Genomic DNA, 144,179 nt, shown 5'->3' with positions numbered 1-144,179 from the left:
AAGGGCGTGGTCATGGTTGCTAGAGCCATTTGTGCCAAAATGTTTTGAAGAAAATCTGCAGAATAACACTTCGAGAAACAGCTCACCAAGTTTCAGTCTCATTAACCAGGTACTTTTTGAGATATACACTTTTGACCAAAATTCAGTTTACACCTAATTTGCATATCACTGATGAAATAATTATATTTCTTCTTCTATACACCTCCACATGCATCCCCATTAAATTTCAGCCTAATCTGCTTAGTAGTTTGGAATTAAAGATATTTTGCCAAAAATACACATTTGTTTGCCCTAATTTGCATATCACTGATGGGATCATCATGTCGTGAACAATAAGAATGTTCTTGCCAAATTTCAGATATATATTTTATGAATTCGCTTTTTGTATTGTTTTAGTATTCAGATTTAGGCCCATATAAACATGTATCGATAATATTCATGTGCTAATGGTATGTTCATGAACACATAACACATATTGTTTGTTTGTTTGTTTGTTTGTTTGTTTGTGTATGATTATTAACATTTAGTTATGTACTTCTTTCTTCTTAATTAATACGGTTCGTGGGCTCACTTTGTAAGTTCGAATGTGCCGATCTGAAAGTGTGACGTTGCAAATGTGAATGTGAATGTGTTGATAACGTCACACAAAATATGTCACATCCGGCAATCGAAATATGGCGCCTCCAAAGCGCTCCGCTACTACAACTACTATTGAAAGAGACGATTTATGTCGCCTTTGCAATGTATTTTTGCGTACAGCAGCAAGGGGATGTTTGGGTAGTTGTTACCGCGTTGAAAAGGAACCTCTGAATTCTAAGCTGGTAAAAATATTCGGAGTAGGTTATACTGGGAGGCCTGAGTTATCGAAACGAATCTGTTGGCGATGTCAAGCTGCCGTGTCAAAAGTGCTGAGAGCGTTAACCATATTAGAAAGCTGGAGGTTCGGTGTTACAATTACACAAGAAGGTACGAAAAATACTAAGAACCTTTAGTCAATACTGTCCGTGTATATTATTTGATCAGTGTGTGTGTGTGTGTGTGTGTGTGTGTGTGTGTGTGTGTGTGTGTGTGTGTGTGTTTTATCAAATGTCAATCCATTACCCCCCGAAACCACCACCGCTGTAAAGCCACAAAATGTTGTGAAGCCACGCACTCGGGCTTCACACTTTTGGCCCTCCTAATACGCTTAAAAAGGCATAAAAAATGCCTAGAAATGTTCTCAGCGATGGTCCTACTTTTTTGTCAAAAATATAATATGTGCGAAAATCGGCGTGAGTGTTCGCAAAAGTCACCAGGAAAGCACGCACACATGTTCTAGGCACATAGCGCCACCAAGAGTTGAAATCGTTCATGTGCGCATGCGCGTATCTCTGTAACTAGTGAGTGAACTCGTGTAAGTTTGCTGTTCACTTATGAGTACTTCCAGCTCCAGGGAGCATTCACTGCCTCATGGCAAGTCCTGTCGTTGGAGTTTCCTTTTCTGAAGGTTAGTACATCCACCATTCATACTTTGCTAATAATGACTATCATTTAAGACCATTATTTCAGAATTGGCGACACTATTATTGTGTGTCCGTCACAGTGAGCAAACTCGATTGAATATGGCCGCTCATATGATATACATCTTTGTGCTGTAGACGTTTTTGAATTCATATATTTTTGTCCAAATTTTCAGCAGTTAGTATTGTCAAACCTTTCATCAAAGGATGGGTGCATTCATCTGCTTGAATGTGTGTTTTTTTATCTAAAAGTAGTCGCTCATGTTCCAGACAGGGGTGATCTTCAAGGGCTGTAAAATTTTAGTTGATGGCAACAGTCTGAAAAACGAAAGCACGTAGCCAAGAGTACTGAAAAACGAAAAGTCACAAATGAATGAAAATATAGACCCTGTTTATGTGGACAGCACAGAATTTAAACTTTACCATGGGTTATTACAGAGATATTAATTATGTTCTTGTACATGTATATTTGCCATGTTTAATAGTATTGTTACAATAAAAATGACGCAAGTTCACATGGCGGAAGTTCACCATTTGTAATTTTATAAACTTACAGATAGTTACGTAGTCGCTACTCAGCTCAGTCCCGCTATTCGCTAACTCAAAGGTCAAATGTTCACGTTTTTAATAGTACCTCAAATAAGGAAGCATAAGGATTTTGGTTCGATATACACACTGGCCCGCTATCCCGAGTCTAGTAACTTTCTGTAAGGACCAATAAAACTTACTAAAATGCGCATGTAGTCCTATCCTACATACGGGATAGTGACTTTTCAATATTAGGGAGCTCAGCATTCAAAATGGTGGCGATACGGATTCACGGTCACCGTAAGGTAAAATTCATTCGATTTTTAATTTGCTATTGTAACCAACTCTGATTGTCTATTCCGAGTATTCGCGATAAAATTATCAGTTTGGAAACGGGGTAGATTTTATATGAGTTCGTGCCATAACAGCTTATGTTGTGTAGTTTTCGAAAAGCACGCCCTGTGGGAAAGTCGCCCAACAGGCGATCTCGCATGATTTCGTATTTATGTACAGTGCGTAGTCTTTCTAAACAGTAATTTTCAGATCAGTTGCTATCTAAACTACGTTTCTGAGTTATTTATTTGGTAGGTTATAAAGCTCCCTTTATAAAATCACTGTACAAATTGGACGTAAGCGTTCGTCCGGCCACGTTCAACTGAACTGACTATAGTGAAGCTCAATCATAACAATGGTTGCTGTCAAAATCGATGACGCAATTTGATCGTGTTGTTATCGGTGCGTCGAATTTCAAATCACATTAGTTTGAGGGTCCAATACTTCTTTTATTTTGTGTCAGTGATTTTATTCAGCAAGAAAACAACGTGTTCTATGTTTTTGCTGTGATGATCGTAATTTTTACTGGGTACAGCCTACATTGAAGCCATGTGGCACTGCTAACAGTAACAATAACACGATTCCGTTCTGTGTTGCGAGATCGTGTTTTTGGGAACACGAAACCAGTTATTGAATGTGTAGTGGATATTGATATTCAGTTTGAAAAAAATCAAAATCCTGAACTTTATTTTACGATTGGTTTTGTCATTTCTTAGTAGTTATAGGGCCAACTGTATCACGTTTAACGTTTAATATGTCAACCCGGAAGTACATAGACATGAAAATAGACTAAGTGTAATTAGTAACGAAATTTTACTCTAACTGCTGGTAACCTTCAGATTTATTTATTTTTATGTTGTGAATACATTCTAGTAAGCCCTAAGGATGACACTATAGAGACTTGCTGTATGGGAAAGTAATTTTTGTCCTTAAAAATGCAAGTCAGACTAATGTGTACCAGAATGTTATATTTAAGCTAGAAATAAGACCACATGATCATATCTTATTACCCTTCACCCCCCCCAAAAAAAAAATAAAAAATAAAAAATTAAGACAAACTACATAAAGAAAGCCAAAATAGAAGCAGCCCCAAAACATAAAAAAGCAAACAAAATTACAGTAAGGAACTGATGATGCACAAACAACTACAAAGAAATAGACAGTACAACTGGAACACAGGGTTTAAAATAAATATGGCGTTTGGAAAAGTGAATTAGAAGTAGAGCAAAAGCTAAGAGAGATGAAGAGCCAAAGTGAACAATTGAAAGCACTGAAAGACGGGACCACCAATTCAAGACTATTATGTTATCAATTTTACTAGTCCTGTGGGATAGTGTTTTTTTTTACTCCAGTGTCAAACCCTGCATGATATGAATTCCTATTCTGATTTAATTTTGGGAATTTCTAAAAAGATGACAAATTAATTTCAAAAATTATTTTCACATACACTGGCATGTGCTTCCTGTGAAACTTTGCTTTCAACGATCAACCTCATGGTATGTTTTCATAAACATAATCATCTTTAAGACAATAAATTTCGAAAGGATTGACTAGTATCTGTTTTCCAGCAAGTTAATTTGGTGAAATACCAGCTTTATTCATAAAATTCACTTCAGAAAAGCTTATTGAACTTTACTGTTCTCAACAGATTGTTTCTGTCAATGATGTCATCATTGATGAATGAAATGTTCTCAATTCTACCAACATTTCTTGACAACATTTTTTGCTGAGGGTCAGACAAATAAATTAAAATATGATTAAAAGTAATTGTGACTGCAGCAGAACTGAATTGCCCCAGAAATTACTGGCCAGCAAGATGAGATATATTCAAACCTATGATTGGTGTCAGACACCAATCATTGGTTTGAATATATCTCATCTTGATGTACATCACAAGGGCTTTGATTTCCCACAGTGCTGCTCTCTTTGAAAACCTGCTTATAGACAGCCACTGCTAAAATTTACACAAATGGTGTTATCAAGACTGACTTTATGTTATAAAGTGTCATTAGGTGTGTAGCTATGGTGTGATGCCCAGTTTGGTCACAGATATATATACGACTAATAATTGACCTACTAATAGGTAAATTCTTAACTGGTAATCAGGTACATGGGCATGATGTACTTGATGCAAAGGGAGTTTTAAATGGATGGCGTGTGTACTGGATTTTGAACTAATTACTACACTAAATTTCTTTTATTGTCAATGAGACCTTTGTTGAAGCTCACAGTTGCTATAGACCCATGCAGTTGTAATGAATTTTGACAAGCCCATCAAGTGTGATTGACATTACCCCAGTAAGAGAATGATGTGTAGTTAAAAGTCACTATCTATGGACAGTTGGTGTCATTTGTTGGGGATGCTTGTGACAAATATTTTGTTACCTGTATTACATCACAACCGAAGCAGTTTGTGAAGAAGACAGGCCACCTGTTTGACTTCTCTCATTACATACATTAGTCCCCGCCAGATGAAGTCCGGACGGGGACTTATGGGTTGGGTTCCGTCCGTCTGTCCATCCGTCCATCCGCCCGCAGCTGTTTCTTGGAGATGCTTGGACCAATTTTTATCAAACTAAGTACAGGGGCAACATACAAATGTACTATGGCATACATATGCACGTCAATTTGTTTTATGATACAATCCAATATGGCCACCTAGCAGCCATTTTGTTTGCGAATTTTCAATGTCCAAAGCCATAACTCAGACATGCTTGAACAGATCTCGTTCAAAGTCGGTATTAGGACAGTGTTCTATGACATACATGTGCATATTCATTGATGTCATGATACAATCCAATATGGCTGCCTGGCAGCCATTTTGTTAGCAAATTTTCCATGTCCAAAGCCATAACTCAGACATGCTTGAATAGATCTCATTCAAAGTTACTATTAGGACAGTGTTCTATGACATACATGTGCATATCCATTTTCGTCGTGATGCGATCCAATATGGCTGCCTGGCAGCCATTTTGTTTGCGAATTTTCCATGTCCAAAGCCATAACTCAGACTTGCTTGAACAGATCTCATTCAAAGTTGGTATTAGGACAGTGTTCTATGACATAGTGATACATGTGCATATTCATTGTTGTCATGATACAATCCAATATGGCTGCCTGCCAGCTATTTTGTTTTCGAATTTTCTATGTCCAAAGCCATAACTCAGACTTGCTTGAATAGATCTCATTCAAAGTTGGTATTAGCACAGTGTTCTGTGACATACATGTGCATATCCATTTTCGTCGTGATACAATCCGATATGGCTGCCTAGCCATTTTGTTGGTGCAGTTTTCATGTCCAAAGCCATAACCCATACATGCTTGAACAGAGTAGTGATATCAAAAACAACCATATGAGGCCAAACAACATTAACCAGGTTTGAAAATGACAACATAAACTGACAGTTCCTTAAAACCCAATCATAGCTGGGTCTATGTCATTTTCAATGACTTGTTTGTATTTTTGCCTTGAGTTGTTAGTGTGTAGGGAATAACGGTTTATTTGTAGAACAGTGAGGTACTTCACCATGTAACTTTGTACCGATCAATCAGTGTGTGTGTGTGTGTGTGTGTGTGTGTAGAAGAGCTACTGAGACTACCGGTATATATCTGCTGCTCTTATTTTGTGACTTCTTTTAACTATTACTACAGATGATACCTTTGTATAGAGAATTACACTGTGTGTGTGTTGTGTGTGTAAAAGTAAGACCATCTGCTCTACTTCCTTCATGTTGCTTAATTTTCTAAAGGGTGTGTGTATCGATTTTCAGTATATACTTTAGAAGAGAGACCAGCTGCCACACATACATGTAGATTTATCCTTCTTTCAGTTGTTTAATAGCGTGCATAGAGAATAACAGGATAAGTGTAGAAGAAACCGTCTGCTGTTCTTATTTCATGACTTCTGTTTGCTGTTGAGTTCTTACAGTTTGTAAATTTCTATAAAGAATTAGTTTGTATGTGTCACTTTGTTTGTATGTATGTATGTATGTATGTATGTATGTATGTATGTATGTATGTATGTATGTATGTATGTATGTATGTATGTATGTATGTGTGTGCGTGTGTGTTTAGAAGGCCATCTATTCTTTTGATCTCATATTTCTATTTTGCTTTTGAGTTTTAAGTGTTTGTATAGAATAAGTGTGCAAGTATACTTATTTCATAACATCTTATGTACTATTGATTAATACAGTTTATTTTCAGAATTGCAGTAATACCATCTATTATACTTACTTCAAAAACAGCCTTGTGATCCCAATTTGGAATTTACATTTTAGTGAGTGGTTATTCAATGTCATCTCCCTGTATTCTTTTTGATAGGTCGGATAGCTCATCTTGTCATTTATTTGGATTTGGATGAAAGTTTGGCCACAGATACTTTACATAATTTATGTAATTCATTTCCTGGAGAAAATTGAAGCTGCAGTAGTATCATTAAGAGAATACTATCAATTTACAAATTACAGAGGCTAAAGGTACACAAGGTAAGCATAATAATGGACCAGTGGGTTTTATGACATGTGCATTGTCTCTGGAACATAAATTCTTTTGTTTTACATGTACATTGTGTACATGCATGTAATGTGCCTTCAAGTGCAATGTTTTGAATATAGATCTTGTATTAATTATATTTTACGTAAATTCCTTGCATAGTTGCACCAGTTAAGTCATCTTTATGGAAAACCTGCTGATGGTAGAAAGTTGTTGACTCATTCATTTTGTGTTATATTTTGTAGCCTTACTTACAAACTTTTTTACATCCTTTTGTCTATAGATTTAGAAAAAATATGTCACGCAGTAGACGTGTTTCTAGACAGCCAGAGTATAAGAGGTATATAAGGGAAAAGAAGGATAAGCCCCATGTTGCAAAACAGTTCATCTGTGATTACAAAGGTGAGGAAATCTTAGTTGAAAACATAGATTGAAGTTTCTTTTTGCACATGTGTACCTGCCTGGCAAATAATGTAGTCTTAGAACTTACTGTACAAATACTGTAGGTCAGAGTGCAGAGGGTTTTTTTCCACAAGCAAAGTTATAAAGTTTAGTTTCATAGGGAACTGCGGTAACATTAGTGATGAAAAATTGAAGTGTCAATTGGACAAAATGACAGGGGAACCCCGGTAACATTTACCTACTTACCACCCTTAAATAAAACACTGCGTAACTTCTCTCTCAATTTCTTTGTGTCATGATGAGGACCTCACTCAAGCTTGTTTGCTCCAACAGAAGTTACTGGACTCCTTTCTGATGAGGAAGACTCATGTGATAGTGATTGTGATGATTCACAAAAAGAAGTGGACCCTAATCCAGATTGTGATGATGCAAAAAAAGAAGTGGACCCTAATCCAGGTAAGTTAATTGTCCACCTGTACTTTAAAAAAAAATAATGCTCTCCTTTATGCTACATCGGACAAGGACATGTTTAAAACAGTTGTTAAATGAAAACAGTAGCACATCTAAAAATTGTCTGTGCTGCTGAGAAGTCAGAATTTTTAAGAACATACGAAGTGTCATCAGTCTTGTCATTAAATACTTGTATTTCTAAATATGTTTTTGTTTTTTAATGATATGAGATCCTTGTAAATGCCTACAAGTAATAATACAAGTAATAACTGTTTCTTGAAGACATACTTATACATTAATGACCCTTTGGGGTGGTGTGGTGCATTTTTTGTCTTTTGTTGTGATTCAGTTTGTTTCAGGTTCTGGAGTATCAATCCAAGCTGTATAGAAATATTTACTATGAATCACTTGGGAAATCACAAGATAAAATTTAACATATATATATATGTGATAGCTATAATGTGTGGTATACAGCAAGAATAGTTGGTTGGCAGCTCTTTTCTTTTGAATTCAAAAATTCTTGTCTTTGCTAACAGTGATTTTGAGTTGCATAATTTGTGAACATACCATCTTTACTGCATAGGCTTGATATTTTACACAGTGACTATAATTTTTTCATTAGCCTCCATTGAGGGAATACAAAGAATAAGTATACATAATTATAATCAGACAAGTCAACCAGAGATTAGAGAAAATTGTGGACCTAAGAAGGGGTCGTCTACAGGACCTAAAAATAGATCAACCACAGGTAAGTGTAAAATAAGTGCTAAACTGTCATAGAATGACTGGTTGTGATGGCTTCTGTCAATATCTGTTCCCAAGGAGGAAAGTTAGTCACCCAGAATGAATCAGACTGTTTTCCTCCAGTCAAATGAAATTGCATTCATTTCAAGTTACTTGCAGCCCGTTCGGGAACAGGTTGCTGTTGCTGGTCAATGTGTGTTTTATAATACACTACAGTGTACTTTATTGTTCTGGTACTAATGTCAGATCAATCCCTAAATGTCTTGATAGACAGTATCAAATGCTAAGCAAGGATCTTCGAGCATAAAAACTGACAATGCATGAGAAGGGGTCCGATGGATTACTTGCATTGCAGGATATGGAGTACTGTCACACCCCACGCACATGTGGACGTACATATGCTAACAAATTGTTAGTGTCACACTTTCTTTCAAGCAGTTGTGGGCTGACATAGTATTTGGATGCAACATGAGTACGAAAAGACTAGAGTTTTGTTGCTTAATTGCTCATTTGTATATTTATCAATGCGCGTAAATCCAGAAAGAATAGGAAAGTTTGCTTTGATGGAACTTGAAACAAACATTGATCATACAGCATTATGATAGTTCCAAAAGTTATTAAGTGCTACAGTGTCTTGTAATTGCTCATTTACATCATTAACAATGTCAGCTGAATGTTCTTCCTTGATGTCAAGGATGACAGTGAAAGTATATTGCTGAAAATTGGTCTTTTTTCTTCGTACATGTAGTTGGGACAAAGTCTAAAGTTGTTCGACGAAGAGTGCCATGGACAAGGGCTGAAGAAGAAGCCATTGACAGGCATTTCATGTCTCACATTCAAAAGAGGAAAGTTGTAACAAAGTCTGAAGCTGAAAAATGCCTATTGAAGGAGAAAGTGTTGTGCAACAGGGACTGGAAATTAATAAAATGGCATGTTCAAACCAGAGCAATAGCATATGAAAAAAAAGGAACCAAACAACAAATGTAATGTATGGTTTTGCTATTGATCAGAATTGTCTGGTTTATCTCCTATCTAGGCAGTGATCAAATTGTGACTTTTAACTGATTCATGATTAGTCAACCCTCATGTGATAACCAATATTGCACATAGCTCACAGTAGATGACAGTGACAGTGAGGTATGTCTAATTATTTAATGCTTCACATGACCTAGTTGTTTGTTCATGTAAAATAACACTGTCAAGTAACTATGTAGGTTAAACTGTGTGGTATACTATAAGCCATTTTCTACTGAAATTTGAAATTTTCATTCTCCAACACAACAACTTTTAAAAGCTGTACCTGAAGCATTCATCCAGTCTAACTAAGGTATTCACCAGCAGACTGAAGAAATTGACATAAACAAACAGCAGGTGTTAACATGTTATAAACACCACCACTCACTGGCTTAGTGATCTTTCCATCTCCCCGATTCAGTCTTGATCACACTGACTATCACTACCGCCCCCACATTTAATGTGATATGTTAGACCCTTCAGATCCTTTTTGTCTGTCTTGTCCTTTGGTTTTACTAACAATTGCTTGCATGATCATTTAAACAAAGATGGGAGCCATTTCAGTCTTTCCCATGCATAGGACCACTGTCACAGTGTTAATATCACTCACTAACCCAGTGAGTGGTGATGTTTCTAAACATGGTAAGTAACACCTTTTGTTCTTAGCTTAGCTAATTCATGTCAATTTTTTTCAGTCTGCTGATGAAGTTGATTAGTTAGAGGATGAAAGCTTCAGGTGTAGCTTTCAAAAGTTGTGTTTGAGATTGAAAAGTTCAATCCCTGCTGGAGGAAGTCTTGGATAATGTCAATGACACATATATTGGGTTCTGTCCATCTGTTCCTGCATGTGAGCATCTGAAGTCATATTTTTTTGACAAGACTGAGTTTATTTCTGGCAAACTTGGCACGAGTGTAACATACATGCTTGTTTATTTCTTTTGTGACACATGTTCTAATATGGCTGCTCGGTGGCCATTTTGTTTGTGCTTTTCATGCCCTACATCATACTATAGTGCACAATGTGTGGAAATTAAGTATTCTTATGTAGAGTGCATTCAGTAGCATCATTGTCTGATATAATTTAAGTTATAATATACCTAGTGATAATGCTGTGCCATGATTCGCTAGAATCAGTCACATAATAGGAAAATAGAATGACTATTTCCCTAGGGAAATAGTTCCATCAACTATTACATGGTCATGTGACCACCGCACATTCACAGCAGGTCAAAATGGCAGCTTCGAACGATGTCGTCTGCCAACCTCAAGAAAAGAGGGCAAGATTTTCATGAGGTATATTATAAAACACATATTGCCTGGCCTATATTTGGGCTATAGCACCTGTTTATTACCCCTTCGTGACTGTGAGTTACCAGAATTACATGCTATTTCCCTTGGCTTCGGCCTCGGGGAAATAGCATGTGATTCTGGTAACTCACAGTCCCTCAGGTGTAATAAACAAGTGCTATAGCCCACATGGCCAGGCAATATGTGTTCACTATAATGAGCTATTTTGTGTGGAGAATATTCATATTTTGAGAGCTGTTAACTCCAAAACTTTGATGCTATTAAAGCATGTAGATACCTCATGCAAAGAAAGAGGTTAAATTGGCAAAGAAAATAATAAAATCCAGAAAAGTGCTTGTAAGTCTTTGCCTGCTTCAAAATAGCGATCATCTTGATTGCATAAACTTTGTTGGGGTTGGGATGTCTTTAGGTCTTGATTCCTATAACTAAATATCAAAATACAGAAAGTCATTTTACTCATCTTTCCACCTGTGTAATCATTGTGTAAAGGTTGTGTAAAGGTGGTAAGTATGGACAGAGTGGCATCTTTGGCCTTTTTTGCCTCCAGTCAAATCTTCCCTAGGTGATGTGGCAGGTCAAAGGTGATACTTTGTTTCATGCTACCCCTAGACAAAGGTGGTAGTAATCATGTGGGTCACAAGTGTGGTGATGGAAGGGTAAAGATGTGTAAATTATAAGACTCGCAGTGTAGTGTATGCATGATTTCTGCAGTGTAATTGGCATTAATATTACTATTGTTTTCATTTAATGAAAATTGATGCTTCTCTGGTAGTTGGTGAGTTAGGAGTTTGATAATTCTCTGCTGTATTTCATAAATTGGTGTTAACTTTGGAATCAGAGTTTGTTAAGAAGCTGGGTTTTTTTTGGTTGTTTCTCTCAGACTGGTAGTTGGTGAGTTAGGAGTTTGATAATTCTCTGTTGTACTTCATAAATAGGTGTTAACTTTGGAATCAGAGTTTTGTTAAGAAGCTGTTTTTATGGCCTTTCTCAGACTGGTAGTTGCTGAGTTAGGAGTTTGACTGTTGTACTTCATAAATAGGTGTTAACTTTGGAATCAGAGTTTTGTTAAGAAGCTGTTTTTATGGCTTTTCTCAGAGTGGTAGTTGCTGAGTTAGGAGTTTGACTGTTGTACTTCATAAATAGGTGTTAACTTTGGAATCAGAGTTTGTTAAGAAGCTGTTTTTTTAAAGATAGCCTTTGGTCTGATAGGGCAGGACAGATTCAATGCAAAATATGACCTAGTGAAGTAACTATGTATTAAGTTCCACCAACTATGGTTGCCGACAATCACGTGTGCATAGTTTCTTGTTCACTAGATGCCACCAGGTGTGGTATAGTACTGACATTTTAAAATAATGGCATTGCCATGGAAATTTACCACACAATTTAATTTTCATATATGCATTTTCCAATCAAAATTAGTCAATTTTCAATGTATTTGAAATGTCTGACCATCAAGCCTTTGTGTTGTGTTACACTAGCAATAAATGCCATCGGAACTGGCTTTGATTCTAGGCTACATATTCTTGTAATTACTCACTTATCACACCAACTGATTTCAAAATCTCAACCTTTCGCTGACAAAGCAATACTAACGTGTGCTGTAAGGTTTTGATTTTTGGCGCCTGTTTTTGAAAGACAGCTAACATGAGCTAGAGCAACTAGGATAGTTCATCAAAACATTTTATTCAATGTTGAAGGCTTTTTGACATAGAGTTTTCCAAGTTCCTGTTTTTCCTCTTCATATGCAAGTTTGACTTGACAGTTTGTAGGAATTTGTTTTTCTGAGAAATGACTTTCTTACCCAATATCAAAATAACATGGGTTCTCAGCATGGCATATTTGTAACTTTGTTGGCTTTGATGTTTGTAAAAGACTTTGTGCACTCTCCTCAGTCGCACGTTCTACCATGTTACAGTGTTACTTTGTAAATGATCCTACTTTTTCAAAGTGTTGTTTTTCTTTTTCATAATTGTGAAGTCGAAGTCAAAGGTCTGTCATGTTGCCATATTACTAACAGTGTGTAGATGGCTTTATTTGTCACTTAAATTGTCACACTCCAGGGCCTTCCATTTGACCACGGTACAAAGGGTGTGTAAATAGCCCTGCTTTTCTGTTGAAAATACACACACCAGGGTATTACTTTGTAGCTTGTATTGTGTACATGATTTGACTTATTTGTGTCTTCTATTTAAAATTACAGCAGAAATTGAATCTCTCATCTGTGGCCTGAGCTTTGGTGACTTTGTGGTGACCATAGTATAAGGAACTTGAATGGATTCTCGGCTCCGTAGTAACTTGTTTGCTAACCTATCACAGTCTTATTCAAAAGCACAATACTTTAAACTCACTTTCCTAAATATAGCAACAATGGAATAATTTTGATTCATGTTCCTCTTCCTGGAAAAATGTTTCAATGCAGGTAGTAGCTAGTCACTAACTGGACAAATCTCTGTTGTACAGGAAAGAGTTTGACCTTTGTAAGCAGATTTTTTGTTATTAAGTTTTTTGAAAAGTAAATTTGTTAGTCACATAAGGCATAGTAATTTTTGGCAGATGGGGGGGGGGGGCAGAGTTATTTATACAAATGCATCATGTAACCTACTTTAGACTCCATGTGAGTTCTGCCAACTATGGTCACTACACCGTCACCTGGACTCAATGCATGGTCATACATAAATTTAGCTGTGACCATGGGCTAGTGTATCGATCGACCACATTCTGAAAATAATGCATGGCTTTCCTTGGAAATGTACCATTTAATTCATTTTTTTGGTTGCTGTTCAAAGCTGAATAGCCTACATTCTGGGACTTCCTACTTTTCCACTTCAGAACACAATAATGTCTCCCTCTCTACCAAATTACCATAAGTGTTTAAATGACCCCACGTTAAACTTTAAAAAATACATTTTACCAAAATACTATGAATGTGTAAATTACAAAGGGTGTGTGAATGGCCCTGCTTTTCTGTTGAAAATACACACACCAGGGTATTACTTTGTAGCTTGTATTGTGTACATGATTTGACTTATTTGTGTCTTCTATTTAAAATTACAGCAGAAATTGAATCTCTCATCTGTGGCCTGAGCTTTAGTGACTTTGTGGTGACCATAGTATAAGGAACTTGTTTGCTAACCTATCACAGTCTTATTTCAAAAGCACAATACTTTAAACTCACTTTCCTAAACATAACAACAATGGAATAATTTTGATTCATGTTCCTCTTCCTGGAAAAATGTTTCAATGCAGGTAGTAGCTAGGCACTAACTGGACAAATCTCTGTTGTACAGGAAAGAGTTTGACCTTTGTAAGCAGATTTTTTGTTATTAAGTTTTTTGAAAAGTAAATTTGTTAGTCACATAAGGCACAATAATGTTTGGCAGATGAGGGTGGGGGGCAGAGTTATTTATACAAATGCATCATGTAACCTACTTTAGACTCCATGTGAGTTCTGCCAACTATGGTCACTACACCGTCACCTGGGCTCAATGCATGGTCATACATAAATTTAGCTGTGACCATGGGCTAGTGTATCGATCGACCACATTCTGAAAATAATGCAGCATGGCTTTCCTTGGAAATGTACCATTTAATTCATTTTTTTGGTTGCTGTTCAAAGCTGCATAGCCTGTAGTTGACCTCTTGTCTGTTTACATTCTGGGACTTCCTACTTTTCCACTTCAGAACACTCCCTCTCTACCAAATTACCATAAGTGTTTAAATGACCCCATGTTAAACTTTAAAAAATACATTTTACCAAAATACTGTGAATGTGTAAATGTTCAACTTTCCTCATAAGTACACACTACAAACTCCTTTCATTGTGCCATATTATTACTATGATTGTATAAATGGCCAACTTTCAATGTATAAATGGACAGTCAAAGGTCTGTCATGTTGCAATATTACTAAGAGTGTGTAGATGGCCTTATTTGTCACTTAAATTATCACACTCCAGGGCCTTCCATTGTACCATGGTACCAAGGGTGTGTAAATGGTCCTGCTTTTCTGTTGAAAATACACACACCAAAGTATTACTTTGTAGCTTGTAATGTGTACACAATTTGACTTGTGTCTTCTATTTGAAATTACAGCAGAAATTGAATCTCTCATCTGTGGCCTGAGCTTTAGTGACTTTGTGGTGACCATAGTATAAGGAACTTGAATGGATACTAGGCTCCATACTAACTTGTTTGCTAACCTATCACAGTCTTATTCAAAAGCACAATACTTTAAACTCACTTTCCTAATTATAACAACAATGGAATAATTTTGATTCATGTTCCTCTTCCTGGAAAAATGTTTCAATGCAGGTAGTAGCTAGTCACTAACTGGACAAATCTGTTGTACAGGAAAGAGTTTGACCTTTGTAAGCAGAATTTTTTGTTATTAAGTTTTTTGAAAAGTAAATTTGTTAGTCACATAAGGCACAATAATTTTTGGCAGATGAGGGTGGGGGGGGGGGGCAGAGTTATTTATACAAATGCATCATGTAACCTACTTTAGACTCCATGTGAGTTCTGCCAACTATGGTCACTACACCGTCACCTGGGCTCAATGCATGGTCATACATAAATTTAGCTGTGACCATGGGCTAGTGTATGGATCGACCACATTCTGAAAATAATGCATGGCTTTCCTTGGAAATGTACCATTTAATTCATTTTTTTGGTTGCTGTTCAAAGCTGCATAGCCTGTAGTTGACCTATTGTCTGTTTATATTCTGGGACTTCCTACTTTTCCACTTCAGAACACAATAATGTCTCCCTCTCTACCAAATTACCATAAGTGTTTAAATGACCCCATGTTAAACTTTAAAAAATACATTTTACCAAAATACTGTGAATGTGTAAATGTTCAACTTTCCTCATAAGTACACACTACAAACTCCTTTCATTGTGCCATATTATTACTATGATTGTATAAATGGCCAACTTTCAATGTATAAATGGACAGTCAAAGGTCTGTCATGTTGCAATATTACTAAGAGTGTGTAGATGGCCTTATTTGTCACTTAAATTATCACACTCCAGGGCCTTCCATTGTACCATGGTACCAAGGGTGTGTAAATGGTCCTGCTTTTCTGTTGAAAATACACACACCAAAGTATTACTTTGTAGCTTGTAATGTGTACACAATTTGACTTGTGTCTTCTATTTGAAATTACAGCAGAAATTGAATCTCTCATCTGTGGCCTGAGCTTTAGTGACTTTGTGGTGACCATAGTATAAGGAACTTGAATGGATACTAGGCTCCATACTAACTTGTTTGCTAACCTATCACAGTCTTATTCAAAAGCACAATACTTTAAACTCACTTTCGTAATTATAACAACAATGGAATAATTTTGATTCATGTTCCTCTTCCTGGAAAAATGTTTCAATGCAGGTAGTAGCTAGTCACTAACTGGACAAATCTGTTGTACAGGAAAGAGTTTGACCTTTGTAAGCAGAATTTTTTGTTATTAAGTTTTTTGAAAAGTAAATTTGTTAGTCACATAAGGCACAATAATTTTTGGCAGATGAGGGGGGGGGGCAGAGTTATTTATACAAATGCATCATGTAACCTACTTTAGACTCCATGTGAGTTCTGCCAACTATGGTCACTACACCGTCACCTGGGCTCAATGCATGGTCATACATAAATTTAGCTGTGACCATGGGCTAGTGTATGGATCGACCACATTCTGAAAATAATGCATGGCTTTCCTTGGAAATGTACCATTTAATTCATTTTTTTGGTTGCTGTTCAAAGCTGCATAGCCTGTAGTTGACCTATTGTCTGTTTATATTCTGGGACTTCCTACTTTTCCACTTCAGAACACAATAATGTCTCCCTCTCTACCAAATTACCATAAGTGTTTAAATGACCCCATGTTAAACTTTAAAAAATACATTTTACCAAAATACTGTGAATGTGTAAATGTTCAACTTTCCTCATAAGTACACACTACAAACTCCTTTCATTGTGCCATATTATTACTATGATTGTATAAATGGCCAACTTTCAATGTATAAATGGACAGTCAAAGGTCTGTCATGTTGCAATATTACTAAGAGTGTGTAGATGGCCTTATTTGTCACTTAAATTATCACACTCCAGGGCCTTCCATTGTACCATGGTACCAAGGGTGTGTAAATGGTCCTGCTTTTCTGTTGAAAATACACACACCAAAGTATTACTTTGTAGCTTGTAATGTGTACACAATTTGACTTGTGTCTTCTATTTGAAATTACAGCAGAAATTGAATCTCTCATCTGTGGCCTGAGCTTTAGTGACTTTGTGGTGACCATAGTATAAGGAACTTGAATGGATACTAGGCTCCATACTAACTTGTTTGCTAACCTATCACAGTCTTATTCAAAAGCACAATACTTTAAACTCACTTTCCTAAATATAACAACAATGGAATAATTTTGATTCATGTTCCTCTTCCTGGAAAAATGTTTCAATGCAGGTAGTAGCTAGTCACTAACTGGACAAATCTGTTGTACAGGAAAGAGTTTGACCTTTGTAAGCAGAATTTTTTGTTATTAAGTTTTTTACAAAGTAAATTTGTTAGTCACATAAGGCACAATAATTTTTGGCAGATGAGGGGGGGGGGGCAGAGTTATTTATACAAATGCATCATGTAACCTACTTTAGACTCCATGTGAGTTCTGCCAACTATGGTCACTACACCGTCACCTGGGCTCAATGCATGGTCATACATAAATTTAGCTGTGACCATGGGCTAGTGTATGGATCGACCACATTCTGAAAATAATGCATGGCTTTCCTTGGAAATGTACCATTTAATTCATTTTTTTGGTTGCTGTTCAAAGCTGCATAGCCTGTAGTTGACCTATTGTCTGTTTATATTCTGGGACTTCCTACTTTTCCACTTCAGAACACAATAATGTCTCCCTCTCTACCAAATTACCATAAGTGTTTAAATGACCCCATGTTAAACTTTAAAAAATACATTTTACCAAAATACTGTGAATGTGTAAATGTTCAACTTTCCTCATAAGTACACACTACAAACTCCTTTCATTGTGCCATATTATTACTATGATTGTATAAATGGCCAACTTTCAATGTATAAATGGACAGTCAAAGGTCTGTCATGTTGCAATATTACTAAGAGTGTGTAGATGGCCTTATTTGTCACTTAAATTATCACACTCCAGGGCCTTCCATTGTACCATGGTACCAAGGGTGTGTAAATGGTCCTGCTTTTCTGTTGAAAATACACACACCAAAGTATTACTTTGTAGCTTGTAATGTGTACACAATTTGACTTGTGTCTTCTATTTGAAATTACAGCAGAAATTGAATCTCTCATCTGTGGCCTGAGCTTTAGTGACTTTGTGGTGACCATAGTATAAGGAACTTGAATGGATACTAGGCTCCATACTAACTTGTTTGCTAACCTATCACAGTCTTATTCAAAAGCACAATACTTTAAACTCACTTTCCTAAATATAACAACAATGGAATAATTTTGATTCATGTTCCTCTTCCTGGAAAAATGTTTCAATGCAGGTAGTAGCTAGTCACTAACTGGACAAATCTGTTGTACAGGAAAGAGTTTGACCTTTGTAAGCAGAATTTTTTGTTATTAAGTTTTTTACAAAGTAAATTTGTTAGTCACATAAGGCATAGTAATTTTTGGCAGATGAGGGGGGGGGGGCAGAGTTATTTATACAAATGCATCATGTAACCTACTTTAGACTCCATGTGAGTTCTGCCAACTATGGTCACTACACCGTCACCTGGGCTCAATGCATGGTCATACATAAATTTAGCTGTGACCATGGGCTAGTGTATCGATCGACCAAATTCTGAAAATAATGCATGGCTTTCCTTGGAAATGTACCATTTAATTCATTTTTTGGTTGCTGTTCAAAGCTGCATAGCCTGTAGTTGACCTATTGTCTGTTTACATTCTGGGACTTCCTACTTTTCCACTTCAGAACACAATAATGTCTCCCTCTCTACCAAATTACCATAAGTGTTTAAATGACCCCATGTTAAACTTTAAAAAATACATTTTACCAAAATACTGTGAATGTGTAAATGTTCAACTTTCCTCATAAGTACACACTACAGACTCCTTTCATTGTGCCATATTATTACTATGATTGTATAAATGGCCAACTTTCAATGAATAAATGGACAGTCAAAGGTCTGTCATGTTGCAATATTACTAAGAGTGTGTAGATGGCCTTATTTGTCACTTAAATTATCACACTCCAGGGCCTTCCATTGTACCATGGTACCAAGGGTGTGTAAATGGTCCTGCTTTTCTGTTGAAAATACACACACCAAAGTATTACTTTGTAGCTTGTAATGTGTACACAATTTGACTTGTGTCTTCTATTTGAAATTACAGCAGAAATTGAATCTCTCATATGTGGCCTGAGCTTTAGTGACTTTGTGGTGACCATAGTATAAGGAACTTGAATGGATACTAGGCTCCATACTAACTTGTTTGCTAACCTATCATAGTCTTATTTCAAAAGCACAATACTTTAAACTCACTTTCCTAAATATAACAACAATGGAATAATTTTGATTCATGTTCCTCTTCCTGGAAAAATGTTTCAATGCAGGTAGTAGCTAGTCACTAACTGGACAAATCTGTTGTACAGGAAAGAGTTTGACCTTTGTAAGCAGAATTTTTTGTTATTAAGTTTTTTACAAAGTAAATTTGTTAGTCACATAAGGCAAAATAATTTTTGGCAGATGAGGGCGGGGGGGGGGGGGGCAGAGTTATTTAATATACAAATGCATCATGTAACCTACTTTAGACTCCATGTGAGTTCTGCCAACTATGGTCACTACACCGTCACCTGGGCTCAATGCATGGTCATACATAAATTTAGCTGTGACCATGGGCTAGTGTATCGATCGACCAAATTCTGAAAATAATGCATGGCTTTCCTTGGAAATGTACCATTTAATTCATTTTTTTGGTTGCTGTTCAAAGCTGCATAGCCTGTAGTTGACCTCTTGTCTGTTTACATTCTGGGACTTCCTACTTTTCCACTTCAGAACACTCCCTCTCTACCAAATTACCATAAGTGTTTAAATGACCCCATGTTAAACTTTAAAAAATACATTTTACCAAAATACTATGAATGTGTAAATGTTCAACTTTCCTCATAAGTACACACTACAAACTCCTTTCATTGTGCCATATTATTACTATGATTGTATAAATGGCCAACTTTCAATGTATAAATGGACAGTCAAAGGTCTGTCATGTTGCCATATTACTAAGAGTGTGTAGATGGCCTTATTTGTCACTTAAATTATCACACTCCAGGGCCTTCCATTGTACCATGGTACCAAGGGTGTGTAAATGGTCCTGCTTTTCTGTTGAAAATACACACACCAAAGTATTACTTTGTAGCTTGTAATGTGTACACAATTTGACTTGTGTCTTCTATTTGAAATTACAGCAGAAATTGAATCTCTCATCTGTGGCCTGAGCTTTAGTGACTTTGTGGTGATGTACCATTTAATTCATTTTCTCCATTGCCCAAACAAAAATACTCAGTACCTGAACAATAATTGAAATCTCTGACTAACCCTGAAGCTTTGGAGTATGTGAAGTGATAATATAAGTGGACCTGGCATTCTGGGCCACCTACTCAATTGTTTGTTCACCTATCACACCATTTTATTTAAAAACTTCAACCTTCACTGAGTATCATGGTGGAACTGTATTTGTTATTGTTCATTTGAAGTCAGTTTTTCACATTTTTTGAAATATAAATAAACTGAACAAGGCTTGGGTATACTTTATGTAAACATCATGTTCAAAGTTTAAGTTGAAACTTTTCTTACTTCACTTTTTCTCTTCATGCACAAGTTTTACTTGCCAGATCATCTAAGAAACCCTTTTAAGTAGAAGTCTTTATTCCAAAACAAAATAATGTTGGTCCACAACATAGCAAAGTTCTAACTTTTGGTTTTGATGTTTCAAATAAAAGTACATGTTCAGTATATTGTTTCTGTGTCTGGTGTAATATCCCCCTAAAGTCTAATATCTAGCAAGACCACATGTATGAAGTGCTGTCAAATGTGAGAACAATATATTGAGTCATCAGTCATCTTTCAATTGTGTATTGGTTGCTGTTCAAAGCTGCATAGCCTGTAGTTGATGTCTAGTCTCTTTACATTCTGGGACTTCCTACTTTTCCACCCCAGAACACAATAATGTCTCCCTCTCTACCAAACTACAATGAGTGTTTAAATGACCCCACTTTCAACTTAAAAAATACATCTACCAAAATACTATGAATGTGTAAATGTTCAACTTTCCTCGTAAAAGTACACACTACAAACTCCTTTCATTGTGCCATATTATTACTATGATTGTATAAATGGCCAACTTTCAATGTATAAATGGACAGTCAAAGGTCTGTCATGTTGCCATATTACTAAGAGTGTGTAGATGGCCTTATTTGTCACTTAAATTATCACACTCCAGGGCCTTCCATTGTACCATGGTACCAAGGGTGTGTAAATGGCCCTACTTTTCTGTTGAAAATACACACACCAGGGTATTACTTTGTAGCTTGTATTGTGTACATGATTTGACTTATTTGTGTCTTCTATTTAAAATTACAGCAGAAATTGAATCTCTCATCTGTGGCCTGAGCTTTGGTGACTTTGTGGTGACCATAGTATTAGGAAGTTGAATGGATTCTAGGCTCCATAGTAACTTGTTTGCTAACCTATCTCAGTCTTATCTCAAAAGCACAATACTTTAAACTCACTTTCCTAAATATAACAACAATGGAATAATTTTGATTCATGTTCCTCTTCCTGGAAAAATGCGTCAATGCAGGTAGTAGCTAGTCACTAACTGGACAAATCTGTAATGTACAGGAAAGACTGTGACCTTTGTAAGCAGAATTTTTTGTTATTCAGTTTTTTATAAAGTAAATTTGTTAGTGAGATAAGGCACAACAATTTTTGGCAGATGGGGGTGGGCCAGAGTTATTTATACAAATGCATCATGTAACCTACTTTAGACTCCATGTGAGTTCTGCCAACTATGGTCACTACACCGTCACCTGGACTCACTGCATGGTCATACATAAATTTAGCTGTGACCATGGGCTAGTGTATCGATCGACCACATTCTGAAAATAATGCATGGCACTACCTTGGAAATGTACCATTTAATTCATTTTCTCCATTGTCCAATCAAAAATACTTGGTACTTGAACATAGAGTATGTGAAGTGATAATGTAAGTGGACCTGGCATTCTGGGCCACGTACTTACTTCTTTCTTCACCTGTCACACCATTTTATTCAAAATGTTCAACCTTGACTCAGACTGCAAAATTTTGGTGTGCTGGAACTGTATTTCTTATTGTCCATTTGAAGTCAGTTTTTCACATTTTTTGAAAAATAAATAAACTGAACAAGGATTGGGTATACTTTATGTAAACATCATGTTCAAAATTTGTTTCACTTCATGCACACATTTTACTTGCCAGATCACCTAAGAAACCCTTTTAAGTAGAAGTCTTTATTCCAAAACAAAATAATGTTGGTCCACAACATAGCAAAGTTCTAACTGTTGGTTTTGATGTTTCAATTAAAAATATATGATCAGTGTATTTTTCTGTGTCTGGTGTAATATCTGTGTCTGGTGTCATATCAGCCCATGACTTCAGAATTCAAAGAGCACTATACAAAAACCTATTTGTAATCACATTGTCCCTTTGTGCAGACCAGTTACAACAAGGGGTGCTCAAATTTGCCATATTGTTTTACCTTGTCTTTATCGGCCAATAAAATCATTTTCAAATAAAGGTAAAAGTCTGATTTTACACACCAGAAAGTGACTACAATCGTGTTTCAAGAAGTCTACTAATAACATGCTAACAACCTAGTAAACTTTAAACTGGTTTTGAAGTTTTCAAGAGTTTTTGGTATCTTTTCCTCTGTCTACTCTGCATTCTAAAAAGTCTATATATATTTCAAGGAAGAAAGCATATGAAATTATGTCAAATACCAGATTATTACAGTAGGTTGCCAGTTTTCTGACAATTTTGCAGTTGCTGTTGTGTAATGATACAACGGAAAATACAGGGATACTTAATTTACCTTTTAAAAATGCATAAAGGTCCTATTTTATACTTTACTTCCATGAGTATGTAAATGGCCCTACTTCCCACTTAAAAGTACACACTCGGTCCAAGGTCCTACTTTTAAGCTTATGCCCAGTAAATGCTTCACACCCAATGGCTCCATAAACCACGTCAGCCTGGGAAGGCTTCACAAGTTCACATGCCTACAGAAAGCTCATTAATGGTTGTTTCTTTAAACTGCGATGATTTTTGTATAGTCTGCTAGGGGAAGAATATACGATATCATGTTCATGGATTTAGCATCACAACAAACTAGGGGTCTCATAACATACACCCGTACTGAAGGCCTCATTTGTAATAAAACACACGTATGTGTGTGTGTGTGTGTGTGTGTGAGTGTGTGTGTTGGGGGGGGGGGGGCTGAATACAAGAACTTCGTCGCGTCAGCCACTGTTGCGAAGGTAGGGAAACAACGCTGGTCCATAGCCTACTTGCCTGGCTAGTGGTAACTCTGGAAATATTGTCACTTGAACCCCCCACAAGTCATGCGAACACCGTGGCAAAACATAAAACTTCATGGAAGTATTATTATTATTATTGTAACTTTATTGTCACTTTGTCCACATCATTAAGAATACAAAAAAAGATAAAGAACTTGTGTACAGAGAGAGAGAAAAATAAAGGAAGAAATACAATTTGCAAGTCAACACAATTTGTACAGAAAAATGTGTAATGAGTGAGCCTTAGAGGCCAGCTTATACTCAGACCACTATAGAGTTGTCTGAGGCTTATATAATGATAACAGAAACCTCAAATCGTGATAATGCACTCGTTAGTCAACCCATGTGTATGTGTATTGTTAGGAACCTGATAATAGTGAATGTGTTAATCTTTAGATATGATAATAGGACTTTTCACAGTACAGTTATTATGAGTTTTGCTCCCTGACACCATTCAGTTATTTGTAAGTGTGTTATAGAACTTAGAAGTAAGCTTTCAAGCGAGAGACTGACCTTTCACCTAGCTCTTCATGTCAGAGGTCAAATAGCAATTCTATCAATAACATTGGAAGTTTTGTAACCAGAGAGACCATTTGCACTTTAGTTTATAGATGTAAACTTTTCAAGTCATCGTCTTATCTCTGACTATAACACAATGGCCTACATCTTCAAGGTCAAATACAAATTCTCGAAATGAATTTATTCAATTAGGAAGTATTGTACCTAGGAAAAGAACCCACCATCTGCACCCATAAGAGTAAACAAGGAACCACAAACTTTAAAGCATTCAGGCGAAACTCTAATGTGATTGTGAAATTGGGGGTGGGGGACAGGTGGGGGTGGGGATTGTTTGGGTGAGATGTGATTAGACTATCTCACTGCCTTTCTACTTTCACCAAGTTGTCCTAATATATCAGTTTGACCATGGATGTCTCCATGAGATCTCACTAAATTAATACATCCATGATCTCATCATTTGGTATACACCACAAGTCCAATCTAGCCCTCTCAACCTCCACAATCGGTAAAAGCCCACTCACTGCGAAAGCAGCAAGCTACATTCACAGTGAGTTGTTTTGCACTGTGTGAATAGTCTTATGAGCTGTTGAGGGCTGGATTGATTTGCAGCTCATAGCAAATAGTAAAACTTTAAGACAATTTAAGACAATTGAGTGAAAGTAGCAAGGCTGTGCAAATGAGGCCTCTGAAATAAAAAATTTAAGGTGATCTTTTGTCATGCATTAATACTTTTTTGTATAAATTAATATCTTTCTCAAACAGATAGCACATCAGCTGTGAAAACAAATGTGAAGACTGTAGAACTCAATCCAAAATATCCAGAAAGCACCAGCCAAGTTAAATGTCATCAAAAAGTTATCACAAATAGTCACGTTCAAGGTTATCAAGAATTTCCTGAAAACTGCAAACAAGATAAATGTCATCAGGAAATTACTATTGAAGACACTAAAATGGCTGAAGATAATCACAAATTCAATGAAAGCAGCAAACCCACTGAGTGTCATCAAGACATTAGAAGAAGTATGAAAAGTGAGAAGGGAAATGATGTTAATCAAGAATTTCCTAAAAACAACAAATTAGCTCTTTGTCAGCAAAACACTGCTATGAGTATGAACACAGAGTCAGTAGATAAACAATATCAATGTAATATACCTCCTTCAAAACTCCATCAGCTACAACTGAATACAAATAAAGATGTTAAGTATAACATTGTGAAAAGGGAAAGTTTACACTGTCCTAAGTCGCCGGACAATTCTCACCATGACAGCACACAGAACTATTGGAAAGTAACCAGTGATAACTGTCAAATACCAAAACTCAATTATTCAACTGGAACTGATGATACCAAAATAGTTGAACAATCAAGTTCAGAAGAGTACTCTACCAAAGAAAGTGTGACCAATCTACCTGTTGTATCTGCAGAGTTACTTGATGGTAACAGTTTTTGTCTTGCAAAACCGTTTCCAACTGGCATACCCCCAACAGATTTGGTGCCTGTTCTCAAGAGAGAAAACTCTGATGACAATGAGAGTGCCAATGACAACTGTGGATTTATTTCTCCCAAAGAAACTAACCCAAATGAAGCATTCATAAGCAATGCTCAAGCTCAAAAAATCCTCCCAATAAGTGACAGTGTTTTAGAGTATCGATGTTATGTATGTGGTATGTTTGTAGTTGGAAAGTTAAGACTCAATGAACACCTGAAAACACATTGTGGCATAGATTGTGAAGACTGTAGTAAGGGAAGTTGCAGTCGAAGCAATTTGATGAGAAATAGAGAGGGCCAGATCTGTAATGAAGATAATAAATGTGATCTCGAGACTTCCTTGCAAACCAAGAAGAATCTGAAGGAAGAGTGTAGACAAACTTTCAATACAAATTACAATGTGGAAAAACAGTTAAAGAGCAACAATGATGGCCCTTTAATATGTCCAAAGTGCAATAAATGGTTCAAGGGAAGTATCACTCTTCAGAAACATCAATTGACACATGTTCCAACAAATGAGAGACCTTTAGTTTGTAAAGAGTGTGGTAAACGTTTTAACCTGAGGTATGATCTGAATACTCATATGAAGGCCCATGCTAAAATGCCATTTTTTTGTGAAAAATGTGGGAAAAAAATGAGAAGTGAATATACCTTGAAACTGCATATGATGCACCATACCGATGACCTACCATATGTTTGCAAAGAATGTGGGAAAGGTTATTTTCGTATTGGTGGACTGAAAAAGCATATGATAACCCATCAAACTGACTGGCAACATATCTGTAAAGTGTGTGGCAAAGTGTTTCTTTATAAGCACAATCTGAATAGACATGTCAATGTTCACAAAAGTAGAAAATGTGAAATATGTGGTAAATTTTATCCAAAAGATGGTCTTAAGGCACATGTGAAGATTCATGAAAATGATAGGCCGTTTATGTGTGAACTGTGTGGAAAATGCTTCAAGACAAAAGCCCATATGGGTGTGCATAAAAAATACCACTCAGATGAAAGGCCACATGTTTGTACAGAATGTGGTAAAAGTTTCCGTGAGGAATGTAGCCTGAAAAGACACATTAAAATCCATACAAATGAAAGGGAGTATGTATGTAAAGAATGTGGTAAAGGTTTTAACCAAAGTAGCACATTGCGGTTTCACATGAGAAGCCATGAAAATAAACGAGCATATGTATGTAAAGAATGTGGGAAAGGGTTTAATCATAGAGCCAGTCTGAGGGGACACATGGAAACACATTCAATTGGACAACAATGTAGAGAGTGTGGAAAAAATTTCAAACACAGAACAACGCTTAGGAAACACCTCAAGACCCACTCGGGGACATAGGCACATGAGAAGCCATGGCAATGAAAAGCCATGTCACTGAATTGTGTACAGAATTTAGTAAACCACCCATTAAAGAGTAATTTAGAACAAAATACTCTCAGATGATTTAGTTACTTACATTTGTAAAGAATGTTTGTCTACAAGGGGATCTGAACCCAAACTGATTAAAATCTGATGTAGTGTACACTTGTATTTCTTTTTGGCTGTTATGTTGATGGTCATTTGTTCATTGTGAGTGCTTGTTACATACATCTGACACAATACCATAGGTTTTCCCAAGCCACACGAGAGCGCTCTTTGTATGGATGAGTATATATAGAAACATATAGTATATTATTACCCCCATGCATATCTGTTTGTTTGTTCATTTATTTGTTTATTTATTTATCTATTTGTTTTTGTTTGTTTGCAATATTTACTCATGCATATTTATGTATTGTTTGTTTATTATTTATTGATTTATTTATTTGTATGATGGTTCCTGGGCTCCCTGTGGTCTCACTGTCAGATTCAGAATCAGATTCTCATTGAAGGACAAATTACATGTCAGATTAGTCTCATATTGAGCTGCAGATTCAGCCTCAGATTCTGATTTTCAGGTTATTTTTCCCTAGTCTATTTCCTATACAATATCATTACCTCCACTCACAGTATAGTCAAGTTGTTACTTTAGAAATCCTGAGGTGCACGAGATGCAATTTAAAATTCATCCACAGCCACCCACACAGTCATTAACATCATGTCTTTGTTAATCAATCACAAATTCTAACCAAAATAACACCATCCCTTATAAAGTTTGTGTTTATTGGGGCAGTTATATATTGTTCAAATATGGTATACTTGTCAGCTCATGATGCTACTTATACTACAGGGCCAGCAAGCATGTAATTGATTGATTGATCGATTGATTGATTGATCAATTAATTTATTATTTGGTTGAATGATTGATCGATTGATCAATTTTTTTGGTGTAATATAACTGATTTTGTGTGTGATATTGATCAATTGACATCTTTTTGTGATATAAAACTTTTTTCGTTCCCAGGCAACTTTGCTCTCTTTCAGTTGTATATCATTCTCTTTTTGTTGACTAAATAAAAACAGCTTGTCCATTCTTCTCTTATATAAATTAAACCACCCCTAATCTCATAATTAGCATGGACCAGTTTAGAATATCACAAAAATTTGCTTTATGTCTAATCTTCTGGGGAGATTATCACAGTGGACAGTCAATCATGCACACACTACACTAGTAGTTAATGCAAAGGGAGCTCAGGCTCAGTTAGTTTTGTTTACAAATACAAGTAAACAAACAAGTAAACAAACAGACAAAAACAAATAAACTGATAAATGAGTAGATAAATAAATGAATAAACAATAAGAAACCAACCAACAAACAAACAAATATTCCCCCCCCCCCCCAATAGTCGCCAGTGGATATAGGGGTATCTCCAATGGTTACTATGTTATGGGGAGGGGTGTCAGTATTTGTTTGTTTGTTGTTCTTTATTCATTTATTTATCTACTCATTTACCAGTTTGTTTGTTTACTTGTTGATTAATTTGTTTGTTTACTCGTTTGTATTTGTAAACAAAACTACCGGGTAAATGAGCCTGAGCTCCCTATGGTTAATGCATAAATGAGTGTGCTAATCTCCCAGAAGATGAGAAATAATAAAGTACATTGTTAATGTAAGTGATCGCTTGCCAGTTATAAGATTAGGTGTGTTTTAATTTAGATGAGAGGAGAAGAATGGACAAGGTGTCTTTATTTAGTCAATAAAGAGAGAATTACATACAGATGAAAGAGAGAAAAGTAGCCAGGGAAACAAAACCCATTGAGGCAGTTGATCAATATTACACACAAACTAAGTTATATTACACCACAAAAAAATGATCATTCAATCGGTCAATCATTCAACCAAATAATAAATCAATAAAATAAATAATCGATCAATCGATCAAATGTTTATCACTTGCGACTGTGGTAAATTAATGCGCATGTGCGATGACCCAACACTCGCATAGTCTCGGTTACCCAGACTCTCGCCGCTGGGGGCTTTGCCTATGTCTCGTAGATCAAGAGCCCCCAGCGGTGAGAGTCTGGGTAACCGAGACAAACAGTCACTCGTACGCCATTGTTAAAGTGGGACAGTTCACGTTCGTCTTTATACTTTGGAAACCTCTTGAAGTTTTCTCTTTCCCATTTGTACTAATTTAATATTTCATCTGTATCAAAGGCCATTGCCTAAAGGTGGTGTTAAAACTAGGAAAAGACGTGGGAGTGACGAGGGACCGGGATTTTGGCACGAGTGTCACTTGCGGAGACTGCAAAACAGTGCAAGAAGAGGTAAGGCTAAGCCCATATGTATGGCCTAAGGAGGCCTTCATAAGGCTTCAATAATTAGAAGGGGGGGGGGGGGGTCAAGCCGGGTCTAGTCTATGGCATAAAATGTGACCCGCCCCCTAGTCCATTGTGCTATCAAGTGACCCTCCCTCAATTTCCTTTCTCTAAAAATATGTTCAAATGTTTCAATGACAAACATTTTTAACACCGCCTCCCCGTGGCGTACAGTTGTTAGAGCTCAGTCTCGAGATTCTAGATCGGTCCTTGGTTCAAATCCCACTCAGAGACAGGAATTTTTTGGTGTAGAAGTTTCCCATTATTACCACCACATGGCCACAGTGAGGTTGTATTAGGGAGAACTCAGGATTGTAAGTAGTCTGGATAGGTCCCGGGTTCAAATCCCATTTAGTCTAGTACCTATACTGTATACAGTATGATGATATCGTTACAATTTATACCTCCACTCGACTCACTAATCAAAGTCATTACTGTAGGAGTCCTGAGATGTAATTTAAGATTCATCCACAGCCACCCACACAGTCATCATGTCTTTGTTAATCAATCACAACATTCTAACATAATAACACAGTCCCTCATAAAGTTAGTGTTTATTGGGGCAGTTATGTAATGTCCAAATATGGTATATTTGTTAGCTCAGGGTGCTACAATACACTGGTTATGTCACTATAACAGCTGGGTGTTCACTGATTGGATGAACAGCTATCTGTGCTGATTGAGGGACTTTGACCAGTCTGAAACCACAGTTGGCATCCAGACTGTCAGAAACCATAGTTAACATCCAGACTACTCAAACCACAAATCCCAGTTCATTCACTGCATTTCACTCGCAGTCACATGTGAACTATTAATGTTCCATTCAAGGATGGTGTTATTCTAGGCTAGGATGATCATAATTATATTTTGGTTGAATTTGTTGATTTCGGAATTAAAACAGATCGTTGAAATTGTCGTGTATCTCCAATGCATGCCTTGTAACCACCTTCGGTTTCCTAACTTGAGTCTTCTATAGTCACGTAACGGTAATTTTCGAATATCGTAAATACCTTTAGTAAAGTTATTATTTTGTATTATGATCATCCTAGACTACATAACACCATCCTGGAATGGAACATTAGTTGCTACAGTCACAGTAACGGTAATTTTCAAATATTGTAAATACCTTTAATAACATCATTATTTTGTATTATGATCCTCCAAGTCTTAGCCTAGAATAGCACCATCCTGGAATGGAACATTAGTTCACAAGTGGCTGTGATTTCAGTGATGCTATGATATTACTTATTAATATTAGTGGGTGATGTAAATATGACCTGCTGACCCATGTATATCCATTCTATTCAAATTTAACTTATATTTACATTTACAAAACGAATTTTACACATATCTTCATATGAGCTACACTATAACATAGGACACGTCTCGTTGTTCAGCCATATCAGGACTTGTGAATGTTGCATGGCTTATTTGTTTCGCCATGAACACTGCATGCTGTGTGTGTCCCCATCCGAATGTGTACACTTTTATCTCAGTATTATCATCACCTAGCCTGGCAAGGGGTGAGACAGTGTGTACTTTATCTTAATCTAGTCTAGCAAGGGTGAGTTGGACTAATCCTGCTATCCTGTGAACTTGTCTGGCATAAGTACAATAGACACCTCAACACCTGGTGGAAAGATAAACAATGCGGCTCCGCCTTGTTGTTTATCTTTCCACTGTGTCTATTGATACTTATATTTTGCATACATTATGTATGGCAGGGTGGGCTTAAATACTAGCAATGTGTGATTCTCATCGTAAACTACTAACAGATAGTCTAGTTCCTATACAGTATCATTACCATTTACACCTCCAATCACAGTATATATAGTCAAAGTCGTTACTCCAGAAGTCCTGAGATGCATGAGATGCAAAATTCATCCACAGCCACCCACACAGTCATTAACATCATGTCTTTGTTAATCACTCACAAAATTCTAACCAATAACACAGTCTCTCATAGAGACTGTGTCACTATAATAGTTTGGGTTCACTGATTGGGTGAACAACTTTTTGTGCTGATTGAGGGACTTTGACCAGAGGTTGTTTAGTTAGAATAGAAACCACGTTGGCATCCAGACTAAGAAACAGATTGCAAATATTCAGAATGTCAGTTAGGATAGAGGATTAGCACAGGCACTCGAATCAATGTGTATGATTTAAAAAAAATGTATGTAAACATACATATTTAAAAAAAAAATCATACATATTGATTCGAGTGCCTGTGGTTGATTAGTATAGCGATTGATTTGAGTGCCTGTGGTGGATTAGTATAGCGATAGCCGTTTTCAAGTCTTCATGTAGGCTAGGTTCTCCTTTACTAGTACTATCTAAAAAATTTTTTTAAAAGTATTAGAAATAAGACTTTTGAGAATCGTTGTTCATGTAATTAACAGCTTATAATACTTGCCTATTTTTCTGATGAAATTGCAGTGATCTGGTTCTGTTACTCAGTATTAGTTGTGTCTTTTAACTGCTGAATTGTTTGACAGAGAAGTTTAGAAGAGTTAGTATTCTTTTTTAGATATATGTATCTATCCATTATAAGATTTTCTTTCATATTTATCGAACAGATACCAAAGGTGTACATTAACTGTTTACAAGACATGGAGGAAGTAGAAAGCAAACCGGAATCTCCTGAAAACAGCAAGCATATATCTCAATGTCACCAGAAAACTTCCACACATATGGAAAACATAAAGACGGCTGACATCAAAGGAGAGGTCACTGAATATCTAAACCAGTGTCACCAGGAAGTAACTGAAACGATGGCAAGCAATTTTGTGTACAAACAACATCAACTTTACGACTTTACCCAAACTGTCAGTAAAGTAGAACTGCAGACAACTGATAATAAGTGCGACATTTTGAAAGAGAAAATTGCACTTAAAACAGAATGTGTGTGGCCAGAGGAGCAGTATAATGATGACAATGGACAGAATTATTGGAAAGTTGTCAGTGAAGACAATGAAAGAGAGGACATGAGTATCTTTGCAGAAAGAGACCATAGCAATGTAGTTGAACAGTTAAATATGGGTGAGGATATCAGGAGGAACACGCAAAACAGTCAGTTCTCTGTGCCTAATGTTCCTGAAGGACCAATTCTAATGAATGTACAGACAACAAACAAAGTAACACAAGGTTCAAATGTGAATTTGAATCGGAATGAGAATTGTGAAAGTGTGAAGGAAACTGTACACAGGCGTGTTCATTATATCAGCAATACAGAAGATCTCCCTCATATGGAATCAAGTTCAAGCAGCAAAAATGCTTTAACTCCTCTTCGTAAAGTTGACAGTGTTTTACAATTCAAGTGTTATGTTTGTGGAGTCTCTATAATTGGAAGAGAAAATCTGAATGAACACGTGAAAACCCACTCAACTTGTAAAAAATGTGGTAAAGTACTGCATAGTCGAAACAGTTTCGTGAAACACATGAAAGTGCATATGAACAATACACCATTTGTGGGTAAAGATGGTGGTAAAGCTTTTGGGGAATCTCGTCATCAGATATGGCACACAGCAACTCATAAAAGACTAGCACAATATGATAGGGTCTTTCGTGACATGTCTGAAGTCACAAGACACATGAAAACACATTCAGATCAAAAATTAAATGACATCGATGAAGTTCACAAAACTACTCATGGAAGGGAAACTGTTAAAGAACTAATGATAAACCAGAGACATGAACAGTCAGTTACTTGTGATATATGTGGTGAATGTTTCAGTGGAGGTGATGATTTGAATATGCACATGGTCAGCCACATAAGAAGTGAACAACAGCGCTACATTTGTGGAGAATGTGGTGACAGTTTTCATACAGGTGAAAACCTAGAAGCTCACAAGAGAAGCCATGCACGACAGCTCTACATTTGTGGAGAATGCGGTGTCAGTTTTCATACAGGTGAAAACCTAGAAACCCACAAGAGAAGCCATCCACGACAGCTCTACATTTGTGAAGAATGTGGTGACAGTTTTCATACAGAAGAAAATCTAGCAACTCACAAGAGAAGCCATGCACGGCAGCTCTACATTTGTGGAGAATGTGGTGACAGTTTTCTTACAGAAGAAAATCTAGAAACTCACAAGAGAAGCCATCCACGACAGCTCTACATTTGTGAAGAATGTGGTGACAGATTTCATACAGAAGAAAATCTAGAAACTCACAAGAGAAGCCATGCACGACAGCTCTACATTTGTGAAGAATGTGGTGACAGTTTTCATACAGATGAAAATCTAGCAACTCACAAGAGAAGCCATACACGACAGCTCTACATTTGTGAAGAATGTGGTGACAGTTTTCATACAGATGAAAATCTAGCAACTCACAAGAGAAGCCATACACAACAGCTCTACATTTGTGAAGAATGTGGTGACAGTTTTCATACAGATGAAAATCTAGCAACTCACAAGAGAAGCCATGCACGACAGCTCTACATTTGTGGAGAATGTGGTGACAGTTTTCATACAGATGAAAATCTAGCAACTCACAAGAGAAGCCATACACGACAGCTCTACATTTGTGGAGAATGTGGTGACAGTTTTCATACAGATGAAAATCTAGCAACTCACAAGAGAAGCCATACACAACAGCGCTACATTTGTGAAGAATGTGGTGACAGTTTTCATACAGATGAAAATCTAGCAACTCACAAGAGAAGCCATGCACGACAGCTCTACATTTGTGGAGAATGTGGTGACAGTTTTCATACAGATGGAAATCTAGAAACTCACAAGAGAAGCCATGCACAACAGCTCTACATTTGTGGAGAATGTGGTGACAGTTTTCATACAGATGAAAATCTAGAAACTCACAAGAGAAGCCATACAAAGAAAGTAAAAAATCACAATTCTAGTATCACAAAACCAAAAAAAAGTAAAGCTCAAAGACACAGAGAAAAAAGACGATTCTTTTGCAATAAATGTGATGAAAATTTCAACATAGAAATCACATTTGTGCAACACAACAGATTGACCCATGCAAATGAAAAACCTTTCACCTGTAATGATTGTGGTAAAAGCTATCCCAGATTAGCAAGATTGAAAGCTCATGTGAGGAGAATTCATAGGATGGAAAGACCATTTGTTTGTAAAGAGTGTGGCAAAGGTTATTTTGGGCTTTCTTATTTGGAGGCACATGAAAGAACGCACTCTAATGAAAAACCATATGTGTGTGAAGAGTGTGGTAAGAGATTTTGCGGGATTTGGGCCTTGAGGCAACATGAGAGGATTCATAAAAACGAAATAATATTTTTGTGTGATGAATGTGGTAAAGGCTTCGTTTTAAAAAAATATCTAAAAATACATAAAAGATGCCATACTAATGAAAGGCCATACGTGTGTGAAGAATGTGGGAAAGGTTTTCAGCAGAAATGTAGTCTTAATAGACATGTATTGGGGCACAAAAATGAACGAGCATTCAAATGTGAAGAGTGTGGTAAAGGTTTCAATGAAAGAAGTAATCTTACTTGCCACCTAAGGATTCACTTGGATAAAAAACCATTTGTATGTGAAGTTTGTGGGAAAGGTTTTACCCAACGCAATGGCCTAAAAGATCACCGAAGCATCCACTCAGATGTAAAGGCTTTTGTGTGTAAACAGTGCGGAAGAGCATACAAGTTGAGGCATAGTCTAAAGTACCATATGAGAACTCACAAAGGTGGAAACACATTAAGTCGTGTAGAGTGTGATATCGATCGTAACAACAGCTGTGATGTGAATGAAGATATTGTAAGCAGCATTGCAAAACAGGAGACTCAACTGAACAATAGTGAACCCACTACAGCAGCGGAAGAGTTTGCATGTAATTGTTGTGGTAAAAGCTTCCAGAGGAAACGCGCTCTTAAAGATCACCTGATAGTTCACTCAAATGAAAGACCATTTAGATGTAAGGAGTGTATTAAGGCATTTAAAACTGCCAAAGCATTAAAGTGCCATATGGAGATGCATACACACGAAGGCACTTTTTTATGTGAAGAGTGTGGAAAAGTTTTCAACAAAGGTACGAGTTTGAAGGCACATATGAAATTCCACACAAATGGACAGATGTTTCCTTGTCAACATTGTGCTAAATCGTTTTATTTGAAGAGCCATTTAAAAACACACCTGAAGATTCACCCTGAGGAAAGTGCTTTTCCTTGTAAAAACTGTGAGAAAGTGTTTCGCACACATGGGCTTCTGAAGAGACACATGAAGGTCCACTTTAAAATACCCTTTGTATGTGAAGAGTGTGGTAGAGAATTTAAGTATGAATATCTGTTTAAAAGACACGTAGAAAAGTCACAAGTAAACAAATGTATTGGCAAAAATAAAAGTCTTTGTGATGATCTGAGACTGACAGCAAAATTTGAATGTAAACAGTGTGGCAAAGGGTTTAAGAAGGAACGCTACCTCAGACAACATCGAATAGTGCACTCGAATGAAAAGCCATTCCAATGTAAAGAATGTGATGTAAGGTTTAAACGAAATGGTGACTTAACAAAGCACATGTTGGTGTGCCGCCAAATGACTTGAACAAACAGTAAGAGTTTGTACTCTCCCAGCAGTACAACTCTTGAATTATCCACAAATCAAGAATAGTTGTTTCTGTAGGTTTTCTGAAATGTGACATCTCATGAAGGAGATCCATTCTACTAATAAAGGCTCTTGTAATATTATAGTGTGCTGTACTTTCGTGGGTACTTTTGTGTATTAGGCCAAAAAAAAAATATCTGGTTCTGGTCAGGGTATACTTTTATAAGTGGTACAACGACGCAAATTTTTTGTTTCCCCTAATTTTTTTTTTTTTTTTTTTTTGGCAAATAAGTAAATACACATTTTTTTGACACTTTACATACTCTGTTCTATCATATTTATCTCTTGAAAAACTTCCTTTTTCTTCGAAGCAGTTTAGGCTTTGTATTTAAGCCGTCTTGGCATCTAGGGTAGATTTCAGTTGCTTGTTCTCCTGATATCAGGAATAAATAAGGAACGGGAAAGCAAAAATTATTGGAAAAAAAGGATCGACGTCAGGATATTCAGGGCACGCGCGCTGACCAGAACCAGATATATATATATATTTTTGGCCTTAGTTCAGTGTGTGTGTGTGTGTGTGTGTGTAAATTTGGGTATCTATCTATTAAATAGGAAGGAGGAGTAATGAGCAAGACAAAGACATGAGTAATATGACATTTTCGCTATAGAATAAGTTAGTGCTGGAAGTATATGTCAATTTTAAGAAGCACAGCCTCAGTTACAAACCTGTGTACACATACTACATAGTGTAGTGCACTAGTGATAATATAAACCTCATAAGACTAAGAGCTGCTTGTCTTATTCGACATATTGGCATGACAGCTCTGACTCGACATGCCATGAGCTGAAAGTTCAAGGGAAATATACTCGAGACAAGATAGTGCAAATGTCCATTATGCTAGACAAAACAATGAAAAAACGGGAAAATCTTCAAATCTGTCGTAGAGGGCGCGTGTGGTCGTAGATTTCATAAGAACTGCACTGACACGATTTGGGGGGTCACGTTCTTGGCTATTTACTCATTGTTTCACATCTCTTTACCATACGATATTTCACCAGTGCCCACACGCAAAGTCTGTCGAAAACTACACTAAACGTGATTCACAGAGGTACCACATTGTACACAGACGATAAATTCTGAGGTCGCCCAGGAGGTCGAGGTCAAAGTTTAACATCCGGGTGTCGTTTTCAATCGTATCAAAATGGCGGAACTCGTGGATATGAAGAAACTCAAGGTACGTTTCCAAGCGCTGATCCAACTTTAAAGCAACTTTGATTTTTAAGCCATTCATACTTCAGCTGTCCATGCTGTCATGGCTATTCACGTAAACTGTTACAATACTGTAATGTACGAATGTAAATGCAATAGCGATCGGCATTTGTACCTAGTTCAGTCATCGATCTGGTCAGCGTGTCATGATCAGATCCCGCAAGACTGTTGAAAAATGAAAGCATACGTACCCCGTATACAAATTGTACGTAATACCATTGAATGGAAAATTTTATTGTTTGCCCTGTCCAATCGATTATCACTGGCAGAAGCATGTTCAAGATGGCCGTGGCGGTTGTCTACGTGTCGATGAGTACAAACCCCTGCCATCATTGATTCACAAATGACAACAATACATGATACAATCAATGGAGTTTACCACCATGCACCAAGGTGCCAACACATGCTTCATTGTAATTTGTAGGAGTGGACGTAGTCAGTTTAGTGGGACTTTCTTCACTTTCTTTCCCATCTCAGGATCTTCCACATATTTCAAAATACTTTATTGTCACTTAGATAAGAATCACTTTCCATTTTCACTAAATTTGTCCAAATTTTCGCTGAATTGTCTTGCATGAGATCAGATCACTAGTAATAATATGGCCAAATAATCTCAGGCTTGGAGCTGTTGGTTTATAAAAACTCAGATTTGAAATCAGAATCTAATAATAACTGTAAACTCTGTTTTATTCAGGTTGCAGAACTCAGGAAACTTCTTCAGGAGAAAGGATTAGATAGTAAGGGAAACAAAGCAGAACTTGTACAGAGACTTCAAGAACATCTTGGAGAAAATGGTGAGTTTAATACCTAGCATATCTTCTAATATGTTTGTAGTTGCAAGGATGATATTGTGAATCTGAATGGTGTAAAAACATTTACAGAAAAAAATAACAGCTTAGCATGAGTAAGTGTTAGAACAGCTTTTAAGTGTTAAAATCAAATTATTAAAAACAAGCAAGGCAATTGTAAAGGTGCAATTTTATCTCCTCTTTTGATGGAAATCATATGCACAACATGTTGACTAGTCTAGCTGCTAGACCTCAGGCTTTCTTCTGATCTATCGCCCTCACTAGCAACCTTCAGTTGACTTCACAGTGAGCAGAATAGCCAGAGGGGTCCAGCAGCAAGACTACATATTGACATGCTCATTGCAAAGCTAAAATTTCACCCATATTGATGGAAAATCAACAAAGCACATTTTAAATCAATTATGAAATTGTGCAAATGATAAAAAAAAAGTGTGTTTCCGATAACCTGACCGATCCCAGTGTTAAATTATTTTTCATGCAAAAGGATAAAATGGTAACAGTTTACTTCTATTTCCTTGTACACCTTCATGCCTTTGTCTCATCTGTGGTCACTTTTTTAAAAGTCTTATTCCAGAGAGAAACCAGGTCTTTTTTAGACTATAAAAGTACAGTCTGCATAACATGTTAATCTACTTAAAACTTATAATTGTCTTCCTTTACTACTTTGACACACACTTCAAACTCTCGACTCATGGAACTTGGAAGTATTGTGACCAACGTGTATCTTTTCTTGGGCGGTCAAACTAATTTTTTTTTTTAAATCAAAGTAAATAAAAATAAAATATAATGACCTGCCTATCCTATTTTCAGAAGTCATGTTACCGGAAATAAACATTTGTTTTCTCTGCCTTATATTGTAACTATGACTTTTGCAATCTGTGCTTGATGCCAATAATACTGTAAACCGGGACATTTTCGCTAAAGACTTATTTTCACTAATTTCGTTGGAAAAACGAAAATGCAAAAATAAGTAGTGACTAAAGTGCCTTCTTGCAAATGAACACAATGTAACCAGTCTGGTAATTAGAGACAATTAGTCTTTGAGAACTTGCTGAAGACTGTAAAATTGCAAAATTTTGTAGTAGTGAAAATATCTAGGTTTACAGTATTCAAGTTGCCATGGCTGCTAATTGAATGATTTGTATTGGCTCTCTGCAGGTGATATCATTGTGCATCAACCAGGGGAAGGTACTTACAATTTTATTTGGCAAATAGTCTTTACCTTTACCTTTGCTCTAGTCTTGCACTGTTAAATCCTGGTGTATTCTTTTATCCTTCCTTGGTAATTCTGTGCAAGTATTTGTATTAGTTGTGTTTTAAATTTCACCACTTTTAAAGTATAGTTTGTAAGGTGTGATATTCATGCCACTCTGTCAACTGTCACTTACCTTGATAGGGCTGAATAGCATGACATATTTTTACAGTCTATTTAGAGTAAGTTGTGTGATATTCACTGCAGGTGACTGGTTATGAATGTCACGTTATTTGCCAAGTTTGAATTTTGCACTTGTGTAGTCTTTAGGATGCGACGTCACAGTCTAGCCATGCTATCAACAAGAAGTCTGATAGTAGTCCAGTTGCCAGAGGTGGTTTTGGGGGTTAACCTGATTTGATAAATAAAATTTATATGATACATGGATGTACCCAAACGATACACAGCAAACACATCCACTACCTATAAGTCATAACAACTGAAAATGGCGAGATGCTGTTGACCTTTGGCCTAATTATGATATTTTAAAGGTATATTATCTGCAACGGGGACTATTTTTTTGGAAAGTGTCTTTCATTTTAAAATATGTTAAAACTAACCTGTAAATGGACCAATCCCTCTAATTAGAAGATTCACTTGTCTACTAGTCGTCAATGTTACTCCAAAGTGACATACGAGAGCTGTAAAACATTCGACCGACTTACTTCTTTTCAAACCGCCCGCCATTCTTGTTGACATCGCTCGAGACAAATCATGTGATACCGACGTCATAACTACGCGACAGAACGTGAGAAGGGGTGAGATCGGCCCTTGCGTGATTACGTAATGTCAACATACGCACGCTAACCTAACACTGTCCTCGAGCGACCACTGAATGAATGCAGCTGGCCTGAACAATGGAGTTTTCAGACTTCAGCAGTGACGATCCAGCCTTTTCATATAGCGATAATGACTACAATGACCCGAACTACAATGTAAGTAGACAGTATGAATGGCAAGTTGAGCGTAATGCTAGTTTCTGTTTGTAGCTATTTTCTATTATATATGAAACACTGTGACCGGACCAAGCTGCAATAATTGTAGCGTCTTGCTGCGGTTTTGATTTTTTTCCCGTCTGTTTTGGTGACTTTTTAAGTTTTAATATTTAAACAGGTGGGGGTTAAACACTAAAATTTAAAAAGTCACCAAAACAGACGAAAAAAAAACATGAAAAAACCATCAAAACCGCAGCAAAACGCTACAATTATTGCAGCTATGACCGGACCCTGCTCCGTTCACAATGTTTATTTTGTTTATGTATTTCGTGCATGCTTTTATTATTATGTTATTGACGATAACTTGTAACATACATGGAAAACATGTGTAGCTGTGGACGTTCACCGATGATTTAGCCAGCCAATACCCTAGTCAACTTAGAAGAAGTGACAGTATACACAGATTTATATTACATTTCCCGCAGCATTTATCGGGGACGTGTTTTTAGTTTCTAAATAGGCTGACGGCGATTTTACTCAACTTTCTCTGCAATTGTTTTGTTTGGAATATACATGTATGTTTTTCAAAAGTTTACTGTAAATGTATTATGTATGAGTGTGAAAAGCTGACATGTTTATTCCTGGATAGATCGTGGAGGTACGAAGCATGATTCAAAGAACATTTTTGAAGAAAAAAAATTATTGCCAGGCTGATGTGCTACGTTTTATCTAAAACTAAAGTCGCCTCGCTCCGATCCGGAGCAATACTATAACCACGTACTGACAGGTCGTGCCTCCGGCAATCGCAGTTCCTATCACATACGCATTAGTACTCAGTGCTACAGAGCGATGCGACGACTTTGATTTAGATGAAACGTAGCAAAAACGGCACGAACGACTGTCGACAGTATAGGCTGATGCTGAGCCAAACTTTACGGTGGTCGAGTTTGAATATGATAAGAGTAAACATTATTACATAATGCGAAGTTTTTGTTGAATATATTCATTACGTAAGCATGTCAAATTTTATAGCATTCGCAAAAGAAACATAAGAGATGGGTTATAAATAAATTACGAAACCAACTTCAGATTGAATAATGTAAATGTATAATTATTTTGACGCACAACATTTATCTGGTTCGAGCAACAATTTATCCCACTTAGCAACCCCCCCCCCCCAAAAAAAAATACCGGAAAAATAATTTGCAACACGCTTCTTGATTTTAAATTTAGTTGGTGGCCTTTATTGTTGTCTATGCTATACTTTTACCGTGAAAGTGATTCCATCGTCACACTGATTTATTTTAGATAAAAACTGTCTCACCTATACATGTGTAGTTTCATACACACATGCACGGAAATAATATGAAACCTTTTGAAGGCACACACATTTCAGGGCGAACTATTCTCTAGTGTTCATAATAACAATCTAATTATTTACAAGATTATATATATACACAACCTACACAAATACCCTTTTTACTCTGAATTCATTATACGTGGCGCTTTTTTGACCACAATGCTATTTTTTTCATGACATTTGTATATTTGTATATTTGTATGCATGTATGTATGTATGTATGTATGTATGTATGTATGTATGTATGTATGTATGTGTGTGTGTGTGGGGGGGTGTCTAATAGGAACCTTATTCTTTTGCTATGTGAGGAAAACTACCTAATTTATTGACTACATGATTTTCATACTATGATAATATTGTAATGTTTCAGTTTTCACCAGCATCATCGACAGACCAACAGTCGGACATAGAACATACGAGAGGGAGAGGTAGGGGGAGAATGAGAGGTAAAGGAGGAAGTGGCAAGGGTAGATCTAAAGGAAGAGTAGGAGGCAGTAGCAGGGGGAGAGGAAAAGGTGGTGCAAGGACAGGAGGAAGTGATAGAGCAAGCACTAGTGGAAGAGCAAGCACTAGTGGAAGAGCAAGCACTAGTGGACGAGCAAGCACTAGTGGAAGAGCAAGCACTAGTGGAAGAGCAAGCACTAGTGGACGAGCAAGCACTAGTGGACGAGCAAGCACTAGTGGAAGAGCAAGCACTAGTGGAAGAGCAAGCAGTAGGGGAAGAGCAAGCACCAGTGGAAGAGCAAGCACTAGGGGAAGAGCAAGCAGTAGGGGAAGAGCAAGCAGTAGGGGTAGTGGAAGAGGGAGACAAGATGCAGCTGAGGAAGCCCTACGACTATTAGAAGAAAGGAAAGCGAGACTGCGTGTAAGTTGTGATAAGTTATCTTCTTTTATTGACCATTACCAAATGTTATCAATAAATATGATCATGTAAATAATTCATTATTATTAAAAAATATTACTGACTTTAACTCTTTCAGACTATAATAAATAACATGACAGCAGAAGATAAGGATAACCTGTTGCTGCTTATGGTGGAAAACCACCCAGGCCTTATATTCGACTTGGTTGTACCTGTTGCAACACAACCTGGAGGTCATCACCCTACTCCGGGTACACAGTCACCTAATTGGTGTCTGTGTACTCGGTGTAGGGAGATGCCTACACAACCAGAAAGGTTGTGTTGTAACAGGCAACCAGAGCTGTGTATTTCACAACAGGCAGTAAGTGAGATTATTGCAAAAAATATTTTAACATGATAATGAATCATTGGTCTCAGAATATGCCTTACCTATGTAATACTGTAATTCCCATTATGTGTTAGTCAAGTTGATGATGTATGCATAACACATAACTTACTATTTTAAACAACATTTTTAGATCCGTCATAGGGTTTTTTTTATATAAAAAGTTATTGAGTAAATGTGAACAAAAACCCATATTGCTTTTGTTTTTCCACGAAAGGAAATCAGAAAGGCACTCTAGATAACACAATATGAGAATGTTTAAAATGATGTAGATAGTTTATGATAGTCCACACACACTGTGTTTTCAAATTACTGTGAACCATGGTGAAAAAAAGTTATTTTTATTTTTTCTTAAACAACAAACATTTCAGTGCAGCTTGAAAACTATCAGTTGGCCTGAAGTCTATATTCAAACACTATACATAAAAAAATAAAAAAAATATATATTTCTGTCCTTCACCAGGAGTTCACAGTACTTATTTTGAACGAGGCTGTACTAGCCCTAGCAAGAATATACCGACGGGATATGCTGGTATATCCAGACGATGACGACCTCGCAAAAGCAAATCGTCATGCTGCCTACAGACAGTTTGTCATGTGGAAACATGGTCGCCTAGGAGCTGGGGTGAGGAGAGTCATCCCCAGTTGCTGTGTTTGGACAATCAGGGACAGGTACCCGGACCCTTTTGGTCAGTATACAGGGTTCATGCCAGGAAGGCTTGCATAGTTTTTTTTGCCTTACCCATAGATATTGTATCGTCATAGAGAACCAATCTGAAGCCATACTGATGAAAAGAAATGTATCCATATGCTCAGTTAGTGTAACCATAGCTGTATGTCAAAATAACTTCAAGCCATCACCCTGGAGGTGTGGACCAAATTTCATGTTAAAACAGTATACTATATTCGACAAAACGAAGAACAAACAAACAAAATCACATACATACATACCTACATGTACATACATACATACATACATACATACACAGACACCATCAAATAAATGTCACATTATAAAACATAAAACAAAATATATGAAGACAACTTTAGTTATTGGACCATGTACAAACAGAACCTGTTACAAACAGGGAAGTAAACAACTAAATCGGATTAATACCATTTATTCCTCTGGCATTGTATATATACCAAAAAAGACCATAAAACTTTTCTTATCAAACCATGGTGTAATACAAGTCTCTACTTTTCCAACATGATGATTTCATTCAGTAATTGCACTATTTTTTCGAAATAGTTGGCTTTCCACGATGATGAACCAATTGTTATGAATCCAATTTGTTTGTATTATTTTCCCATTTGTAATCAGGTTACAATTGTCCATGGTCTGAAAAAAATTTCTAACACAAGCCTAAAAACTTTTAACTAACAATTTTCTTAGCTATATACCCCTCAACCCCAAACCACTCCGTTCATCCTACTACATGTTAAATATTGGTACTAGCAAAATACCAATGTTGATGTGTGTATGACCTTTATGAGATACCATTTACACAAAACTGTGTTTATAAAATACAAGTTCGGATGTGGGGATGGGTTCTGTTAGGTGTTCATTGCTGCCATAGCTGTTAAAACTGTTGTTACTTGTCATAAATAAATATCAGGAATGGGGTATGCATATTGATAAACAGAAATGAGGTTATGGTGTACAAGTACCACTGTAGTAAAGCACTTTCTCTATGTGCTACACTTGTTGAATGCATTCATGCCAAATGTAAAAGTATACTATTTCAATTGGTGTATTACCAAGCCTATCACATGGCCTTTCCAATAAGGTCAACTAGCAAATGACAGTGTATTTTAACACTTAAATGTGGATGCTATAAACAATAATTAGTATATGCTGAAAACACTTTACTTTTTACTTGTGGATTGAACATGTTTGAGTCTATTTCACAATGTAAAATTTATGAAGGGAATAACTCCAGTAGATACAAACAAGCTCAATAGAGGGTCATGATATATGCACTGAAGGTTTTCATTGGTTTTCTTGCATGTTACTTTGTTGTTTATATTTCACTATAAACATTACTAAACCCTTCTGTATATAAGCAAAATCAACAGCACTCATTTCAGAGTTGTAATCTATGATCTTCTTGAAACTTGTTCTTGTACAAGAGCAGCTGTAGGTTGTGGGGATGTTGGTGCAAGGTGTGCTGACAACCGTCGTGGGTCTTGTGGCTCCAATTCCTTTTTCCTCTGCATCCCTTGTCTGTCCACCAGTCGTTTTTGTAAGATGGATTGTTTTAGTTGCCGTATATGAGGGTATGTCTTTGTAGTCTTCACAGGACAAACAGACCATCTATGACTGTTTTTGTTGTAGCGTCTCTGATTGCTGTGGGTAACAATATAAATAAAAAGCATATGTTAGACTTGCTATGTAGATATTTGGATAGTTCTATAGGCATTTATAAAACTGTACAGTTTATCACCCATAACTCATGAATACACACACACACTGAGTAATCATCTACACCTATACCTTTATCACAAATGTTTTATCATGTATTTTTTATATTCTAATTTATTTTCATACTTGTTAAGTTATTTCCTTATAAATTTATGAATGTTATGGAAGCCCTGATCATGCCAGCTGACAACTGTGTGTGTGTGTGTGTGTGCACATATACATATATTTTTTTGGAGAAATCTATTTATACAATTTGTATAAAATAAAAAAAGTGTAATAAAAAGAACTATAATTTGTTATGAAATGAATTACTTTGTTTTACTCACATTATTTCTTCACTCTTATTCATTTTGGCTTCCCTGCTGTTGTGGATATTGTGGTCAATGGCTGCCAGTCTATTTCTAACCCTATAAACCGGTGGTGAAAATGCATATCTCTTGGCTGCATACATTAGAATATGTTGTTGGAAAGTTTCCAACTCAGCAGTGCTCCTACAAATTTACATTTCGAGACAACAATAATCAACATGTTAATTAGTAATCAATAAGAATAAGTTCTTATAAACCATAACTCACCATTGTCATACATCAAACTCTTAGTAAGATCATGAAAATCAACTATTTGTATTTGTAACGAAATTCAGTGGTTTCAATTAATTGCTCATTTGCATACGTAATGAACTCTGGTAATTAGGGCCTATTCCAAGAAAGACTGTGCACACCAAATTTTAATGAAACTTGTTTAAGATGTTGACCAAGCAAATATATCACATGATGGTATCGATTCAATTGATAATTTACATATTTTATGAACTTATACAAGAAGAGATATATAGCCAGGCCTGTACTTGCTATAGATATTGATTACTCAGAGGTACAACAGTACAGAAAGAAAGACATTTCAAAGTCTCAGCAAGCACATTAACAACATTTCTCCTCATTTTCAGTTCATCTTGTAATTTTTTACCTGAAATTCAAATAATTCTTCACTTTGGAGAAGAAACGTTTATCATACACAATTTTCCGAAGGGCATCGTGCGCGACACTTCCTTTTTGTAGCCACTCGGTTTCTCTCCCATCATTACTTAGAGGCCCATGATCACAAGAATTCTCTCCGCCACCATGTGCGAAAAGCCACTGATGTTCATTGACAACATGGTGTAGGACTCCAAGCCAGATTCCCTGAAAGAATGCAAAACATATGTGGAAACATAAATAAGAGGATGGGCCTATCATTTTCATACAGGGGTGGGGCTCTCTCTTACTGCAGATCAACAAAGGAGGGTAGCAGATTAACAGCACACTGTCAGGCATGCAAGGAAAGACTGTGAGGCTGTACCAAGGTTTCAAGTATGCCTTACAGACAGATTGAAATGACAGTAAACACCCTCCTTCTAAACCATGATTCTTATTGGTTCCTTACTTGCTGACCTATACTGATAAGTGAAATGCAATGTACATAATGATATTGTGTATCACACCTACTCCAAACTTGTGTGTAAATCCTTCTACTACTATAGACAATACAGTAACTACAGTGTGGTTACACTTAGACAGCAGTTACATTAAATTCAAACATTTGCTAATATTGTTTAAAGAAATCAATGCATTATTCAGTCAATTGAAAATACATTATAATTACCAAAAATTCTTCATAAGTTGTAGCCTTTTTACAACAATACCAGAAGTGGTTAACAATGTGCCTACTCCATTTCAATAATGGTTTGCATTCTTTGTTTTGACCAGCCTGTAAAATACAAAAGTATGACCTTTTCAGAGGAATAGCACAAACATTTTGTTTGCCACTTATAGTAAAGAACAAAACTCACAAATATACAGTTTTGTTTATAGAGACTAAGAAGTAATTGAAATCAATGTAAACTACATCCACAACTTGCCATTCAAGTAGCACATACTAGTCAACTGAATAAGAATAATAGAGTTTTTATGCTAAGTAAGTGCCAGGATGGTGTCCTGCTTTTATTTGCATATCTCATGCTCATGAAAATAAAGGAGAAAAAACATCACTGACTTCAAGAAGGAACATATCTTGATTTACCACACTCTAGATTTGTATTGTATTGTATTGATCGGTTTGCCCCAAACAACAATTTTCACAAACATACTGGTCTGGTATTGCACGATAGCACAATTTACAACTTTATTTGTGCTCTTGAAATTATTTATTGCCTAAGAAGGAAATGTATTATCTCTAACACAATAAAATGCTTCAAAAGTTTGCATCAATTTCAATGTATGTATATTTACCTTAATTATTTTCTTGCCCAAATTCTTGGCTGCATGCCATATATCAAGGGAATGCACAATATCTTGGTAGTTCTTCTCTGTATAAAAATATTGGATTATTTTTTCATAACTCTATTTGTTGCATACTCAAGAGCCAAATAGGCATTCAGCCAACATTATTTCAGTACGCATTTTTAATAATCTGATTTATAACATCAGCAGTGTTTTCTTTTTGTGTATCAACTAATAAAAGAGTAGTGGTATGATAAAGACCATTGAACATTTATCCTCACTACAATAATTTTACTGTTTTACAACATATAAAAGAGAGACCATGCAAAACCTTCAGCAATAAAAAATGATTTTTAAAAAGTTTGCAAGGAATTAGTTATATGATGTAGCAATTATGGCTGTTGTAACAACATATGCGAGTCTTATCTTCCCATATGACAGAATAGTTTGCTGTATCACTTCCTCAAGAAAAAGGTTTTTAACAAAGGTATAAAATCCATTTTGACTCCACTTCATAACAAGGTGGGTAAATGTCATAACTTTCTCTACAGTTGATAATAATATACATGATGATATGGCAGGGAAAAACTTCAGCCTTGATGCTCTTTAGAATATTTGAATGATAAACTTACTCATTAATGACCCAATCTGCATGTGAGCATCCGTGACAACTTCTCCTATACTGGCACCCTTTCCTCGTAACTCGGTTATACTCTTTTCAAAACAGGCCTTCTCAAGATTGGTAGACTTTCTGTCAGTTTCCCTTTTGTCCATTGTTACGATGGAAAGGATGTCTTTCGACTCATTTTCCATACAAGTGTATGAGCAATACTGTGCACAAAAACCTGGTGAGTCCATTCTCCCATCACCTGCAAAGTAAGAAGCACATACATGTAACACATCAGTCACATATTGTATTGAAGCACCACTGATAAAAGTATATAAAAATACCGCCAATGGCATTGTAGCACAACTGTACAGATTTTTAAAAGTTGTTTACACATACACACACACAGACACCCGGCGATCCCTATAGAACTACTGAACCTCAGTTCAGTTGTGCTAAAAATAACACTACTTTAGGTACAAACAACTTACCAAGTACTACAATGCTCTTATCTTTGTATTTACTTAGGATGTCTTCTTGGTGTTGTAGCCAATACTCATCTATACAGGGGATCAAGTAGTGTTTCTGAATTCTATGGAAGGTAGATGCTGACACAACTTTCAAATTTAACATGTTTGCAAACAGAGCAATCTTGCCATAGTTATTCCCTGACATTAATATGGCAGCTGATGTCAAGAGGTCACCACTATGGAGTCTTCTATTCAATACTGGTTGGGAGCACCACATGTGGCAGATATGGCCTGAAAGACATACCTACAAAGCAAAATAGTACTTCTAACATTATATATTGTACTTCATTAAAACCAATGTTTTTTATATTATCAACAAGAAATAAAGAAACTAGGTCTCTGGTACAAAAAGAGTATACAGTAGCTACTACATAAAGTACTTTAGTCTCTCAATTTCAGCAGTCAATCACATAATGTATGCAAATATTGTTTGATAAAATATGACATGTATGAATCTACAAATGCACACTACCTAGCATAGTAGTAGTATATTCTTTTATTATGGTGACATAAGGTTATAAAGTAATTCCCAGCCAATCTGGATTATAATTCACCATGAGGATGAAAAAGATACATTGTGACAATAGCTAATTTACATTAAAAAAAAAACTCTGATGCATATTGCGACTCAATGACATCAACCTACCCATTTCAAATACACAGCTGATCCTACAGATTCTGTTATAAGCTGCACTACAGCCTTGCAGTCTTTAGTACTACAAATGTTGGCGACGTTCGTTTTGGCCAAGGCAACTATCTGCTTCATGAAAACAAGGTAGACACCATCATCCAGTAACCTATTTACATGTTCATCTGACCGAATTCTGTTTACTCCTTCACAAACATCCTCGGGTATATCCATGTCTTCCTCATCTTCACTCTCTATGTCTTCATCCTCTATGTCTTCATTGTCTTCATCCAAACCACCATCTGTTTCAATTGGCATGTTTTCAAAATCAAAAACTTCAGGCCTGAAAAAAATGTCCAATCCTTACTAAAATGCAGTATAATGAGTAGAAAATAAATATACTTTAACTTTTGTTTACCTTAGACTTATTATAGTTTATAATATATTGTCTTGAAATCATCAATTCAAAATTTAAAGTATGTCTTATACCTGAAATGTACTAAATTGAATTGTTTTTGTACAGAATATGTTTACTTTACATGTACGTATACCTTTTATCGTTTCATTTTGGTAAACGTACAAGATAACCACCTGGTCTGCTGTATCATGCTAATGTACTGTTACTGAGAATGGGAACAAAATATCAGTGTTACTTTCGAAAATTGCAGTTATATTTATAAAGCAATTAACTATAATGAATTATAAGTACCCTAATTGAGATCATTTCAATGTTATTAATAAGACTGGGACAGAGGAAGGATGTACATTGTTTTACACATTTGCGATAAAACAACAACATGGATTGACTCATGACATCTTGTTTACCCACCTAATGGTTATATCGAAACTAGGTTCATAGTCTGAATCATCATCATCTTCTTCATCCGTGAATTCTTCAAGTGTAATATCTATAGTAACATCATTAAGTCTTGAAAAAGATAAAACAGCAAATGTAAACCTACAGTCATGATACATGTTCTATTGTACAACAAGTCATTGGGAATGACATACTTCTCACTATGATTGGGTTTTAAGGAACTGGCAGTTTATGTTGTCATTTCCTTGATATCACTACTTTGATCACACAACAACACTTGTGAACCTAAATCAAACAGACTTAGATATGTTGTGTCTGCTCATTGGACATGGAGCATGCCTACTCATGTTTTGTCTCCTCGTTGGACATGAGACATGCCTACTCTTAAAGATGACATGATGGAATAAACCATTCCACAATAAAGGATCGGTTGGATACAGGGGGGGGGGGGGGGGGGGGGGGGGGGGGCAGCCATTTTGGATCGTATCACGACGAAAATGGATATGCACATGTATGTCATAGAACACTATCCTAATACAAACTTTGAATGAGATCTGTTCAAGCATGTCTGAGTTATGGCTTTGGACAGGGAAAATTCTCAAACTGCTTGATGGCCATATTGGATCATATCATGAAACAAATTAACGTGCATATGTATGCCATAGTATGTTGCCCCTGTACAAAGTTTGAAAAAAAATTGATCCAGACATCTCCAAGAAGAGATGGACGGACGTAACCCAATCCACAAGTCCCCGTCTTGGAATTCGTCCAGTGGGACTAACAAAAGAAACTCTTCTCACTGAATAACAGGAAGTAAGGGTAGACTTCATGCACACAGTATCTTATCAAGTGATTAGCAAACAATGTACAAATTACTACAAAGGTCAAAATCAGGCTTCCCATGAGTAAAACTCAAAGGTACTGTTGCCCAAGTGTATTTGCTGTGGCTATGGACATGGTCTTTGTTGCTTTGCATATTTGCACACATTCATGGAATCTTTACAACTTGCCTGCTCTTCACACTTTTCAGCTTTGCAATATAAACTATCACTTACCCACCCATTCCTATTCATCTGTGAGATATGCATCATTATATTACTGTTGTTAAGGGTATGGGCATGGTTGCTATGACCAAGTGTGTAAAAAGGTAATCAATAATAACTGCAGAGTAACACATCCAGAAACAAGGTGGTCAGATTATTTTGATTTGAATGATAACTAGAAACTCAATGTAATATATCGGCCGAAAAAAAGGCAACCGGTGCGCGCGCGCACACACACACACACTTTGAAATGCCTATAACACTACTAACCTAACAAGTTCAGATGTGCTATAAATGATAAGATGAACTGTTCTTAGTTTATTTTCAGTACTAGTGCAAAAATAATTGTTACTTACTGAAATGGATCTACAAATGATTCAGACAGGGTCTTTCTCATACCTTTTCCCTTCTCTCGTTCTCTAATTTAAAAGAGAAAATGGTGTCAATACAAAGGAATGAAATATTACACCAATGGTGCAATATTTGTTACCATGTAGAAGAATTCATCATAGTTGAAATCAATATATGAAAAAGGTGGACAAAATGTTTTCATGACTGAAAATAAAAGTGTGTAAAAGAATCAATGTAACATACAGTAACATGCCACATTTCATATATACACGTGTAGTATAATTTATCAAAGTTCATCATCACAACCACATGTATTTATAGCTTGAAAGCTGTTGCACTTCTCACAATAATTAATTGTGTACGAGAACATAAATCTGTAACATTACATACTTGTTTTTTTTATCATGATCACCATCATCTTGATTGCCAACACCACAATTATTACTACCATTATTACTACCATCATCATCATCATCATCATCATCATCATCACCATCATCATCATCATCACCATCATCATCATCACCATCACCAGTTTGGATTTCCTCCACTCCTGACACAGCAGTCAGTGTAGTACTACCATCGTATTGGTCACTATTACTGTGAATACAGTGGAAAGGGTTGGATAAAACAGAAATTAGTTTTTTCTTGTCATAAACAAACACCCAATGGGCAGTAAAACCATACAGATATTATTTTTTCATATGCATTTTTACCTTAATTCAGATTCCATTGAAATTTCTGATACAACAGGGGTTTCAATTTTTCGCTTTTTACTACCAGTCCATGCCTGTGGAGTTGAAGTTGTTGGATGAACACATCCAGCAACTCTTCTTGGGTTGGTATAATACCTATTTTGAAACAGACAAAGACACAGCATAATAAATTAACTCTTACCCTTAAAGAAGTATATTGGTTTACATACATTTTCCCTCTGATGATTCATGTTTATTGGTGAGGGGCAACAATTGTCCAGTACAATTGTGGTATGACCGGTATATATATATATATATATAAATGCTGTATGTTAGCATCTTTACACTTGTATTATTGTACTCTGTAATTTAGTCTGTGTAAAAAATAAGTCATTCTACCCGCCCCCATATTCACAATTATCTAAACTTCTTTTTTACGTATTAGAAAAATAATGAAATTGTGAATTAGTGGATGGAGGAATTGACATCAACTTGAAAGTCACAGTTTGCCAGTCTCAGATGTGAAAAAAAATGTGTCAGTTTGAAGAAGAAAAAATTTTGCAAAAATGTTTGTTGGGCTGATTTGCTCGCTAAAGTATACCTTGCTAGTAAAAAAATCCAACATTTCCTAATCTAAACATAAATACAGTCCCCCTCATGACCAAAGAAATGTCCAAAAGTATACCAATCTCATAAAAAAAATCACAAAAGCCGAGATGCGTCGCTATTTTTATAACCAGACAGATACAGATTTTAAAACACTCTAAAAACGTGAATGACACATCAGCGTGATATTCAACAGTATATATATATATATATATATATATATATATATATATATATATATATATATATATATATATATATATATATATATACATGTATATTATATATAACTCGGTGAGTATCAATCTGCTAAGACAGTGCTCTATACCGCAGTGGCAGAGCGTATATTATATATATATATATATATATTTCATCCATGAAAGGTGAAATATGATCGAGGGGGAAAGCCATGAGGTCTAGCTGAAGCACAGACCCTACTTTCGTGCAGTGTCTATGACTAAGTCGTCTCCACAAGTCCTGATATTATAAATAGCAGTCTATCAGAGAAGGCAGTTGTCAGCTAGTACAAACAAACAACAATGGCTTATTTTTTTCATGCAAATTTAGCTTGAGAAGGGGCTTGTAAAAATAACCACTGTAATATGTGAATGACAATGTCTATGCACTCATCTAACACATAATTATCATAAAGCCAATACAGCAGTGATATTCCCATCAGTACTGAGCATAAATCCTGGAGACATATCACCCTATGAACTGAGTAACTGAAACAAACATTCAACTACTAAGTATAAGAATCTTTCTTTTGGCATCATTCATGGGAAATGTTCCAAGCTTAGTTGCCTTTTTGTGAGAAATAAATATAACTTACAGTAGTACAAAGAGGTATGATCATTCTGAACACTGAACACAAAGATTGCAATGTGATTTAAAATGCAACATAGACAGTGTATTGGGGTCACATTATTAGTATTAGCAAACAGCAGATATGCATAGAAATGAAAAACGAATACAATGTGCAAACACTGAGTCGTATCTAAATCCTCAGTAAGTACATATACTAACATTCCAACCATGTATGCATATCCTAGAGGTAATGGGTTATTGAATAGTTTACCATGCCTGCATACATTGCCCAGCTAGCCCACAACATGTAAATGTTAGTTCAAAGGAATTTTGTAAAACTTTTGCTCGACTGTAATTTTGGACAAACTAATCCCCCCCACCCGTCCCAACTAGCGACCTTCGGTTGCCTTAAACAGTGTGTTTAATATCCGTAGGGATCTAACAGCAATACTAGATTCAAAGATGATACCGATTACAGTCATCATTGTGTGATACTTGAAAAGGAGACGGCGCAAATACACAACACAACAACGTACAGTATCCTATATCAGTGTTATGTTATCACAGTAGCTTATGAGTACGCGAGTCGAGTATCTGTGGATGTCGTCCCCCCCCCCCCTACACGTTTCAAAATTTTGTAATCCCTAATTGACACGTTTCACTGGTTCTGGCGCTGTTGAATATTCTTGGTACTCGAACGAAAAATAGGATAAAACAGAGAAAGGAAACTCGATCATGAGTAACGTAACGATAGTATATCCTACACTACAAACACGTGCCATTATGTGGTCAAAACAACTTACCAGTCTATCAGGAATTTTGCAACTTCACGATTGGTTTTAAGGTTACAATCTTGACATATTTCTTTCCAACGATGTATTTCCCCACGAATGTTGATTTTACCTTCGTTTTCCCGAATCTGGGCTCGTTTCTTTCCTGATGACGTTAGCTTTGGCCGTGGCATCGTGTTCTTGACTGCGTCACTCGACTCATCAACAAACTCCAACCACAACATTTGAGAAATAGAGCATGCGCAGTCTACTTTGATATCGCACTGACGTCATAGGTCGTTTAAAGGTCGATGTATTCTTGCGCGGCATTTGAATGTTTACAATTTTAAAAGCAACGTTGTTAATAATCTTTAATAATCATTTTATATATTTATGGAAGGTTGTTTGGCTTTGAACACGAGGTCATTCTACATGCTATGCCATGTGTAAAAGTAAAATCATATTGAAAAAAAGAACAAAAATAGTAAAAAAATAGTCCCCGTTGCAGATAATATACCTTTAATATCCAAAACCTTTGACAAAATATTTGTAATTGACTGATTATTCATAATATACAGTGTGTAACAAGTAAATATGACTTTTCATAATATACAGTGTGTAACAAGTAAATATGACTTTTAAGTAACTTTGACATGGTTTTATAGGCAGTAAGTATTACGCCTACCAAAACATGTGTTTACCCATAGCAATACATGGTATTTCGGTTTTCTCACGATATAACAAAATGCCCAGGGGTGCGCGAGTGGCACCCGTCAGATATGCTAACAGGACACCTTTCTGAGGTGGAATCTGCTAAAAAATATCATATAACTCGCATTGCAAGGTTAACCCCCCAAAACCACCTCTGGCAACTGGACTATAGGGCTGAACAACATGACCTATCTTACAATCTATAATATAGCTCTTTTGGTGTGATGAGTAAATCTACATTAAAAGCCTGTGTTGGTACTGTAAGGATGCACAATTTAACTATATGTATGTGTCACTCACTGTGTGTGTGTGTGTGTGTGTGTGTACATTGTACATGTATGCATGTATATATTCATGCATGTCTGTATATATGTATGTGTGTGTGTGTGTGTGTGTGTGTGTGTGTGCGTACATACATATGTATGTATGTTGTGTGTGTGTGTGTGTGTATGTCATCTCCCTATGCATATACATATTTCATAGATTGTCATTGTCAACCATGATATGAAAGCAAAACACAACAATTGATTGCAACTTCTATGATGCGGTATTATTCATATATAATGCTTTCACAAGATGGCTGGGAGGCTGTTAACACTAGGAGTCCAGATGACAGAGAGATGTCTTGGTCTAATGACTCTTGTGATTATCATTTTTGCAAGAAATGAAATGATTTTGGATTATAATTTTCAAGATGGTGTTCAGGAAATATGAGAGGGTTTTCTACCCTTGTTACTTTGCTCAGAGAAAACGTTGGATGAAAAAGCCATGGAGATGTACATGTAAATGTGCCATAAGAAGTAAACAAATTAGCAATATAAAATTTGTATATCTCTGAGTCTAAATAAATGTACAAATGTAAGAGTGACAATTTGTTTATAAGGGCACAGACAATATCAATACCATTCATATTGGGTGTAAGCTCTTATTGATGACAAATTTAGATTGACCCCCCCCCCCCTCCTCCCCAGCCTCTGATTGATAAAATGTCCAAAAACATGACAGCCATCATTATACCCTCACCAAATTAATACATACCTTCGAATTGAGAAAAAGCAAAATCAAATATCAAATTACAAGGTGTACGTAGTTGAGAATTTGAGATATAGTGAGTCAGTGTTTATAGTTCAAGTTGGTGAAAATGTTTCAGTTATCAAGATTTTTATCAAGGTATTCCTCATTGTGTCTTTCTTGCTATTGCATGTACTTCTACTAGCTCTGTTGTGTTTCCTACATGTATTACTTAGTGGCAGATTTAACTAACATAATTTCTATAAATTCAAAAACCTGCAATGATGGAATTCACTGTTCTGTCACCTTTGTACAATGCTAACTATTGTGGGAGAACACTACCAATATTCTAAGACTATGATTTTCTTTTTGTCAGTAAAAATGTAATTTATTGTCCAATATTTACCTATGTTGATATTTAGGATGACAATTGTTTCAGTTGATACTGTACACTAGATGTAAACTTTCAATCATTTATTCCTACGTTTTTGTGTTCATATGAAGGTACGGAGGAAGAAGAAGAAGACGATGTCTTAGGACAGGAAGAGGTAAATGTCATCTTGACAACATTCCTGTCTTCATTTGTTGTAAACTGTGTGTAATTCTATATCTTTGTATCCTCCCAAACAAAGTCTATGAATACATGTAATTGCTATGATGGAATGTATGAATGAATGCCATCAACATCAAATGTATGGGGTGTCAGTGTCTGCCATCAGGTACCTATAATGTCACTGCCATTAAATGTATTGTCTGCCATCGCGTAATGTGCCGTCACCCAAATCTAATTATACACATGAAATCTCACAATTATTCAAGACAGGAACATCTGGAATAGTTGCTGGGCAGGTGAAGCTTATATTGCTCACTGGCAGTGATATAATAAGTACTTAATCTGAATTGTGATTTATGTAAGACAGATATCTTGGCATTGAAACCAAACAAAAAAAGTTATGAGAAAATGTAATATTGTAATATGTAAAATATACTCAGTGTACATAACATATATTTAGCATGTAATACAAATATTGCAGCCCCCCCCCCCCCCCAACCATTATGGGATATTATCATCCTGTAACCATCAGTGTAAGTAAGTGTATAAACCCTGTCCATAATGTGACACAAAAGTATTGTCACTTTTTCTCACAGGAAGAAGAAGAAGAGGAGGAGGATGAGGAGGAGGGGGAGGAGGTGATTGAAACAGAGGAAGTAAAGACAGAAGAAAGCAAACTTTCAACAAGTCCAAGTAAAGAAACACATAAAGTAGTCAGTTTGTCAAGTGTGAAGGCAACCTCACCTGTAACTAAAACTGCTCCTGCTGTATTGTCTCAGGGAACTTCAGAAGTAGATGTAAGTTGTAGCAATAAAACTTACTTACGTATTTTAGTCTTTACTTCTGCTCACTATTGTATTACATCCTGGTGATGCTGATGGAGATGGTGGTGAAAATTTTATGATTGATTTATGTATGTTTACAATGAAATTACAATGAACGCATTAATCAAACCAAAACTAGATCTTGATATAGAAGTTCTTGTTGTGGTCATACGATAGCTGTTGATTCTATCAATTTTCAAAGTATCACTACAAATACCACTACAGGGAATTTACCCAGTGCTTCAGTTTTTGAAGTCTTGGCTCAAGAAGGCATTCATTGCAAAGATAGTACTGCTGCACACAACTGAGCTGTGACACTGTTGATGTAGTATATGCTTGATTTCAATCATTTTGTGACATATTTGTGCATGTTTTGTCAAACAGAAAATAGCACAGAGAGCACAGAGATTTGGGACATCAGCAATGTCTACCGATTCAAAGAAAGCTGCCAGAGCTGCCAGGTAAGAAATGTCTATAAGACTGAGATATAGTGTCAGTGTGTGTGTGTGTGTGTGTGTGTGTGTGTGTGTGTGTGTGTGTGTGTGTGTGTGTCACTGTGTGTGTGTATGTGTGTGTGTATGTGTGTGTGTCAATGTGTGTGTACATGTGTGTGTGTCTGTATGTCTGTCTGTGTGTGTGTGTGTGTGTGTGTACATGTGTGTGTGTCTGTCTGTCTGTCTGTAGGTGTGTTACTGTCTGACTTTCTGTCATGTATAATTTAACCTCAAAACTCTGACTTTAGTGCATTGTGTGAAGCAGTCATTTAGATGTACTTAAAACGTGACTTTTTGAGAGTTAAAGGTCCATTTCAGATTAAGGTTAATTTCGGGTTGAAATTCACTTATCTTGCAATTTGTGGAGCTACATAAAAATTTGGTCCAGACCAAATGAACAATCTTATCTTATCTGTATGGCTCCCACTAATAAGAATGCATTCATGTGAGCATTCTCGCAAACCAGAGCTGTTATTTCCACTACACTTAGTAGGGACCGGCTCGTTAAGAACGGTATCGTAAAGCGGTCATGGTTTGCGACGATGTCATGTGAGAAGCTAGGATTGTATCATGGGGCTTGATCTCACACCATGTTTTCTCTGATGTTACAGGTTTGGCTTACCAGTTCAACAAACAAAAGCAACCTCAACTACAACAAAATCAGGGTCAACAGTTATAACAGTAAGTATTGCATGACCCTTATTCAATACAGATATGTACAGTTAAATATGGCTTTGTTTACATCTTATAACTTGTGTGAGTATTAGACACAAAAATAACAATAAATCTCAAGAATTAAAAAGAATATGAGAGCTATATTACAGTTCAAAATTCAACAGAATCTGATATTCCTGTTTCTGTTTACTTATTAGTTTTACACTCTTTATGTAATAATAATAATGATATTGAAAAATCGTTTATTTTAACCTAAAATTCAGAAATTAAGATGGTCACCACTTGTGCTTTGCCCAAATACTCTTTGAGTTAATATGGCCTAATATTGTCTTAGAGTTAATATGGCCCATTATTGTCTAGAGTTAACATGGTCCAATATTGTCAGTGAAGAAAAGATCTTGGTTGAAGGTGATACAGGTCTGTTTTGACCGTTGTACTGTCAAGCAGTTTTATATATTCACCTCTGTCATTTCATATTTTGACATGACCAACTTAATCATGTTACGTTGTTTGTCCTCATTTTGTACAGTCCATTGATGTCGATAAAATAAAGAAAAGGGCAGAAAGATTTGGTAGTTCAGTGTCATCTACAGCTGTTAAGGTATGTGTAATGTCCTGAAAGGGACACAGCCCATAACTTAATGATATTATGTGGTTAATACAGGTTATGGTTTGTTTATTATTCCGAGTGCTAATACATGTGGACTTGTGTGTAGCAACAGGTAGCCCATGAACCGTTTATTAAACAAACAAGTAAAATAAACATACACAAATGAACACAACATACATGATGATGAGTAAGTGAAAATGCCATAAGCACATGAATACATGTATATCTATATATCTATACTACATGTATATTGATCTCTGCTTGCCATATACATGCCTGTGTATAGATTAGTTTGAAATATGTTAAAATGGTATTTTCATTTACTTGTTGATATTGTGTTTGTGTATGTTCATGTGTACTTGTTTGTTAACATGGTTGCTAGCCTCCCTGTAGTCTAGCAACAGGTAAAGCTCACCTTTAGATTTAGATATGATTACATCATCATGACATAAACATTCAGTTACCAAAAAATTGAAATTACCACAGCCTCAGCCTTCATTTAGCACACCAAACAACCAAAAAATGCTATGTGGTTGACACGTTAATACAGTGTGCTATCCAGACATGGTACATGATGTAGTCACTCAGTGACTTAAATTGTGGCGTATTCTTGTTGTTAGTGTTGTACATCTTGTTACGCGTTGTCATGGGTTTTGTATGTCTTTTGATGCTGTACATCTTACTTTTGAATAGTTGAAAGATTGCTTGCATATTTTTGCATTTTTGTATTATGAAAATATTCAATTTTATTTGAATCATGAGATCAGTTTGTTTCAAAGTCCACCATATTATTCTCTTCTAACATTTGTACTCTTATGTTATCAGCTTGAAGAAGCAGATAAGAAAAAGAGAAGACTTGAGAGATTTGGGGGTGCAACCACGATATCAACCAGTCTTAGTAGCTCAAATGAAACAGAGGTGAGTGCGATGTGATGTCAGTCTATGTAACTATGGTAACAATATCAATCATGTACATAGGTAAAGATAACATGATGTCAGCTTTTGTAACTATGGCAACAATATCAACCAGTTTGATGGAGTTGAGTTTGAAATTATGAACTGCGCATATCTGATTGCTCTATAAAAAAATTGTTTTGAACACTTTGAAAAGAAAATTGTTTTCAAAACTGTTAGCTGTTTGCTTTAGTGTTTGTTTAACAGACTGGCCTCAGTATTTTTGCTAAGGTTTCAGAACCCCTGGAACAGAATGGTGTAGTCTGCGTAGATTTTAATATCATGACACTTGATTATAGTGGGGAACCCCCATAAAATGATAGACTATACCCAGTTATATAGCCCTTCACAAAAACACTGACCCCACTAATCAAACAGTGACAGGTATTGATCATACATTGAACCAGTAATGATATTATTAACCAGAAATAAAGAGTACTGAGTTGGGAAAAAAATTTTATTCTGATCTCAGTAAGGATCAGTTTTATTTACAGTAATTACTTTTGTTTTCTGACAATTTTATTTGTACTTTTTCAGGCAAAGAAACAAAAGAGAGCAGAGCGATTTGGTTTGTAGCTTCAGTGGTGAGAGAGATTTTAGTTTACATAGAGAATACACTCTAGATTTGTACTGTACTAATGGTTCCCGTATTAGCCATCGGTAATTTTATTTTAGTGCTACCGTACTAAGGTCATGTGTTGGCTAGGACCAATATTAGTATTTCAAGTCAACTCACACATAGCTAGCAGGTCATTATTACTTTGTACAAATCACAGGAATATAAACATTCACAAAATAGGCTATTCCAGACTGCAAACAGGAAATTGAGGAATACAGCGCCCTCGCTCAAATTGGGGTTGTCATCACTTCATAGTACCGTTTCTTAAGAGCTTTGTCCCTTGGTTTTCTGTAGAAGTGTAAATCAGGAGTGTTTTTCCTATTGTTCACACATCGAGGAAAGCAGCAATGTTTTATGATTAACCAAGTAACCTATGCCATGTGTTATACCCCCAAGGTACACACAGACAGGAAGTAGAGCGCCACCATGGCAAATTTTGGACAGGCCTATTTGCACCACTTGGTACATTTGTATGAGCATGTTATATGAATTCATTTATCGATGTCAGTGTTTATTGCTGCCTTTCTTACTGGGGGGGGGGGGGGGGGGGGCATAAAGGATGGGTGAGCCTATTTTATAGCTTATTTAGGGGTGTACAGGCTGCAGTCAAGATGAGAGGAATGATGAAGGGATAATATAAAATTGATTTTTGATCTCACTGCTGTGTTTTTCTTTAAACTAGGACTTAAAGCTGTGTATGTATTTGATAACTGCCTCGGTGATAAAAGGGTTTATATGTTGTGTGTAATAGTCAGATAAAAGCTGTATTTTCTAGTCATTTGTTTCATAGCACAATGTAGTTATTTGTTGTCCTTTTCATGCGTTAGTTCGATAGCTACAAAGTGTAATGTCGTATCCAGGCTTGTATAGTACTAGATAGCCTAGTTGTTAGTTTTTATTTCAGTCAGAAACGTTCTTGATATCTTGCAAAGTTTAGGAGCATATTTAAACTCAATCATTTTAGTTTCATGCAATTTTGGCTAAGTTACTTCAATGTCTCAATTATTTATGAGGAGTTATTAAAAGAATATTTCATTAATTCGTTTTTTTGGTATGATATATATTAAAGCAGTTTGTCGTCATGACAACAAGTGTTGTGAAACCTTTACTTCTTTGAGATCTACTGCACTGTAAAGAAAGAATTTACACTAGACTATGTCCACATGTCATTTTAGGGTCCAAGTCTGTCATGACTTCAGACCATTTTTACTTTACTAGTCTTTACTCTATTCATATTGTGTTAAGAAGTGATGAAAGTTTCATTAAAAGTATCTATGTTCACTTGTATTTTGTGTGTTATCATTGTGTTGTGATTTAGCATGTGTAGATTATCAGTAAACGAGCGCCCTCAACGGATGTTTGTATGATGACAGGGTAGGTTAGAAAATTAAAACGGATTCAAGGAAGAAATGGAAAGTCCTTAAGCCCCAATAATTGGTCCCAACAGTCTTTGGTCAGTGCACTTTACACGTAATCAGTGCCAAGTGCTGCCATAAGCATTTCAATGGATCATTCTTTTAAACAGTTTATATATACTTTGGTTGGTATGTCTTAACGTTTGTATGCATACTAGTATATGTGTGGTACAAGATACTTGTTATTTTGATTGTGTTTGTTTGTTTGTTTGTTTGTTTGTTTATATATGTAATTGTTTATTTATTTGTTTGTTTGTTTGATTATCTTTTTAGTAGTATACCACCAATATGCATCACATCTGCACGAAAACTTGAGGCCACAACTCAGATGTGTGTGTTCAGTATAAAAGAGTGCCCTCAATGAATATGTTAGTATGGAAAAATCACAAAGACTATACGCCTACCCCCCCCCCCCCCTTTTACATATGTTTATCAACAACTAATATAAAACGTAATAGATCATAAAACATGACAATTAAAGTGCTCCAGGACCTTTAACATATGTGGTAGAAACACGAATGGATTCTAACCAGCATATGTCTTCTAAAAACCAGACTGATCATACAACATGTATCTAGTGTTGTGTTGCTATTTGCATAGTTCCGATTAAAGCATATACAAGCCTTCATGTAAAATATTTTTCTTCCCACGTAGCTCGAGTAAATTTGTACTCTCTCGAACGCCATCGAAAGGGAGGGGGCGCTCTACTGTTTTCACAGAAAGCCTGAAGACAAAGTTTTTCAACAACCATAATACTAAGAAAATGCATACCGTGGAACTGTATAGAAAGTTACATGCTTTCTTTGTTTATATGAGGAAAATGTTACCTCTAGACATCGAAATATAGCTCGCTTAAAAGTAGACTAAGTATAGAACTGTTATATTTCTGACAAGGGCGCCACCACACACTGTCACTGATGTTTTGTAGACTATGACTTTTATCCAATTCGGCTTAATTCACATAATATATAAGATTTTGGATTTTATCGCATGTGTCGAATGCGTGAACTGGGACACCTGTTAAATACTAGTATCTCGACACCACAATATGATTTTACATTGTTTTTCTAATGGGATAGAATATAACATTTATATAAAAGTACTGGTGTTGAAATAACTCAAACATCTACACTTGGTGAAAATTTAAACAGACTGATACCCTTCTATACGGTAACACCATATGGATCACTCAACCACTCAATCATACCTTCACTTCAGTCTCTAACGGTCTGTAACTATACACAGTGCCCGTTGCCAGACAAATTATAGTGAGGAATGTGGCGAGGTCATGGGAAGTAAACCTATGTAAAGCCCTTCTCAAGGAAAAATAGAGAAGGTGAGTGTCCTACAAGACAATGTAGCCTGCTGACTCAAATATTGTTAGAAGTATTGTAAACACGCTAGGCCGTAGAGCTGAATAGTTAGGTGCCCCTGAACTCGTATCAATCGAACCATTACATTGGTCAGTAAAAGGATATCGTCATAGTTGTAAATTAAAATATTCATACGTGCACAAATATATTCATATTCAATGAATAGCCATCGTTATGGTATGTAACATGCAAAATATATCCACGTCAGCCCACAAAGCAATACTGTCATTGATAGCAACTCGAAAGTTGCCAAAAATAACTCGTGCATATTAAAAGTCCCGGCATCCAGCTTTGTGCGCACGCCCACAAGTATAGAGCTATTATCATGCTAATACTTCGTGTTGCATTCACCTCGAGTTTTAGAGACGTAACCCTATAGTATACACCAAAAATTTCGATAGGTAGGAATTTCAACCACGGTCGCAGTGGGCACCGCTAAAAATGGCGGACGTTCACTGTCTCTGTGTTATCTTGGATCTGATACTGTTCCTCGGTATAGGTAAGTACACAAACACTTTGTGCTTATTGACATGACGTGGTAAACACCGATACTGATATTTTCCTCCTATGGTGTCTGTTCAACTCTTTAATTGTACCTCTACATTACCTTTCATCAGTGAATGCGCGTTAATTACTTTTATTACTCTCAAAAATCGATTTTTAGTCTGTTCGCCATAAGCAAATTAAATCGGAACTTTAATATCTAGTCGAAGAGAGTAATGCTAGATTTAATACAACACAACTAATGTGTTATCGTATCGGTTTACTATTTCTATCCAGTATTACGAATGGTATTATAATTATGTGACATTCATAATATTGGAATGCGTTTTTTGTTCGTGTTTTCTTGGGTAGCGCTCTATTTTTAAAAACATATCGTCAAACTGAGAAAATCAAAGCTAAACGCCATAAGTGATGATAGTGTATTGACGTACGTAAGTTTGGGTTATGACTCGCCTTGGTGAACGTGATGGGTTTCCTATATAAATGTACAAACTACACACACTGTATACTTTACTTTCTCGATGACGTTAATGGGCGTTTCTTTGGGCGGTATACGTCGTATGACAAACGTGTATAACCCGTTTTCAAACCCTTTTTCTTGGTGACATTATTCAAGTTCGACTCAGTCTAACAATCAAAATAACATTCTTGACATTGTAACTACGAAGCCAAGGAAACGTGTGGAAAGCTTTCGTTTTTTTCCTTTACGTGCTAGATCAGTGGCTGGTATGTGTACGCACACGTATAAATATTCAAACCCTGACGGTTGCTGTTTTAAATATAATATTGAATAGTTTTAGTACACAATAGTTGAATAGTGAGACGGATATTCTGTTGATTGTCGAGCTGTTGTCATTATTAGTTGTTGGATTGAAATGTTACCCACAGAATGTTTTACAATGGGGACCCTTCTTAATTGGTGCCATAAATTAAAACGTGTTGTTCATACATGCAGACAGACCTATGACTTATAAGACCTGCTAACGACATTACGCTAAAGTGTTTCACGGCGTGAAGTATGCTTTCACTGTTTGTTGTTGACGTGAGTCTCCTGGAGACTAATTGAACGAAGTCTGTCTGCCGTTGTCGTCTGCTCAAATAAACACTGAGTTAACCATTTGTAGATTTTATTGTAGGGAGAGGATAAAGTGAGTTTGAGAACAAAACATTCTTTGTTAAAAGGTGAACCCGATATAGCTGATTATTAAACAAATACTAGTGCAATGGCCAACCCACGGTCTAAATAAATGACCAAATATGGATACGCTTTCGATACAAGAACCACTTAACCTTAGATAGGCAGAAACAATTACAAATAAAAGCATGAAATAAACACGGAATAAAAAAAACCACCACCACCACCACCACCACCACCACCACCACCACAACAACAACAACAACAACAACAACAACAACAACAACAACAACCAAACAAATCAGTCAGCCACAGTCATCTGTTTATTCCAGTTTTTAAACATTTTTTTTTAAATCAACTAATTATAAATATGATTCATTTTCACAAACATGACGATTCCACTGTATCCGGTAACCAGCTAGAAAACATGTTATTAATCATTTTTTATTAATATTTTCTATTTTCAGAGGCAGTAGTTTTACTGCCCTATTACTTGTATGGCATGAACTACATGGAGTTCATCATACCGGTGAAAAACAATGGATTTAGATGTGGCGATGTCGACATCCTCCATCCACAGTTTCCTCCGTTTATTCCGACATTGCTCGACTTCAAACTTATATTCTTTGTCAAATACGGTCTACTCTTAATTGTAAGTATCGATGACCTTTAACCTTTAACCTTCAGCCTGTCTGAATTCATAAACAAGAAACTGTCTGAGGGTCATTTCACACATGACTCAAAATCACGGAGGTGTGGCAATATCATGAGTTTTTTCAGTCTCATATTCTGTTATTGAAGGCAGTGGGAGAGTGGAGAGAGGGAGGGGGGGGGGTCGGAGCTAAGCCCCACAATAACCCCGTCTACAAGCAGGACTAGGTATTTTTTGTGCCAGTAAAGAGCGTGGTTTATTGCTATTTATTGACATCAAGTTGTAATATTTGTATCAAATTATAAATGTTGACTCAGTGACCCAAGGCGTATATTACACTAAGCAAAACATAAAATATTGTCTGGTTCCTCTTACCAGAACATACCCAGTTTTTCGGGGTGGTAATTTGAGAATTATAACGAAAGGGCATGGAATCAGATATGAAAATGAAATAAACACAAACAGAGATCCCATTACACCCATGGAATAAAGAAAATGAATGTAAAATAAAATTATGAGTTTGAAAGTATCATGAAGCGTGTCATTTTAATGTCAGCCAAAATTAGATATTGCGTGTTTCATATCTGCCTCAAAATCTATTTCCCCGTATTAGATCGATAATTTCGCTAGAGCTTCGTGAAAATCTTGACTCGGATTTGACAAATCAACGTGAAATGGCAACCCTTTATTATAAAGTTTATAAATAACATGTGTAAAAATTAGAATATAAAAAACATAAAAGGATTAAAAAAACAAACCACGTAAATGATGACATAACGTTTGCAGTGACGTATACACCTGTCACAACATGTCTTCCAGTCTCCGATACTTAATCAATGTAAATTCATTAGAGAATAATCACAAATCGACTTGTTAGTTCTAATTGATTGGACACAGCATACTGTAAAATTCAGTTAACGATGGAGTGTGTGTATGTGTACATGTGTAAATTATATATTTCTTAAGTGTATTAGATTATAAATCATAGACAAAATCTTACAATTAAATTCTATACCCAATATTCACTCAGTGGAGGACAATACGAGAGACATTATGGGCCTTGTTACTGACATTTGATGACGAGTAGTGACAAACCCTTATGTAACGAGTATGCCATGGCTAAAAGTAAAATGACGAAAACACTCGTTATCGTGTCGTGAATTGTCTCGTTTTTGAATAGTGCTGACAAAATCCTCATGTCACAAGTATTTTTGACTGAATAAATACAAATATAGGACAATAATGAAAGTATACCTTTTACAAGTTAATTAAAGGAAACAATGGGGAAAACAATGGTGGTTCTGAACGTTTTGACTCATATTTCGAGAACCACAAAACCAATGACGAAGACGGGCACTCTAATGACGTAGCACGACCAGAAAATGGATTCCGTATTTTCTGTTCGGATGCGTACAACTAATTAGCTTGTGCTCAGGCTGGTATATACAATTTTAAAGTCAATCATAAAGAAGATTTATCTATTTATTCTTTATCTATATTTTAAGCACGTTTGTAAAATGCACAGTTTAGTATAAATGCAATCATTGAGATATTTGTATTGATAACTAAAACAATACATAATACAACGTAACGTAATCATCAACTTATTATCATTGCAAACGGTGACATCTATAAAGAGTAATTTGTTGCTTTAGCCCGATTGTTCGTATTGCTTAGTTAACATTGCGATTTACGTTTACCCACTCCTCGCAACCACCTGTTTTCACCAGTGCGACCCAATAGGGGACTTGCAAACCCGCCATGTTGAATGTTGCATCATGGGAAATGGGATAATACATACTAATGAATTGGTATTGTAAACAATACTGTTACATTGTTTGCAACCACGAATGATCAATTCATAGTTACCCTGACAATTGTTGGAGGTTTTTTTATTGGTAGCTCCAGATTAGGTATTACGATAACCACAGATAATCCCATAGTCCTTTGCGTCCTGAGCATGCTCAGTCTGGATTGCAAGTTCCCTATTGTCACACCTCAACGTCTGATTGGTGTTCTTAAAACACACTCACTCACACACACACACCACCACCACCACCACCACCACCACCACTAACAACAACAACAACAACAACAACAACAACAACAACAACAACAATAAGACAACGTAAAACACACTTTGTCTTTGTGACATGTTGTACAGTATTTTGTTGATAACAACAACCATGTCAAACAATTTAATGTAGAAATGTTATCTTATGTTCAAATTCTGTGTGATCCGTAAACTAAATGCAATCCAGTGAACCACATTTCATTTCATTTCATTTCATTACTTTGTCATTTCTTTGCAGCCTTTAATTGGTGAGATTCTATACTATTGTTGTTATACCAAACACCGAGGAATAGACCCACCCGAATGCAGGCCATGTCATTGTTACTGTCACCTGATTGTAGTCAATATGTACCAAATGATTGGGTATTACGTCATCGGTCTAAATCTTACCCAGATTGTGGTTATATTCGTCAAAACGATGGTGGGCAGACTTCGTCCCAGTTTTTGGGATATATGCCACCCTGATCCCAAATATTATGTCTGTTCACAAGGGTGGATTTATGATGATGTGTGTACAGGGAACCCAGAACAGATTATTGATGGCAGGTAGGTGGATTTTGAACAAATGTAGATCAGATAAGTATGTTCATCAGAATCATAATTTAATCGTTTCATGTAAAAAAAAAATTGCGCATTTCTCAAAAGCAGAAATGGACAACATTATTAAGGATTTTATATTCAAGGTACTGAACTCATTTGTTGATTGCATATTTTCCTCGTTTGGTAAAGTACCATTGTTTAAAAAAAACATTACTTTTAAATCTTACAAATTTAGAAAATACATTCTCGCAAACCAGAGTTATTATTTCTACCACTACACTTCGAAATAAGGGACCGGCTTGTTAAGAAGGGTGCAGTAAAACGGCCGTGGTTTGCGACGATGAGGAAATAAAGAATCAATTCATCTATACTTACAGGGATAAGTTTGTGATATAATCCCTGACGTCATCTTTATTACTTTACAATGAATATTCGATTCAAAACTCAAAATCTTAAATATTTAGTCTTAGTTTGTAAATGAGCTAGAGATATAACTATACAAGGATGTCAAAGTGGATTAAGAGTGAACTAACGTAACGTGTATGTACATGTATGTATTGATAATTTTGTTAAGTGAGTATATGCATAGACAGTGGAGATGAACTTATTTCTATGGTCTATGGTGTATGCTATATATATATATATATATATATATATATATATATATATATATATATATATATATATATATATATATATATATATATATATATATATATATATATATATATATATATATATATATATATATATGCGTGAAGTGCGTGAATAAGTTTGTTCTCAGTGATATTAAAGTGATACGTTCTCAGGGTCTGTAACTTAGATCCCATTTTCAGCCATGGTCATTGTACAAAAATCAATTCAGACTAAGAAAGAGAACTTCTATAGGCGCGAATAAGCATCAACAGAGCATTGATTGTAGGTACAATACGGCTTTGTAACCGACATGTCATGTCATGTCATGATTCGAATATTTTGGTGCCAAAGAAATTGCGTAATTATAATACCATTATATCCGGATTCGTCGAAAGCGCTTTACCACGATTGATAACGTTTTGGTAATTGAGATTCTAAAACAATATTTCACTATGAAACAAAAGCAATCCCTAAAACCATAAAGTTACAGACAGTAACCCTTTAAACAAAAATAATCCCTAAATCAATAAAGTTACAGACTGTGTCCCTTTAATGATCATAATGATATTACTGTATGTAAGCCACAAAAATATTACAAGAGTTATGAAGCAAAATATAAGTATATTACGGGATTATCAAAATATTTAAAAAGCTGATAACGATATTCTTGGATCAAAGGTAATACCATTTGTATTTTTATGGAATAATGTATTAAAGGAATATATCAGACATTATTTACCATGGCCAGTACCAGATCCTAGATTAGATAAAATATTTCATATCTAAAAGAAGATACTGAAAATAAAGGAACGCTACAAGAAAACGTACTTAAAATGGACCAATAATCACAGTTTATAGTATAAAGTTACTGGGATTGGCAGTCTCGTCTCTTCATGGCTTGGAAAACAACTTTGCAAGAGTCCTCAGCATGTTTGTACTCATGAATATTGTGTATAAAACAGTTACCACAGCAATGATAGCATATAGCTAGGAATAGTGTAACTGTTATGTCTTGATATATTGGACGGATTATACAAAATTGAAACCTGTCGTCTGCGACGTTATTTCTGACAAACTGAGTCAATGCGATTGTTCTGTGATTGACTACCAAACCCTAAGCCTGTGGAATATATAGATGTCTTAAGTAGAGCATATGCTGTGTATGTATAACAAGTAACAAGTTATAGACAAAATACGGTCAGTACCGTAACATATCGTATGTATTGCTCTATACATAACAAATCTGCGTGAATGACTTTACAAACACATACGTACATCACAGTTTATCCGTATTATGGATATCTAAAGAATTATTTTAGTATGTTTTGCTAATACCCCATCACAGATGTCAGTCACTGTTTATCATCCATTCATTAGCTGTTACCATTCCTATCACATCTGTCGGTTTAATCCTGGGTGCTTTAATGCTCAAAATAACCGTGACTCCTGTGCCATCTAGAATTATCTGGGGTTTCCATATTCAAGAAAAGTGTGGAAAATCCCTCTGGTAATTCAAAGTTGAGAGAAACGAAAGGACAGACAACCCTTTTGATAATTGGAGATGTTGGAGATTAGATTAAACAGATTCTAGGTGCGTTGACGCTGAATATCAACATAAGACATGTCAATCACGTGGGCATATGGCATGTCAATCACGTGGATATATGGCATGTGGCAAGCAGCTGACATTGAAGCTCGAAACTGTCCTCCATGTCTATCAGACAGGTGAAGTCTGTCCGTTTACCATTTTAGTTGGCTAGAATTAAAAATGAGTCATTTTTCCAGTGAAAATTAAAAACGAAATTTCGAATATTACATTCGGTGTTTTCCGCGCAAATACTGTAACAGTTTCGCACTTTCACTTGAGATTTCGCGTTAAGTAACCCGATATGTCACTTTTATTAGATAACCGATTTGATAAAAATCACAGATATTTTTAATTTTAGACGAACCTGAAAGAACATCTCTGCCAGTTTACTGCTGTCGTTATGGAATGTGTTTGTGACCAGTTTAACGAAAACGAAGAACGATTATTAACTATGATTTTTTTAAATACCCCCCCCCCCCCCAACTGATAATTAAAGATGCTCACCAGATCTGGACAATCACCAGTGAACGACACTCGTGCGAAAGCAAGTTGTGTTCTGTAATAATCATAAATTGACACGTCTAGCATGAATAAAAGCCAAAATCAGTACCATATCAAGGAATGAAATGTTGGCTACGTCTTAACTATGCACTTCATAAATGTCTACAGCCTAAATAAGAAATTTTAGACGAACCTGAAAGACTAGAAAGCCTTTCCCCTACCGACTTGTCTCATAGTATATAGCGTATATTTATACATTTGTAGTACCAGGATTCGTGTGATATTTTCCTTGGGGAAAACAACGACCCAAGCAATAATGCGTGTCCCAGTGCTTCATACATGTACAAACTACGTTCGCAACACGAATTACGTTGTCTAGAAATATTGAAACGTTTCTCAGCATATCAAATCAGTGAAATCTGGAATTCAATTAAGCTAGAAGTTTTGACTCTCAACACATCAACAAGGCTCATTTACCGTAATCCAATACACACTTCATGTAATTCATTCAATTCGTAATGTCATTAGGGACAAGGCCTACAACGATTACCGTTTGTATAGCTGTTACTACAGGGGATCATTTCACATTAAATCACAACGGAGGATTTTACATTCACTTTACTACTAATAGGTCTACTATATGAAACTGAAAACATTTATAAGATGCATAATTCAACATTAGATACAATTTATGTCTGGATAGATATTTAGTGAAAACTTGTCTAGTCTCGTACTTTTACCACGCTGTGTTAAAGTAAAAAGAGTGTCATTTAGTTTGACTCGACCGAACAACGCAGGTTTTCCCCGGGTACTCCAGTTTCATCCTGCATTAACACTGAACCCATGAGGGATGGCCCTCACTGGACTTCTTGGGAGACAAGTGTTTATATGTTTAAAGAACTATCCAGTATAAATAAAGATTATTATTATGATTGTTATTAAAATCGATCCATGAGTGTTACTGTATGCTACTAATCTCTACATAATCCTAGTGTCATTGAACATTCCTGCGAACATCCAACAATTGAATTATTTAGTCTCTTTGCAGTAATTAAGTGATAGTGTTACAAATCTTCAACTATTGATGGTTATACCATGCACGGGCCAGTTGAATAAAAAAATATGGAATATACACTCTAGTAGCCCCATCTACACGTAGGTCGTCCTACCTGAGGCAGGGCATGATATAATCATCAATAGTTGAAGATTTGTAACTATTAATGGTTATATGTACCATGCACGAGCCAGTTGAATAAAAAATATGGAATAAATACACTCACTCTCAATCTGATCGTGCTACGTCACGACAACGCAACGCGCGTGCGCGCGTCTATGTCACGTACGACGACGCGTGTCTACGTCACTGGGTTCTGCTGTGTTTAAAATACGTTCAAAATTGTCATTACTTTCCTCGATTTTTCTTTGATATTACTGACACTGGCATAATTATGTTATTCTCTAATATCAATATTTTCTTCATTCAGTGCCGGAAAATACTCGTGACGTAAGGGTTGTCATTTCTCGTCTATCGACTCGTGGTGACAAAAGCCCTTTAGGTCACTCGTATTTTCCTTGGAAGAATAACATCAAAGTATACGTGCTTCAGTAAGTGTAATAACATTGAAGTGAATCGCCAAATAAATAAAAAAACTACAAACAAAAACTCGGTGTCTTGACGCGTGTGTGTGACTGTGTGCGTGCGATGGGGTATCGATTTACGAATTGGTATCATGTAAACCGTCTAAGAAATTACACGCAAATATACAAGCCTTGCCACATGCATTGTATTGATTACTGATAATGATAAAATGTAGTCATAGGTCATAGATCAAAGGTTAGAGGTCATACAGAATTTTTGACAATGGTACGAATAAGGAAAAGGAACATTTACACAATATAGTACTTATTTGATTTCTTTAATTGTTCGATGTTTACCCATATTATGGTTTACCTCATTAACAGTTATCTCTGTATGGTAGTGGAAAATAAATAAATATAGAATTGTCATGTTCGTTACATTTGTGTGCTTCACTTTCTTCAAACGTTCTCCTTTTTTTTCTTTTAATTTAACAGAATGTCTTTCCCGTCAGAAGACACGGCAACGGCATTTTATTGTGTGACGTTTCTTGTGGTAAGTATAAATGTGTTTCCTGCTTGAAGCACCCCATGTATATTTAATGTCATATTTAGTCAAGCATATCTCTCGGTGTTTTTTTTATTTTATTTTATTTTTCTATTTTTTATTTTTCCAGAAGAAGCAAATGCTGTGCAGCATTGGGAATGGACCCAATGTCTCAAAAGCATTGTTAATACTTCACTGTACAAGGCTAGCAAAAAAAGGCAAACGCCATGTAGAATTATATTATGGAATATAATCATAAATTATCATATCGCTATATTAAGTTCAAAATGAAGAAGCTATACATTCCGTGGATGACAGAAAATAGTACTGGTGAAGCAAAAGTTTAAAATAGAAAGAAAAAAAATAAAGTGATAAACGCAACATCTGTGTCCAAGATAACAAAATATAGACTTAAGCTTGAAGAAGCGTGAAATCCCGAATGAATGAAATAAGTAATAAAATTCATGTCACACATTACTGTTTCCATACTTTGAATATCCATACGACTACATATTATGTATATGTTTATTCTAGATGTACATAGAAGCCCGTGTTGTGTGGAGAGGGTCTGGTTTGCTAAAACCGTTCTTTGAAATCGTCTTTATTCTGCTTGCCATCTTTGTTGGTCTGGTGGAAATATACGACAACTACAGCTTTCCTAGTGATGTCATTATTGGCGGACTTCTTGGACTCGGCATAGCTTACTTTGTGGTGAGTGTCCCGTAAAAATGCATACATATTGTATATGTACAGTGTGTGTATAGAGTAGAACGTGAATAAAGTCGTGTCAGGGGTCAACTTGAAAACGCCCGCATTTGTGTCAATTTGTGACGCTAACGAATGAGTATAGATATCCCCTCGGGTGCTGATGTTTTAAATCTGAAAATTTCAATGAATGACTTATTTCTCAGGAAACATTCACCTAGTTTGATGTGTGCCAAGCAAAATATTTAATATTACAAACATTCACCGTATATCAATCATTTATACTTTAAACAAAATGAACTGACTGCTACCGATAAGATCAAATACTATAATCACCGCAGACTGAATTTACGATGGAACGATTGTGACTTGAAAACATTGCCGGAATTGCCAAAGGCGTATCAACAAAATACTAGGCGCCGCTAACATGTAGAAAGTATATTGTATATTGGGTATTGTAACGAGAGTTGTTCAATATCAGCCATTCCACATGACCGGGGTGGGTGGGTGAGTGAGTGGGTGGGGGTTGGGGGTTTGGATGTATGGTTGCAGGGGGGATGTTAGTGATGGGGACATTTTGTGATGTTGGCACGTAACTTGTGGGGGGGGGGTCATAAATACACTGTGACAGAAAACAAAAACATGGGCTCATTCTTCGCCGTTGTACTGCGACTGAATATGGCTCCCCAATCAATAGTAACATTTTACAAAATTCTACCTAGGCAATGGTGGTTACTGAGGGCAAAATATATCAAAGGAAAAATTGTAAATGAAGCGAATTGGACATCATTTTTCTGAGCTAAGCTAGTCACTGTAGCCCATGATATAAAAATAGAGGAATTTAAACAAATGCTGACAGCATGTAATTAATCAAACCATATTGATATATAGCAGGTGATAAGTGACATATGTCAAAAACATGTACGTGCATGGGGATAGGTTTTGAGGCAACTGGTGAAAAGCTACAGTCCCTCCTGTATATGGGCAAATGAATATTCAATAGGAAGATCTAGGTAATATCGTTAGACCAGTTCACAAATTTGAAACACGTGTACATGCTAAATCTAGAATTCAGAGTAAGTTTGACCATCTTCAACTATATTTACTTAGTCTTACCAATTGTTTACAAGACTTGAGCCGGGTCTGTGCTCCGAAGGTTGCCGACCAATACCGAAGAATGGGAGTACCCGGGGCCGCGGCGGCGCGCGCAGCTAGCCCTGGCGAAACGCTTTCGATTGCACCTTTCAGGTGCAAAGCGATTCAATCGCTTGTAATATCATAAGAAGGCCAGAAGGTCTAGCAGCTAGACTATTATTTACTTCAATCAACCATCTTTATTTCGCTCTTCATAAGTTTACTACCTTATTTCATCTTTCCTAGGTTTACTACATGTCGACACTGTTCGGGTCAAGTCGGAAACGACGACGAATGAAGGAGGAAGATATTGAGATGCAGACTTATGTTGTGGCCAACAAATCTGCACAGTCGTGGGTTGAACAAAAACTCTAAAAGGAACTAACAGAATTTTTAACGTCAAATCAAATTTTGTATGTATTCTACCTGTAAGAATGAGCCGAGAGTCGTGATATCGAAGGACGCCCTCTTTTGGTGAAGACTTGTCAGATATAGATTCGTTGCAGTGTTGGTATACCAGCCAGAAAACTTTTAATTTAACTTCATGCAACCAGTGAGAAGAAAGAAGCATAGAATAAGCGTAGAAAATTCCAATGAATTTCGTTTGTATATATAAATATAACTCAACTGTGTGCTTTTTTTTTTAAAAAAAAGAGAAATTATTTTCCGACATACACAAAAAAATGCTCCCCTGGGGATGGTCACACGATCAATGGGCTAAAAAAATGGCAAACCATTACAAATAATTTTGTGTTTGTCGGTAGGGGATGGAGTACCGCTTTCAGTCATTTATGCGAGTTTATCATATATACAGTGACTATGATTTATTGTATGATTGAGAAAATCGTGTCGTTAAAACCGATGGTATACAATAGGTCTTTAGTAGTAAGTTTTTATTCAAAATGTTGATCAAACAACGTAATAAAACCTTTGACAAGAAGCAGAACTTATCGTTGAATCATCACTTGCAGTAATTTCAATTTTTATGCTTAGATCATTTTCATTTCGAATTTTTTTTTTATTTACGAACGTTTAGCTGGACCAAGTCACGTAGATGTTATCCGATGGTCAATTGATCGGCGAGATTAGACAAATTGTAAACTTCATCACCATACGATAGAGGTCGCTCAGGGACTCCGACTCACTGTTCTAGTCTGCATGTGTTTTACATTTGTAATATGTTGCAGTTGTAACTGCAAATTTAATCCAAATTATCCACATGTGGAAATATTACCAACTGAAGTACTAACCCCTGATGACGACAAAATGGCAGCGCGAAAACATTCCAATCATTTTTTGCATGCATATCCCTCAGGCATATGACCCAAGATATCGAGGCATTAATATGATAATATTATTGATTGCTTAGTTTCATTTAGTACCTATATGATCATACCACATGTATGCTTACATTTCTGGACACGAATCATATTCCATTTTCACGACAAAACAACACCTGCCACTATCTTGTTAGTTGTATATCGTGCCGAACACTTGTAAACGTATTGATTTTAATGTTGACTTTTAGTCACCCGAATCATAAATAGACTAACGCATGCGCATGTAGTACTGTATTTACAATTTTTTTCAAAAATATAGTTCCCGTAGTAATCACAAATGGTTCCGGTTAATAGGTCACACAAACTGTAATACGACCAATCAGTATCACGATAATTGTTATGTTACGGAAGGAGATCGATTCATGCATTCGATCAGTGGTGTATTTTTTCAAGAGCAAAGATATTACGTCATTGTTCATTTGCATAGGCTTAGCCAAAATGTCAGTTGATAAAGCTAATAACTTTGAGGCAGTAAACATTTCAAATGTCTATAATTCTAAGCTATAAGAGCTTTTCATGTCATTCCTGCAAAACAAAATGATAATACCCAAGAACCTACATAGTTCTGGACCCAGACTCGTTGCCTTTGTCATCCTGTTAAAGATATCATAACACAAATTGTCATTATTTTCTACTGTGCCAGTGTACTAGTCATGCAAAGCACTGTCCTACTTTAGTTGCATGTGTGTGAATTTCAAAGTCTAGTCACTGCGCATGCGTGTACATCATATCAATAATTGCCAATATTTATGATCCAAACACTTGACTCGATAAATGACATAGTTTGAGAGAACTGACCTTCTATCGTTAAAATCAGTACTCTGTATTCCAATAAAATAAATATATGGTAACCTCCAAAGGGTAGTAATATATATAATTTCTTAAATATAATTGTCTCCGACTATCACTACGCTGTAAGCACCTCGGTAATTTTTCACTGTAAATCAACCACCACTACCACCTCCTTCATCCAGTCGTAACTTTTAATTTTTACAACTACTAATCCTTGACGAAATTTCATTAAATGTAGGCACTGTGTTGCCGTAACTATGTAATGTTGTTGGCTATAAATCATAGTACATTGGTTAGCTAATACGTTGCTGTCATGTGCAAAATTACCCAAATTATTCTCAAACCGAGTACATTACAAGTTTCAGAATCACAATACGGAACGTTTGCGCCATATTGCATCTAAGACTTGTGATCCTGAATTACTGCTGAACGTGTTCTCATATACACCAGAACATTTGTATATCTTTAAAAAAAAAAAGCAATATTTCGTTAAGAAAAGTCTGCAGAATACTATTGTGTTTCATAACTTTATTGATTGTAAATACCATTTGTTATTTTGACTGATTCCAGACCAGAATTTTATATATAATCATGTTGAAGTCGTGAATTACGTCATTTATGTGAAAATTCCTGTTCACAGTGATGACATTTAGCCCAGCAAATGGCAATGAAAAGCACTGAAAATACAAAAAACAAACATGCATGTTGTAGTTTGGGGATAGATTGCGGCTTACAGATATATTTTCTGAGACTGGAAGGTTATTTGTTTTCCACCAGGCTATTGTTTTTAATTGCATATTTGGGCCGCCCTATTTATTTCTATATTTCCCATGATCCTAGATTATTAAATCAATCAACTCTTCTTCTTCAAAATAACGCCCTCTATGGCAGGATCTGGGAAAAAACATTCACTGACAACAAGGAGGCGACACCACAATGTATACAAGCGTGTGTGTTCTAGTTATTATTAATTCGGGATCCATTTAAATCAACTTGACATTCATAGCATTCTGTAATTTCTAAAGGTCTCTAAACTCATTTGATATATGATTATGAGTTGAAACTTAGCATCACTTAGCAACACCAACACACGCACACATACACACACACATACACATACACACACACACACACATACACACACACATACATACACACACATACATACATACACTTTTTAAATCTTTCTTTTCACCATTTTAAAAATGTTGTGCTGAGAAACGGCCACCTTTTATTGATTTAAAAAAAATATTTACACGTATAAGACTGTCAGCGTTGGCAAGGACACTGTTTACTTTTAGAAGTTTTGTAATTTCTAATATTAGAATGATGTATGGGTTGTCCACACCCCTATGGGTACAAGGAGCATACCAATACATGATGGACAGTACCCCGTCAATAAAAGGTGCACAAACAAACAAACGTCTAGTATGTATTGTTCTCCTCTTCGCGCGCATAAGCGAGGTTCAAAAGGTGTATTGTAAGATTTGCCTATATTTGATGAACTCAACTCGAAACCCCTGTACAACCATAATCTCTTTCATCCCACGGGGCAAGGGCATCGCTTTTGTATTGCGGTCTCGTAGTCGCTGTGTCTTTGACACCAACGTTATTGTATGTATTGTATAGCGCTTTGTAATGTAAAACTGACCGTAGGAAGTCTGTGTATATACACCGAGTGCTGTTTATAATATTCAATAGATCGGAAATCGTGTGTCATGGCGGACATTCGATGTTTCAACGTGTTCGTCGATTTTGTCATATTCCTAGGAGCAGGTGAGTGATACTTTATTCCCAATGAGTTTTATTGTTTGAATACAATAGTCTTTTTTATATAAATGACAGTTATAAAACACTAGCAAGCTCGAGGGTGTACACAAACGGCATGCAATCTCCGTGTCCGTTCTGTCCGAAGAAACACAGTTAAGCCACCACCGTTCTTCTTGACAGACTGACCTCGTGAAAATTAATCCCAACACAACTTGACAGGTACAATATACTTCCTAGTTGTGCCCAAAACATGGGGACAGCGACAACCGTTGTGAAAACTACAATGAAACAGTACGCCATGGATGACAGCTCCGTTAGGCATTCCACAAACTGACATATTGACTGTGTATTTATTACAAATAGATGACAGTCAAAGATATGACACTGCATGCTATAGTTAGTACATACAACTTTCTATGAGTGGGACGATCAGTTCGCTCTCCATTACGGAAGTATCAGGGTCTTCATTTTTTTTGTAATCCCATAATGGTCTGATTTGACGACATAAACAAAAAAAATGGTATTATTAAATCATACGATTATTACAAACGTTGTATTATCTCGGTTGTACAGTAATTATGAAACTGTCATTTAAAACCGAGGAAGTCGATCAATTCTAATGATAAAGATATTTTGCATATCATTCCGAGTAATGGTTGTTTTGACCTCGATAGTGTAGTAGTACGTTTTTTATAGTTTAATTGAAAGCAATGACGGGGGCCTTACTGCTCTATCTCTTTGTGTATAGACACGACCGTTCAAGTTGATACTGTAAGACGATTAGTGTTTGAACATAGACAATAGATCGAGGGGGAATGGCTTCCCTGTTTACACCCTTTAGACAATGCCGTTAGACCATGAATCACGAAGTACTGTATTCACATAGACGCTGTACAACGTGCACAGCAAGCCACTATTGAGTAATTTTAAACACAGAGGTTAACATTACTGAAGTCTTTATCATTGACCGCAGGCATAACTTTCTATTTGTGACCATGCCTATATCGTAGCGCTACAAGAATTTCGATAAGATGGCAATGTAGCTACTGATTTCATAGTATACATACGTACACGTACGGACGGATTTGTAATCGATAATGACATAACTCTACTATAGCTTGGCATGCGCAGTTATGTCGATAAAAGTCAATTACAACAATAATTGTTATCTGCATAGTAATTGTGGAAAAGTATAACGTGCTGGTAAATCGTCCGCATTGAAAGACTGCTGACTGTTTTATATGGCCGAATATACACATAATATACTGAAATACACATAATACTGTATGCATTCCTATATGACAAATTGTAAATTTTACTTCATCAAATTAATCTCCATACTAAGGCAGCACATTTTGGTGACCAGTCTCAGTTGAAAATGTATGATCATCTTCATCACTCGATATAGCTTATCTCTTGTTGTCAAGGTAACAATCAACAGGTGGTTAAAACATACACAACACATCCGCAACGGGGCACTGTGTATGGCCCTGTTGACCCCTGTTTTCACGAATGACATATGTCATGGTGTGACATGTATGCGTATATGTTATATATATTATATATTTACTGTTTCCATTTTTAGTTGCACTTGTTGTTATTCCATACTATTATGGGTTGGATTATCTGCCGTCACAAGATCGAGGCTTTAGATGTAATGACGTCGATATCCGGTATCCACTCCGAGATGAAACCATACCTGAACTATATTTGATTATAGCTGCAGCTGGACTTATCATTATAGTGAGTACTGACATTGTATACTGTTATATGTTATTGTCTAGTCTCTGTCTGTCTGTCTGTCTGTCTGTCTGTCTGTCTGTCTGTCTGTCTGTCTGTCTGTCTGTCTGTCTGTGTGTGTATGTATGTATGTATGTATGTATGTATGTATGTATGTATGTATGTATGTATGTATTCATTTGTCTTTCTGTTTTTTACTTGATAGGTCTTTCCGCATTTCTGATTTCTGTGTGTGTGTGTATGTGTGTTCGTTTGTTTGTTTGGTTGTTGTTTGTTTATCTGTCTGCCTGTCTGTCTGTCTGTTTTGCCTTCCTGCTTTGTTTGTTTTGTTTTTTGCTCTCCGTCTGTCTGTCTGTCTGTCCGACCGGCCGGTCGTCTTTCCTAAATTTCGCGACTTTTTTTCTCCATTCTTTGTTGTGACTTTTCTATTATCAAGTACATTAAATAGGTTGACAGTTAATACTAAAAGTTAAAGACGATCTCTTAACTCCTTTTAATCTCCATATAAATCAAATAAGAAAAACACAAACACAATCGTTACGTCTTCAATTAATTAATTAATTGATTTATTTATTTATTTACATATGTGTATTTATTTATTTATTTATTTATTTATTTATTTATTTAGTTAGTTAGTTAGTTAGTTATTTAGTTATTTATTTATATTTTTTATCATATCTATTTATCTATTTACAGCTAATGTTTGGTGAGATCCTCTTTTACTGCATTCGACTACGTAAAGATTACCCGGAACGTCAGCAGTGTCGCCCCTGTCGATGCACTGTCAATCCGCTCATCGCTAACATGTATAAAATCGCCGGTCTCTATCTATTTGGTGTTAGCATCACATTTGTTTTCACTATCCTCATAAAACGATTGGTTGGTGCTCTTCGTCCAAACTTTTGGGAGCTGTGTAAACCGGACGAAAGTAAATTCAACTGTTCCCAGCCTGGTCTCATATTTGGAGTGCCTTGTACAGCTAATGAAGACATGGCTGATAAGGCGAGGTAAGCACAGAGTAGGCTCGGTTACCCAGACTCTCGCCGCCGTATTCTCTGCCTATGACACCACCCCAATCGTCTGGGTGGTCTCGTAGAAGAGCCTCCAGCGGTGAGAGTCTCGGTAATCGAAACTAAACACAGGGTGGAGTTTTTTGAAGAGTGGCGTGATGAACAAGGATTGAATAGGGAACTTGCAAACCAACCATGTTGAATGTTGTATCATGGGAAATGTGACAATAAATACTAATCAATTAGTATCGTAAACAATATTGTTACATTGTTTATAACCACCAATAATCAATTCATATTTACCCTGACCAGTGTGGGAGGTTTATTTTATAGGTAGGTCCAGATAAATTATTATGATAACCACAGATAATCCCATAATCCTTTGCGTCTGAGCATGCTCAGTCTGGATTGCAAGTTTCCTATTAGAACGGATTGAGACTTACATCCGCCACCGTACTTTTATAGTATAATGTTGAGTCCTGTAAATTATTTAATCGTGTTGGCTTGTTTTGTTAGTTAGTTTGTTTCTTTGCGTTTATCAAGGGAAGTGTTAACTTGTCACTATTGAAAGTTTACTGTCCATTTACTTTTCTATAGTTGTGAACTCAGTCTGTTTCATAATTTATGTACATGAGTTACTTTACAATGTATATGCAAGCACTTATACAAAGTTAGTTTCATTCAGGCTCATAATGGACCGTAATCCTAAGGCCAACAATGTTTCTTATTTACGCTTCATTTTGGCTTCTTTTTTTTTTTACAGAGAATCTTTCCCATCATTCCATGCGGCCATAGCTTTCTATGCCCTGACGTTCCTAGCCGTGAGTATTTTCATTTGTCTGTTGTCTGTAGCCTCATGTTCAAATTAGGCAATGTACGTGACAGATTCAATTTAACGTCATCCAACTCTTTCTACAAAATGATTGCGAAGACCTTGCTTATATAATCTAGGACTGAGGTACCCAGTATTAATATGGGCTGTGTATATTCTTTCGTTAATTGTCACCCACTGTAAAATATTGTACTGAGTAACACTGTTTTGAACGTGCTGTACATGTGTTGATAAGTGTATGATTGTGCCCCCTGTGTATTCTGTCTCTCTGTATGTAACTGTGTCACAGTGCAAGTTTGGTGTATCTTAATTTCATGCCCGATTAAACACAACCAATAACCAATTTCATATTTCTCGATAAATTGATAAGATAATGGATTAAGTGTTCTTTATTCCGTTTCTAGTAGAAACCCATGTATAACATGCGTGTAATCAATAGTCTATAGCTAAGACCTACCGTTACTATTAAACACAGTGAAAACCGTCATTCTAATCCACTTAAATTTTCCGTGACATTTTTTTTCTAGATGTACATCCAAGGTCGTCTACTTTGGAGGGGTGCAAGATTGGTAAAACCATTACTCCAGATAGTATGTCTTTTGGGTGCTACTGCAATCGCGTTGTTGAGAGTCTACGATTTCTATAATTTTCTGAGTGATGTCATAGGGGGCGCTGTTCTTGGTGTCGCTATTGCCGTCGGAATGGTAAATACTTTTTCGTCAATACTTAGATATTTGTTGTTATGTGTAAGATATTTTTTGAAAATTTCGAAAAAAAGTTACCATTTTAGCTAAAAACTTTGATTTTATAGATTCACATAATCTATCTACATGATGTATGTCTAAAATCAAATTCATATTGAGGTGTTAGGTTGGCGGGAAAGTACTTGGAACTACTGAAGCGGAAAAAATACCAATATCATTTATTTTATCATACATGTATGTCCCGACATTTTCTCTTGAACTCTGTCTACGAGATGTGCACGACTTGCTGTTCAAAATCCGGTCACTTATAGAGTTTATCTCAGTATGGAACGTTTATAGCTTATCTCAGCCTTGACCATGTTGACGGCCATTAGTTGAACATTTTGTGAAATATCAACGAAGTGCACACAGAGGTATTTATAAAATGTGTCATCAGATACCAACTATTACGGTCAAGCCAAGTAAGCAAAAAAGATGGCGTTTCCCGCCCAAGCCGACTCACATAGTATAGTATGGAATGAGAAGTGACGATGTTTCTACTATAAAACTGTTGTATTCAATCATCTTGTGATGGAGAGGTATCCCTACCATATAAGAACACCTAAGTAATCCATTTCTCTCATTTTTCATCAGGCATACTTTCTCAGTGACTTGTTCCGATTTCGATATTTCTCAACGGGCCACGATAGACGACAGGACAGCGGCATCGAAATGTCCAACTATGTGGTAAGGAATACGACGACTTCATCGGCTAATCGGGATCATCGCGATCATGGCGGTCCAAGTTGGCACGAATACACGATGTGAAACACGTACCACCGAAACAGGCAACGTTATATTTGGGATATTGTGTTTTATTTAAAAAGAAATTCTCCTAACTTAAACAAGATGAGATGAACCACTTTTAAAGGGTATAAATAATGCAATAAGTTAATTGCTTTCACAGCCTGAGTGAGGGGTACATGGTGGCAGTGTGTATACACAATGCAGTACATATATGAAGAGTACACGACCGAGTGCATACACAAAGACACTGGGTAGAATAATTTCAACATCCATTTTTTTTAAACTACGAAAAGTACTATTCAAACTTTTCCCCCCAAAAGTGAAAGGGAAATAATTTTGACAGGGCTTTCTAAAAAGGAAATGTCTTTTTTTTAAAAATTAATACAGTCTATGTTTATCAGTATTATCTAGTCAGTATTTTATTTCAAATTTTCGCCACAAAATTGCGATGGTTCATCAATTCAGAAATGAAAATATTTTTAAAAAATACAAGTTTCTTGTGTACATAAAACTCGTGAGAAGAATTCTTGCCTGAAAAGCAATTTAATATCCGATGGATTTTACAGATGTGTGAATTGTTATAAACTGGTAATTGTTATTATAATGAAGCTCAAGACAGAAACAAATACGGTTAGATAATAATTGGTAAGATGATGTAGAATTTAGTACTAGTAATATTTCAGATCATGACGTAACCACTTACACGATGACGTCAGTCATAGTGACGTCATCAATTATGAAATTGGTTTTAAAAGCCAAGTAAAATTACGTTAAAAAGTACAATTATGTATTGAAAAGCGTGGTTGTTGATCACGTGACAAATTCACAATGTCTGTCTTTGCATCGAAATATCTTTGTTCACTCCTGGCAAGGGTTCAAAATGTCACCGTGTATAATTATAGTATAATTACAAATATTTGAAGAAATAACTTAATGTTGATGAGAATAGCACTGTTTGTTCAACTTCTATGACATGTAACAATTTTGCATTGTACATTTTAAATACTGTAATGTGACTAGCCGTTAATTAGTGATGGTTATACTTTATTCTTTGCGGTACTGCACTCCCTCCCGGGTCATCACGTGACAAACATTACTAGTAGACCGTGAAGGAATACGATATGACCAAAATCGTCCATCATACATACCATTAAGACCCTGCAGTTCTTCCATAAAGCTTCGGGTGTACACAATATTTAGAATGATGAATTATCATCGAAAAAAAAACGAGTTTGTCGCTAATTCAATGTATATCGTGTACCCTTCGTCTCAGTCGTTCTTTATTAGATGGCGAATAACGTTGAAATGTAAATACTTCAAGTCTTCCATTAGCCCACTGTATTTGTATTTCTACCTCTGGACGATCTAGGAACAATTAGATGTACCAAAATTTTTGAACTGTAGGCTTAGTTCGATGGTACAATGGTAAGTTTAAAACTATTGGTGCATAAAAAAAACTTTACTGTCAGTTGAAAATCAAGCAAAACTATTGACAGAAAAAGTGTTATCATACTTACTAGTAATTACAATGTTGCTATGTTAATGTTAAGAATATCAATATATGAGTAAATGTCAACTCTAATGCACTTGATCATTTTTATATCCAGAACAATCCGTGAGATTTCGATTTCCCTGCACTGATGTGCAAAAATAATATAAATATATAGGGTGTACAAAATGGGTGTAAAAAATGAATCATACCATCTCTGGATATAGATTAGGATTTCACTTGGACGTCATTATCATGTACCTAAAAGATCGACAACTTGTTCAAAACAGAACTTCAGAAATTCAATAAAAGATTAGCCATCATATGAAACAGAAATACCATAAAAAGTATGCAGACACTAGGCTACAGTATAATAATAACAACAACGTTAATTGATGCCTTCCGCACTACATACACAGATAAAATAGTGAATGTATATTAAGATGTTTCCACGTGATAATTATGTATATCTCGTATTACAAAAATAACAAAATTGAATGAGACAATTCAATATGATTTTTGTCCGTAGTAAAGTAGGGATATGCTATTTCACAGAGAAATGGAAATTAAAAAACATGGCAGGCCTCATTATGCTTGGTGCTAGAGAAACGTTTGTTATATAAACAGAGAGAACAGACTGTGTTGACACTAAATTAGAAGAAATTATATCTTTTGTTAGCACGTGAACGTCACGTGATCACCGTCATATATCGTATGTACTTCACAAGTAAGTTAAGATCAATATTGTTAAATTGTGTGTTTGTGAATAGATTATAAGATTTATCTAAGAGACGCACCACTTCTCACATGTGAAAGTATCACTCTAACATTAATTTATTCCAGAGGATTATAGTTTTTAATCCAAAGAATCGTCGATAACACTAATCAATAACCAAGACTAATTCACGATGCAATGGTCTATTAGGCTTATAGACCTACACTTAGTAATACAGGGCTAGTTAATTCAATGTTTCCAATCTATGTATAAATCTATTTTGTATTTTTTTTGTTAAATAAATGAACTTTCTTGTTTTAGATACTACACACACAGCTGATAATTTAAAGAATAAAAGATAAAAATTATCACATCAAATGTCTTGGAGTACGTTGCATTGATTAGTTGGATTCTCGGATTACATGTTCTTCGAGAAAGCAATTCCGTTGACGATTCTTTGTGAAAATGGAATTGAATCGTATGCAAAACACAATAGTTGTCAAAAGAACACCACAAGCTGGTTTCATAGATCACGTGACCTGTTGAGCTGAAGTGCTAATATTAAACAAACGCTGTCTTCGTTTAACAACAGTAAATTCATATCATTTTCGTTCGGGGAGACTTATTTCTATTTATGTTCATATAGTAATGTATATGGTGTTTTGTTCAAGCTCAAAATATTTCAGTTTCGACAATTATGAATGGAGTTTACTGTTACGAAGATAGCGTTTGTTTAATATTATTTACCTTAATAGTTTTGCTGCGGATATTAACTGTTTCATATAAATGTTGACTGTTTAGTAGATACTTTGTTACCAAATAAATCAAAGCGTCATTTGGATCGATGTACAAGCTTTTGGAATGTATGTCATTGTAGCCTTGCATCTATATTATTTGACATAAATGGCTCTTTCTATTTGTGGTAATTCTATTTTATAGGTAAGTTGGTACCAAAATGCACCTTTCTGTGACTAGGTAATCCGATATAGACGCAATAAGCTGTCTTCAACATCGTTTCAACAGAATTGTTATTAAATTTAAACTGATTTTATGCATTGCATTGTGGGTCTTTTATTCACATCAACGAATTCATTGACAAGCGGAAATGGTTTTGCCTCGTGACTCTCCTAAATATATAAAGTATTCTAGAAATGGAGTATGTTGCCAGGCCAACTAGTATTACGTCACTGACTTTTCTTGTGTAAATCTATCTGATACTGTAACACTGAATCTACTTTCACTTTTGTCACGTAGACAATGTTAATTTATTCGAATCCGATAAAGTCATACAATGAATTCGGTATTTGACCATTCAACGGGTTTCAGTGTGACAATCCCCTTTCAGGATTGATGATGGACGGACCTCCAACCTGTGTTATGTTCACCTTTTTACCAACAGATAGCCAGGCTACTGTTGACAATGTATTAGCCAATGCGTATGCAAAGATACGGGGGGGGGGGGGTGAGCGAGAGACAAAAAAAAATCTCCGACATGCCACCCTCAACTTCCCATCCTCACCTGACGAGTCAGTCAGTTGTTCTTTTGTGATGTCAATGGTTTGTTGCTATTCATAATTTCACAGAACCACACAAATCCTTCAGACGCGTTACGTATTATTACGTATAGGTACATGTACTAGTTCACGCCAGTACACTTTGCACGCAGTGCGCCTGTTGAGTTAAGATGGGCAACCCCGAAGCTTAATAATTAATGCGGAAGTCATTCATATGTATCTCGTTGGTGACCTCATCCTATGACACAAAAACACCTTTACCAAACACTAGCACTGCAGGTACAGACGTCTATTACAACGAGTGTTGACATACTTCTACTAACGGTGAGGTGTGTGTAATACATCCATGGTGACAGGTATAGTGAGAAGGGTGATTACCGCGTGTTCAGGAGCTTCAACGGTCCTGCTCTTTGGATGAGAAAATCGAATATTTAAACAGTTTTAAGGGTGAAGGCTTCTGCTAGAACTGCATGCTGAGCTGGCCGTCATGGCGAAAGATATGAAAATCTACAATGTTGTCGTGGACATAGTTGTGTTACTCGTTACAGGTGGGTATATCAATAATACCTGTAGTTTTCAATGAAGTTGTCGAACAATGTGCCTATAGTACAAGGTAGGTGGGAGAAATAATACGTGACATCAAAGCCAATGTTCGCTTTGTTGAATGGCTGACATGTTTGAATGTTGTACAAGACCAGTTTACACTGCGGGCACAGGCATGCCCTGCAGACATTTATGTTTATACCCGTACTTATAACATATCGGTACCGCTCCGACAAACTCTTGAAACACGTGAATGGGATATCCAACATTGAATTATGAAACCTGCTGAAGGACACCTCCAATCTGTGGACACTCAAACAGGGCATTTATAAAATCTCGGCATCACTATCGCTTGTCGAGATCGTAAACTTTGATTCTGTTTCGATAGTTAATAAGTAACAATTTAAAGTAACGCACCGATGAGTGTCTTTCAAAATACTGTAAGTTTCACGTTTCAAGTGCCCATACATGAATTGAGCTTTCATGTATTAAACGACATCATTGTCTGAATATTAGAAAGGTTAACGTGAGAGCATGGCAGTTGTTGTACAATGTACACTCATGGGCACTTGTCGTTAAAAATAGAAATCTATCATCATGTATTCAGTATACAAGCAACTAACTGGTTCCCTCAGTTAGCTTTATACATCGCTTTGTCTCGTATAGAGCTACACCAGATACATGTCACATGTTACAAATATTAGATATATAAAATAAATCTGCCTTTATTTCCAGTCTCACTGTTAACGTTATCGTACCTGTCTATTCTTCATCTGGTTCCTATCCGAGATCGAGGCTTCTTTTGCAACGACCCCGACATCCAATACCCGTATGTTGGAGAAACCATCCCGGTGTTTTTGCTGCTCATCGTTGCTTTCCTTCCTCCAATAGTCGCGGTAAGTTTAACAAAAATGACATTGAACGTGCAACTTTGTGGAAGTAATGATTGATGTTTCATTTCTTATTTTGAAAATCATAATTCAAAAACAAAGTAATTCCAATAATAAACTAGTATAACAACCGAAAGAAGAAATTAAAGTTTACTGCTTTTTCTCTCATTCTCGCTTTCCCTTTTATTAAACTTTTAGACAATGGAATGGAAATGTTCCACAACTTACCTATGAGTTTATCCGTCCATGAAGTTAAAATTGTGACTGAAAAGCGGAAAGATTTAATTTTTTGTAATATTGTATATTATTTTTACTTCGTTGTCATTGAAATGATACTGCCTCATTTAAACTTAATATTCATGATGGTACTAGTATTTGACAATTTCTGAAAATAGTCATACCGATTAATATTTTAATTGGTTTTCATTTTCATCTTCAGTTCTTCATTGGAGAGCCACTTTTCTATGTTCTGTTCACAAGAATTCATGAGCGTAGACGCCAAAGATGTCGGCCGTGTAAATTCACGGTAAATCCTATATTCATTCGCCTCTATCAATTAAATGGGTTGTACTTCTTTGGAGCTGCACTACAGTTTATGTTTGTAATGCTTTGTAAGAGAATGGTTGGTTCACTAAGACCTCATTTCATTGACACTTGTCAACTCGACGTATCCAATTGTACACTCGGCGGTTTAACTAGCATTGGTGTATGTACTGGTGATACTGAAGACATACAAGATGCAAGGTCAGTTTCATATTCATCCGTTAATTTATGTGTGTGTGTGTGTGTGTGTGTGTGTGTGTGTGTGTGTGTGTGTGTGTGTGTGTGTGTGAGAGAGAGAGAGAGAGAGGGAGAGACAGACAGACAGACAGACACAGACAGACAGACAGACAGACAGACAGACAGACAGACAGATAGATAGATAGATAGATAGATAGATAGATAGATAGATAGATAGATAGATAGATAGATAGATAGATAGATAGATAGATAGATACAAACAAACAAACAGAGAGAGAGATGGACACATAGACAGACAGACAGACAGACAGAAACAGTTATGCCAAAGAAGTTGGACCCAGTAAAACAATGAGATTATCTACAATTATAATTTATTTGTTCAATTTATTTCAATCCCCGCATTGCAAGTGACGTATTGTAAACTTGTCCCTGTCTTGTTCCCATAAAAACTTCTTTCTTTCTTTTTATATAGGAAATGAGTAAGTTAATTGTCTATGAAATAAGTGTTATATACCTTAGGTGAGAGGGTGATCATTCGTCATCACACCAAAAAGGTGTTGCAAGACTTTCTTTAGGTTAATAAATGAGTGTATTTCAACTCGAATAGATGATCAAATATTTGTAGGCCTAACCTCGTGTATAATATATCAGTGGCTACACATTTCATTCCGAGTTAACGAATTTACACTGTATAGTACACCCATATAATTCATACTGTCGATTGACACGTTGCCACGGCCAAAATATTTTTAGACTCCAATATCGTCCTCAGACTACTGAATTTACTTTTATCGTTTCTGACAGAGAGTCTTTCCCATCTGGACACGCTTCGACAGCCGTTTACTCAATGGTATTCCTAACGGTAAGTGTGTGTTTCCTTATATGAAATGATGTATACTTATTGATTAACGTTGGTATTTATTTATACATTGTCAGTCCCTAGTTCTTTATCACAAGGAAAGTCCGCCGATAGGCTTATTTTTGTCTTAGTACAATTGTATTGATTACGACTATCAACTTTCTTTAAAGTCTAGTCAGACTTATTTCTGCCTTCAGTACACTTGACTGCTATCAACTTAAAGGAAAAGTCCATTCAGACTTATTTCTGTCTTCAGTACACTTGTATTGTTACTGCTATCAACTTAAAGGAAAAGTCCAGTCAGACTGATTTCTGTCTTCATTACGCTTGTATTGATTTGCATTGTTTGTATTTGTCAAGGCAATGAGATTAGTGCATTCCATGATCCCACCAAGACAGGTTTCCCGATAAACTTTTGCAGAAAATCCCCCAAAACGACTGAACACATGCCACTTGCAGAAGAGTTTCTCTAAGAATTCAAAGTTATGTAAGTTGCCGGGGTGCTATTTTATCACCCAAAATCACATTTAAGTTGATAGCAGTAATCAATACATTGTACAAGACTTAGTGTAGGCCTACTGAAGAAAGAAATAAGCATGAATGGACGTTTTAGAACGTTTTTTATTTAAAAAAATCTTTTGAAATTAATTAAATAATTAATTAATTAATTAATTAATTAATTAAATAACTTTACTTACCCGTAATATCGTACACCCTAAACAGCATTGAATAACCTGTGGTTAAACATGTGTTTTTGGAGCAGTATACATAATATGGTAGAATAAATCAAATCAAATTAATTTTTGTGTCAGTTACTTTTTATAAGTACTTAACCAATATTTAGTGAATATATCTTTGCTTATTTGATAATAAAAATTTCACAGCAAGTGCAGGTTTAATTGAAATGCACACGTCGTTTTCAATGGCGACTAGAAGGATACTAATACAATTTCTGTCTTGTTCTGATTTACGCTTATTTAATTACAAAATGTTACATTGTCCGAATTTTAGATGTATCTGGAAGCGAGGCTCCGATGGAAAGGTGCTCGATTGGTTAAACCATTCCTGCAGGCTTCATGTTTACTTATCGCTTGTTTCTGCGCAACTTCTCGTATCTATGACAACCGACATCGCCCCGTTGACGTTTTATGGGGGAGTATTATTGGATTTTTACTGGCTTTCTGCATGGTAAGATTATCACATGGGTTCTAAGCTTCTTTCAATGTGGAATGTTTACCCAGCTAAATTTCTGAAAATCGACCTTGGGAACTTATGACACTTTCCATTGTCATCACAAAGGAATGCTTCATCAGAGTTTATATACTGCTTGTCGAGTACATTTTGTATGTGTATGTGTATGTGTATGTGTATGTGTATGTGTATGTGTATGTGTATGTGTATCTGTATGTGTATGAGTGTGCATGAGTATGTGTATGTATGTGTATGTGTGTGTATGTATGTGTATGCGTATGCGTATGCGTATGCGTATGTGTATGTATGTATGTATGTATGTATGTATGTATGTATGTATGTATGTATGTATGTATGTGTGTGTGTGTGTGCATGTGCATGTGCGTGTACTCACGTCAATCACAGTGAGGTGTGGCAGATATCATCACCATCGTAATCGGCAATGTCTTCAATCTAACGTTATTTCAATACGACACGTTTTTATCTACAGACATATTACGTATCAGATCTCTTCAAGAAAAGAAAGAAAATAGAAGAAGAGGACGATGGAGACGAAGAGATGAAGTCCTTTAGACAGTATTACAGACAGAAAAGACGAAAGAACGATGTTGAACGATATCTCTAGAAATGACAATGTTGATAAACTCACTGCCAATCACCTGTACATATCAAATTCTTTAAAATGAAACTTAACTTTCACAATGACAGTCGGACACGTTGTGTGTGAATGAACTAAGTCCTGACTTCGATCATCTCTAGTTAATGTAGTACTAAACTGTACGCTTTACAATTGCTTCACGGCTCTGGTTGTACGTAGTCTTCATCGTGTTAGATGTCATAGTTATTTAGAAATTGCTCTAGCTTAGTTTTCATGGAGTACGTAGAGTACACATGAAAAGTTGTAAGGCAGCGCACCTGAAGACAAATATTCGTAATTATATAGGAATATATTACTAACTTGCATGTTTAGTTGGTAGAAATAACATGACATTGCACATGCATATTTCATTTTTCAACCATGTGCATAATTATATAGTACTGTGTGCGCTTTATCTAGAGACCTTGAAACTGTCGTAGAAGATAAGTTACAAGTAGTTACACGAATATCAGCAAATTAAACTTGTCACATTCACGATTAGAATAGCCTGTCTATGGCGCCCTCAAGGGCCACCGTTGTCATAGATCAGTGCCGTAGACAGGCTACGTTTAGGAGTACATACTATCACAGACAAGTATAGTCTGTGATACTATACGATTTTTTTGTGTGAAAATCAATTAAGAGAATCAAAGAATTTACATCGAATAAATTTATTAAGAATAAGCTTATCTGAATTTGTGTCCCATTCCTCGAAATGTGTTCAAACATATGACAATATTAGTTCTCTACGTACAATTCACAAAACATTTCGTTATCGTCTGCACGATTTCTTTCCCACCTAAACCAAATGCATCAGGGCGAAGTCACGGTTTCCTAAATGTCCATCATCGCTCGGACTCCTACTAGGAGGCCTTCTGTTATTGTGATCTCTAGTTGGTTCGTGTACCTCCTCCTCCTCCTCCTCCTCCTCCTCATCATCATCATCATCATCATCGTCGTCGTTGTTGTCATCACCACCTAGATCGTCACTATCCGACGACAAATTTATCAGCTGGTCATTGTTATTATTCTCGTTACTATCGCTGTTGTCTAGCACCATGGGAACGTCATTTTGGATTGGCATCGGAGTCGGTACCCGCTGGACAGCAACAGAAGTGACGGGGTTGGCCCCATGATCAGATGTTGGTGGTTCGTCTACAACAGGATCGCGCGGCCAGGCATACTCCTTTCGATTTGGCAAGCCATGCACAACACCACAGCTTAAGGCACTGCGGAAAACGTTCATGTCGGTTGCATCATACCATTCGTTCGTCTTTTCGTCAAAGCATTCAACATTGAAGATGGTCGTAACCCCGTTGAAGCCACCAATGACGAATAACATATCGTCGAGTAACGTGATCCCAAAGTTACTTCGATGGACGTACATGGTAGGAATAATACTCCATTGGTTTGTAATAGGGTTGTACCTCTCAGCTGTGTTGAGACGGGAAAGTCCGTTGAAGCCACCAACAGCATAGACACAACCCCGATACGCAGCAACCCCAACACCGCTCCGTCGACTTCTCATCAGCGGAAGGTCAGTCCAAACTCCTGTATGACATATAATATAAGTATTTTTGTTTTACAAACATTCTAAATTTTAATTGTCCTGTATCAAATTATCCTATCACATAATATGAGTCAATGTATGGAATTATACATGTCTGCGCATTGCATCCAAAATATAATATCTTTGTGAATTCAGAAACCAAACTTAAGTAGCATATATAATAGTGCTATTAAAATTGGATTTGTTTATAAAACTACAACCTTATCCACTAAGTATACAATTATGATGGAGTATCTAGACGAATTTGGATAAAAATTGGAAACACTGCTAGGCTAGGACCGAAAGTTTATTCTCGTCTTTGTGTTGAACAATTCAGGAACTCACTCACTCACTCACAATATACTGAGTCAGTACATTTGACTCTTACCTGTATCAGGATCATAATACTCGGCAGACTGCAGACATTCCTGGCCGTTAAATCCACCACATATATACACTTTATCGTCCAAACACGTACCACATGCATCACTACGGTGGTGATTCATCGGATTCAACAGACTCCATTGATTTGTCTCCGGTAGATACCTGCGTTTGAAATATGATGTACGCCCTCTATAAATATTCATATTATCAGTAGCTAAGTCATTCCCTCCAACATGGTACGTCCAAAATTAATGTATTAAAAAGAATGTATACACTGGGTTTATTTTATACTGCTTATTCATCTGCTTAATTTTGAATATTAGTTTTCCCGCATACAAGGACTTTTTGAATGAATAAGTAAAATGTGTATGGATGTTGTGGGTAAAACCTTGAAGACCACACTTTCAAGTATATATGTAGCCATGTTGTTGTGATGTCGTTGTGAGTCTAAAGTGTATATATATGAAATAGGGCGGTCAAAGTATCTTTTTTTCGATCTGTCACTGCATTTTTATTTCTTCCAGTCGGTCAGCCTTATTAATTAATCATTGATACACTCAATATAGTACTGGTCGACTCCGGAACATAGGGAAAAAATAAAGCAACAACAACAACAACAACAACAACAACAACAACAACAACAACAACAACAACAACAACAACAACAACAATCTCGACCATGTAAGGTGCGATTGCTCTTGTCTCAAACCCCAACCCCAGTTATTACAAATTGCCCAACCTATGTGTACAGACCGCTTTGAAGTACCTTAGCTCGCCCTCTAGTACGGAACATGCTTGAGACTTTTGTTTTTACAATTATGGGTCTTTTGGTAGTGTGCATTGACGTTAATAACAGACCCTACACGAAAAATTAATTACAATGCAGTTCTTTCTTAATTTTTCACGGTATCGCTAAAGTAGTAAAGGTTAGGTTAAACGATGGCTAGATTCATGGAGACGACCAAAAAAAAAAACATAAAGGCGTACCATTTGTAGCATATGACGTCATGTTTTGATATTAGCAATGTTTACCTTTCACATGATCTTGTTCTTGTATGACCGTCAAAGCCACCCATTGCATAGATGTATCCTTTGCACACTGCCACGCTAACATAACACCGACGTGTGTTCATGGGAGCAATTTCTTTCCAAACCTTTGTAACTGGATCAAAACTCCGACAACTGTTGAAGTATTCATTGCCGTCAAATCCACCAATGACGTATATTACTTTATCCAAGACCGCTACGCTGTGATATGCTCGGGGCGCCGAATCTGACGGCTCGACTATTTTCCACCGATCGGCCCGTGTGTCGTACGACTCTACAACATTCGTAGGATTTCCACCGCTCCAGCCGCCGATGGAAAACAAAATATCGTGTGGTATTCGTGGCCTTGCCAATGGGTTCTGTAAAGTGTGTTCGCTAACACTAAGGTCGTACAAAAACTTCATTGTTTCTATAACTAATGGTTTGCACTCATCACTGTCGCGAAGATAGGGGTGACATTTGACCTTACTGATGAAATATTCCGGGTTTATAATCCCCATACGAACCCTTGACAACATATGATATAAACACGATCTTCTGCTTTCAGGGTCGTAGTCAATCCATCGAATCACCGCCTCAAAGACCGTCTCTTCCAATTTAACATTTAAATCGTCATTGTTTATCAACTCGCATAGTTCATCGCACGGCATCTCCAGAAACTCTTCTTTGTTGTAATCGGATGTTACCTGGTCGAAATGTTCAAGAATATACATGTGTGAAGCGCCGTCTAAAGTCGGGATGTAATAGCTCCGGGCAAATTTTCTAATGCCAAGGCAGTTCTCTGGTGTCATTCTGTCTAAGATGAAATCCGAGCACCGCTCCACGATGCCAAGAACGTGAAACTGGTCAGCGGCTATAATCATATCTACGACGTTGTCTTCTGTGACTATGACTTCTCGAGTGTAAGCATATTCAATTATTTGGTCCATTATACGTGGTGCTACACCGGGGATTTTCACTGTTGGCGTAAGACTTTCGTTCATACCGTTCGTAAATAAGGCTCTGAAGTACGGACTACATGCCGATAAGATGTTCCGATGTGCTGGAAACTCATGATGATCTACTTCGATGACGACATCACACAACTGTCGATTTTGTCTTAGTTCCCTGAAAACATTACACGCAGCCACGCTTATTTTCTTTTCCATATTTTCCAGGAGTTGGTAAGACTTCATCGGCTTTCCTTCGTTTTTTTTCCTTCCTGGTTTCCCTTTACTTCGTAGATAACCAACTTCGATTCACGATACGGAAAAGGACCCAAACAACTTTGACTCCGGTGAATCCAAAATCACACGATTACGTCACGATAATAACATCAATTGTACTTCGTTTCTTGTAACGAGTCTGAGAGGGCGCCACTCACACAAAATCTAAAAGTGTTGACATATATCAAGTAAATTAGTCAGGGTCGTCTATGCATGTGGTCAAAGTTTCAGTATCAAAATAAATACAGCAAAAACGTTCTCTTCTAAAGTTCTGCAGAAACGAATTAGATTTTCGAGCGTCTTTAGTTCGATCTCAAAAGTTCTGTGACGTCACGCGCGCTTTTTGTAGTTTCGGAGTTCGTTCGTCGCTCGCGCCGCGCGACTGTTCGGTGTTCGATTCGGAAGGAACTATCTTCCTTTGCAAGTTCGAATATTCTCCACACATGTTTCGTTCACCTTTGTGCCATGACGTAATCCATAACACCAATGATTTTTTTCTAGATCATTCTAGTTTTTGAATGCAGCGCTAAAGAGCATAATTAAGTAACCCCCTGCAATGCAGTTCGTGTAATGATAGACTTCTATCACATTGTATACTTGTGTAATGGTCGTAGGTATTTTTGGGACGTGGAATTTACAAATTGCGGCACTCACTAAACCAGAGGCAATCTTCAAGAAGAAATTGGAAGATCATCATACCTACCCCTTCACAGAAATCAAACCAGGGTGTAAGTATCCTTTATATCGTTCGCTGAAATTGTAATATATTCACGACAAGTACACACATTTTAAGGAGCATACTAGGTTAGACATACGTAAATACTCTTTTGTGCATAGAAATGTAAATATTTGGAACAGTCTGTCACAGTCTGTGGTTTCAGCATCAACTGTTCAGTCCTTTGAGCGACGACTTGATAAACTCTGGGAGGAATCGTCTGTCACAGTCTGTGGTTTCAGCATCAACTGTTCAGTCCTTTGAGCGACGACTTGATAAACTCTGGGAGGAATCGTTACCATATAACTTTGATATTGACTCTCAACCACACACCTTTAATCAACACACACTCAACGCATTACATGGACAACGGCACGATCTGATTTTAGAGGCTGTTGAAAATAGCTTAGTATCAGAATTGACTTATATATCTATATTATCAAAGGCATGAAAGTCATTGTAGGAAAAGCAATAATTAACGCAACAAAGTATGGAAACAACATTCTCGCAAACCAGCGATGATATTATATTTCTTCCGCGACACTGCGAAATATCATTCTCACAAACCAGTCTCTGATACTGTGAAATATGTGCGTCTTTGACGTTGCTATAAAAAAAGCTGTGGTTTACGACAATGAGAAACAACCACTTGGAATCTCAGTACATATATTCGAGTGTAAAACTTACTGAGTGAAAATGTACACAGTCCAATAAAATTATAGCTAGCTAACGTTTCTGGACTAATCCTTCTATGAGATAAAGCCTTACACTACTGAAAGTATATAGGAAATCTATGATGCTATATGAGTACAGAATGGAATAAAGATTCGAGTCATGTTTGTTCCGACATTAGAAATCCGTCTCGTTGTACACTTCTCAATTACTTTGCAGTTTATTCATCGACCCGCTGACATCTCTCGTCCTTAAAGAGCGATTAAATATTTACTTTCATATAAGCCAGGGATAGACTGTAAAATACGTCGTGACTTTCCGCCCTCACCGGCCTCCTCTTCTCTCTGTCACGGCGTACCTTACAGACTAAGCCAGGGATTATCTGAAATATTCGTTGATGAATATAGACAGTTACGTTTAAAACTAACTTTGTTCGAGAATGCTTGAGTATCAAAAATATTGTAGTAATCTTTATTTTCAGTACTGGATGTTTACATTTCAAAAGAGATGTTAGATTGAATCCAGCATTTCCATGTATATAAGAACCATACATTGAAATGTACAGTTTTTTTTATCGGAATGATGATTGGTCTATCGAAATCGACTTTTTTATTTCAAGATAGATCTTACAGAGTCTGACTAATCTGATATTTTAACTTTTGCAGATTTTACATTTATAACTCGTTCGTCAAAGCTATGGAAGGCAGTCTTTGTCGTCGTTTCCATCCTCATTGGTATTCTAGGCTGGTATGTAGTAAACCCTCTGGATGTAAGTAGTGCGCCCTCTTGGAGAAATATTTGTGCCTTTGAAATAAAAACAACAACAACAACAACAACAACAACAACAACAACAACAACAACAACAACATACAAACGAATAGTACACATCTGTGTCGTTTTGAAACCTGAATCCACACCGTCAAGTAACCAAGCAGTTAGCGGTCATTGCAGTATGTTGTATATTATGAAATAATTCTAACAATATATATTAATGTCAGTGCAAAGGTTGGTCAAAGACATCAACAAATCCCTGATTTCAATCTACAAATTCATAATTTATAAATGCAAAATAATATAGCGTAGTGATCATTTCATTTCATTATTTGAAATATTCCTACTCACAGAGTCAAAAATAGGAATTTCATTATTTAAGTATGAACCCAGATGAATCATGTAGTTTTAGCTGGGGTTTATTAGGGTTTATTTGATCATACTGATCATGCGTATTACCAAAGGCAACATCCATGCAAAACGTTCCCTTTGCATCAACTGTCTGTCACTCTGTCTGTCTGTCTGTCTGTCTGTATGTCTGTCTGTCTGTCTGTCTGTCTGTCTGCCCTCCCTCTGACCATCTTAACCCTCTGGTTTTTTTTTACCGCAGCAAAATATCACTATCCTGCTTATCGTCGTCGGCAGCGCTTGTTACACCATTCTGAAATACAAAGATAAAAGAACAATAATAATTAATGCAAATGACGACGAATACGAATTCTACACAGCCAACTCGTTAGTATACAGGGGACATATCCATAATATATACATACGATTACGTGGACTAAAAGGAGGTGGGTAGTTAATACAACCGTCTTTTACAGAAATATAACAAAAAATACTGGTTACTATGAGTTACGTCATGTATGTATGACTTCACACACTTCTCATGACTCTGATGTGAACTTGGTCAATTGTCGTTAAAACTTCTAGCCCCTTTACGGCAGTGGTAAAATGCCCGCATTTCTGCGTTAAAACCTCTAGCCCCTTTACGGTAGTGGTAAAATGCACGTATTTCTGCGATGGTGGAAAGACGCTCTTGTTCACGAGTATGAATTAGTTTATAATAACCACATATTGTTATTTTTTAAACTCAAAGTTGTATGGTCTGTTCAAAATAATATCGTCCACCATTACAGAACATGCGTAAGACAGACACAACCTTCTTGTCGTTTAGTGACAACAAGTTCTGAATTATTTCATCATTATTTCAATTTGCTAGGCGGTGGCGATATGTATTTCACCATTGTACTCAATGGGTACCACGTGGAGGAACAGGAATTGAGTTCTACTGGTACAAATAGAGAGGTATGGTATATGATAAACATTGAGTTACCTTCATAGGGTTAGCGTTGTTGCATCACCTACACCCTAGACTCTCTCTCAGTCCTTGGAGCATCGCATCGCTAAGGGGAGACCATTTGATTTCTGGGGGGGGGTATGGAGGATTTTGAGAAGAAAAAAAATTTGTTTCCAGGTGAACCAGAAAATTTTTTTTGATCCTGTAATGGCTTGAGGAAAAAAAATTGTCATAACAGACAGAAGTGAAAAAAAAATTTGTCACAATGCACCAGAAATGAGCAAATTTGGAAACCTTATTCTCATGTATTCTTTGGCGGCGTGCTGCCATAGGCGACGCAAATGTTTTTAATACAAGTATAAATCCCTGTTTTTTCCAACACTTTTCCAGCACTCATTAAAGCATGCACTATATAGCTCTGCTTTAAACCCAAGTGCACACAAAGTTTTCCTTTCCTTTTCTGACCCAAGAAAACATATTTCAGGATTTTTGTTGCAATATCTCAATGAACCATTGTGACGTGGTATAGGTATGAACAACGCATTACAAACTTAATGACTAATTTAAATATAATTTGCACTGCTACTCCATTTGAAAAAAAAAATTGATGCAGGACTGACAGTAGAAAAAAAGTTGCTCCCATACCTACTTCCTCCATACCCCCCCCCAGAAATCAAATGGTTCTCCCCTAAAAGGGACTGTTTTGTATGTACCGATATCTACTGCATAATTGTACATGTACTGTGGACCCTCATCGTCGACTACATAGGGCTATCATTTGTTGACGTGTTACTGCGATGCCCCGTGCATCGTGCAATAATACGGAGTCACAATAACTCGTCAACAAAGATTAGCCCTATGTTGTGATTTACATTCTTTGATACAGATAAATTTGTTTTTATTTCCCTGTTATTCCTTGATTTTGAGAAAACTTTTTTTTTTCGCATACGTGAAGTTCTTGTCGACTTCGTCTTTGTATTATTATGTGATGTGGTTATATATGTTTATTTCAGAAACTCGAGAAGCTTGCGAAACTTCTGGCATCGAGATTAGGTATAAACTATTTCGATTTTAAAGATAAATCAACAAAACATATCCTTTCAAAGCTATTGAAATTAGTACGTGTGTGTGTGTGTGTGTGTGTGTGTGCGCGCGCGCATGTATGTATGTATGTATGTATGTATGTATGTATGTATGTATGTATGTATGTATGTATGTATGTGTGTATGTATGTATGTATGTATGTATGTGTGTGTGTGTGTGTGTATGTATGTATGTATGTATGTATGTATGTATGCATGCATGTATGTATGTACGTACGTACGTACGTACGTATGCCTGCCTGCCTGCCTGTCTGTCTGTCTGTCTGTCTGTCTGTCTGTCTGTCTGTCTGTCTGTCTGTCTGTCTATTTCAGACACGTCAACACATAGCAATATTTTTTCTTTAATTTCATTAGCACATATCATCAGACATCGATGTCCCTACGAGTCCAAACCTCAAAGTCTTTTATCGGGTTATACTGAATTCTCCGTCTAGGCATGACGTGAACACAAATCTAATTTACTATACTATCAACACAGGTCAACATGAAAGCAACTCAGTTCAATTATTGAAATACATCTTAGATTGACGTTATATGTATAAAAAACAAAACATAATTTCAAGCAGACATTTTGGACAATGGAAATAAAATATACTATAATACCTGTACTGTTTCGTAGTCGATTATATTTTTCTCTCTTGAGCAGTTTAGGTGATACACTTGTTGCCGTGGTAAAGGTATTGGTTATTTCCCAGCTACTACAACCGTAGTGAATTTGTGTGAAATTGGCACTAAATTAATCAATACCTGTGTTTGGATCTCATTAGCTGACCTGAAGGCCAGAACTGTTACATTAACTGCCAAACACTAGATAGGCACACTCTCTGATATTGTCAGGACCGAGGTCAGTATCTCCACAACATTATCCCTAATACCGTACCCAACTGTTCCCATTTTACTTCTGTGGGACCCACTCACTGTGACTTCTCCCCTCACATCACACCTGGCAATTACTTCACTACATGGTTGTAAGCAGCGATTTGATTGACATGGTCTGATATTACGATACCTAACCCCGTGTTACCTCCATTAGTCAGATCAGTGGATGTTTACACTTGCGGCATAATGCGTTAATTTGGGCAAATAGTGAATTTGTTCTAGCAAGCTTCTAATTAATGCAAAGCTGATAAACTCAGATAAGACAGTGATATCAGGTAGGAAATAGAAAGAAGTGAGAGGAAACAGTATTTAAAACTTTATTTGAAATATACAGAAAATAATATTAGAAATCCGGAAACAACAAAATTGATTATTTGTCCTTTTCCCTAGGGTTTAACTCTATTCTTTAGTTCAATTATCAGGGGATAGCGCGAACGCAGTCCCCCACTACCATAAATTATGCACCCGAGTCACCCACATTTGGGGTGATCGCAAGGGTCAACCTGCCCGGAGTGCAATGGACAAGCCTCGCCCTGGAGGAACCACCTTTATGATCATGGTTGACCTCTGTGCCAGGTAAGTATGCTTGTGTCATGGCTTATCAAGGAATAAGTACCACTGTTTTTGAAAAGTATAGGTGAGTGACACCATCGACGCCATGCTTCAGTATTGTACGAGGACAAATCCGATCATAATATTGCTTCACAGCAAAAGAAACTAAATTTAAAAAAAAATTAAGAATACATATATGGACGCATATAGGTAAATGTTGGAAACTCAGTATAAGAGTTTTCATACAAATTGTAACATTTTGCACAGAATATTTAAATTAGGTCAAGCAAATATTTGAATATCAAAGGTACAGGAAAATGCGCCCGCTATTAGAATATATATTTTTTTCTATATTATGAGTAGTGTATTGTTCGTCTCACTTTACTATAAAACGATCACAGCTGAAAAAGCAAACCTGAAACAAAGCATTTTATCGCCTGGTTGCACAAAACAATCACGAGTATTGTAAACATAGCTACATTTCAAGTTTCATCATGTGTTTCATCGTGAATGATAGCAGATTGATACAGTGTATCTGATTTGTTGAATGTCTAGGGTACTTTGGTTACAATGTTAGTAATATCAGCATATTCAGCAAAGTAAACTTTGTTACATATTGTAAACGATGTGGCAACAATCCGTACCGTCAGATAATCAGCAGGAAGTGCAAATTTTACAGGAAATGTAGCAACATTGGGTAGCAATATTGGTGAGATCTTGTTGCGCCAGATGATAAAAGATTTTATGTTCAACTTGCACAAGATGACGGTTATGTTTCAGGTTTTCTGGTTTCAATTGTATTGTTATAAGCTTGCCCTTCAATAAAATAGTACACTTCACGCACCAGAGTATTTTGTTTATGTAAGACAATTTAAACAAAAGCCGTATATATCCTCAGTGCAGTTTTCAGAGTAATAGGAAAACCTTAGTAATTAATACATAAATAGTAGCAGATGGATTACAAAGCTGTATGACGTTGCAGGATGGCGTTGCTAATTTTTTTCTAAAGTTGGCTGTGCAAACCGTTACAAACATTTTACACGTGTATTACTCTTTTTTGTAATTGATTAACTTAAAGTTACTAGCCACTAACGGAGTGTCAGGATAGCGATAGTAGTGATAAGTTTCAATTAATTCACTACATGGTTGTCAGCAGCGATTCGATTGACATGGTCTGATATTACGGTACCTAACCTTACATTAACCCCCCCCCCCTAACCATAGCCGTAACTGATGTGACAATTGTGCGATGCCAAATTCCCTTTAAGAAATGAAAACTAGACAATATAATAAGTCAAAGTAAAATATGGCCCTCCCCTTATCCCATTTTCTAACATGTTGCCCTCTCCGAGAACCGATTTGTAAAAAGTGACCCCCTTAATTCCTCGGCCCTCTCCTCCCCCTTGGTGGTGAATTATATGTGCATTCCTTTGACTGGTGGTGCCTATACTCTGCATAGCCACCTGTACCTGTTTGATACTTTAGCCATCTCATGAATATTCTTGGTTTGTGCCTTCGCGGCAGTTCATAATAATGTAAGTAATCAGCAAGTGTCCCTGGAGACTACACTTGCCCACGTTGCCGTTGCATTGGTGAAATAGCTCTATTTCCATGACAACGTCTTGGGTCAAAGTCCGAGCATGGTTGTAGCCATGTGTACAGCACAGTAGTGTGAATGCATTGAATTCTTTGGATCCGAATGTGAATTCAAAAAGTAAAATCAGTCAATACCTGGCCTGTCCCTGTGTTTTGTACCAACCGATTATTTCGCCCTCGAACTATCTCCCCTTATACCCCTCCCCATGATCTGTACAAGTATGTGCAGTGCAATATTGTACACAGTGCCGATGCAATCATGTAGATAATACACTATAGAAACAAAGGGTTGAGAAGTAGTGTAAGTGAAAATAATTAGTGTAACTCATGAATTTCCTGCAGGTATAGCAGCATTCCCATAAATGTATGAAATCGTGTGCAAGATTGCACAATGCTTTACAAGACTATGTCGCCCACAACATAGGATATTTGTTTAAATCTTTTCTTTAGTTCAATTATCAGGGGATAGCGCGAACGCAGTCCCCCACTACCATAAATTATGCACCCGAGTCACCCACATTTGGGGTGATCGCAAGGGTCAACCTGCCCGGAGTGCAATGGACAAGCCTCGCCCTGGAGGAACCACCTTTATGATCATGGTTGACCTCTGTGCCAGGTAAGTATGCCTATGAATTGGCTTATCAAGGAATAAGTACCACTGTTTATGAAAAGTATAGGTGAGTGACAACATCGACGCCACGCTTCAGTATTGTAAGAGGACAAATCCGATCATAATATTGCTTCACAGCACAGGAAACTACATTTTTAAAATATGAATTATTTTAAGAATACATATATGGACGTATATAGGTAAATGTTGGAAACTAAGTAGAGTTTTCATACAAATTCTAACATTTTGCACGGAATATTTAAATTAGTCAAGCAAATATTTGCATATCAAAGGTACAGGAAAATGCGCCCGCCATTGGAATATATATTTTTTCTATATTATGAGTAGTGTATTGTTCGTCTCGCTTTACTATAAAACGATCACAGCTGAAAAAGCAAACCTGAAACAAAGCATTTTACCGCCTGGTTGCACAAAACAATCACGAGTATTGTAAACATGGCTACATTTCAAGTTTCATCATGTGTTTCATCGTCGAGGAGTCGAGTCTACAGTGGTGCAATTCTACAGTCAAAGCTGTACGCTGATTGGCTGGGTGTCTACAGAGTCTACAGTCAGTCTACAGAGTCTACAGTCGGAGCCAATCAGATGTCGTGTTTGCGTACACACCCCCTTGTTTATCCGCCATTTTGTCAGCTCACGCAATCAAGTTTGTTATTCCATGGATGTATCTCACTAATACATCCATGGTTATTCAGACGACTTCTCTTGTTTTTAATGATGTCTTCCCACTTGCTACCTAAACTGAGACTTGTGAATGAAGGGGCACCGCCAGATCGGCAACAATGTGTGGTGAAGGCGAGTATTGCTGCGAAGAAAGCCAAATTTAGCCCTCCAAACTCGGACAGCGCTACAGTCAGCGGAGCAATTCATGGTCGGATGCGGGGTAGCGAGACCCAGTCGAACGGAGATCTTGGGACAGCTTGTTTTACCTTTGGTTAATACAAGTATTCCAGGTTCTGTTGGATGTTGGAGAATTATGTTGGCTATGTGGTTTAGTAAGTACTTGTTTGAATTTATCGTAAATTGGACATACTATGATGAAGATGAAGAGATTCAAACTCTATATTACTGAAAAAATCAACCAGGTAAAAATATTTCAATTTATAGCAATAAACTGTCCTACAGACCATGTTTTAAAATATAATAACAGTCTGGTCCTTAATACCTTGTTGCTAACTTCAATCTAGTATTTAATCCACTCATAATCATATTCTACTACTGTGTTTTCAATTTTATTACAAGATTAAACAATTAACCTGTATTATATCCAACGTTAAATATTTTCAGTCAATCCTGATACGAAGCCTGCTGACACATTCAATCCAGTAGATTTTGATAGAACGTGGAACGATGATTCAGATTTTTTTATTGGCATTGAAGAATATTGAGAAAAATACTGACTCAGACAACACAGAAACAGGTTGGTTGTGTAGTTCTATTTATAATAATCAGCATTTTAGATAGTCTGAGAGACTGGCCATTACTGGTGCTCTCCGCTGTCAGCCAATAGCAGAGGGCACCAACAAGGGCATGTCTCTCAGACAATATTATGGAGTCATTTTAAAAAATACTGTATGGTAGTGAAATTCATTTATATCTACTGTTGGAATTATATTATTTTTTTCAATATGTTTCTCTTGTTATCATTTTAGCATATGAAAAACATGGTGAAGCTTAGGTGAGTATTATATGTACATGGTATGTATATAATATGGCATTGTATACACTAGATGTGGTGTGCACTTTTACTGGTAATGCTATTCTCCTATTATGTGTGCTGGTGATTGTTTATCTTAGTGATAGCTAAAATTTAATTTGTAATAGACAAATATTGTGCATAAAACTATCTCTATAATACTACTACTGTGAACTATGTATGGTTTATTAGTCTAAGAGTGCACTGCTTGCTATCTCTACACACTCTGCTATCTAGGTTTCCTTTTCTATTAGCACTGTAAGTACTCCTGGGTAAAGTAACAAACAGAACAGTGATCTGCACCCAGCTTGCTTCTTAGATACTGCAAAATAGCACTAAAATATTGAAAATGATATTGGCTATTCTGGTGCATAAATAAAACTATTTGAATTCATGTTAAAGTATCCAAATATAATATTACTATACTATTATTTAGATGTTATTAACCTATATCATCTGTTCATGCAATAATAATGTGTGTGATGTTTTCATTGTATCACACATATCATTAGATGAGTGACACCACACAAAAACACTAAATTAAATGTGATTTCTTTTTACAACAAACAGCTGATATGGGTTAATAACCAGTTTACAATATACCCATGCCTAAGATATGGAACAAAGTTGCAACTTTTCCCCTTAAATGCTATAAATCAAATTGCATGTGCATTGATACATAATGATTAGCCCTTATTTTGGTGTGAGGCCATACATTCATGAATCATGCATGAGTGATGAATCACATGTGCATTTTGACTTGTGTGCATACATGTGTGATTAAGTATGCAAGTACTACCAAAACAATGGTGTTAAATTAAATGTGCATGTCATGATGTTTATGTCCCATATTTAATTGTGATATTATGTTAAATGTCATCTGAGGTGGAGTGATATGGCATGGGCATATGATAAGATATGAATTCAAATATATTACAGCTATATTCATAACTTTTAATATGTTATGAATACAGATATGATGAACCTGTATCTATAACTTTAGTATTGGTGGTGTATATTGGTGCTATGCAACAATCATGTATGCATGAGTATTATATGTTTTTTCCTTGTATCGCTCTGTGACGTCTTATACTTCAGTTACCCTGAAATCTGAAATCAGATATTTGATTCAGAATTTGTTATTATCAGATGAGGTTAGGAGATAAACAAAGCTTGTGTCAGTGATGATAAAAACAGTATGTAATATGTATCTTGTCTATTATAATCTCATTTAGTGAATGAGCCAACACAGGATTTATCACTGGAATAAGTCAAACCAACTCAATCTGGGATGAATAATCTTGGAAGTGATGTGGCAACTGGTTTACAACAAACCTCTGATGCTCCCAGTAACCAGGTATTTTATGTCTATGTTACTAAATCCATACAGTTATTTAAATTATACAATACCAACAATTAATTCCAAAATAAATAAATGAATAAATAAAATGACTAATTATGCTGTTATTAAAATATTTTTATTGAAGACTTTGGATTCTGCACCCACATCTGATGTTGCCAGTGAGCCAAGAGTAGACAGTCCACAACCTGTTAGTAAAGCTTCTCCTCCATGGATAACACAGGTGATTTGTCACATCTTATTTATTTTTTACAGAGAAAATGCCTTTCTTGAATCTTGAATGTCATTTAATTATCAATCATAGAGTTACTCAAAGGAGAATAAAAATAAAATGTTTGCATTTTACTTCAAATTCCATCAAAACTGTATCTTTCGTAGTGTTTTGGGAGATGTAATTCATAAGGATATCAATAATATACAATTTGGACAAAAAATCGATATACATGTAAATAAATTCATATTTGTTAATGTTTTGATATTCACATTGCTACCCTACCAAGGAACAAGAAACTTTGCAGGTTGACTCTGCATCTAATTAACAGCCAAGTGTCTCTATGCTTCGTCATGTCAAGTCAAAATCAATGGTGAGTATTACAATTTTGTTATAATTTAATGCTTTTTTTCATAAATATACAGACTTGTTTCTAACATATCTGTAGTTTAATATGTATGATATATTTCATGATGGCACACTAGTACCCAGTATGTTTCTGTCCCTGATGTAACGTTAGATTGTATCGTAACTACTGTTAATTATGTATGAATGGTTTATATATGATACTGTTTGGATACAAATTAATTTCTATTTATCAAGGTTACTTTCTTTTGTAACAAAGATATTATTATTATCATTTAGAGTTAGTCTTTGATTTTAGTTTATTAATTCACATCATAAATTAATTGACACCTAAATATATCATTTTCATTTTATCAAAAACAGGAGGATGTTTGCAGTTCAAATCCAGTGCCTTGGTTTGAAAAAGTTGAAACTCTAAGCAAACTGCTGGCCGAAGTTTCTAAAGATGAAGGCAAATTTCTGTTGAGTACCAACAAAAGAACAGAGATCTTGCAGGCCTGGAATGCCCTTGAGGACTATGACAAACAGCCTCAACAATTCAACACCGCATACAAGGCACACTGGGGAAATACACTTTATGGCAGAACAAAGAGGGATGATGTACTTGAAGCAGGACTCGTACAGAGGCGGAGATTGATGAATCGCTACACCCCTGCACAAAAAATCAGTGCCCTGTACAACCGTCTAATGTACTGTGTTGTAAAACATATTTGGTTGTTGTCACCAGCACGTGCGAATAGTACATCACCTGCAAAATTGTCAATAACTCAAGCGTATGAACATATGCAACATCGTGTGCTAGTTGAAGACCCCATCCTGAGTAAATTAGGCATACCTCTGCCTAAAATAAATGCTAAGTGTGTCAGGGACTTCATTCGCAGACAGGAGAGGATGATAAGCCTGAACACTGCGGTATCATCTTCACAAATAGTTCGACGTTTGGAGAGCATCTCTCATGAACAGATGGCACATGCTGAACGCCTACCAAACAAACTGCGACAGCCAAATTGGACACCAATGTCCTACTACAATAAACCCAGTATGGCAGGAACAAAAACACTTAAAAGTGTGACCCCAACAGCAACATCAGCTGAAATGATGATGGATATGTCAATCATGCCAACTCAGACCAGACCAGACCATATGCCACATCAGTCATATATGGCTACTGCTAATGAAGCTTCAAATGAAGAATACTGGGCACGGTCAACATCGTACAAACGCAAATTACGCGAAGAATTAATTAGTACACCAGCACGTAAAGTTTCTAGAATTTCCAATTTCCCATTGTGCACACTTTGTGGTAAAAAGGCACAAGGCCATAAGAATATAGAAAAAAGTGTAGGTGTGAAGAGTATAAAAGATCGACTTCAAAGGGTCTGACTGACCAGACCTTTAACAGTTTTGACCATTTTATAGCAACAGTAGATGAATTGTTGAAAGGATAGAGCCATCAGAATAAGTAGCATATAAAATTTTTCATGTGTTATATTTCCAGTTTTAAAATTGACAGTCCTTGTATTGTACAATATGTATGTTGTATCATACATGTGTTTTGTTTGTAATTATACCGGTATATGCATTTGTCAGGATTCGATGATGTAAAAGTATTATAATAAAAGGTGCGACAGTAAGCATGAGAAAGAGAAATAGCCAGACAAAATATTTTGGGCATATTTCATGATTTCCATGGAGGAAGGCAACAAGTATTTTAATTTTAGATTTTTTGTGTGCAAAATTTAGGTGTGCATTTTTGAAGATCATATTGGAAAGATATATTTTTCTTTACCCTTGTCATATAGATTATGATTAGTCACACTTAGTATACTGAGTCAGATGTAACTTGAAACCAAGTGTACCAAACAGAAAGACATTACTTTTGATAACAGTTTAATTTTTTTTTATTGATAACTTTTTACAGAAAGGTACATAAGAGATGTGAAACAAGTATATGCACATATTTTGTTACCCACACAATGTGCATGATACTCAAGTGAGAAGTAAAATGTAAAAGTGACTTTAATTAAACTTTTTATAAGTCAATGTACATGTATAAATTTACTATGTATACAGTTTTTTATATAAAGAGGCACAATATACTCAGGTGAGAGTCATCACATGTAAAACACTTTAGTTTTAACATTTTTGAAGTCAGTTTAAACTGTTGTTTGATATTTATTGGGTATACATATTATTTACAAAGATGTACAATGTACTCAGGTGAGACTCATTTGCAAAACAGTGTATTTGAGTTTTGTTGAAGTTAATTATTATAAAACTATGTTGTTTACATTGACTGCTTAAACACAATACTCAGGTGAGAGACACTCACTGTGTATGTATGTAAAACAGTATGTATGACTTTTTACAAGTCAATATATCTGAAACCATGATGCTTACATTTATTGTTATTGTTATAAAGATTTACATGGTGCTCAAGTGAAACTCATGTTTAATTAAGTGAACAAATTATATGTTGGTCTGCAACAGATATAAAGTGACTATACTCTATAATAAAATATATTTTGACTTTAATATCAATGTTATGTGTTTGGGTTTATGGATATGTATGTATGTGTGTGTGTATGTATGTATGTCTGTCTGTATGTATGTATGTATGTATTTATGTATTTATGTATGTATGTATGTATGTATGTATGTATATATGTATGTATGTATGTATGTATTTATGTATGTATGTATGTATGTATGTATGTTTTCACCTGTTCATGTTTTGTGTGAGTTTTTATGGATTAAACATAACATGGAAGGTATGGCTGACATTCAGTGATGTGAACATTACAACAACAAAAATTAATGAATATTAAAATACTGTCGTGGTATTTTCTTGAAGGAATATAATACAAAATAAGATGTCTTAGTTGTGATATACATAAAATTAGATTATTTCCCAATACCTTTTAGCAATTTAAACTATTTTTAAAGTTAAACAAGGTAAATAAATGAAAGGCCACACATTTCCATTTATTTAGTCAAAGGAATTATAGAAAAAATCAAAAGAAACCATAACAAAGTTAATTTAATAGTTTATTGCAACATTTAGTTCCACGTAAGTCAATGTGCGCATGTCTGTTCAACCCCTACGCGTTTATCACCGTACGGTTCCTCAAGTCTACTGTGAAATTGCACTTCGCTTCGACTGTTTAACTCTTTTCTTTAGTTCAATTATCAGGGGATAGCGCGAACGCAGTCCCCCACTACCATAAATTATGCACCCGAGTCACCCACATTTGGGGTGATCGCAAGGGTCAACCTGCCCGGAGTGCAATGGACAAGCCTCGCCCTGGAGGAACCACCTTTATGATCATGGTTGACCTCTGTGCCAGGTAAGTATGCCTGTGACATGGCTTATCAAGGAATAAGTACCACTGTTTTTGAAAAGTATAGGTGAGTGACAACATCGATGCCACACTCCAGTATTGTACGAGGACAAATCCGATCATAATATTGCTTCACAGCAAAAGAAACTAAATTTTAAAAAAATTTAAGAATACATATATGGACGCATATAGGTAAATGTTGGAAACTCAGTATAAGAGTTTTCATACAAATTCTAACATTTTGCACAGAATATTTAAATTAGGTCAAGCAAATATTTGCATATCGAAGGTACAGGAAAATGCGCCCGCTATTGGAATATATATTTTTTCTATATTATAAGTGTATTGTTCGTCTCACTTTACTATAAAACGATCACAGCTGAAAAATCAAACCTGAAACAAAGCATTTTATCGCCTGGTTTGACAAAACAATCCCGAGTATATATAAACATAGCTACATTTCAAGTTTCATCGTGTATATTGATACAGTGTATCTGATTTGTTGAATGACTAGGGTACTTTGGTTAACACAATCAACATGGAGGATTTCGCGTGTAATATTAATAACCGTCGATTTGTTGTCAAAGTTATCCGTCAAAGCGAGGGCTGCTAGAGCTCAACTACGGTGGACGAGAAGGACATTTCCGCGCTCTCAATGATTGGGCGTTCAAAGCAATTTCCGCGCTCTCAATGACTGGGCGTTCAAAGCAATTTCAGCGCTCTCAATGACTGGGCGTTCAAAGCAATTTCACCGCTCTCAATGACTGGGCGTTCAAAGCAATTTCACCGCTCTCAATGACTGGGCGTTCAAAGCAATTTCCGCGCTCTCAATGAACGAGTTCAAAGCAATTTCAGCTCTCTCAATGATAGAGTTCAAAGCAATTTCAGCTCTCTCAATGATAAGAGTTTCAAAGCAATTTCCGCGATGTCAGACATTTCCGCAACAGAAACGATTTCTCTGACAGAAGCGATTTCCCAGACGTACAGAAGTGGAATCCCCACAAGTCACGTGTTAGTGACCCGGAAGTAACTGGTACATGTAACTGGTAAAAATTGTGGACACAGTGACGGTGCCTGTGTGTACACATTGTCATTGATAACTACAGTAGGTATTGTCAGAGATAGCTATAGTAACAGGTATTGTCACAGATAACTATAGTAACAGGTATTGCATCCATGGCCAGAAGTCATATATTTTGCAGGAAATACATTTTTACATTTAACTCATGCACGTTTTACATTTTTTTAAACAGAAGTTAGAAATCATTTTTTACATTCTCTGACTGCACGAAATACATTCTAAGACCTGGCGGACGGTCCAGGGAGCTTGTAATAAATGCATTTAATACATTCTGAACATTTAGAAATTTTTTTCTACCTAGATATTGTAACATAACAATCGAAAATAATGTATAATGTCTCAATTCGGCGATTTCTGGAGTCTTTGGCCTCCCGGTTTTGATAGTTCGAAAACGTGCAAGTTTTGATACTTAAATGATGACGTCATCACCACATTTGCATACAGAAAACAATTTCACTAGTATTCAAAAGAATATTATGTAGTGAAGGACTGGTGTTAATTTCATAGTGTTTAGGAGATGCTATCTTACCCTTTAACCATATCATTGTTTTTATACACAATCACAGACCGTAATGTACCCGAGAACACGTGAAGTCTATCCTCGATACTCTGTCTGCATACTGACTAGGTGCGTGACTAACGACGTCCAAGTGAAATCCCAATCTATCCAGATATGATGTGATTCGTTTCTGACGTAATTTCGAACCATGAATACGTGTTTAAACAATCAACATTTGAAATTACATGTGAATTTGGAACTTAGTGTTTTAGGTGTTGATATCGAAATTCGAACTTTCGTTTTTTGAAACGCAATCAAAATCAAACCACAAACAACGTTTCACGTTTCAACGTTTTACTGGAAAGTTAGGGACACCTTTTACTCGTACTATCTACAGTTTCTATGAAGTTTGCAGGTTGTTTACTAAAAATGATATCAGAGCGAAGATCAAAGGAAAGCAAAGACAACAAGTAACAGATAGCGTTGGAATATGAACATATCCTTTTGGACGTCCTAAATGTACAAATAAATTGTAAATTTGTAATCAGATGTTTGGGGTGGGACCTCGTTTCTGGCGCATATTGCATGACTAACTGACACAAGCCATCCATCCCATACAGTGACGGTAGTTTGTACATTATACAAGAATTGTTTTTAGGTAGTGAGTTATCGTCGGCATTATTTTTTCAATCAAATGTATTTATTGTGATGTCATACCGACGATGTTATACAGTTTAAATATATTTGTGTTGTTACCTAGACGGGGATGGGGAGGGGCCGGCTGCGTAACTAGACTGTGTAAAATAAAATAAGATGACTCTGCCGAGACTTCCAAATCCAAACGGTAAACCCAAACTCTATACATTCCACACACCCAAAAACTTACAGAGCTCGAGACCCTTGATCTTAATACTTAAGACGGCACTTCGCACAAAACCCCTACCCCTTTCCAGCACATTTTGGGTGAATCGACGTAACATAGTCATTACTATACGTTTGTGTTAAACCTCAGACCACTATGAACACAAGGTTGCCGAGCTTAGAATATTATTAAACCAGTATTCTGACATGATAGTTTATTATACCCTATGTGTGAATTCCTCGTACTCAAAGTGGGGCTATCGATTTAATGTGCCACGTCATGCCCGATGATCGACGTCCGGTTCGCTTCCCTGCGATGTCTCTTTGAGTCGAGCCTAGTGGCACAAATGTTACAATAATGTAACGATAAAAAGTGCACAGCTGAGAAAAGTGAAACATGGTTCATGTTTTGATTTTCGATGAGTCTCAAAAAATGGATGTTCAAAAATCGATATCAACATCCAAAAATCAACTTCGAAATTACTTGTATTTTTAAATGTCGATTGCTTAAAAACGTATTCATGGTTTGAAAACGAATCATATCATCTCTGGATAGATAGGATTTTACTTGGACGTCGTTAGTCACGCACCCGACTATCTTTCAATCTCAAACTATTGGAAGTCTCAGATTGATACACCATAAATACATTTGCGAAGTGTCTGGGCTACATAATTTTAATCATTCAAGGACATAAAATTGATATTACGTATAGTGGACATAAATGAGTTACAAATTACTGTCGTGTTCTGCAACATTTTCTGCTGAAGACATTTTTATTTTTCATGAACATCAACTGGAATTTGTAAAGTGATTATTTCTCCCTCAAGCATACTAAGTGCATTGTTAAAATTTATGGATGGGGTACCAATCTTTCTAAAATTCTTGCATACAACAATTGAGCTTCTGCATGACTCCTCCAAATTCTGTACTTGTGTGTACACATGAAACATATGTCACTAACACGTGACTTGTGGGGATTCCACTTCTGTACGTCTGGGAAATCGCTTCTGACAGAGAAATCGTTTCTGTTGCGGAAATGTCTGACATCACAGAAATTGCTTTGAAACTCTTATCATTGAGAGAGCTGAAATTGCTTTGAACTCGGTCATTGAGAGCGCGGAAATTGCTTTGAACGCCCAGTCATTGAGAGCGGTGAAATTGCTTTGAACGCCCAATCATTGAGAGCGCGGAAATGTCCTTCTCGTCCACCGTACTCAACAGTTATTTGACTTGACGAAGAAACATTTGGATGTTGACTGCTATATTATGGGTGAAGCAATGCCACGATCGATTTGGGCCAAGCGACTAATATTGTCCCTAATTTTACATAAATATGATTTTTATTTTATTTAACTTTTTTTTTATTTCCAATACAACTGCAAGACAATACAAAGGTAAACAATACATTACAGAGAAAACACAGGACGTACAAACGGAGGGGGGGGGGGTTAAAATAAATTAATACCGTCCATAGGATTGGAAATAATTACAATTGATAAAGAATAATGTAACAATATCTTGAACAGAAATATCTGTAAAGAAGGGACTAAGCACAAAATCCTAACTTAATCACAGAAATAAAACTAATCCCTACCCAGATGAAAAACCAGTTGCATGACTTACAGTAACGTAATAATTACAAAGCTAATGATTCCCATTTATGCTACATAAATATGATTAAGTTTAGGATGATCGAGAATATCTGACAAGTGTGTACAGACTTTGATCGATACTTGTACACCTTTGCCAACACCTTCGCCACCTCTTACTGCCAATGATAAACATTTTTCATTTGTATTAGTTCGTAATAGGAAATGGGAACGTGAACGATTTGTTCTATTGCAACGCTTACTATTTCATGCATCCATTTACATCGTCATCGGTATGCAAACTAAACTAGCAAAATTCATTCAAAGTTTAAAACATTTTATTATCTCTGGGGTGCAAAACATTCTTTCAACGGGAAATAGTATTTACCAGTCCTCGTGCTTTTTATAGAATCTTCACGCTGTTTCTGTGGTTTTATTTGCCCGTTTCCGCATATCGACCATCGACACTTGGTTATTAAAACAGGCACTGCACAATGACGGCGATGAGCATTGACCTTGATGGCTTTCACGTGTTTCAAATATCATGTGAAAAAATGTACAAATCTCTCCAAAATAACTAAAACCATTGCTGAATAATTATTTTTGACGATCGGTCTTTTGTTTTCACTCAATAAACGGATCTAATCATGCTGAATCAGGCTGTCTTCCAGACTTGAGAGTTGACCTCAAATGCGTGACATCCGAGGCATCGGTAATTTCCGCATTGTCATCATTCGTGTAAGTTCCACTATGTCGGGCCTATCCCAACGTGACATGCAGCGCGGCCTAGCTTTGAACCTTGTTGACAACGTCGTTTCCACATAAATTCTGTTATTACGGTGACAACCATATAAAATGTGGCCGATACGATCGAACGATCGGCTCTTCCCGTTAACTTTCTTTAACAAGAGTCACATGACATGTCGTACACAGTCTTGTTTATCTCTCTGTTGTTCGATGTGTCCCAAGAGCTAACCCGTCTTGACTTTGGATTCAAATGATCCTTAAAAGTGTATTGGATGTTATAAACCCGAGAAATTATAGGTACATGTAAGTAATTTTACTAGAATAATGTAACAAGTAGAAAGTCGTGCCCGGGCAGTGGGGTTAACCTTAATCGATGCCAGTTCGTCGAACACTACACGGTCATTTCTGGTTGTGACAACTACCGCCAAATGGGAAAGAAGTCTCTATCAATTTGAGAAATTTTGCGATCGGCAAAAAGACTTCTTTTTAGGTGTTGATGAATCCATAATAAAATAAGGTTTTTATAGCAATCAAGTGGTTGTTTTTGTCACTCATTTATTGCTGAACATTAAATGCTAAGGCGATGCCATCTTGTGCTGGATAATACTTCATGTACCCCAGTTGTGTTCCAAAGTGAACGTGTCGGCGTACAAAGCATGTAACTTGTGCCAAAATTTAACCTGGGGGGTCAAGATTCAAGTGCGCAGCTGTGGGTAATTGACAATGAACCGATTCTAAGTCGATCTTTCCTGTTCTAACTACGGACAAGTTAAACCTGTTCCGAACCGATTTACTTTGAACCAAATCGAAACCACCCCCTGAGGTAGTTTCGAACCGGTTCAACTAAATCGATTTACAACCCGATTTAAGGGCATATGGGGACAGGAGAACTGAAATCGATTCGAACCAAAACAGGTTCAGAATTTAGGTCGGGACAGGGTGTATGTCGCCCTCAACAAAGGATATTTGTTAACTCTTATTTTTAGTTCAATTATCAGGGGATAGCGCGAACGCAGTCCCCCACTACCATAAATTATGCACCCGAGTCACCCACATTTGGGGTGATCGCAAGGGTCAACCTGCCCGGAGTGCAATGGACAAGCCTCGCCCTGGAGGAACCACCTTTATGATCATGGTTGACCTCTGTGCCAGGTAAGTATGCCTGTGACATGGCTTATCAAGGAATAAGTACCACTGTTTTTGAAAAGTATAGGTGAGTGACAACATCGACGCCACGCTTCAGTATTGTAAGAGGACAAATCCGATCATAATATTGTTCACAGCACAGGAAACTACATTTTTAAAATATAAATTATTTTAAGAATACATATATGGACGCATATAGGTAAATGTTGGAAACTAAGTAGAGTTTTCATACAAATTCTAACATTTTGCACGGTTATTGAAATTAGGTCAAGCAGATATTTGCATATCAAAGGTACAGGAAAATACGCCCTCTATTGGAATATTTTTTTCTCTCTATATTATGAGTAGTGTATTGTTCGTCTCACTTTACTATAAAACGATCACAGCTGAAAAATCAAACCTGAAACAAAGCATTTTATCGCCTTGTTCGACAAAACAATATGAGTATTATAAACATAGCTACATTTCAAGTTTCATCGTGTATATTGATACACTGTATCTGATTTGTTGAATGTCTAGGGTACTTTGGTTACAATGTTAGTAATATCAGCATATTCTGCAAAGTATACTTTAACATATTGTAAACGGTATGGCAACAATCCGTCAGATAATCATCGGCAAGTGCAAATTTTACAGAAAATATAGCAATATTGGTGAGATCTTACAGCTTTTTGAACCAGATGATGAAAGATTTTAAGTTGCACAAGATGACGGTTATGTTTCAGGTTTTCTGGTTTCAATTGTATTGTTATAAGCTTGCCCTTCAATAAAATAGTACACTTCACGCACCAGGGTATTTTGTTATATAGAACCTCTCTATATGCAGCCATGTTGTTCTCGTGAGAATATATCCAATAACTTCTAATGTTGTCTTGTTCATTCAAAAACCGTATATATCCCCAGTACAGTTTTCAGAGTAATAGGAAAACCTTAGTAATATTTAAGTAGTAGCAGATGAATTACAAAGCTGTATGACGTTGCAAGATGGTGTCGCTATTTTTTTCCTAAAGTTGGCTGTGCAAACCGTTACAAACATTTTACACGTGTATTATTTTTTTTTGTAATTGACTAACTTAAAGTTTAACTAGCCACGAACGGAGTGTCAGGATAGCGGAATGGCGATAGTAGTGATAGTCCGTGAAGTCTACAGGTAGAGACTTGGCATATGTTGTTTCACATTGATTTTCAAGTAGGAAGCCACGGTAAAACTGTTTTGTGATAAATTCAAAATCAAAAATAAATACCGACCTTATCCTGACCCATATGGTCACTTTAATAACATGAACTGTCAATTTAAGCAAAATGCTGTTTAATTTTTTTGTAAACTTCATGATCTTACACTGCATTATTGGAAACTTCAAATGTTAACACCATGATCTTGATTACAAGGCCATCATATCTGCTACAGTAACTATGCGAAGTGTAATTTTCAATGCACAACCACAGTTTCTTTGTTTGTCTATAGTACGTTTGCCATGGTAATATCATCAATTGCAAAGTACACCGAGAGGCACGTGTTCAATCGATCAGAGCTGGGCAAATGCGGGGTCAGGCTACATCGGGGTGCCATATGGAACCCATAATTTTATAGTACATGTACTTAGCATGGGTTCACAAGTTCTTGCATCGTTCAATCAAGTATTTAGACTCGAATCTGATGTGATATGTGATTTGGATTTCAGGCAACTACGTGCATATGTGTTTTTGGATTACGAGGATATTTTGGGAAAAGGTCCGTGTCTAAGACTAATACAGGCTGATATGCAGTATACAGGTATAATGTTTTTTTTCTCCAAAGCAAACGCAACGTTTGAAATGTTCTGTCTCAATATTTGCGCGACTTTCTGTCGAAATGAGTGTTGTAGTTCTCGAAAAACTTCTGATTGTCATGTTTTCATCGAGATTTTGATCAAAATTATGACAGTGTCTGTTCTGACTCCACCTCCTTTTGGCAGGAGTCGATGCCACGTTTGAATTTGAAGAATATAGCTACTCGTATATCCTCATTGCCAATGAGGGATATAGCTAATATCGCCTCGCTTTCACCACAATCGATATCCCAAATAAATTATGACAAAACATATACATAGACAGCATATCCGAGACTTTTCTCTCAACTGAACCATATTTGGACAAAAAGGAGCATTTTTCATCTTACCAAGTTGAACTTACTAGTATTCAAACTGGCAAGAGTTGATAGACGCCCTCTAGAGTAACTTGCGTGATATTCAGTGAAGTCGTTCTCTCGGAGATTGTCACTAAGTCTTTAAAACTTGAACGCTGTAACAGATAGAAGCCGGATTCAGTGCTTATGGTAACAGTGCGTATCAAGAACAAGCCAACAACTAAACAAAAACCCTCAAAACAATGTTTGCAGCCTATCGGTCCAGCAAGATAAAGACAATTAACGATTCGGAAGAACACAGTCAAGAAGGACAACTAAAATTTAAAAAACAAATCTGCGAGATTGAGGTGTATTGGACGTGTAATAACCACACGCGTAATCAATTTACATCAATACAACTATATATTGGAATACAAATTGGTCAAGTTCCAACATTCACAACTAACGTTAACTTATCTCGACTAAGCCAATTAACTGATGACCGTTTTACTATTTCTAAAGAAGTGGTGACTTGTGTCAAAACAAACACATGGTTGCGAACATGGAAAGAACAACATTTACACGACCACTTTCAGTACATTTGCATACATAAATATTGAACATCGAAGAGCTCATGTCGTGGTTTTAGGTAGCATTCAGTAAAAGGGGACGGAGTAATCAAACGTATGTCGTTGTGTATAAATTAATGTACATGTGACCATCCCCCGTTTCCATTTTTTACAAAGTGACAATCTCTTTCTTTTCTCTCAAACATGGCCCTCCATCCTATCCAATCAGTCTTTTAGACGTGGGTTAAAATGCCATGTCAGGTGTTTAAAAGGACACGAGTCTCGGAATCAAAAATAAGGACTCTATCCAACCGCTGACACCACACACAATTCTAATGGGTAATTGTTTCCTACAATGATAATTTTGGCCATGGCCATGGTATTGGTTGTTTCTCACAACCGTAACACCTCCGTGAATATGTGTGAGGCTATGTTTGGATCTAATTGGCAGAGCTGAAGGCACAATAACCTCTATTTTCCAAAGATTACTTTGGTTGCACTACCGACACTGTATTGACGGACATTATCCCTTCTCTCCTTTGAGACTCATTCCTCCCCCAGGTAGTACCACAACTAACAATTGATCATTGCCTTGTAAATGATCCGGCTATTGTGTTCCCATATTACGGTATGACGGTGGCAGCGGTGGGATCAATGCAAGTCGAATTAAAATGACCAAATTTCATATTTTTTAAATTTGTTCCTCCCAAAGAACCGATATTTGTAAAAATCAGACCCACCACCTTTAATTCCCCCCGACCCTCCCCATCTGTAATTACTGAATCGTCCCTTAAATGTATACGGATGCTTTTCACGGGTTTTGTTTGTCCATAATGGTTTGTCATAAACACGTAATTTACAAGCCTCTAACAAGTCATCATGAAAAGTAAATATCTAACCTAGTTGTTGCGTCATGTCTCTCGGGCCATAACAAAACAACGCAATTTGTTTATTCATCCATGGAATATGAATGAGGAGAAGTTGCATGAGTAATTATGTACATGCTGTACAAATACCAGATGACACTCGAAGGTCACTGACCGCATCCAAATTACCGAGCACATCGGGAACGAACCCTCTGGAATTTTGCACACCATTTGTTCCAACTTTATGGACATGGTTATTACACCATAAAAGTGAATGCCTTCAAATGATTGTTTGGAGAGACTGATTAAATGAAAATAGTTTTTTTAACCATTAATTCCAAGAGTATTCTAAAAAATGCAATATGTCAAAGGTCACGTTAGAGACGACTAGTGACAGTTATTCAAAGAAATGTTATGAACATGTTACTTTAAGGAGAAAAGTGATCTGACTGAGGGTTTATTGAAAGAAAAGACATTCTCGCAAACCAGAGCTGTTATTTCTTCCGCGATCCGCAACACTGCGAAATAACGACGATCTATTGACGGCACGTTTTGGACGATGTCGTAAAAGAGGCCATGGTTTGCGACGATGAGAAAAAAAAAGACATTTCAGTATAAAGTTCAGCTATCAGTTTGACACAGTATGGTTGTTGTAGTTTGGCGCCAGTCAATTTTTGTGGGAAATAATTCAGTCTGATTTTTAAAAGGCACGCTAAAATTGCTCTGAAAATGTTCTACTCTATACATTCAACCACAACTACAAGTTTCAAACTTAGAAGAAAACAAAGGACCCTCGAGTCTGTGGTTAGTATATTTATTTCTTTCCCGGGTCAAATGAGTTTACCGTGTATTGATAGATGATTGATGCACCCACCTAACTGAATAGAAACGCTATTATGACTTTACCCTTGTTTTGAGATCGCGTACGTTTTTACAAAAAAACACAAATATTTCTTTCGGAAGTTTCTTTTAAAATCCACCGCAAAATTCTTCAAAGGCATGAAATGTAATTTTAAGATCAAACTTGCCAGTGGCACAACGTGAAATCGCATTGCTAAGCTGAACGCTCCTTTAGTGTGGTGGGAGGTGAGAATTTTAATGCTATTGGGCACAGTTTTTTCCCGCAAATCACAATGAATGAATGATATTAAATATCATGGTTTCTCTGAGTAGAATAATATAAACATTAATTCTGAATATCAAACAAGAATAACAGCAAACACAAAGCATTAAATGCTGCAGTGTGGATATGGGGATAGTAATGATAACCTATTTGTGTTGCATGTTAAACCCTACTTTGGGATGATGTGGCGATTAATCGTTAAAGGCACAGAGTCTATAACTTTAGGAACAACCAGGGTTAGTTTTCTTTTCTATTGGCAGATACTAATTCTCTTCCTAACGTACGAAAGCATACACGGTTCTGTTATCCCTTCAATTTTTTTATAGATAATTCTTGTAGTGGTCTTGACTTCCTCGAACGTACAACATGCGCGTACACAGACAACCCACGTACTTATATCTTGCTAGATCCTTTATGAAAAGAATATTCATTCGAAACACCAGGATTGTATTTATTAATGTTCATTTATTCAGAATGGTTTTAATCATTTTACACTTCCACATACACACACACGATTATAGTGTTCTCTATCGAACGCGTATATACTAGTACATATGCACGAATACATATACCGAGTTCTAAAATAACTACCAAGTTTTAATTCTATTTCATCAACAAAAACGGTATTTAAAGATACATTACAACAAAAATCAAGACATCTGTTGACATCGTATAGCAGCTACTGAAAATATCAATATGTCTTGTGTAGAAATCATCTATCTTTATCCTGGTGACGCTGTTGTCACTGTCATTACAATCCGTATCACGTGACACGCACCTGCCTTAAATAATGAGTTTACATGATATGCAATATATCAAGCGGTTATTACTTTCCCTTGTTAAGCTTGGAATCAAATTAATCTCCTCGACAGGAACAAATGAGTCATATGGTTCTTTGATTTGAATGAACTAGGATTTGACGTGGAGACAGTAAACTCTGGGTAATCTAAGTCTGGACTCAGACCACCAAACAAGTCTGAGGTCTGGAGCAGCGTTACTGAACTGTGGGTTGCTCTGTGCATGGAAGTGGGCGATACTTCCACGCTAGCTCTTTGGAAAAATGCGGGCCAGTGGTCTATTAAAATTATTGATATACATGGCTTACGTTCTTGTCAAGGACGATGATAGAGGCGGCGGCGGTGGTGGTGGTGGTGGTGGTGGTGGCAGCGGCGGCGGCGGCGGCGGTGGTGGTGGTGGTGGTGGTGGTGGTGGTGGTGGTGCATAAATAAGTATTCATATATACATGTACTTTATTATTTCGAAACATTGTACTGACTTAATCCGCATAGTGTGGAATAGTTTGTAGTGATACACATGAAAAGTTGTGACTTTTCATGTGTGTGTATCACTACAACGTACCCCTAAAGTTCCACTACATACAAACACTTCGAATTCTCTGTGCAGACATTAATCCCCTCCACTGTCTATGATCTGTACCACAATAGAACAGTCGTTTCAGACGGTGACAATGTTGTCATATCGTGAAGTGTTTGATTAGTCTTCTAACTACAAAGCCGAAAGGGATTCAAAAAGGCAAAAGCGACTGTCGTTTCAACCCGAGGCCTGTATTGCCTTTTCATTTGTTCGTTTGGAGTTGTTTTCGTAAGGTTTGTTTGACCTCAGACCACTTATCCTGTAAATGGACCGATGTTTGTCAAACACTTGTTGGTCGTACGGTAGCGTCAAAATGACGAGAATAGAATCAGGTATTCTGCTCTAGTGATTTGTGAATGGAAATATTTATGAGGTGCAAAGTTAGTCGATCAATTCGTAAAACCATGGAAAAGTAGCTTAAGCGTGTTAATCTTGTATATGCACTGTACTTTATCAAACACGACGTTGGGCTGAAGTGATGGCAACAATGCTTATTTGTAAAAACATGCAGGAATTTGTGTGTAATATTCAACTTTTAAAATTACGAAAGTGGGTCGACAATGTTGTTCGCTAATAATATCAGGTATAGTTTCAAAGACAAGTGGTTGCGAAATCAAACCATCGCATACATATTTTTTTCTAAAATTATGATAACTTATAGTCAAATAGCTCTGATCATGGAAGTACCACTGTGGGTACTTCCTTGCCCTGACTAAGGTAAGATATGTTAGCTGATTTCGTAAAGACGGGCGTTGTTGTTACTTTGTGAAGAGTTCATATTTTGAAGAATGCACAATAAAGTACTAAAGTATTGACGCGTCTTTTTATTTGTTCTTAAGAACAAGAGGGGCAGGGGACGTGTACTTTCGTGTACATTGGACGAGCAGGGTCAAATAACGTTGACACGGAGTCGGATCTGACATACTTTCAAACATAAAAGCGATGGAACCAGTTCTTTCCTCTATGCTTTGTCATACAACATTCTTCAATCGGAGTTGTTTACTACATTACGTGTGGAATACAACCTCAGCTCATTATAGAGTTATAGTCTGTCGTACAAGAAGCATTTCAAGATGTAGATAAATTTATGAACTTGACGTTTGGTTTTTAATTAGCAACGTGAAGTTTCTAAGACAGCCCTACGATGATACCAAAGAATTGCCAATTTGATTAGAACGAACAATGTAATAGAATGGCCCGGAGATCTTTAAAAACGGGTTGTTCAAGAGCATATGAAAGAAAGCAATACACATGTATAGATATAATAGACAATGAGATAGCTTGAATAGGGTGATGATTAATCAGGCTTAAAGAAGAGTCCAAGGGCACAGACAAAAGGAAACGCCTTCTAGTGAAAGAAAATCAGTAGAAATGAGGCACAATGGCGTTGAACTTTGGAATGAATACGTTTGACTCATGGTCCTTGGAAAATTGTAATACTCGCATAAATGAGTCCTTCAAACTGTGAAAGGAAAAGAAGGTGATGATTAATACGATAGCTCTGTGTACAGATTGAGTGTGTTGTGATTTGCCGCGTGAGGAGAACCGCGGGGCTAGGTACTTTCAAATGTGGCTATTAGTTTTAACAGCTTGTTGCAGACGCACAATTAAACCAGAATTAAAGACACGGTGATTTATTTACATCTCTCAATAACACTCTCAACATTTCCCCCTGAGGCAATGTTGAAAACTTGGGGGAGTTTTGTATCGAATGTCGCGACAGACTTTAAGGAGGATCTGCATGACAGCTGTTGCCATGGTGATCTATATCGCGTTCCCTTAATTCCCCAATTAAGGCGTGACATATTGATACCCGAAACGGAACATGGAAATTAGATGTAGTAGCGGTGTGTACATAAGTCTGTATCCATCATTAATTTAAGTATTGGAGAAAAGAGTGACAGCAGTAAAAGGCTATATATTCAGTCCTTAACAAAGGAATTACTCTTTGCCAGGTTGAAGTAGAGCTACCACACACAATAGCGAACCAGTGTACCACGGGGATAGTATTATTCTACAGTATTTAAAGACATGGTTTTAGAAAAGCAAAACCTTACAGTTATTCTTAGCGCTGTATATTCTGTTACTTGAATGAACGTTTCATGAACTCAACACGCTGCGTAACAAGCAGGATGTGTACGTACTAAAAGCCGCCCCCCCGGAGGTGTGTTCCCATCCCGTCGCCATTCTAACATGTACACTCAATCGAGCTATACTACCTGCACTCTAGTCGTATGTCGATCAAGGTACTCTCCAGATTATATCCAATGGTTGTTCGCAGTACACCGGTATTTGTGAGCTGAGTCAATAGGCATGTAGGTAGCTTCCAGTGGCTTTAAGGCTTTGTGCTGATAGGGCCATCATATTGGCATTTTAGTTACAAGGGAAGTATACGTGCCGATTGGGTGAGCGACGTTATCAAGTGGATGCAGTCACCCCAGTGTCATCAACAGGTAGGCGTCGAGTCAAACCAACCGTTGTCTAAAAACCTCTCTACATACAAACAGAAGAAAACATTATTATCCAAGTGAACAGCATTGATTGTACCGTTCTTTGCATAGTCCACGGTGTCAGAGCAGTGTGGAGTTAAAGGCCTTTATCTTTTGATTGTTTCCTTCGTATGGACTGCGTAATAATTTGATGACAATTACTTGAGGTTGTGTTCATTGTTCCACCTGACCTGAGCACGATCAGTGCGTGAGAAGGCTCTTCTGTGTTTTCCACACAGAAGAGGGGATTGTCAGTCATCATCTCGGGCGAGCTGACCAGCCAGGCGAAAAATCGACCGCTGTTATAACTCATTGCGGAGCGTTTATCCTGGACGAGTAGACAACTATGGTGTTTCGAGATAGACGTTAGTTTACGACCCTGTCTTCTACAGGTGAGCATTACACCTGTGTGTATAACGACTTTGGCAATAATGAAGACGACACCAGACTGTTTTATTATCTCACAGCGAGCGATACGGACCTTCTATCTACATTACATGTATTTGTCAACAAGCGTTATGCGTAGTTTTTCTCAATGATTCGTGGACTTAATAAACAGTGCATTTCTTCCGATCAGCAACTCTAGCATTTGGTATCAATGATGGATTTGCCGAGTATCACCGACAGACATGTGCGTTCCGTGTCGCCGTGGGCCGTACCGGTTGAAAGGAACATGTAAGTATACGCCTTCCGACATTTTCCATTGATAGTGATGTGTAGGTTTCTGTAGAATTGCTCAGGTAATTTATACACATTTCTCCGTTGTAATGCACAAATGGCTTGACATTTTCAAACTGGGGACTTAGAATTCGAACGTGCCATGACTGCTTCATCATGCATGATACATGATATATATCTGACAACACCGTGACATACCCTCAATTTAATTTCACGTCATTGGAATTATGATATATTTTCACAAGCAGCGTAATGATTAATAATCTTTCCTATATTTGACATTGATTTGTGATTACTCTGAACTGCGACTTGTTAAACCCTTGACAAACATAGCATATCATGGGGAAACTCAAATTTAGCTTGTTGCAGTGTTGTCAGACAGCTCAATGTATGATGGATTTCTACGGCAGTATATCGCATCTAGGCAACCAACTACAGCTGCGTCTCACCAATACAACACAGGGACATTGTTAAACAATGTTATGTTTTATGCATGACTTCACTTGTTCAACATTCTGAAATTTATTTTTGCATCGTGTTTCAGCATGGCTTCAGTAACCTGACCAGTGGTTTCACCACGTATACACATGTGAAGTGTTCGTAGGCTATGAATAAATTAGAGATGACTATTGGCGTTGCATTTATAGGTTTAAAAATAGAGTTTGCTGTGTGATTGCAAGCATAACCCTTGATACGAACCAAGCTTGTGGATTAGACGTGGTTTAGTTTTTATTACAATTTGTTATATATCATGCTTTATTTACAAAAAGAAGCGATGACAGCAAATTGCCATTTTATAACAGTCTTGTCAGCGCTGCATCAAACACTCCCGAAGGTTCACACAGATATACAGACTTCGCAACGTGACGTTGACACTTCGTACAATGTAAAACCACACTACGCCCATATTTTAGGAATGGATCCAGGTCGAGTCATCCGATACGTCTCTCCTTGTTCACACGAAATTACATGCAATGTTGCCGGTGAAAAACGTACATCACTATCGTGTTCGAAACACAACAACGATATCGACTAGTACATACCACAGCGATTGAGCCGTAGCTGAGACGAGCTCAGCCTCTTTCGAACAGCCAACCCATTGATTAACTATTCATGTTTACACTATAGAATTGATGAGGTCTTATAAAATTTTAGTCACTTCCCGGCCTGGTCACACCTGTAGATTGCACATCTCATAAACACACAAGAAATTAACAATACTGAACGTTATACAAGAAATAGGGGGGAAACGTGGAAAACCGGGCAGAGCGCCAATGGGAAATACAATCTTGGAAGGAGACTTAACACCGAGGTGGCCTTCGACATGCTCGGGCATTATTACAACAGACTACAAGCATAAAACAGCTCTTAAAATCAAAACGTCAGTCGGTAATTGAGAGGCTACAGTACTGTACAATAGACCTGGTTGACTTTATACTATTAAATTGAACAAAGTTAAAGACAGACCCTTGATGTTATTGTCCATATTATAATTGAAAATGGGACTGTATCCATTAAAGCATGAAAACAAGTGTTGATTGTAACGATGCAGAGAAAGAATATGATGCCATGACTTCTAGATTCGCATGTCTGTTTGTTTATTTACTGTGCTCGTTTCTTGGCTTAAAAGCTCACTCGACGAGACAAGATTTCACAAATCTCCTAAACAATCATACAGGGTAGGCGATACCAGATTGAAGCAGTTCCTCCGCAAATAAACGATGACAAATTTGAAAATGACGGTGAACACTAAATCGAGTTCATGTTGTTTTCCTTCCATTAAAACACAATGCATAAGAGAATTCACTGTAAAGTCTTGCGTAGATTTTATAAATCTTATGATACCCTTGGATCTTTCATTATAATCCCAGGTAAAACCCCAACATAATTATTGCTAAGCGGTTGCCAGTGTTACAAAAAAATATTATCAATTCACTCGAGTTTGTGAAACTACAAGCTGCTACATGTCAGAGCCAGAAAGAAAAAAATATCGAACGCGTTTTCAGAATCAATGTATTCATATCGCCAGACTCAGCTTCAAAGACCTAAGGTAAATTTAGATATCGATAGAGACCGTAATCATTGCTATGTGGCTGTCAAATTTAGAGATGGATCTATTATTAAAACCACATAGCAGTCAGGGGAGACACGGGAATGAAACATTAATGATATACTGTATTGACACTACCGTTAGATCGATACTCCCATGGTTAATGAATTTTTATCTTCATTTTGTTCTTTCTCGCGCGTTGACAAAACTTCATACAAAACTTAATTAATGAAAACGTTTGGAACGAACTGACCTTCAACTAAAATATTAATTTCAGCAACTAAATTATAAATTCTATGTCTGATTCCTGTATTATCGTTGTGCATTCTAAATGGACGTCGTGTTTACACTGTGTTTCAGCATTATTAGACGGTGAGAGATGATTGTAAAGACTGCTATACACAACCACTTCTTGTAATATTATCTTGAATATCATTAGAGATTGAAGGAAAGTGTATTAATATTGAATGCACCGCCTTCCTATTTGAAAATGCAGTGACCACTGTCATGGATCTCTCTCTCTCTCTCTCTCTCTCTCTCTCTCTCTCTCTCTCTCTCTCTCTCTCTCTCTCTCTCTCTCTCTCTCTCTCTCTCTCTCTCTCTCTCTCTCTCTCTCTCTCTCTCTCTCTCTCTCTCTCTCTCTCTCTCTCTCTCTCTCTCTCTCTCTCTCTCTCTCTCTCTCTCTCTCTCTCTCTCTCTCTCTCTCTCTCTCATATATATAAGGTTTCTTTCTCAGTTGCACACTCCATTTCCTAAATTTGTTTAATACTAGCATGTCCATCTTGTTTCTACCCGCCTCTATCTCTATATTATATCTATCTCTGTCGGTTGACCCCAGTGTCTCCTTCCCTCTTCACCTCTATCACTTCATTTCACGTATTTTTCTAATTAATTCTTTAGAAAGGAAAATCATAATTGCTTTTTTAAAATCATATCATTTTTGCGTTTTCCCGGCTTATATCCGGCGTCCTCATTCCAAATCCGCTCTTCGTAATTGCCATCAGAACCACGCTATATAGTTTATAAATTCCGTGTAGTTTTTAATGTCGCGACACTAAAATCTAACATTTCCATGGGGAACATAGCTGTAAAACTTGATAAATTGTAAACAGATAAAAGCTGATCACGAATACTGGGTAAATCTATTGATTTGAACAGGAAAGGGAGCGTGATATTGTGGGAAATTGAACAATAGACAACCTTTCCTATAGTCGCCATCCTCGCGATATGTCGCTTCTAAGAAAACAATATACTGACAATGTCCGTTTACTGAAATAACCACTTTTCCATTTTACACCTCGACTCTTGTCGACTATTAGGCCGTATCTTGAAATTTCTCGTTTATAGCCTCGACTTCTTCACAATTGCAACTTCAAATGAAACGACCTTGACAGGTTTTTCAATGAATGTATTCTGACGTCACTTCCGACAGTTCCTACTACAGAATAAAAACGACTTCTAACGAATTAGTCAGTTATTGAATCAATTATTTGCCATTTTTATTCACGTGTGGTGTGAGATCTACGGTTAATTTGGTACTTGTCATACGGTAAAGTCAATAGTACTGAATAGTGTCCTCGACAGAGCGCTATAATGTTAGGATGGAATATCGCTAAAGACTAAAATTCACGGTCAAAAACATTCTCCTGATGATGTAGATTTTCCATTTTGTCGACAATGAAACATACATGAGCATTAATCGAATCGGTCAATACATTTCACATTTGTCTAACTTAACTTTAAATCTGCAGGCTATAGAATCGATTAAGAATCTTACGAATATTACGTCACGAAAATACTCTATCTGGGTTAGGCAAATATTTGTCCAAAGGTTTCGATTCAATTAGTTGCGGAATCCGTTATACATACACACGATACACCATGATTTGTGAAAATAAATTATTCTGGAAATAAAAAGAATCAAATGTAAGGGTCCTCTGTTGAAAAAATCGACATTCGAGAAAGAAAACGGTGTGTTTGTATTGCAAGCAGTTGTCATGGCAATCATTGTAGTACGCATATAAAATGAAAATTGCATTTATTTAAATGATTTGATTTCCTTCGCCTCTTCAATTGCCGTGGACTATTTTGACTAACAATTTTTTGTGGTCCCGAATATGCTGAAATAAGGACTCGGGAAACCACGACTCTCAATTCATTTGTACACCCCCCCCCCCCCCATATTGGTTTGAGCATGGCTGTACATCCGGGCCTTTGAAACATGACGTCACCTGTTGAGCTATCACGTGAGTAAAATACGCCGTTCCTAACTCTGGATTTCCTTCACAACACAATTTTAAAATAACAGAATTACGAAATATGAAAATTGGTTCGTTGATTGGTCGATAACCTTTCAGCACGAATAACTTATGATATTACACATTGATATTCACAGCTTCCTCACCGAGTACGTTCGCGTTGTTCTCCTTGAGAAATACTTGTAACATATATTATATGCATTCAGTTGGAATTCACTGGGTTATTTTGTTAGCGCAGTAGATGTTTCGACAAGTTATCAGTTCCACTCATCGTCAAAATTAATGCAATTTAATTGGATGCGTGCCAAGAATTTCATGCCACAATAAATTTAATTAATTGTGGCGCCTTGTTCGAATAACAATTTAGAAAATACTCTTAGACTAGTTAATTGCAAAACGCATTCGACACATTGGTACTTTGTTCTCACAAACCCATGGTGTACTTTATTATAAAGGGTTGACGGTCAGTCTTTTTAAAAAAAACATTGAACTTTACTACCGTACATGCATTATTAACGCAAGTCCATTTTTTATAAACTGATTTACATTTACCATAAAACAATGGACTGACTTCGTGTATTTAGCTGTTTTTGTAGAGTTTTCATTTAAAAAAAAAATTGTGCACAATTTGTTGCGAAGTATGAAATAGTACAAATGGAATGTACACGACACTTATTAAAGCAAAATATAATTAATAAAATAACGATGTCCATCCGGAAAATGCAAAACTTGTGAGAAAGTCTAAGTTACAATGATAATACATTATAGTTTTGTGCCAGGCGATAAATGAAATAAATAAACAAAGCAAGCGTCAATCTTCCTGCCGCCACGTCACGGACTCCGTGTCGACGGTCGTTGCTAGCATTTGGAAATGTACTTTAATTGATATCATCCCTCATTAATTGGCTGAAAATCACAATACCGCTTCATAGTCTAGACGAACCTATTTATTATGTCTTTCATGGGCTGAAACTTTTCTGCAAAACAGTGCATTTTGGCAGCATTTTCGAGTCGACAAAAATCGTTTGAGACATAATAGGAACGGAGATTGTCTGCAGCTCTTTCTTCCTCCGTTTACCATTTTACATTTTACCATCACCGTGAAATGAAACAAAAAACAAACAAAATACATGTCAGCACATGAAATACACATATACGTTGATAAACAAAGGACTACAATGCCAACAACAACAACAAAAACAAAAACAACAACAACAACAACAACAACAACTAAAAAATGTAGTATGTTTCCAGGCAGATTAGTACGGATGTCTGCGGCTAATTTTGTAGTTTGTACTATCGTGTGGTCAGACTCTTGTACGTGCACGATCATCGCTTTCTAAGCTACGAGACATACACCTGCCCCGGTACGGTGAGAACGGATATACTCACGTAGTTACCCAGTCCGCCGCGGCTTCATTGTTATTTTTATTTATGTTGTGTAAGTCTCCGTAATGAATTCGATGTAAAACCACCAATGTCGTAAGATAACGATGCAAGTTCTTTATAACCAAAATTTTAAAAACTGCGAATATAGGATACTCTATATATGTCTGAGCTGGGGTATCATTCAATTCATTTCGTCAAACGATCCTTTCATTTGCATTTAGTGATAGATCTTAAAACTTGCCACAACGATGAAATCTCCGATATTTTCGATGTCGAAGGAAACAATCAAAGCTACCGATCAAAGTTGCTCGAATATATAATTGTTTTATAAGCTCTAATATAATGAATACATTTTACCGTGCACATCAATGAAGTGGACAGCGCTCCGACGTTCAATGTTACTATCAGAGCGTACACCTGTTTAGCGCCACCAAGAGTTAGCTGCACGCGCAGTTGCTATAGCGACAGCAGTTTGTTTACATCTCGCACGTGGGCGTAACTGGAAATTAAAGATCAAACTGTTCGAGTGTACTAACAAATACATGCTCTTGAAACATCGTACGAAGTGAAAGAACAGTCAATGTTACACCATGCTATAAATTAAACTATGTCAGATGCAGAGTAACATGGTAAACTTCATGTCAAGTGCAAATTAATTTCATTATGGAGTCAACATTAAAGATTGTGTCTCTTCAGTGGTCAATTAGAAACGCCAGTGTGAATCCAAATTCCACTAAATTCGGTCTGAAAAGCCGATACGTGTCATTTCGTGTTTTAAAACGACTACGCACATTTTTTAGAGTTCGGTATTGAAAACCAAAACAAATTCCATCCCCTCCGATAATACCGCACCTGGAGTAACATTGACGTCATAACATGCGACTCCAACCTCCACGGACATAAATTTTTACTTCATGTCACAAATCATGTTCTGAATCCTTGACAATAAGTGTAATAATTGGAAGGTGAAAAGCTGAAAGACAGACTGTCAAACCATTACAGGTCTCGTTAATACCCGATGAACTCGACGGTACCTTTACAATAAAAGGTTTATGGATGCCAATTCAAACGTTATTACAGGCTTGGATTAAAGCAATAAGAAGGGTAAATTCGCTATAGTTGCTCGACATTGCGGAATGTCAACTGGAAAGTAGCGCCTCGGTTAACTGCAGAAAAAAAAATCAACATTACTTTAAAGGGGTTCTGATGAATTCTACCACTCCCACTTACATTATCTCGAGGAGGAAAACGCTATCCTAGCAAACTATTGGTCTCAGCGGGGATCGTAACACAGGCGAGACTCTATTTACTTAAAATCCATTCAATATAGGACGTATATTTCGCTTTGTTAGGACTGCGTAAAGGTGTTTTATTTTCTGTTGCCAAGACAGGTTAAATCGGTGGTGCGACCCTTGACCTTCAGTGGCATTTGTCGACGTTCATTATTTTCCTATTGAAGGTAGCTTTATTCTATCCCGCGTGTCACAGGATACACTCAATCATTTAATGAAATACTACTGATGCGCATGCACAAGAACATGTCGATTTTACGCTGTTATCGAATGGGATATCTCGAGGGAGCTATCATGTAGACAATATACGCGATGTAATAATAGCATTGTTATTCAGATAAGCTCGGCTCTATTTACAATCATCTAGGTAAGGCGGAGAATAGAGAAAAAATCTATTTGTACACAAATGAAAGTGAATGGCATTATTGGATTTTTTGCGTGACCGGCACCTCCAGTTCTACACAGACCCTTGTTGACTTAACAGTTTACTGTACCACTGCACACAACGTCAGTCGAGTCGAAATATATAACGGTAATCTGTCGGACTTGTTGAACATGACAACGCGTCGGTAGTGACTCAGGTGAAAAGTTGTCGTCGGTGAAGATTTATTGCCCGTGAAATGGAGTAGACATTTTCAGCTGAACGCGAATCCCGAATAGGTCTCGCCGATATGTACGTTGTAGGTAATATGTATTCCTCGATCGCGGTTAGCCGTCAACGGAGTATATGTGCGTCTCCGTTTCAAAGTCTGAGCAAAGCCGGTTATTGGCCCATGGCACACCTGTTAGCAGGAAAGCAGACACGCATTTCAATTATCGGATAATTTTACCCACGCTGGAATTGAATTGCACTTCTACGAATACATCGCGTAGGACAACAGTTAGAATGCCAATCGGAATTGGCATGTTTGCCGTTAACATATGTGTAGCCGATCTCGTTAAGTGCTATGTGTATATCACTGCTAAATCCGATATATTTATACATGTAGTCGCGAGTGTTTGTTGTGGCGATAACGAAGAGCACATCTGTATACATAGGTGTTGCGTCGTGGAGTGAATAAGCGGGAAAAACACTGACTTAGTTTCAAAATGGCAGCTTGCGTTCAAGCGTCAGAAGTACTAACCCCTCAACAGTTGAGGAGAAAAATTTATGGCAAAACGGCCGTGGTTCGTATCAAGGGTAGTGCTGGAATGCCTGATATTACGTACAGCTCACGTGAAGGACAAAATAAATTATTTTACAGGTCACCCAGGGTGGACAAAGGGACCAGGCGGACTGGACACACTTGTGACGATGGGAGTTTACTGGACGGGTCAAGTAGAATTGTTCCCGGATTTTTTCCATCACCGGTCCGTGACATCAGGTCACCGCCCAGGAGGGCACTTTTGTCGACACAATCATGCCCTGCTGATATTCAAGCCAACGAACTTAGGACTTATTCTATTTTAAATGGTGGTCGAAATCTCGAAAGTCGAGAATCGACTAAAATGCGACAACGGAAACGGACAGGGCGACGGGAGAAGCCGTCACTGCTGTCCCGACTTTCCGAGGAGGCCAAGGAAGTCATGAAAGAAATTCGTGAGGAGATGGAACGAGAAAAATTAACAAAAACAGCACATATCTCAACCATGTCGGAGTCTGGCGACCTGTTGACTACACAGGCATCCGACCTAGACAACTTGGATGGGCATATCAATTTATCCGAGTCTGATGCTCAAACAACAGTTGAACAAATACATGATGATCTGGATAGATCTATGTCAGACAATGTAATAAAACGGCACAAAATGTCCATCGTCAGTAGCACGGGCAGTGCAACGAACAGCATGACGACGGAGTCACGCTCGACTGTTTTTACGGACAGTGAACGAGAGATCAACGGCAGTACGAGCGACGACAGAATCCCGACACCACCAGATTCAACCAGGGCAAGCAGTGGTTGTCGAACCAGCTTACTTGATAATGCTATAATAGAAGAAGAGGAATACGCCATTAACTTTGACGTGCAAAGAAATAAATTCACTACATTAACGGCAACACCTTTAGTGTCTCCCAAACCCAGATTGCCAAGATCATATAAAAGAGACCAAAAAACTAATCAAGCTAAAGTCGGGTATTCAAGTGTCAGCAACAGGTTGTATAACAGGGGAAACAGACAAACTCGGCGGCGGGGATTTAATCTCAGTCATCCGGGAGAATATACAGAGAATCGACCGTACAGGAAAACGCCACCAGTACCGTCGCATATACTTCGAAAAATCCGACAGGTGGGTGAAGAGGAGTCGAGTACACCATCTCCGACGCCTTCCCCACCACCACCCGTGCAACCAAGACTTTATAAAGAACGTTCTTTCCAAGTAACGGGACCAGGATACGATATCAGATATCACCAACCACTTAACTACAACTATCACCCACAACTAAATCCCGTGGAGAAGAAATTACAAACGGAATCAGTTGAAAAATGTCGAGCTTGGTTAGATAAATGGGTCATTTCTGAGTAATCACTATTAAGGGGGCTACAACAGCGGAACTGTCAGCATTCACTCACTCAAAGCTGAGCATTGGACTTAAGTTGAAAGAAAATTGATTATATTGTGACATTGTGGTGTTGGTTTAGCCGTGTTGACTTCAACACTCGTACTAAGATGTACTGTAACACGCCAGATATATATATATAGAATCTACTTATGGAGAGGATGGCATTCTGTATTTAGATAATAGAGCAAACCAGAGCGACGTGCGATATTACAGTGATTTTATTTCACTGAAACCAGGTTGACTAAATGAATTCTCAAATTTTAACCATATTCGGTCATTAGGTCTCAAATTAATTGACAACTGTTTAGATTGAACAGAGAACTATTGAATTTGTACTTTATCAGTTCAAATATTTACACGAATTGTCCATCCCTTGAAACAGCACTCCACAGTAAGCTCAAAGTCAAATTTTCTATTGCTATTTTGGTAACACCAAGAATAACGGTTCGTATTCGACAAAAGCTCATTGATGAGTTGTGTTTACCCAGACTTGTCGTGGTCATTTATTTTGTCGACATGTCAATTCAACGCGACTTCTAGCATTTCCATGTTAGCTTAAAGTATTGACCTGTTTGTGTTTCTTTTGAGATTGTCCAAACCTTCTTTCGCCTTAGAGGTTGCTTACCATACACTCAAGGACAGGAGTCTGCAAGGAAGCCAAAACACTGTTATTAACAGAATTTAAAGCCCCAATAAGTCTTCTTGAGAATTTTAGTGTCAATTCGTAACCTTTTATTTTTTCGTCTCCATATGAAACCATTCATAAATCAGTGGTTAAATGCATATGGATGTATTAGTAAGCTCATCAATACCCCCACAAAACCCCTTGTATAAACTCTCGGCCACAATGTGCTTAGAATATTTACATGTTACACAACCATTAATTGCCAGCTTAGTTATACAGGTTGGCTTGCTTACTAACCCTTGAAAAACAATTTTACATTCTCATCACTTGATTTTTAAAATCTCATTTTTCAGAACATTTACGGAATACAAGAATGTGCCATATATCACTGTCAAATTTCGGTCAGTGTTATACGGTTTATTTGTTTGTTTCTTTGTGTACATGAAGAAGAAATCCTTCATGTCGTCTTTGAGTGAAACGTAAATGACAATACGAAATCTCGGCGACGAACTGAAATATTCGTCCATTATCGTATACGTTATTGGTCTAGTTGTATAGTCCAAGATGATATAGAACCACGGCGAGTTTATCTCAAAGTCAACGTCGACGTATTAACTATTTAACCTATTTCTAGCTTCAAGGTCAAACAATTCATCATTTCACTAGTCAGAATTATCAGTCAACTAGTAGTTTCTAAACCTGCTATTGTTCAATTTGAGACACCATCGATTACTGGATAACGTCCACTAAAGTTTTCCTTTCAGTGCAGTCCTCAGTTTTTTTCTTTGACATTGTCCGTCCAATATTTCTATATTACAAATTGTAATTTGTACACTGTAAAATGTTTGTGCTTTGTTACATTTCAAACTTTCAACCGATGACATTTGCAAAAACTTTTTATCATACTCTGCTTGAAAATCCGGAGTTTAACCATTATTCTGCATACATATCAAATGGAATATTTTATCTTATACTAATGTATATCTGTAGCTAAATCTCAATCTTTATATTGGGTCTCTGTATTGTTTATTGACTGTGATGATTTTCAGCATTTACTGTACTCACACCGAACAAAAACAAATTTACTTATAAATAAAAAAATAAATTTAATAATTAACTATTTAATATATGCTGCGATTGGATTTTTATTTTCGTATATATGTTATCATTTACAGTCAAATATGTTCAATGGCTGACATACAGAATGACAGAACTTTGAACATATTGTACTTCCTGGGATAATTATTAACCAAATATTTCGTTCTTTTCAAGTGTTTGGCGTATTTTTAATTTGTTTTGGATTGGGGACGAGGACAATTATCTGACTTGTAAATATATGCACAAAAGTTTGCTTTTTAAAAGAAGTCATTCGATCAGAGGAAATAAGTGAATAATATGTGTTTGTCTCCACACTAGTGTCACAGGTCTTGTGGTTTATCCATAGGGGCTATGCACAAGCCTGAATTTACTTTTATCTTCAACTTATGCTTTAAATTTGGCTTTGATTTGTGATGTTGTTATATGTTACATCAACGAGACATCATTTTGGAAGTTGCTGTACTGCAATACATTGAAAACAACAAAAATGTTTTAGTTACATCTTTTATAACTTTTGATAAAAAATTATGCCAAACACTAAGATGACTAAAACCAAAACGGAGAGCCAATTAAATAGTTATAACCAGGTGTATAAAAGTGTTCCGAGTCACGAAAGGTCACCTGTACCGAACGAGGTCGCGTGTCACCATGACAATAGTTAAACACGGTGTCAACGCGAACTTATCTTAAATCTTGTTTTCGGTATATAAAACGGTAGTTTGGAAATTATTCAACCAGACAAATGTATTCAAAGTGTAATGGTGAAAAAGAACAAGACGTAAACGATGCTAGAAGATGTGACCTCACAGATAAATGAGTGTTTGTCACGTGACCAATCATGTTTATCAGTATAGCAGATACAGTGCACTGTAAATGTCAAGCGTGCAAGTAGCAATTATTTAAGAGGCCCATTTATTTTAATTGACATTATTGTATACCGAAGCAATTTTTTTAAATGTCCTCGTATGCACAGGTGTACACCCCATGGCCCGCCTTCTAATAAATAAATTGGTTGTTTCACTGCGACATGCGAAGGTTGTCGGGCGAAAATTTGAAGAATAGGCGACAATAAAATGTCTTATTTCAAATTGTCCTTGAAGATCACAGTTTGATTCGCCATAACGATACAAAATTAGCCACAAACAGTTGGGTTTTCTTCTCTTCATATCCAAGTATCATTCAGACAACAAAAAACATCGCGTAATAATTGAATGCGGGAAACGTTGCTGTTTTATAAATTAAAAACGCTAGACATACTGGGTCAATGTAGTTTCAGCTCATTGAGGTTACATGTATTCCACAGTTTGTGTATTTCGTGTGTTTGTTGAGGTTGTATCAACGGATCTATAATGCCACGGTACTCGTGCGTGCAAGCTATGTGTGTTTCAAGTTGTGACTACTGAAAGCAATTAATTATGCAACCGATCGATGGTGATAGTGTAGATGTGCATATGTACACGTACGTTTTATCATCTTCTACAATTCGCTCCCCTAAAGCCCCATAAATCCCGTGATTTATAACAAATTCCACAGCTATAGTCATTTTTATTCAAATTCTCTGTTTTTTAATCGGCCTATGTTGTCCAACTCGACTGGTTTATCATAAGCTGTACTGTAGAGTAATTCATCTTTATTTCCGGTTTACAAAAAAATATGGAAATAAAAGGGAGTATGAATGCAATACCAGTAGGTTTAACGCAACAACACAACATTACAGATTGTTTCCCTGCGGCGATCGTTACGCGGCGACAGCAGGAATTTATTACACGTACTATCTAAAAGGATCACAGTGATTAGATTGGCATCAACCTCGCATACCTTTCTCTCCTGAAATAACAGACAATAGTACTATGTTGTTATATTGTTCCCCTTAAAAGAGAAATGCCAATGTATGTGTGATGGTTGCAGAGGGGGTAGGGTTTACCTGCGTTCTGGTCCTGCATGACTCAGTAGTTTGCTAATAAGTAAGAACTTTGACAACACTTTGGAGAACAAGGAAAAGAAAAGTTTCGATTTTCCATAGGATTGTGGCCAAAATGAAAAAAAAACCGACACAATATAAAGCTGAATTTGGAGAATAATTGTAATCGGCATCGGAGCATTTGTTAGTTGGTCATTTATCTCCTCAACAAAAACAAAATGCGGACGTGTATATTACGTATGTCATTATGTCGAATTTACGTTACGTTTGACATCATTTTCCGTACTATACTGTTAAAAAAAACCTCAACAGGTATCACAGACTAACAAAGTCTGGATTTTGGTTTATTATGTCTCTGTTGTCGAGATGTTGTACCAACCGTGTTACGCAACTGAGCGAGATTTCGTGGTCACGAGTCATGCGCGATTTCAGTTTGTAATCGTAAACCTATCACACACATCACAGAAATTTGAAAAATGGTTACGTTGAACCCAAATTCCGGTCCACAAGTATCAATGAACACTTACACTGATAAATTGATAAATTAATCTTACGGCAGACATCAAACTATGAAAATAAAAGAGTTCTGATTTGCAAACAGTTAAATGATTCATAGATCTTGGGTCGCTGATTAAGTTTCAGTTTGATGCTCACCGACTCGGTGATTCTTCGAATCCATGGGTGCTCGTATCTCGTACAATACTCAAATCAATGTGGTCGTTACATTCGATATGTTCCAACACGAATCCATTGGTCATGAGGTGACATGTACGTTTAATTGGTTGTCTCTATTGTTTTGATGAAAAGGTAAGTCGAAAGGAGTTCAGCGTTTTGTCAACATTTCCACAATCCAAGCTAACTCGTTGGAGCTAATTACTACTGTGACTTCTTCCTAAGTCTCCTTAAAGAATCCTTTCAATAGTGTACACTATCTCAGTAGAGTTGTTGGATTCGCAATTACCTCTCTATTGTGTGTCTTGTTCGTTGTATAAATTCACACATTGAAACTATGCCAATTACCCCATGGCTACAACACGAGTAGTATTACTTTGTCTATAACACGTCACCATAAATACCAATAGACACGGTGATGTCATCCACACAACTCGGTAGAGACACTGAAAGCCTGCTGGGCAGCCATCAATCTCATTAGATGTATGTGTTTCTGTATTTTTTCTAATCTCTCCCAAGACGCCAGTCCCCAGGGTATGAACCAGATAAAAAGGTTCTTTCATCCCTTACATATCTGTCAACTCTCCTAGGTATCTAGAATTTCTTGAGGTTAAAGTGTGCCTGCTTGTTCCGACACAAAGTCCGCAAGTGGAAGTCTACTTCACATACATATATTCATGTATTAACTGAATACAACAAAAAAGTTTCATTCTATTAATCTTCAAGAGAAACATTCTATTGAAGAAGAAAAACCATGAATACGACAAGGAACCTCTATGCCCCTAACAATACATAGCCAATGTATGTTTTAGGGACGCCGAGATTTTCCCCAGGGCGGTTTGAATGGTTGTGAAGTGGTTCAATAATCTAGACTCACGCAGTCGTACGATTTGTCACAGCTGGGGGAGTGGGGGAGAAATCTTCTTGAGGGAGGGGTGGTCTAGATCTGATTGATCTCTTGCCTGCAAGATAGCTACGGAGAAGACTGTTTGACACATTAGCCCCAATGGGTACAGCCCGGAGGGGCTATTACACTGGGTTGCGTCCGTCCGTTCGTGCGTCCGTGCACCTCACAAGTTGGCCAATCTGATTAAGATCTGATGCAGTGAAACGGCTAGATGTCTTTATTTACCTCTATTTCCATCGTGTTGTGTCGTTTGTTTTGTTCCGGGTGATCGATGCCCTCCCACATCTGACCCTGTGTAATAAAAGTTCTCGTTCAAATGTCGCGCTTTTGAGAGGTCTCTTCAACGAATCAACACACTTCTTTCACACACAGACACAGACAGACACACACAGACAGACACACACAGACACAGACAGACACAGACACACAGACACACACACACACACACACACACACACACACACACACACACGATATCACTGAGGATCGTTAGATTTGGTTGTATATAATAATGATGGAAATCTGCCTAATAGTATAACTAAGGCCAGTGTGGCTATGAATTTGATAGGTGAGGTTAATACCTGTATCTGAAATCTTGTAAACACAAACCAATATCGTTCATGGAGATCACATTACCGATTAGAAACCAGGTTAGAAAGAACGTCATGATATCATGACAGGTTGGATTGCCTTAATTGAGTTGTGTAAAGAAATGTTGTGAATCACCTTTGACATTGTTTATTCTCCCAGGTTACAGTCATGCCTATGAGTACTAACAATAGTATGGGGTGCACTAAAGGAGAAAAACGGCCGTGAACACAAAAAGACTTTGCCTGCAATTTTAATATGAAGTGCACATTAGCCTGTACACGGCGCTCAGGCTGATCTGCCAGGTGACGCCAGTAGAGCTATCGCAGTCACAGATCAGCGCACTGCACGGGCTATGTGAATATACATACATACATACATACATACATACATACATACATACATACATACATACATACGTACTTTCGTGCGTGCAGACACAGGCAGACACAGACATAGACACAGACACGTGTGTGTGTGTGTGTGTGTGTGTGTGTGTGTGTGTGTGTGTGTGTGTGTGCGCGCGTGCATGTGTGTTTGTGTTTGTGTTTGTGTTTGTGTTTGTGTTTGTGTTTGTGTTTGTGTTCTCAAATTTTTAATCTGAGCATGGAGCCGTTTAGTATGGATTGAACTTATTTAAATCCTGGAAGTACTTTTCGGGACTGCATCATCTACGTCTTATGCATCCATTATTAAATACAGTCCTAGCAACATTCTACTCTCTATGTATTTACTCATGTACATGTATGTGTATCAGGTATACAATGGATATATAGTATAGTATTTACGACTGGCCATTTATTTTAGCCTTGTCCATACACATTAACAATGGTTACCAATTATACTCCGATCCTTTTATCAGTATTTTCCCCAAGTTTAATACCTGGGGCTACTACTGTCGGATCCGGAGACACTATACATGTTCGTCACATCGGAATGTAGAATTGTTCGGAGCACTTTACAGTTACCTTGGTGGCTGTATAAGTAACAGATTACAGAAAAAATACTACTGATCAGAGAATAGTGAAGATTGTGTATCAGTGCCACTTTTATTAAGCCTAGGCCTACATGATTGGAAACCATGGCCTCTAAGCTGTCGTCCACTGCAACCTTTATATGATTTGCCTGCACGCACAACTTAACAGAAAACAAGAGAATATATGAATGCGAATGTATTATGATGATTAAGTTTTAGCTAGTCGCCATAGAAACGTAACAATAGCTAAAGAAAAGATGGCAACAAAACATGTCATTTGGAGGGTTATGGGATATAAATTATATGAACTTTTCGTGAATTCATCAACAATGTGACAACATTTTCATCACTAATTGCGTATCTTATCTCTCCATCGAAATATCAGATAACGCTTTTATCCATTGCGATCTCGTGTAATTAGTATAGCGATCCAACGATGAAATTTTCTACCAACTGCTAATAGCGAACTCTAGTCAGTATGTTTCTATAAACCAACTCTTTGATAATATTCAAAGATCAGGAGTTTATAAAGTGATCTGTACACCTTGTCTGTTGTCTAAAAAATCACATGTATTCATTGTGTGGTATCAGTATCTTGACGTATAAATGTCGGCTTGTGATATCAGATAAAAGTACAGTTTAACTGCTTGTCAACAAGGTGAAAGGTCAATTGGTGACTCGAACGGGTGATGTCGCAAACAAGCGCTGTATAATAGTTTACATCTAACATGCATTGCAAATATTCAAAGTTTAATACAATCTAAATTTCTGAAGGGCAAGAGACAAGATGCGAAATGGTGTGTACCCCATAACACAGTGTGTCAAGTCGTTTGTGTCTGATCGATGAGACACTATTAGCGGCTTGAGAACTTGTCGATAGGTATACGTTCTCGGTCTGCGATAGCTTCAAGTTCCCAAGCACCTGAA

General features: G+C 36.7%; 9 protein-coding genes and 4 non-coding genes across 13 annotated transcripts; 7 read left to right on the top strand and 6 right to left on the bottom strand.

Annotated features, from left to right (window-relative positions):
* The first annotated feature begins 651 nt into the window (after nt 1–651).
* LOC144434083 (uncharacterized) lies at nt 652–26,885 on the top strand. Its single transcript, XM_078122539.1, has 2 exons — nt 652–966; nt 24,653–26,885. The coding sequence occupies exons 1-2, from the start codon at nt 675–677 to the stop codon at nt 26,716–26,718; spliced, it is 2,358 nt and encodes a 785-aa protein (XP_077978665.1). The 5' UTR covers nt 652–674; the 3' UTR covers nt 26,719–26,885.
* A 9,953-nt stretch (nt 26,886–36,838) lies between these two features.
* LOC144434249 (uncharacterized) lies at nt 36,839–61,024 on the top strand. The gene is made up of 10 exons (XM_078122703.1): nt 36,839–36,871; nt 37,601–37,700; nt 38,874–38,903; nt 56,273–56,316; nt 56,918–57,118; nt 57,530–57,606; nt 58,251–58,320; nt 58,844–58,915; nt 59,750–59,842; nt 60,416–61,024. Exons 1-10 carry the CDS (start codon nt 36,839–36,841, stop codon nt 60,452–60,454), a joined length of 759 nt encoding a protein of 252 aa, XP_077978829.1. The 3' UTR covers nt 60,455–61,024.
* LOC144433886 (uncharacterized) lies at nt 43,572–51,633 on the bottom strand. Its single transcript, XM_078122278.1, has 11 exons — nt 51,559–51,633; nt 51,174–51,236; nt 49,787–49,885; nt 48,976–49,300; nt 48,291–48,573; nt 47,825–48,061; nt 47,202–47,278; nt 46,576–46,680; nt 45,901–46,115; nt 45,261–45,425; nt 43,572–44,859 (listed from the first exon to the last, which is right to left on the bottom strand). Exons 2-11 carry the CDS (start codon nt 51,212–51,214, stop codon nt 44,610–44,612), a joined length of 1,797 nt encoding a protein of 598 aa, XP_077978404.1. The 5' UTR covers nt 51,215–51,236; nt 51,559–51,633; the 3' UTR covers nt 43,572–44,609.
* Nucleotides 61,025–63,606: 2,582 nt separating the features above from the next.
* LOC144434056 (phospholipid phosphatase 2-like) lies at nt 63,607–76,004 on the top strand. The gene is made up of 6 exons (XM_078122508.1): nt 63,607–63,784; nt 65,392–65,576; nt 67,889–68,196; nt 72,989–73,046; nt 73,572–73,748; nt 75,123–76,004. Exons 1-6 carry the CDS (start codon nt 63,727–63,729, stop codon nt 75,249–75,251), a joined length of 915 nt encoding a protein of 304 aa, XP_077978634.1. The 5' UTR covers nt 63,607–63,726; the 3' UTR covers nt 75,252–76,004.
* Nucleotides 76,005–78,723: 2,719 nt separating this feature from the next.
* On the top strand, nt 78,724–86,386 carry LOC144433990 (phospholipid phosphatase 3-like). Its single transcript, XM_078122426.1, has 6 exons — nt 78,724–78,784; nt 80,364–80,521; nt 81,215–81,525; nt 82,292–82,349; nt 82,888–83,064; nt 83,698–86,386. The coding sequence occupies exons 1-6, from the start codon at nt 78,727–78,729 to the stop codon at nt 83,869–83,871; spliced, it is 936 nt and encodes a 311-aa protein (XP_077978552.1). The 5' UTR covers nt 78,724–78,726; the 3' UTR covers nt 83,872–86,386.
* Nucleotides 86,387–87,840: 1,454 nt separating this feature from the next.
* On the top strand, nt 87,841–93,013 carry LOC144434538 (phospholipid phosphatase 3-like). Its single transcript, XM_078123002.1, has 6 exons — nt 87,841–88,116; nt 88,847–89,007; nt 89,441–89,745; nt 90,547–90,604; nt 91,613–91,789; nt 92,283–93,013. The coding sequence occupies exons 1-6, from the start codon at nt 88,056–88,058 to the stop codon at nt 92,415–92,417; spliced, it is 897 nt and encodes a 298-aa protein (XP_077979128.1). The 5' UTR covers nt 87,841–88,055; the 3' UTR covers nt 92,418–93,013.
* Nucleotides 93,014–93,228: 215 nt separating this feature from the next.
* On the bottom strand, nt 93,229–96,557 carry LOC144434248 (kelch-like protein 10). Its single transcript, XM_078122702.1, has 4 exons — nt 95,395–96,557; nt 94,367–94,524; nt 93,377–93,980; nt 93,229–93,304 (listed from the first exon to the last, which is right to left on the bottom strand). Exons 1-4 carry the CDS (start codon nt 96,555–96,557, stop codon nt 93,229–93,231), a joined length of 2,001 nt encoding a protein of 666 aa, XP_077978828.1.
* A 661-nt stretch (nt 96,558–97,218) lies between these two features.
* On the top strand, nt 97,219–101,686 carry LOC144434247 (cation channel sperm-associated auxiliary subunit TMEM249-like). The gene is made up of 6 exons (XM_078122701.1): nt 97,219–97,342; nt 98,667–98,770; nt 99,383–99,566; nt 99,995–100,080; nt 101,086–101,190; nt 101,654–101,686. Exons 1-6 carry the CDS (start codon nt 97,219–97,221, stop codon nt 101,684–101,686), a joined length of 636 nt encoding a protein of 211 aa, XP_077978827.1.
* Nucleotides 101,687–102,473: 787 nt separating this feature from the next.
* LOC144434729 (U1 spliceosomal RNA) lies at nt 102,474–102,638 on the bottom strand. Its single transcript, XR_013480847.1, has one exon. It is a non-coding gene; the product is annotated as a U1 spliceosomal RNA (small nuclear RNA).
* Nucleotides 102,639–104,661: 2,023 nt separating this feature from the next.
* LOC144434728 (U1 spliceosomal RNA) lies at nt 104,662–104,826 on the bottom strand. The gene has a single exon (XR_013480846.1). It is a non-coding gene; the product is annotated as a U1 spliceosomal RNA (small nuclear RNA).
* A 6,830-nt stretch (nt 104,827–111,656) lies between these two features.
* On the bottom strand, nt 111,657–111,821 carry LOC144434727 (U1 spliceosomal RNA). The gene has a single exon (XR_013480845.1). It is a non-coding gene; the product is annotated as a U1 spliceosomal RNA (small nuclear RNA).
* Nucleotides 111,822–117,580: 5,759 nt separating this feature from the next.
* LOC144434726 (U1 spliceosomal RNA) lies at nt 117,581–117,745 on the bottom strand. Its single transcript, XR_013480844.1, has one exon. It is a non-coding gene; the product is annotated as a U1 spliceosomal RNA (small nuclear RNA).
* An 8,563-nt stretch (nt 117,746–126,308) lies between these two features.
* Nucleotides 126,309–138,154, top strand: LOC144433950 (uncharacterized). The gene is made up of 2 exons (XM_078122363.1): nt 126,309–126,931; nt 135,168–138,154. The coding sequence occupies exons 1-2, from the start codon at nt 126,855–126,857 to the stop codon at nt 136,426–136,428; spliced, it is 1,338 nt and encodes a 445-aa protein (XP_077978489.1). The 5' UTR covers nt 126,309–126,854; the 3' UTR covers nt 136,429–138,154.
* Nucleotides 138,155–144,179: the final 6,025 nt, after the last annotated feature.

This window comes from Glandiceps talaboti, chromosome 4, assembly GCF_964340395.1.
Source record: "Glandiceps talaboti chromosome 4, keGlaTala1.1, whole genome shotgun sequence".
In the NCBI taxonomy this organism is placed as follows: Eukaryota; Metazoa; Hemichordata; class Enteropneusta; family Spengelidae; genus Glandiceps; species Glandiceps talaboti.
The sequence above is the reverse complement of the archived record's forward strand: the minus strand, read 5'-3'. Positions and strand labels throughout refer to the sequence as shown.

Coding starts and splice junctions, on each gene's coding strand:
- LOC144433990 (XM_078122426.1), top strand. CDS start 78,727: ATGGCGGACATTCGATGTTTCAACGTGTTCGTCGATTTTGTCATATTC. Junction 81,526..82,291: donor GACATGGCTGATAAGGCGAG/GTAAGCACAGAG, acceptor TTTTTTTTACAG/AGAATCTTTCCCATCATTCC. Junction 83,065..83,697: donor TCGCTATTGCCGTCGGAATG/GTAAATACTTTT, acceptor ATTTTTCATCAG/GCATACTTTCTCAGTGACTT.
- LOC144433886 (XM_078122278.1), bottom strand. CDS start 51,214: ATGAGAAAGACCCTGTCTGAATCATTTGTAGATCCATTTCA. Junction 49,301..49,786: donor AGTTTCGATATAACCATTAG/GTGGGTAAACAA, acceptor CATTTTTTTCAG/GCCTGAAGTTTTTGATTTTG. Junction 48,062..48,290: donor TAAGAGCATTGTAGTACTTG/GTAAGTTGTTTG, acceptor CTTACTTTGCAG/GTGATGGGAGAATGGACTCA.
- LOC144434248 (XM_078122702.1), bottom strand. CDS start 96,557: ATGGAAAAGAAAATAAGCGTGGCTGCGTGTAATGTTTTCAGGGAACTA. Junction 93,981..94,366: donor GTATTATGATCCTGATACAG/GTAAGAGTCAAA, acceptor TATGTCATACAG/GAGTTTGGACTGACCTTCCG. Junction 93,305..93,376: donor AACAACGACGACGATGATGA/TGATGATGATGA, acceptor TCACAATAACAG/AAGGCCTCCTAGTAGGAGTC.
- LOC144434056 (XM_078122508.1), top strand. CDS start 63,727: ATGGCGGACGTTCACTGTCTCTGTGTTATCTTGGATCTGATACTGTTC. Junction 63,785..65,391: donor GATACTGTTCCTCGGTATAG/GTAAGTACACAA, acceptor TTCTATTTTCAG/AGGCAGTAGTTTTACTGCCC. Junction 73,047..73,571: donor ATTGTGTGACGTTTCTTGTG/GTAAGTATAAAT, acceptor TGTTTATTCTAG/ATGTACATAGAAGCCCGTGT.
- LOC144434247 (XM_078122701.1), top strand. CDS start 97,219: ATGGTCGTAGGTATTTTTGGGACGTGGAATTTACAAATTGCGGCACTC. Junction 97,343..98,666: donor CACAGAAATCAAACCAGGGT/GTAAGTATCCTT, acceptor TAACTTTTGCAG/ATTTTACATTTATAACTCGT. Junction 100,081..101,085: donor CTACTGGTACAAATAGAGAG/GTATGGTATATG, acceptor TGTTTATTTCAG/AAACTCGAGAAGCTTGCGAA.
- LOC144434083 (XM_078122539.1), top strand. CDS start 675: ATGGCGCCTCCAAAGCGCTCCGCTACTACAACTACTATTGAAAGAGAC. Junction 967..24,652: donor TGTTACAATTACACAAGAAG/GTACGAAAAATA, acceptor TTTCTCAAACAG/ATAGCACATCAGCTGTGAAA.
- LOC144434538 (XM_078123002.1), top strand. CDS start 88,056: ATGGCGAAAGATATGAAAATCTACAATGTTGTCGTGGACATAGTTGTG. Junction 88,117..88,846: donor AGTTGTGTTACTCGTTACAG/GTGGGTATATCA, acceptor CTTTATTTCCAG/TCTCACTGTTAACGTTATCG. Junction 91,790..92,282: donor TTTTACTGGCTTTCTGCATG/GTAAGATTATCA, acceptor TTTTATCTACAG/ACATATTACGTATCAGATCT.
- LOC144434249 (XM_078122703.1), top strand. CDS start 36,839: ATGGCGGAACTCGTGGATATGAAGAAACTCAAG. Junction 57,607..58,250: donor AAAGCTGCCAGAGCTGCCAG/GTAAGAAATGTC, acceptor CTGATGTTACAG/GTTTGGCTTACCAGTTCAAC. Junction 58,321..58,843: donor CAGGGTCAACAGTTATAACA/GTAAGTATTGCA, acceptor CATTTTGTACAG/TCCATTGATGTCGATAAAAT.
- LOC144433950 (XM_078122363.1), top strand. CDS start 126,855: ATGATGGATTTGCCGAGTATCACCGACAGACATGTGCGTTCCGTGTCG. Junction 126,932..135,167: donor GTACCGGTTGAAAGGAACAT/GTAAGTATACGC, acceptor ATTATTTTACAG/GTCACCCAGGGTGGACAAAG.